Consider the following 132,129-nt stretch of genomic DNA (forward strand, 5'->3'; position numbering starts at 1 on the left):
CCAAACCGAAGCGCACTCCAACATTGAAGTGATAATGCACTCGATCGTACCGTAATTTACATGCTGCTGCCGATCACACCTCGCACATGCTTTCCTACTCCGTGCTTTCGCTTTTATTAACCTTCGGAAGGACATGACTTTGGGGTCATAAAGTTTCCGTGGAAACAACCGCTGAATGTCTGTGATTTTCGTTTTTTTTTAAGCGGCGAACTCTGCAACTCCGGATCGCAAGATAGCACATGCACTCGAAGTCATTTCTAGCAGTAACGATAGACACTATCAGTTTTCCATCGATGGAACTAGTGTTATGAAAATCCAATCGATTTCGATCAAGATTCGCTGTGAAAGTGTTATCGGCACACCGAGGTACTCCCGGATTGACTTCGTTCGCTGTTGTAACCGCCGCTTTATTTCGGTTAACGGAAGGTTGTGAGTAAAGTGCAACGAATCGTACGTCACCAATCACATCGACAGACACGCGTCCCCTGTGCCTCCTTTTCGCACCGGGAACATTTCGGGATACGAATCCCGATGTTTGCCACCTCCGCTACGCTGGCGATAGCGGAACGACGCACGACGACGATGGACCGGACGGAACATTTGCTCGGCCTGCAGAAGCATCGCAACATGGCCGCCGGGCTCGATAGGACCACAATGGCAGCTCTGGCAACTAGCGGCAAGTTTATGGTAAGTGTTTCATGAAAACTCTGAGCTCCATCAATTATTCTACCAGCAGCTAAACGTGTTATAGCAACATTTTTCCTCACAAAATATGTTTAACTTCTTTTGTCAATCCTGCAACTGGGGTTTATTTAACGTTAACACTTCTCGCTGTAATCTCATACTGCCTGGGCGATCGAATATCGCGATCGAATCACCACCGAAAGCTTACGCCCAACGCAATTAATAACGCATTTTGAACGTCATGATCGTTTTCCGCTTCCCGTGTGCAACCTCTACCCTATGGCGGCAAACCCGTCAACGGCACGGTACGATCGTGTTGCAAAAACACCCAACATAAATTATCCGTTTATGCAGACGCTGAGCAAACAACCGGTACACAACGGTTTGGATCGTGATCACCATCTAACGATTCGATGCTAAACACCTCGTCACACATTCGGCGTAACACTTTCTCCATTACCCGAATTCTTCTTCCCCTGGTGTTTGGCGTCGTGGAGGGCTGTCTCACTCGAACCAATTAATAAATTATCGTTTTATGCTCGTTGTAATCTTGTCACATAAATTATAGCAACACGAAACGAAAGGTGTTTGTAGCGCCGCGAGTGTGGTGATGTTATTTCCTTTTTTATTTTTTATTTTATTTTTTGTTGTTGCTAGGACATAGAAGTGTTTAGCAGATTAAAGATTGGAGCCGATACTGCTTGTCAGCTCATTGCTTTCCACCGGGCACAAACATAACTACGTGACGTAAGAAACTCCGAAGTTGTGCTCGTTGCGAGATTTCGAGAGCAATTTCTTCGGCAATTTAACAAAAATTCATTTTTTTTATGAACAATAACACAGAATTTCTTTCACGAAATGATTAATTGCGACACTCCCTTATAAAGGTTAAGAATCCTTTGCACGTCCTCTGTGATATAAACTTCTTTGTGTTGATAATATAACATATATCAGGAAAAAGGTTTTGTTGCTCTTATTCCAGGCACACAGCTTCGAACTGGAGGTGTCCTTCCCACAGAGGAAATAAATAATTTTCAAAAGGGTAAAAGCACACCATTAAACGTACCGTAGGTTCGTAGGTGACAGAATATTTTCATCTTGGAGAGTTATGCCGTAAAGCAAAAGAATGATTCTCACATTCATAGACAGAACCCTTTTCCCTGTACGCTACCTGGGGCAACCAAGCACCAGCTGCAAGCTTTTTCTTTAATAATCTATTAATAACCATGAAAATACCAAAAGCACCCATACATCTGGTGCCTAATGCTCGGACGCCTGGCAAAAAGCCCCAAAGTAACAAGTCCTGAAAGAAATGGGTGCTCCCACACGACTACGATGTGTGTGTTTTCTTTTTGGCATGTTATGAACAATTTGATCCTTCGCAAAAATGGCCTACAAGAAAAGTGCAAAGCCGAGATTTCCGGTAGCACACCACCCGGTAGTCAGCCTTTTTGGCCGGAAACTCGATTCCGAAGTGTGCAAATAAGGAGGTAAATCCAGGAAACTTCGTTCCCCATCCAGTGATGTGTGAGAGTACGATTTGGGGGGCGTTTTCCTCAAAGAAGAACAACATAAATAAATAACCCGCACAGACGGTACGTCCAATTTTACGCAGACATTCGTATGAAATTATCATAAGCTGACTGCTGACCTGATGTGAAACTTTCGGTACGATCCGAAAGCACACGGCCGAACTTGCTGGTCCAGCTGTAGTATCAGATTTAGCTTCCGTGAGGGAAAATGTGAGGAGAAAACTCAACGTCAAAACCTCCGTCCAAATTGCGATTTGGACATGAGGAGCTTATGGAGTTTTTTTGTTTCCTTCTTCTGGACGTGAGAATGATATCCATTCCATGAGTGTCTGGGGCTGTTGCTGATGTGACGTGAAGAGCCAGCATGATTAGATGAAGTGCGTAAATCCTGTTTCGATGCAAGTCGGCTAAGAGTTTTATCAGTCTAAGCCCTTCCAGACTAGACAATGGAAAAGTAAAAAAAAGCGACAGCTAACAGCATCTGTTATCGTCTGGGAAGTTGCTTCACCAATTTCACCAATTACCAGCAAAGATTAATGGCTGCGATATTCTACGTTGTTCACAACAGACTAGAATTAGAAGCTTTGCGATTGAGTTTGGAAAAGTGAAAGCAAGCTGAACATTTATGGTTGAAGTAAAGTACAAGTCTTACAAGACAATAAGCAAGGGAAAGTTTTCCCATCAATACGGGATGCGGGATTGTTGATTAATTTGGATATATCCGGGTTCTTTGTTGTGGTGTTATGAAATGGAAAAACAGATTCAAATAACTAATTGGAGGCTAAAAAGTGGGCTAAGTTTGTATGACAATGCAGCATGTAATGCTGTAGTACTTCACCTTGCTTTGATTTCATTTGTTGGACAGCTGATTAGGATCAAGATTCGACACGCACGATTGCAAATATGAAAATCGGCTATCGCACCAGCACAGCACGCTTGGGAGGCAAGCATCATCCAATTACTCAGACTCGATTCGACTTTCTTTATATTTTGAACATACTTGCAAGGCTTGTAATTAAGTATCTCTCCCCAAAAAGCCAATTTTTGAGTGTATCAAATAGGAAAGTTTTCTCGTTTTCTACAAGATTAGTGGTACCGGGTGCACATATGGTTTTGAGCGCATTCTTATCCAACTTCTGCGACCGGTAGTACTCGGATGCTTTTCTCACAGAAACCGGCAGCGAGGAACCCGAGGGAGATAAAATACTTTTCTAAGTGGCACATTTATTTTCCAACTAAACACGACTGCATCTTCAATCGGATTGCTTCTGAACAAGCGATACTGCTGCTGCAGCTACCACTACTGTTAGTGCAGATGGTTTGATCGTTTTTATAATTACCGATACCAGCTACCACTTCACCCTTTTCCGAACTATTTGTGTCTATCTGGGTGCTGGGTTAGGGAAGGAATGCCGATAGCAATGTAGTATGCTTTCTAGCGATGTAACAAATTCCACCGATAAGTAAAATGCTTCGGATAAACGACTCGATACGACACGATAAATCAACCCTAATTAATGGAGGTACTTAAGAATGACGTCGGCTTTATGATTGAGTGCGGTGTTCTGCCCCTGACTGGTGTAAGGAATAAATCAAATGATATAAATTCATTCAATAAATACAGTCACAATAAAGAACCTTGTCGTGCTATATGGCAGATAATAAAACACCCTTTGCAAAAAAAGTACTGTACATCGGTCAGTAACATCATTGCGCATTAGTAAAAATATCATTGTTTATTTTGAACATAAAAGGCATTAAAACAAGAGCAAGAAGAGAGAGAATTACTCCTCAAATGGCAATACAAATGATGTTGCCACCTAAGATGGAATTTCCTCGCCATCGCGATCATGCGTTGAGTGGACGGTTCCGCTTACTAAATGGAACCTACACCCATGACTCAAGGTGAGAGCGAAATTAATGGACGTTTTAATTGAAAACGATACTTAACAGCATCGATCAGCCATGGCTCGTCTGCGCTGTGCGCGGCACTGATGCGTGCCCCCTAAGTCCCTCGATGAAGTCCAGCTCTCAGAGTGAGTGATTAGCGCCTCTTGTAACGTTAAATTGATTCGCACGTGAGAAGATGATTTATGATAGATCGGGCGAATGCAGGAGCGGAGACTAACGAAATTGCATCACGAACTGGAACAGCGTGACAATTTGTTACCTGTCAGGCGTGTTCAGTGCGTTTTGGCCCGTGTTATGTTACGCTAGTGAGCAGTTCAGAATGTGGGGAATGTGTTTATGCGAATAATTCAAGTGTTAAAAAGCGGGAGGAATGGTGAAAAAATGAAGTCTCTCACCATGTGGCGTGAAATTCCTCAAAGTTACGCTGGATGTGTTTACTGAAATCATTCATCCTAATGTGATTTTGCTTCAAACCGTGTAAGAGAGTGTCCTGCAGGTTAAACACATTTATAAAGGGGTGAGCATTAGTCATTGGATCATTAAAAATTACCTTTTACCTCAATAATAATACACATTTTCCGCTTTTAATCACCAGCTACCAACGTGACAGGAAACACCGGAAATGGTAAATGGAAAGGTGTGAAGATGGGTTTAACGGATGGTCAGCCATTTATTTCTGCTGTGAACATGGGCTCCCAAACTTCCGGTGGGTAAAACGTTTCTCAAGAACTGTTCTATCATCAGAGAGTACAAGATATGACATACTCATATTATATGCTGTTTCATTAAAAAAAACCATATTATATTGTTCGGAACAATGATTATATTAAATAATTCAAGCATTCTACAGACAAATACCAAACCAAAAAACCGAACCATACGATTCTAGCTAAACGAATGCATCTCACCTTAACTTATATTAAAATCATCAATTTTACCGAGTAATGCAATTAGCTGATTGCCACATAGCAATCAGCAGAAACAGCTGGCTTGATAAATTGCATTATGCAGTCACTTTTGGACTGCATTCTTTCATCACTCTTCTCCGTTTCTGACAGCACATGACACTTGGTCACGGTACTATATTTTCGCCGTGACGCCTTCCTTCAGCACTAGACACAGAAAGTTCACATTTTGTTTGCGTAAACTCTAGCAAAGTGCTCAAATTAAATTCATCTCTGTGGCGCTGATGTGCCCTCCGAAGCGTATGACCTCCTGTCGCGCTACGTCGCGTACGTTTTGTCAAGTGACGCCACCAAAGGATCGCTTGATTGGTGTGCTGACGAGTAAGTTTGAAGAAAATTCCTTGCACACATACAAAAGCATTATGCTATGGGTAAACAAATTACACAATACAGTCTGGGAAAAGGGCATTCGAGCTGTCTGCTTTCCCTAGTTTATCTCTCTGGGAAGAGAAACGCTACCGTAGAGACACGCTCGTCTACTTGAATTCGTCTGTAAGACGACCCACAGGACTAGCAAACGTATCGGTGCATTTTCCACCGTCAGTTGCAGTGCAGTAATGGTGGAGTAATTTATTTTCACTCAATGGCTTTTACCCACCGTGCTGGAGTTTATTTATCGCAAAGGACGATATATGGGTCGCCACATGGGAGTATCCTCGTAGCGTCTGGGAGAGCGTCTGGCCATGGTGCACAGTGTGAAATATTTTTGTTTCCTTTCATTTTTGATGCAGGTAGGAGGTTCAGTCATTTGGAAGTAGTTGAAATTTCAATAGAATGTTGCGAAAGAGTGCGATCAAATATTTGCTCAATTCGTTTGAGGAAGCATATAATATTATCTAATTAATGTGACGTTTAGGATGCAAAATCATGGCGATTGGTAAAAAAGAAAAACCATTCCAATAAAATTTCCATCCCTATCCGCTTCAAGAACGTTGCAGCGACAACACTTTGATCGATGATCCTCGAAACATCCTTCAACTAAGAAGTGAAAGCTACTAATTTCAAGGAGATTAACCTACTGGGCATTCCAATTAATTACGTAAATTAGAAATTTCCTTTCACTCAAAGCAGCGTAAAGAACCTGATCTGTTTTTCCCCTGGAACGCATTAATTTGTTGGCCGACCGGTCCCACAGGGCAGTTGAGGATGGTGATTGGTGGGTAATATTTCCATCAAAAAGGTAGATATGCCGTTCCAGTACTGTAGCTATCAACCGTATCATCCGTAGGCCAAAAAAACTCTTTTCAACAAAAAAATTACCAGAGGTTTTCGTGGTGAAAAACGGGGGAAATATTTTGCAGACTACATTTGCGAAAAACACTCAAGCTATTCAGAAGAATGGTGATGATTACTTCACTCGCTCACTTTCGGTACACTGGGTACTGTGTGCCCGATAACTGTTGACGAGTACGGCGATGACGATGTTGACGGTTGGAAATTCATTTACTACGATGAACGGTTCGCCACGTTCCGTGGCGTAGGATGATACATTTTTGCCATCCTCCTAGCCATTTTTCGCAAGAGAAAACCCCACCAGCTAAACCTCTTTGCCTTTCAGCAACGACGGAATAAGCGTGCCGGTTTTCAACGCGCCCAACTAATCGCTTACCATCAACGGCAGACTTGGAGTGCGAAATGTTTTGCCGTTGAAGTGGCGATGATGAATCGTGAGTCCGGTCTATCAACACAGCCGGATTCTGGTGAAATGGAATCCATTAAATGGTAGTTTTAAGCGGTCGGTTACCATCTGCTACCCACGGTTGGGACAGTTGGCACTACAACCCGTTTTGCAAGATGTGACCAGTCGAACGGTCTTCCCAAAGGATAGCCAGAAAATAGCGAACGGTATTTTTGGAACGGAAACAGTGTTAAATGCAAATGTTAAAGAACACGGTTAGATTTCAATTTTAATACCCAACTGAGTACTACTGTGCAGTGTTTTAACTCTAACTGCGCATTATTGATAAATTATGGAGTATAGAAAACATCAGATATCATACAATTCTCTCCTATTGGTAGCACTAAACTCGATATTTTTGTGTACAATTAATTTAACGTATTATTTATTATAACTCGATCTCTTTAAAAGCGATTATTTAAGCTTGAGTAATATTTAAGAAAATGCTTTTAGCTACAAAAAGAACAATTTGTAATGCATTTTGCATAACCCAAGGCGTTACGACAATTATTGACCACAACAAGATGAATATTGAATTGAGATCTGTTGCTGCTGCTATAGATGACTTTATCTTGTCATTCTGCATTCAAAGAACCCTTTACCATAGCGATTGATGAAGCGAAATTCGTAAAATGCGTGTTTCAATCGGATAAAAACGCAATAAGTCCATTAAGTTTGAGTATGTCCATTGCACGACTTTATCCCATCCCGCGTGTACCGATCGTATGATCTTGTCTGAAACGGTCAGCCATCTGCTAAGAACCATGTAATGCAGTTAACAATCGAAATCATCGTACCAACTACAACAAAAAATGCGTCTTTAAATAGCTCCGTTTTTTCGCCCACCAATAAATCATCGACAAACGAGCCACACGTACCGCAAATTTAACTTTTAAATTCCCACTGCATCATTACTCACACAATTTGATTCTTTTATTTTCCTTCTTTACGCGCGTGAGGGGTTGATTTGTCAGACACACCCGGTTCCCACCCATCCACCGTACGGTCCATCAGCACTTTGCGCAATTGATCACTGTCTGCGGTAGAATCACTGGGGACGAGTGTAAGTAACGTGCGCCTAGAGCCACGGCGCAATGCGTCGCATTTTGCGCTGATTACGAACGCGTGTCCATTGCGTTTGTGCATTGCGTGTTTGCGAAGGCAAATGCCACCGTCGCCATACGCGATTGCTTTTTTTGTTTTGTGTACTCCGGCACCGTCTGGACCGGCTGGCAGACGACAAACGGACGGAACGCTGGAAATTGGAGTTGCGCAGGAAGAATATGAAACATTCTGCATGGTAATGTTTAAGTGCTTTTCAATTGAAAGTAGTCCTCAACGATCGATAGATAAGTTAAGCCTAGTGGGTCTGAGATTAGTGAGAGTATGCTTGGACATCGAGGGTTCTATGTTGTTTTCCCTCGATGTCGATAAAACGGAAAAAGTTCTCGAATGAGCACTGCTCCCTAAGAAGCATCAATATAGATGCAGTCGGGAATCGTCCGCTCCATCCATCTGCAGTCAATCCCATTCCCTGCCAGATTCTGACGCGGAATGACGCTGATGGAGATGATCCAGCAAGAATAGTCGCGGAGGTTTGGAACCCATCCAGCCCCCGGGAAGCGATTAATCAACCGACAATTAGTCTGCCCTGGAAGGAATGTGTGTATGTTTGCTTACGGTTCGGAATTATTAATTCAATCCAAGGCGGGAATGCCCCATACCTTACCTCCGTCCACCGAGAAAGTAGCCACATAAATTATAACAACAATGACAATCAAGGATGTGCCCGGGCTTCGCAAACCACCAGCGATCGGCAGAATGGACGCGTCCTGGACTCCAGGTTTCATCCCATTGAGAAATTCATCGCACGTCAGCGGAATCACTGGGCGAAATGAAATAAATATTTATCGTTCCGATTCGCCATGCTGTGAACGGTTTCGCGCAGGCTACTCTACAGCGGACAATTGGAGCAGCGAAACATAGTACAATATACCCGGACAGAGGTCTCAATACGCCAAACCTCCACCTCCAGCGTGTAGTGCTAGCATTCGGGTTGTTCCCATAAATCATTGCCTGTATGTATGCACTGAAGGGACGTGAGGTTGGAACGTTTCACTTGTGGCACGGTGTAAACATTCCCAGGACGTCGACAAATCAATTCTGTTGTCCAATAAACCCAGTAGAGCGGGGCAGATGGTTCTGCATACAGCACGGCGCTCCTAAAGCAGACCGATGGTCGTTTGGGGCGTTTCCGAAAAGCTGTCCCCAGCTGGTGCTTTTGAATATGTGTCTGCGCGCAATATGGTTCCGATTGGGTAAGGTTATGGAAGTTCAACTAAAATGATGGAGTTTACTAGCTCCTTATACGAACTTTAGATATTAAACGAATTTGACACTATTATTCTCAGTATAAAATCTACCAGGATCTAAAACCAGTCTAGTCATGAAACTCGTTTCTACCATTAAAAATAATACCCTGACGGTGCAAGAAACTCACCCAGGTCTAACCACCTTCATTGAACTAACTTAAATTGTTATGAAAAAGGAATAAAGCTACCTGTGCAGCATCCTCCATACACACGTGGTACTATTATCGTTCGCTTTTATGCCCGGTGATTTATGATTCGTTGACACGAAATATTGTCCATTACAGTGTGCAGTAAAAATTTATTGTTCTGTTCACCACGCTATAAAACTAGTTCATTTGGTAGAACATTTTTAATCTAAAAAACAGGTGCGTATGGGGCGTGTGCTGTACATGGGAAAGCTTAATGCCCTTAATGAATGATAAAAATCTCTATCCTTCTGAGCATGTAGCACCAGAGAAACGCCTTCATTGAACTGTTCAGTTCCTTCTGCACACTGAGCGCACACATTGTTGCATCTCGCATCGTGATTTGTATTATGCACTCGGGCACAACAATCAGCACGGGCGTACGGATCGACAAGCGTGTAAATACAGATGAATGCGTTTATTGAATTGCGTTCTTCCAAGATCACGTTTGCAATCGGAGCGAAATCATCCATACACATCCTGTACCTTCAGCTTTACCTTCTTGCATCGGGTCCTCCTCGGAGGCAATCAGTCAGAATGGGCCTGTCCGAAAGCGAGGTTTAATTTATCTCGCACGCGCTTCACCAAAGGAGCGTGAGGATCGGTTCAGGCCTCTCGCGGTGGCTTGCATTTGCATAGTTTATTGTGTCTTGTTGTCGTGTGTCGAGACGGCACACTGCTTGGGGATGGTACATAAATAAACGACCCTACCGATACCGGTGTTCTAGCACTTTTGCCACTATTAGCGTCATAACATCACGCTGAGGAAAATGCTTTTTGAAACAAGAAGATGGATTATTGTAAGACGGTACAAAAACGACAATGCATTGTCGTTGTGCAACGGTAAGGAGGAAAGTCATCAGTTAAATATTCTGAATCTTCAGACTCAACACATTCTTTACGTATTTTGGTCTTAGTATATCTCCTCTCTGACTCTTTGTCTTACATTGTTTGAATGATAATATCCAATATGATGTCTTTTCATGTCGATGCCATTGAAGAACTAGCTCAGACAGCGTCATGATTTGTCATTGAATTTTGCAAAGGAAAAACTAATGCTTAACCCATAAAGACTCCCCACAACACCAAACATATTAGCTGATTTGTGAACCATTAAACGAAACGATCGGTGGTATGCAATTGCATTCCTATGCGATGTATGCACCAACTGCATCAATTTGCATGTCTCGATTGCCTGACCATCGAGGAAGCTAGATACATCAAATCATATTCTCCGAGTGGCACGAAACAACCGTAAAGCTTATTTATTCTCGCTCACTAACGGTATCGTAGTAATAGCTCAAAAAGCCGGCACATGCAATGCAGTTTAACGACCAATCCCGCCTGCGATGTCGTCTATTAAAATGTCCGCTAGGTTATGCAGACCACCGGCGATGTTCTATAGCCGCAATTCTGCATCTACTCAGTCACATATTGATGCATCCATGATTGATTTGCTACAGAGGCCGCGCCTTCGGGTACGCTAAATTGATTACGGTTGACATTACTTCCTGCAACCGAGGTTACCCAATCGATTGGCGCCCATTTGCAATACGTGTTGCAGTCAACCTGGTACGGTGGTAAACGTTATGGGTGCAATAATCTTGAACCTGTGCCTTTCCAATCGTATGTGCTGGGGTTCAATTGGACTGAAGATTTAGCTAATTGACTGATGGTCCGTAAGTTCATCAGAGTTCTGATGCAATCACGACCAAGACCCACTTCGGTTCGGTAGTTCGGATTATTACCTAGCTTACGAACGTGCACGCTCATACTCGAAATGCATTCTTAGCTCACGATGACACAGAGCCGGCAAGTTCGCGGGGCATCGAAGTCGCAAGTATCATTCACCCGCCAGGGGAAGGGCAAAATGCTTCACCGCGGTACAAGCAAAATCAACTACCATTTGAGCGAGAATGTTCGACACCACGTGAGCAATAGACGGGCCCGGACGTACTGTCAATATACTTCTAGGAAATGGATTCTGTCGCTGCACAACCAATCCAGAAATCCGGTGAAGATGCAAAGCTCAGACATCGAGTGTCCCTACATCGAATACTGCAAATGCACACTCTGCACTGCACACGAATAGCCGAACGTTTTGACCTAAATACATAAAAATTAACTGCCAGAGATAAGAAGAATTTATGGAGTTAGATTTTTTTTGTAACCCCCGGACTCGTCTCATCCTCTTTGCCCGATGCAGCGCTTCCATGTTTGTTGTTCGCGCAGTTACAATTCTCAGCATAGCCGTGCAGTGCCGGGCATAACTGCTGCTACATCTTGCACGAGGCTTTTTTTGTGAGAGATTCCACTTCCTCAAGTGGACTTGAGAGGGTTACCCTTATAACCGCCGGGGACCGAAAACGCACACATATGGCGATGATGAGATTTGTTTTCGCTTTCCGCTGCAACGATGCGTGCTGCCTGTTTAATGGCTTTGCGTTTGTCTTGGCTGCCTTGTGTGGCGGAGGTACATTGAGAGCATAACTGAATAGCGTTAGAGAACCCGTTTTCTATGCTATGATTGGTATGGCGCTCACTGTGCGCGAGAGTCACAGGTCAATGATTGACCTGATTTTCGGAGATGCGCTTCTGGTTTTCATTGAACCACATGCTCAATATTCTACACTCACCCGAAACAGAACTTTGAATCTTGAAAAGAAATTAAAACTGAAAGCAGGTTTAATAGATGTGGTGTAGAACTGACTAAATGTCTAGAATTTTAAAAAAAACACTGTCAATATTCATTGATTTGGTTTGACAAGCTCCGAAGATGAAAGTTACATTGGTAAAGCTGAGGATTATCATATCTTTTCCGGGCTTGCCTTTTATCTTTTTATTTTTTTAATTATAACTACAAAAACACTCGTTGCTTTTAATTTTTGTACAGCCGAGTTTTGACCGGATTCAGTAGTCTTATAAACTCAACCTTCTCTTGCTTTTATTATTCGTCCATGCAATTTCCTTATTTCATTCACCTCAATGTTATATTCCGCATAATGCATTTTATATGTATTATCTCACACAAATCAAATCCATCCATCCCTATATAAAGCCGTAAATATTATTACCATTATCTAACTCTGATCTTATGCTGCATCATCAACCCGAATGATGGTCGGTTCCTAGCGCCGTGTGTTTAAAAGTCTGCCACCATCATAAACGTCCAGCATTCCACCAACACGCCAAAGAATCTGCACGGAAATGGGAATGAATAATTTCCAGCTAAAAGAAGAAAAAACAGCAAGCCACCAAGACCACACCATCGGTTTTACCACGTTAGACCTGAAGACCGTAGCCGTAAAAGTATGAATTATTGCCTTTAAAACGGTTCTAACGCCTTCATTTTCAAATGCTCGACCTTTTTATTGCCCCGGACGTCGGACATTCCCAGGCTATGGCACATGGGTGTTGGTGTTTTATGGTTGGAAGCGGTGTGCTGTTTTATTATTCCTTTATTTCTGGTCTGCATTGGTAAGTAGGTTACATCCGGCATGTGGACAGGTAGATAATAGGCTAAAAAATAACCAAAATTCATACTTCTTTAAAATCCCAACTTCAACCGAAACTGTTCCAGCAGCATCGATCGGAAACAGCTAAGAAATATCTTCCTTCACTTCATCTCAGCTCAATTAATTATAAAACACTTGTGATTGTGAAGCAGCCTGCAAATTAATCACTGCTTTTCACTTTCCTTCAGTGCGCCAGGAAGAAAAACAAAACCATCCGTCAGAATGCTTGTTCCTGCTTGCTTTTAATTCCACCTCCCAACCAGGTACGCCGTCTTGTGTTTTTGCAACAGAAACACTTCGTCCATCGTGTGCACCTTTCCATCACTGGTTCGGAAACCGGCGGTTTCCTTCCGCCGGATGACCTTCGCATAAACCGAGTCCTGCCTTGACTTAATAAAGATTAATGATTGACTTGATGGCACGGCTCGGATAACTCCCGGGTACAGACTTTTGGCGCGATTAATTCAACCTATGCCGGGTATGAATGACACGATCTGAAGAAGCTCTGGGTGTTCTGGATGCTAGTTGCTTACCACCCGGTGGATCACTTTAAACACTGAAGAACTTTATGAAGAAGCGTGGTGAAATGAATTGTGGCATCAGTATCGCATGTCTGCAATCAAGCTTTGCAAATGGTTGCAATGGTTAATGGATGCATTGTTGTTCAAAGGCATAATAAGTTGATTGCTTTTGCAGCATCGATCGACAAAATGAATGATGTTATTATATTCTGTTTCTTTCACGTTGTAAGCAATTGTTGAATGACAACGTATTGCACAATGTATTATTTGTTAAATAAGTTGAATTTGTTTGTAAATTGCATACATTTAGGCGAGATTAAGATTTTATCTTCATCATTTTTTAGTTATCTCCATGCTGAACAGAAAAAGATGTTATCCGGTTATCTTTTCAACTATAACTAGCCACGAATAAGGCAAGAATCGGTACATGATAAGTGATTTTATGATGTCAGCAACAAACACCAAACAAGACGAAAAACGGCACATCCTTCCGTCCCTCGACCCACCGCCCTTCATTCATGCGTATAAAATCGCGACGTCATCGATCGCTTTCGCCAACGGCCATTTACGCGCAAACGTCTTCTATTTACCACTGCTAAAATTGGACGACTGAAAAGCTGACTTGACTTTTGCCCGTCAGTAAACGAGGATTCAGCGCTTGCCTGCAAGTTCGGGCAGCAGAACAAAACCACAAGCTCCCGCCGGACCGGATGGCCACTGCCACCCGGAGGCTGCCCTTCGGTGGGTCGTGTACTTTAAAACTGGAAATAATAAATGGATTAATGCTGTAACTGAAACCCACCATTTAACCCCACTCTCCTGTTGGGCCAACAGGCGAGAAGAATCACTTTCCTGTCAAACACTCTCGCTCTCGGCACGCTGTTCATTGAGCCGGTGCAGCCATTTCTTAGGTCCTTCGTTGGGGCGGATGGGCGAAAAGGAATGCGAAGGATGAAGCGTATGCTTGCGCGTACGGCCACCAGCCAACCGAGTGATTGATGATGTTTGGTCAAGAGGAACGCCGGAACTGCGTGGTAGAATTTGCGAGCCGAGGAAAAGCGAGCGGGTGTTACGAGCGCCAGCGATATGTTTATTTTTTTCCCTCCCCCGTGTTCTTTGGCGTCTCGCTAAATTTTGCAAGTCCAACATGAAACCGCGACGCTTTTTTTGTGGTTTCAATTACGCACGTAGGACTTATTTTCTTTTGGGAATCTATTTTTCATCACGATCCAAAAAGCGATTCCGCGAACGAAGCTAATCATGCGAGGGTGAATAGCAGCTCCGTGCCGTGTTTGTGATCGACTTGCTTTTTTTCCTTAATGATGGGAATCCTTCGATTAATACTGTTTACAGTAGCACTTCTGCGGGTAACAGGAGACTTTAAAGTATGACACAATCGGGAAGCGTTTGTCATCGCTCGACACCCGCGAAAAGGCAAAGTAGAAAGATGTCGAACCCATACAAGTGCGTAATGGCTTTTAGTGGCGATAATGTGCCACCGCTAAAAAGAGACTTACCGTTGAGCTATTTTTAACCGAACATCTCATCTCGTTATGGAAGGATTCAATTTTCACTCAACGCACATCATTGACGGTCTTAATCCTCGAGATCTCTGTTATTACGACTCGCTTTCCGTCAGACACGAACGCAGCATCGCCACTGAAAATAAAACAAATCAGTAATGGATCCCCACGCGACGCATGTTTTCCACCTTCACTTTCAAATTCAATTTCTCACCTTACTACCAACGAATCATCAAACCAAAAACACTCTAAACGAGTTGACAATGGGGAGAAAACCAGCAGCGAATGAAAAACAGCGCGAGGTATCATCGTGTCGCGCTTCCTTTCCATTCACGCGGAATGATGAATGAATGGTTGTGAAGTGAAAATCCCGTCTTTCCTTTTTCCGTTTTTCCACAATGCCGACAGGATGTGAGGTATGATGGTTTGCCCTTTTTTCTCTCTACCCAACGTTAAGGGAAACGATTTTTCATCCCATTGCGGGGATGAACTTTTGAACGTGTACGAAACAAAACGACAAACCGATTCGTTCGGTGACTTATTTTTTAGCTGCCGAGCGTGTATAATGCGGCTGCTTGCGTTTATCAACCCACGGGTGTAGAGAGAGAGGCAATAAATTAGATGAAGCAATCGCATTAAGCCTTGGGAATGTTTAGATAATGTAAAATGCGCTTAAACTAAGCCCGGATAATGGTTGTTGATGGGTTATTAAGAAGCGCCAGAATTATTGTGGAGGGAAAAGTGTTTCCAAGACATAAGAGGTAAGTAAACTCCACTAGACGTAGATACCTTTTCGTGGAAATTTATAAAAAAGGTTGGTTTGCAGTGCGAGCTGCATACATGTAGGCGTACTTTTTAACTAGAGTAAATTTTCCATGATCCCATCTCAATCGAATAAAATTGTAGTGACATGATCAAATTCAAATTCATTTCAATGCCTAATGGTTGCTCTACTGCCTGCTAATTATAATCCAAACCATAAATAAAGCTTCTCTCGTACTAAAGTATGCCGAGTAACAGATGGGGTTGTAATCGAGCATTCTAAACCGCATTCTTAATCGCAAACCACACTCACTTAACGATCAATGAAAATGCCGTAAAACCGAGCAACCTTGCTATTGTTTCGCAACCGCAAAAGCCCCTTACGGGCTGGGGAGAAAGGTTAACTCTAACATCGTGTCCTTTTGTCCTCGAAACTAGCGTTCCATCATTTGTCAAGCATTAATTGCGGCTGATTACGCTCGACTGGCTCGACGGCTCTAGTATGATGTGCTACAGCGCAACCTGCCCCCGGGAAATGTGCAGTACTCAGAAGAAGCATCGAAAAATCAAATTCCTCTTATCGAAAAATGGAACCAACCGCAGGAAAATTAATGCTAACGCATAACAATAAAATTTGTCACTAGCATGTGTCGAGCTGTCAGTCAGAGTCAAATCGCACGTACCCGACACCCGAATGACTCCCCGGTAGGTTTGAAGCGTATTTCCCGCACCACTTAGAAAAGCATTCCAATTCACTCACTAGAGCGGGATTGGCGGGGGAACAAGAGGTGGCATTGCAGAAGAGAGAAGGAGGATTGAATTTATGCTTTAACGCTATGGCTATCCCCAGTCAATGGCAAGAAGCAGGATGAGCTGGGAGAGGAAAATTATGACCGACGCGTGATACAAATTGGATATGAATTTTCAATTCCGCTTTAATCGTGGGGTGGTACTGTTCATGTTGTTAATGCCACCCAATGCGCTTTTTTAGGGGGATTAATTATTTTACAAGATGGTATAACGAGGAAAAACTAATCCAAAGTTCAGCGATGGTAAACAAAAAATGAAATTAACAATGTAAACTATTATTAAGCTTGTTATTTCTAAATACTAAATCGTTCTCTTTCTTATTCAAGTCTCTGTAAAAACATAAATTTATGACAAGGCACAGTCGACGTAAAATATTTTCCAATATGGTCTACAACGCAATGCGGAACCAATAAATAAATAACATCAACAGCTAATGTGCTTTCACCCATACGTCTCTGTCTGGTTTGCGGTATAGATTCGATTTCCTAGTTCCACATATCATACGCTTCATTTACGGTTTGGTACCGTTGGTACCGGACACATTTTCCACCGCACGCATTCTACAACGCCGGGGTGCCTATTGTCGGTTACAAACATTCGCTTGTTGCACCGGCTTCGGCACGTTGGCTTGGCAGCAGTAGCAGTAGCAGCAGCTGCCACCATCAAAATGACACAATTGTAATTAACTACATGACAGTGTCATACGAGCGCCTAAGCCCCTGTGCGAAGCCGACAATCGTGGAGGCGTTCCCTTAAACACCTACCAACCGTCTCACCCTTTGGATGCTCGACCCACCGCCCCGGGGTCTCTAAAGCCAACTATATGGAGATAAAAATGGGCGAACAAATCTGTTACCACTGACAGATTCAGATTCAAAATTTGACAGATGCTGCGCGTGTTGACAGCTCACGAGCGGTCGCTACGTTTGTGGGCAACTCGCGACGGCTTCTTAAAGATGATGGCATTCAAAGGGACAGCAAGCGGGTCTCTTGGAAGCTTCATTACATTGTGGGCGAGATCCGTTGTTTTCCGTGAAAAAGTGGGAGAACATTTCGCGCTACAGCCCGATGGTATGATTTACGGTCGACACGATTTCGATTTAAATGGTTCCAGCTGCCTTTAAACCTCGAGCCAACCGTTGGTCTCCGATCGTGCGTACATGCATTTGAAGGGCTTAGCGTGTTACGGCACCACCACTGCTGTAGCCCTTTGGTCACTCCGACTGACCGTTGCAGCTTTTGTTTGAAATTTTAAAAGTCTCTCCCTCTGTGCTCTCTTTACACCCATGCACCCCATTTTTTGCCCAACACATCTGTCTATTTAAATCCTGTTTTTATGTCTTCGCTTTTTTCCCTTTTTCCACCAAACACCGCGATGCTCTTGTGATGCATCACGGCAAGTGGACACCGAACGTCTGATGCCATTTCCGCGAGGGCGACAAAACACAGAAAATACGTTAGCGCAATCGGGTGAAGCGTCGGATCGGTCGGGAGACATAAATTCTAACCCCTAAGGGTGTCGAATGTCGGCCGTTCGGATAAAATCGGACCCCGCGTGTGCGAGTGGAAATGGAAAATCGCAACAAAAGCGTTGGTCTTTGTCAAGGTCATCGTGCGTTTTCGAGTGTATGCACAGGGGGAAAACAGAAAGGGGTGCAAAAACAGGTGGGTGGTGGTAGGCGGAAAATGAAATGGTTAACATGGAAATCTATTTTACAACTATGTTTGGCCATTAGGGTCGATGGAAAATAAAAGCAAAAAATCAAAATGAGGAGTATTTAACTAAAACAAATCGGCATTAAAAGCATGGCGAATAATTTGCGACTCGGGAAAATTCATCCAACATGTTACACACGCTACGATAACGTATTGTTACTAAAAAAAGTACGTCGTTTAGCCCATACTTCAGTCTATCAAATAGCAAATATTCGTGCCGATCCGTAGAAATACGAAAAATATTCCAAGTTTAAAAACAACCACACAAAAACGCTGGTTCGACAACTAGATAAAACGCCCTTTTATCCATCAAGTGGTTGGAAAAAACTTGACCCAAGCACGTTGCATACCGAGCCTCGGTAGGTGCCAAAGTTTTGTGATTGTGGGCCACGCTGTGTTTCAAGACCGCCAGCCGTGGCGTGAAGCGAAAAGAGACAGACCATAAAGTTCAAAATAAACAACATCGATCGTGTAAACATATTCAGCACACCCCGTGCCCGATGGGTTTCGATTGATGCATTTTTCCGACCGAGATGCGGTTTTCTATTACAATTTTTTACTTGCTCAATGAGGCTGCAATAAAAGACCGGCACAAGGGAAAAATGTTCCTCATTGAAAGCAGGGATTCATCTCGGGGATGGAAGAACTCACGCAAAATGAGTTACCTTTCTGTCGCTCTCTCGTTCTCATGTTGATTTTTTCTCGTTGCGAGAAAGATGATCGTTCGTTGCTATGGACGACGACACACGCAGAGTTTCTAATTACTAAATTTCGTTAGAAATTAGGCTCGATTTATTTGTGAGTTATAAAAATATTCTCCGTCATCAAATTTACTCTTAATCTTAACGACTTTTAAAACATTTGAAATTGTAGAAATAATTTTATGGTTTTGCATAAACCAAAAAAAAAAAAACGATTCTATGATCAGCAATCCGATTTGAACCCAAACAAACTGTATATTTTTTTAGTAATTGAACTGAATTTAAATTTTTAATGCTCTTTTAATAACATCTCTAAAACGGTGCTTAACGTAAACAAATGGAAACAAAAATATCAACCTAATTATGTTTCTATCGCTCCTTTTCTTCGTTCAACCGGCACCAGTCACTCACAGAGAGATGCATTCGTTTCGGTAAACTTCGCTCGGAATGAACACACCACACACGTGGTCCGATGCGTGCGTTTAGAGCACGCTGCGCATACCGCACAGTTGACGCGTAGCACTCAGTTTTCTCGCAAGAGCTCAATCGACCGGGCGTGTGTGAACGTCCGCTTAGGGTTCTGTTTCGAGCAACAGACGGTTTAAACTGGTGCGCGCGCGCGTACGCTTACACAGCGCTGCATGCGAAAGGGATCACCGAGATAGATTCATTTAAATAAGTTGCCTTTCGTACATCTACTCGACAGTTGCATTAGATCATACGGACTGTAAGGGCGTCCGAACGAGTCCCTTTTCCCATTGAAGATTGTTTCGTTTGTGTGTCGGAGTAGCAAAGGACAGCTGAAACCGGTGCCCCGATAAGCGAAATATGATCCCAATGTGGGACGGCATACGAATGGGCGAATTTCGTGGTTAGAAAATAAAACATTTCTACTCGAAATCACCGCACACCCTGGGAGCAGGGAGTGAATTTCATAACGTGGTGGAAATGTGAACCGGATGTGGATGAGTGAAGATTTTCGAGTAATTTTTCTGGTGATTCCAACGGGAACGGGCGATCGAACAGCGGAAATCGCGACGCCGCATTCGTCCGATTGAGAAACGAAGGATACAAGTTTTATTTTGGTGTGGCCGGCAAAGAAAATTAACATAGTTGCCAAAGCCAAATGGTGTTGTGCAGTGTATTGTGCGTCCGTATAGTGTTCTTTTTAATTTGCATTTTTTGTTGTTGCCATCCCTGTTGCGTCAGTGTGTGTGTGGCTCGTTGGGGTTTCCCGAGCGATGTTGCGGATGATGGCAAGTTCGAAGTGAAATTCGGATTTGAGCGGTGCTGAAGTTATAAATGAGTATCAATATTTGGGTGGTTGTGTTTTATGCAAATGATAGTTTTATTGCCAGCCAAAAGTGGAAACGTGGTGTTGGTCGAATCGAGAGTTGCAATTAATCAAACGTTATGATCAACATGGCAAATCAACGTGAGAGCTGAGAGGTTTGTTTGTATTGTCCTGAAAAGGTAAATTTTACTTTTATTCGATTTATTGAAAGTTAGAAAACATTATTCTATTGTTAAACCCTTGGACCAAATGTTAATCTTGTCATTGATTAAAACGAACACAGATTCTTGCAATAAATATAAATTCATCAATAAATTAAAGCCTTGCTTAATATTCTGAAAGGACAGTGCGATAAAAAAACCACCAATCGCACTGTGTTTCGATGGTTGTTAACACGTTTCCTTTTTGCTTTTGCATGATATTCCTCATCAATGCGAGAAACCCAAACCAAAGAAAATGGGATACGAAAAAAAAACCCATTTGTGCTGAAGTGCGATTTATGCTCTCCTGTATGCTACGCACGCACAGCAGGTTACCACACGGAATTCGTCACATTTTTGGCAAAGTGCCTTCAAATTAAGTCACTCCACACACACAGGAGACTCCCGGCCGTTGGGGAACTAATTTAGCCACATCACGAACATGCCGGAGACATGCGAAATCATGCTGGCAGAAAAAAGGAGGCAATTTTTGCAAACAATAAGTATGATTGAGAACTTTTTTTAAAAGAAAAATCTAAGAAATTGTTTGTATGCTAAAATGTATCACCAACATCAAACACTTGAGGCCGACAAAGGTTGAAAGACCGATATCTATAAAATTAGATGATTTCAGTTATGAAAATGAAGTCATTTTGGTTAGACAATTTATTCAAAATCATCAATGCAAACCTTCACCGATATCGACAAATTAATATTAAGTTGTCAAGTTTTCACCTAGCAGCGATCGCATCTAATAAGCTCACATAATGTGATGTTTATCATGTTAATCTATTACTGTCGCCTATTGTAGTACAAGTGGTGGAATACATAAAAAAAAATCCTCCTCATTCTCTACCATTTTATGATCTGTGGCCACCATAACCCCGGCACACACCATCATTCGTCATTGTGGTTGAATAAAATATGAATGTGAATAAAATTTACATCCGACCCTGATGTGGTTGTTGTTTCCGTATCTATTCGACATTAGAACATCATCCATCGGGCCAACATGAATCAGTCTGTGTCGCATCTTCCCCTTCCCTTCGGCTCTTCCTCACGCCACACGAGATCTGTTCATCCCACTCATCACCTCACAGACCACAGACTCACGACCCACACGCGCTCGTTTGCAAGGTACGGGGAATGCAACGCTAAGCTGTTGCTGATTAACATATTTCAATCGCAACGCACCATTGCACCATCTTCAATTGCTTGAAACTACGTAAAACCATCGGGTGGAGAAAGTACGCTGGTGGAGGGTTAAGGGTGGTCCGGTAAACTTAATTTGACACGATTTTACGGACCACATAATTCATGATGGGGGATGCAATCGCGATACGATGGTTCTGATCGTCTTGATTTGATCATGATGGCATCATGAATGGGTAGTGGGAAGTGGAAGTTTGAGGTGAAAGGTAAACAACAGGGAGAAATATGCTTTTCATCTCGTATAATGCAGAATCATGTTTCGTCCTTATCGCTTATCGCAATGACAACCCATTTATCTAAAGCGCTTGCGAGTGCCCATTCCCATAGAGATTCCATCGATGTAAATTGAGTCGTTTTCGATAAAAAAACAGCAATGATTTGATTGATCAGCTAATTGCGGAATGTTTCCACAGACAAATCATACACCAGGGGGGTTACGTATATGCTATTGATGTTGAATAAAAGATAAAACACTTTGCAACATGAGTCCGATAGGCTACATGCATCCGTAATCGGAGCAGCAGCTGTGCTTTGCTGCAAGACAATAAAAAAACAATCCATTCACATGTTTTGCGCACGCAGCACGCACTCAGTTAAACAATAATTATGATAAAAATGCCACCATACCTCCCTCGACGAGCTAAAAGGGCACTGACGTTTAGTGTAACGTGCCTTTTTTCCTCTTTAGCGCATCTAAATATAGTCTCCACTTCTACATTCCACAATCATTGTCCACCGCTTTGGGCTTAGGGAAGGGTTTGCAAAGGGGATGAGAGTAGGAGAAGCTCCTCTTCTTCCTCTGTGTAAGGTTTTGCGATAAATGTTTGCCATTCGCCACCATCGCTATCCACCGCACTGGAAAAAAGGGCTACCCCATAGCTTATATGTAGTGATTTCATCACACACAGACGACGAACGGGATAACGATGGAGTCCTCAAGAAGTCCCGCGTGAGTGTGTGCGTGTTTTTTTACCAAGATAAAAACCAGCAAAGTGAAATAATCAATGCGTTGCTAACTTCTAGCAACGAAACGATGCGATCGAGGTGGGGTCAGTTTTTCATGCGTTGGTCATAATTAGATTTCCATTATTTGTACATTACACGTCCGTCCGTGCGACCCACTGGTTCCAGTTTTGATGCACGACCCGGGTTAAGATCCATTTACCCTGCAGGCAAGATATGAGCTGGTTAACAATGGCGTGCTGAGTTTTGCATGCATCCATTAGCGTGCGGCTGCTAATCACTAAACTGGATCACGATCATCACTCTAAAGGAGAAGAAGGCACGATCTGTTTTGTGGTGTTTAAGTGTCTTTAAACAATATTGAAGCATAATGTTTTTAGAATGAATAATTAAAATGTTCATAAACCATTACAACGAGACTTCGTTTCGTTCAGCATTTATTAACTGTGAACGATCGCTCAAGTAAACGGTGCGGTTTTATGGACCCAACTTCCACTGTGTTAAATCGCTCAAGTTCAACATTTATGACCTTATAATCAGCTGGTTATCTGAAACAAGCCAAAAAAACCCCTCAATCTGCTTCTCGTGATGCTTCTGGAACCACCACACTGTCAGAGCTGCCACGGTTAGCCCAATTACAAGCATAAGCATTGGGCAAAACATGTAAGGGGGCCCGCTTACACGTGCCACAGTTAGGGTGGTTTTACTTTCTGGATATATGACCCATTTCGATAGTTCCAATTGATATGCATCCACCACAAGCTTGAGCAATACTACACTCACTCAACCATGCACCGCCCATCCAGCGCTGGTCATCTCAAGCAGCGACCGTTTTTATTGCCACAAATTGGATTGTTTACAGCGCATCGTCGTAAATCTTGGCGCATAAACCACTCGCAGACGATCGTGCGGAGGATTTACAGGAATCGCACTTAAGAATGGGTGCGTGTCTCGTGACAGCAAATCGACGAGTGCTCCACGCAAACGCGGTCGTAAATAATATCATCGGCTTGATTATGCGTCCTTTTTTGGGATGCCCGTAAAACGGGAACGCGCGCCTGCCCAGAGTAGAGTGCTTGCTTTATTAAGCGCATTTACCAACTAACCACGATAGTACCTTAAGGGACTGTAATGTGTTCAACGATTGCAGTGGTGGTTTTGCTTGGGTGGTTGTAAATTATTGCTTTGGTTTTACAAATTTATATCAAACGTGTCACTCTGAACTTCACACTACACGCCCTTGAATAGTTGTCGTATTTAGTCACTTTTTATAGTACCGTCACGTACCTTCTCTCCGATCGGGCTCCCCAAGCGAATTGCAACAGAACCTCCATGATATTGTACATGGGGTACAATAAATTTAACACGATCGTTCCTCTAGGGTTGTCACCTTTATCATGGGTGTTTAAAAACGATGACAGTTTGTACCATACCCGGAAGCGTTTTGCTAGCATAAGGTGCGACATTGTGCATTATGCCCAGCTGTCAGAGGTACAGTCAAGGACACGGTAGCTAATGGAACAGACATGGGACAGGATCGTTGGTGCCAGATTGCCAAGGGAATGCAAATATTAAACATGCAATCATGGTTATGGAAATACATCCATTTGCATCGTGTATAATGTAGATACAATCGGTACCTTTTATGAAATACTCTAGACGGACGACGGAATATTTATTTTTCAAACTGAGAATTATTTCAAGAGTTTATTCCCACTGCATCTTCCAATTCCTAAACTCTATGTGTAAAATGAGCTCAAAACTAAACATAACTTCTGAAACCGTGGGCAATTATAAACTCCACACAAGGTTAACACCCTGTTCGTATTTTGCCACCATCAGCATTTGGAACTGTTTGATCAAATCCATTGATTTCTGTGACAAAAAACATAAACACTCTTGTACTAGCATGCTTGTGTAAGTGGTTTACTACGCACCACAATCATATCCACACAAAGTTTTGCTTTCGATACATTCGAACTCTTCCCAAGATTGACGAGGACTATTGAGGAAAATATGTGCAAGGGAAATAAAACCGGTAAAAAACGGAACACACTTGCCGCTCTGTCATGTAAATCGAATGTCACACATTTGCGTATGCGCCACTCAAGTGCGTCCCGGTTGTTCCCCCAACCCGGAGGATCCACATTTTACGATTATGAACCAAACCTTCCATTTGGGTCGGGCAAAAAGAATGATCCAAAAAGGCTCCGACGGAAGGCGGCAAAGCAAAAACAAACAACACATAAACCATAGACGACATACATCGATACGACACGACCAAACAGCAAACGTGCGCGATCCACATGCACATGCCTGGCCCCGGGGATCAGCATAAACATATTTATGCTGACGTTTTCTACCGTCAGCTCCGGCGCTCTTCGCACATGAGCAAGACGCACGAGCTGCAAGACGATTGAGACTCCGCTTTCACCACAATATTCGTGAGCCGACCAAATCTCACGTTTGTGCGGCACACAACACAACGAACACAACGGAACCAGCACCCTCCACACGCCCACACTGACATCTGTGGCATGGTGGCATCTGGGAGGTCGAACGACTCACAGGCATCAGTTACGCGCCGCGCGGCATCATAATCAACATCATCCGATGCGCAACGACAAATATGCGCCCGAACGTGATTTCAATTTCTGAAACCAATCCACCTCAAACATCGGGGATGGTATTGGTGTCGTTATCAGAAAGACTAGTTTTTTTTTTCTTATTTAAAATCAAACTCCACGAGCAACTTCACCGGAAAGCATGCTTAATATGATAGGAAGGAAGACACGCAAATGTGATCCAACACGAGCGAGCATCTTTAACATGCTCGAACGGGAACCCTCTTCGCCCTGATGTTCTTCCAGCTGTGCGAATGCATGTGTGCCGTGCAATATCATTTTTATGTTAAACGAAAGGAGGGAAATTCCATCACCGGGCACGTGCTACAGCGATATCGCACGTTGTGTTTGTCCCGCTAATCGAATGATGCAAAGAACAGCAGCCACTCTGTCGCACATTCCAGGTTTGCCCGTGGGAAACGCTTTGGAAATTGATTATTAGCCTCGAAATTTAAAATAAGCTGTGAAGCACTATTGAGAAGTGACTATTTGTAGTAAAATGTCACTCAGAGATTACATGGTCTCATGATATGCGAGATGCGACATATTATTTAATCATTTAATTCTACGAATAACTCTTAACAAATGATTTTTATATAAAATCAATAAAGAGCTGTCGTTATTAGTGAGGCTAACCTTCCACTCTAAAGCTCCTACAGATCCCTATGAATAGCCAACTTCGGTGCTACTGGTTGCTACATCTCTTCTCGTGCCCATGCACATGATGCACCGAATGTTTGTCATTTAGAATCAATATCAGCGCCACACTACACAGGCGCTTTATCTCCTCCAACATGGTCCATTCGTTAGACATTGACATGTTTCTTGTTCTGATCGGTGCTCTCCACCGTAACACCACATACAAACCGCGCTCCAGCCGCTTCCCGATCGTCTGCTTATCGAAACTTATCACGTTCACGAATCAATTCCGGATGTTTAACGGCACTCGACAACCAAAGGACACGTCTGGAGGTGCCCCTTATGCTTCCCGGCTGTCCACCCAACCGAACCGAAAGGCGACCTTTGATTTTGACCTTACCAAAGTTTTGTCCAACGTTCTGGACATGAGGGCGGACGAAGTAGCGGTTTGTTGCAGCTTAATATCTTCCCTTCTTTTGAAACCTTTCCTTCGGCTCATGTCCCTGTCTACCAGAAGGCGTTACTGCTTGAGGTGAATTCCAATTCCGAACGATACACCTTCACATGGTTGGTTCGGGTTCACCTGTGCGAAGCGATGCGGTACTAGACGAAGGCACCGGCGCTGGTGAATGGTTCTGACCGTTCGGATGGCGTGCCGGACGTGACCGGGCTACTAATTGACGCATTTTCCGGTTGGATTTCGATTGGCCCCCTGGGTCGGAATTGGATTCTGATTTTCTGAAGCATTCCAGCGCAAACGCCGCGCGCGTTGATTGTTTGGGCAATTCATTGCCGAGGACGATGGTGACACCTCCGAACGCTTTCAGAACCTAGGTCGGGGTCATGCTCTTGTGTCCCATTTTCGACGTTGTTCGTAAGAGGTGTGTTATGTGTTTGGGTGTGAGATACTAGCAGCAAGAAAAGAGCAGTTATGTATTTCTTATTAAAGGTGTTAATCAAGTGTGAGCGTTAGACATGTTTCAGAAAGGAGCGAGCATAAAATATCTCTGCCCAACTGTACGTAGACAGTTATGCAAATATTGCTTCTTATATTTCGTTTCTGGTTATTTTGCCAACCATGAGACGAAGTTTATAATTTATTTGACCAAATAATAATTAAATCAGCAAAAAAATCACTCACTGAATACCATCTACGATCTTTTGTGGGTCAAACTAGCAGTCATTTCCAAATGCCTAATGAATTATTTAAACTATTTAAAAGAAAACTCCCTGGAAAACCATCGATCATCCATTAAATGTCATCTGCATAACCTGCTGTTGGAGCACAGTACCATTGGAAACGACAAATTGTGCCATAATTACATGAAACATCAATATGTTAACACCTCAGTCATAATTCTGCGATTAACAGGCCTGCTGACAGGTTCGGTAAGCTTCCTCTTGCATTCTCGAACGATCTATAAACAATACGTATGATAGACTCACCTTTCAAAGGTATTCAACTTGAAACAAACCGCATCAGTAGTCCGAGGAATCGCGAAATGTAAACAGGTTTTTATTTTTCAGGTGGAATCTGCCACACCGGTAAGCGTCGTAGGGTATCTCTCCTTCACGTGAATGCCTCAAGTTTGACTATCTAAACAGTTCCACCGCCGGTAAAGGTATTTTTCGACCGGTTTTAATCATTTTTTTTTCTCTTTTTCTCAAGTGGACTGCCAACTAGTGTCACTCGCTAGCTTCGCCTCAACTAATCAAACCTAACCTTGCCCAATGTGTCGCGTGAGTTCCGACGACGGAATGTTCAATTCTGGGCCTCTAATGTACACATAAATGCTAAAATCCACTTATCCCTAGTCGTGCGTGCGTGTGTGTGTATGTGTGCTGGTACCTGGCTCAACCGAGGCCATTTTGCTGTGGACGTGGTAGTGATAGGAAGATACGGTAAAGATCCTACGCATTTCAATCAGATGAGTTTGTTTTTTTAAAGGTGCTTAAGATGCTTCGGCTAAGGGAAGCTTAGGTAAATTTTAACTATAGTGTTGATCACCAAAAAAGACAAGTCGTTATACGGTCGCCTAGGCCGGATATGTCATACTTTGTAAGAGTATTCTTATTCGCGTGTTAAAATCTTATTTTGCATACATAAATTCTACATGATATCGTCGTTTAAAAATATAATGTGTGTTGATTGAAATATTCGTGACATGAAATAATAATTTAAAAACAGATATACAATGGAAGTGAAAGGAAATAGTGAACTACCGCTAATTAGTTAACAAAAACACCTGACATCAGACATCAACTTAAAGGAAACTGACTTTCAACCATGCTGCAAAATAAGAGACAAAAGATTTCGCAACTTTTTGAATTTTTATTTATCTCTCCATCCATAATGATTGCACTGCTGTTCACCATCCATCCAACACTGAGATCACACATATAAGCATTTATGGCAATATATCGGGTCGCTTATAAGTATTTCAGGTTTTTCGTGATTTACAACCCTTCTCGAATGGCACAGTTCAGCTCCTTTTACCATTATAATCACAACAGCAAACAGACCCAAAACCATACACACACACACACTCCCTCTTCTAAAAATGTCCCGCTGAGGAAGATTGGACATAAATTAACCGGATAAAGCGCACAACCGGGTAAGACAAAATTGGGAAAACATTTCTTTGAACCGCTTCGATTTAGAGAGAAAGTCACCGGTAGTCTCTTGTTATTGACAAAAATGCGAGAATAAATTCCACCTGAAACAAAACAGCCTTGATCATCAAACGACCTGTACGTACTGTTTGCTTTCTGCATTAAATTGCATCACAACTGAGTGAAGGCGAATCGAAGTCGGTAAAAAAAATGCAACAAACCAGTTTTCTGTCGCGAAAAACATAAGAAACCAAAAATACAGCATTATACAAACAATCCTCAACGCAACGTTTGCTCGTGATGCTATACATTCGCACATTGGAAAAAGGAACAAAACACCCCCAATCGCCACAAAAGAAAAAAACACGATTGCCAAAACCTGTCCTCCCGAAAAGAGCACAACAAACCATTCTCCTTCTGAGGAGATATAGAAGGGGGTGTTTTTCCTTTTCTTGTCCCCCAGAATGCATCCGGTAGCTCGGAAGATTTAATTCCAGCCCGTGAAACTGTCTCAACCGGTCAATTCGCGCTTTGTCACGATTTAACGACACGTCGCTTTAGCGGTTTGAAGCTTAACTAGAACGATAAGTTAATCGCGTTCACTTTTTCCTGTGCAGGTTTTGCTCCCAAAAAGGTTTGCTCATGTGTGGACCATGTTCGGGAATTAATCATACTAACAGATCCAGGCTGATAGTCCAAAACGAACTGACGAGATTCCACCGAGCGACCTAACACACGTGGAATGGAAAAATGTTTTCCCAAAGACAACCGCTATTCAAAACGAGGGGCAAATAAAACCCCCAGATGGGATAAGAGAAGTGTGACCACAGCAAAACTTTTTCGGCAATATGTGAGTGGTACGCGACGAAATGGTAAACTTTTGTCGAAACGGAGTGTTTGTCGAGTTTGTGCATAAATCTTAAGCCGTTCACGTCTTCCGCTCCGTCTTGTGCAGTATATACAACCAATCCAAAGCGGGGAGTAAGGGAGATTTAGAAGAAGCCACGTGTACGAGAGTCGTAAACGAAACCGGGAGAAGGACTGGCCAAAAAGGACTGAAACAGGGCAAATAATAAAACCAACCGAAAAGTGAATGTGGACACGGCAGCCTACCACCAGATCCAGAAAATTCGATGAACTTCTTCGCCTTGGTCACCTTGGGGCCATGGCTTGGGGCTCCTTTCGGCACTTTTCGCAAATGCTACGGAAGAGGCACACCACTGGGGGTTGAATGCCATCCTGTCCAGTTAGCGACGAAGCGTCCACCCGACATGGTGTGTCTTTTCCGTGTGTGAACAGTTGCCGGGACAGATGAAATAGTTTTCCTTCTGTCTATTAGAAAACGGTTCTAGGAGAATCTCAGTACAATAAAGCGCGTGTGTCTATGCCCACATACTGTTGCGCAATATTTTATCAACAGCCGCGTTACAGTACGGTCTTTCGAAAGGTGGTCTTAGATACGATCTTTCAACTGATTGCGCAACATAACACAATCGTTGGGTAATAGTGATTTTTGAGGGGCTCTAACAAAGTGTTAAAGAGACATGTTTCCTTGGGAAAGACGTCCGAGGCTGAGACCTCTGGAGACGAGTGCAATCTACACGATCGATACCGGTATGATATCCTTCAATCCAGGATATCGACGATGGATGCCGGAGGTAATTGCTTTCGAAATGTACATCTTTACCCGTTCCTTAACGCAGTGTCAACAGGAAAACCATTGAAACACCTCCATGCTTCTATTTGTTCGCCTACTTAATTGCGTTTAACTGTGTAAAGTAAGCGATCCGTTTGTTCCCCTCATACATACTTGTGAAAAGAAACGTAAACGGAAGCAACAGTGACAAGAAAAAATGCTGAACAAACGTTTCAAACTTTTAAAACGAGTGTGTGTGCGTGTACATTCGCTTCCTTTTAAAGGGTGATAACCAGCCATCAAACAGCATCCCGGGAATCGGAAGCAAACACCACACACGGACAGTGGCTTTCAACTGTTTCAATATTGATCAATTTAATGCGCACCATTGTTATACGCTCGTTTGTACAACATGAACGAGTGGAGAGTTTGGTTTCTTGCATGAGAAAGCCAAACGGTCAATTAGGCGTATTGTGTTTGTTTGATTATAAACGGCATTACTTTCAAATAAATATTGCTTGCCGGTTTTCATTCGCTAAGATAACAGTGATAAAATTTAAATAAGTCATTCTCCTACACTCACACACAAGCATACTTTTATTGATTGAAACCCGGACAACAATAGCTTTTCTCGTCTCTTCGATCAGTGCTTTTTTGTTATTTATATGGTCGTTTATATACAAATATAAAATACAAACAGTTTTTTTATAGTCTACCCACTCTTTTTTCTACTCCGCATACGTAGTGTGCGCATTCATCGATGAACTATTTTCATCCACCGCATCGCGCACCGGTGTGCGGACAAATTAAACATTAAAATAAAAAGCATTCCTCCTAATTAACCTTACTTCCTACCGCCCAGCGGCGTTTATAGCAACCGGTAGAGTAAATTGTGCGATTCGCAACTCTGCGCGTCGATGTGTCTCGGCACATGCGACACCCAGACCACTAATTAAGTGCCGACGCGTAACATAGTCACATCGAGCGGGGTTCGTAAAGGGAATGAAGAATGAAGCGAGAGGTACACGTCGCGCAAGACAGGTGGTTTACGAGTCACAGATAGTGAAATCTCATTCGCGTCCCGCTGCATGGGTCAAGATGATCGCGAAATACACGACACGCTCCGAAGTCGAGTTTTTGATGGTTCGCTGTTTTAAGTGTGTGCCGTTTTTATCGACTTGTATTGCATTCGACCTTCGAGAGGAAGAAGAAAAACATGTTTGATGCGTATTATTTTACCCTTTCGCTGAGAAACAAAGTCTAACCCTTGTTCAAAAAACCGATTCGAATTGATGTATTTTAGATGATTTTTTCATGAAGTCATTGTGCGAATATCACGGAGCACCGGAAGCAGCTCGTTAAGAGCAATTTCCACACGATCTAACTCCACCATCTTATCATTCGTGCGAATAAAGCCGTTTAATTCTCCGGGTGGGCTGCACGCAATTCGGCACCTTCACGGCCATGCTAACTAATGGCAGCTTTATTTATGTGTGCTCACATGATTAGTGATGTAGCGGTCATTTTGGGGCCGCAGTTTTTTGGTCAAAACATCACGCAAAATTAGCTATTTTTAAACCAGGTCTTAATTTATCGTGTAAACAAAACACTCACAAATTAGTTGCGCACGGTTGCCTGTTGGCTGCCTTGAATGAGGCGTTTTGTGCCTGTGTTTGCAAATCTCGGGCTTGGGGAGTTGATTTGCTTGATTTATTTCCTTCAAGGGTGCTGTCCAACCACGTACAGACCATTAATTCGAGATAGTTTATTTATAAACAATTATGATAAATGGTGAAATTAACCTAAGAAGAACCCTTGCTTGTTAATTTCTAGTAGCAGATGCGAAAAGCAAGACACCGATTCAATTAACATTCATTACATCCGCAAAAGAGCAATATTACAACTGTCATCAGAAGGTATTAAATTCATCTTCAAACCTTCTGTGATGACCTTTTACTATCAAACCCATCACTTCGGACATCTTCATTACCTTATCTGCATAGCATAACACCACCCTTAAACGATGTCACCAGACGTCACATCCAGAGCCACTTCAACGTACAAAACCATGCAGGGCATCAAGAAGCACACATAAACTCGACACTCCTTCCTCGGGCAATGCAATCCATGTCGCATGAAGTTGTCGCTTTATGCAGCACAAAAAGGGGAAACACACGCGTCAGCAACTTTATCATTTATCCCCATCCCTCCTGAAACACGTATCATATTATCCACCAGTTCCCGACGGACACGGAATGATTCACTGTTGCCCTCATGCATGTGCAAGGCGCCCTTTTGCAACAACTTCATTAAATGCAAATATTAATCTCCACAACCTCGTTGATGGTTCCCGCCCGAGGGTACGCCTCATTTGGTGTGGCAAAAGTGACAAAAAAAGACGGTGAGCTCATGTCAACATATGTTCATCATCGAGTAAGTGAGTGCGATGGCGTATGGGCGTTCTAGTAGTCCCCCCTTAATCTCGCTTTTGGAATCTTTAATTTTCCCACCCAAAAGATTAGTTGGTTTCGTAGGAAGTTTCAAACATCCTCACACGGTTACACCACATGCTAGATCTTTTTTGCTTTTGTTTCTCAACGGAAAGGATCCCAAGAAACACTGCACTGGACACGGTCGGTTAAGATGTGGAATAAATCAGACCAACTCCCAGCATGATGTATTCAGCACCCCGGGAAATGTGCTCTAAAATTACCGAATTTCATCACCGAAACCAAAACCGTAATTCGCATTAGCGTGCGCCCGTTTAAACATCATTTTCACCGCGAGAAGCAAATGCTTGAAGATGGCATTGACGCGATCCAAACCGAAGAAGTAAGCAGGCGAAAGTGCAAATAAATAATGTCATTCAGCGTTCCGCTGGGATAGTCCAGATGGAACAGCTCTCAGATGTTATTGCACAGATTCCACAGTGCCAGGGAAAAGAATACCAATTTTGAAACACAGAACGCCCAAAACGCCCTATATCTGATGATGGTGATGATGATGATGAGCTGCCAAGTGGAAAGCGGGCCAATCGGTATGTTCATTTCGTCGATCGATGCTAGACGATATGGCCACAGATTTGGCTTCGTCTACAACGACAACGACGACCATCATCAAGGTTTTCTCCCCCATTTGTGCCGCTGTCGGATTATGCGAGGAATGTGTCGAGATCGAAAAGAAGGCTAGGAGCACGCACGCGGCTACGAAGGCACACTTATTCACAACACCCGAAAGCAAAAAGGAATGTCATCTGCAAGCCGAATTGTACAGAATGGTTGTCTTGGTTCATGTAGAAACACACGCTAAAGGCCAGTAGAATGAAAGAAATATTGCTGCAGGCAAGCGCGTTGCACAGCTGCACGATTCGGTGTGCTTAAAGGCATTTTATCAATAAGACATGTACAATCTGAGTCAATGAGAAGAATGTAAATAGAAAACAAATCCGCACCTTTTCCATTTTATTCTCTTAATACTTACAGTCTCTTTTGTTTTTGTTTTATTTTCATTACAGGTATGTTACTACATCACAGACGATTGGGTATTCCTCGAGATTCGAAGGATTTTCGTTAAACTTTACACCTTTTTTTGTGGGAGAGAAAGAGAGATCTAAGTCACGTCTCCTACGGCCATTAAGTCTGCTTTCATCGTTTTCTGGAACTACTATCCATCAGAGAATGATAGTCTAATCTCACCTAACCGAGAACTTCTTTTGAGTTGAACTCCAAGCGAATGTACCTTGTCAACCACAATATGGAAGCCGCTCGGTTATTAACCTACAAGCGCATTCTCATAAGGAAGAGACGGAAGTAAACTTATCGAAGACGGTTCCTCTATCTCAGGAATTGTTAGAAAATCTTGATACTCTGCTGGACAGCAAATGTAGCTAATCGTGCCCTCAAAACCACACAGTGTAATGTCATTCGTGTTCTTATACTCCTTAATTGCACGTTCACAACCATAGTCCGGCATACATCTGCCCGCGGTGCCGTTCTTCAGCGTACAGTTACTCCCGAAATCGAACTCATCACTACCTCCACGAAAAACAAGCTCCACTTTCGGTGGTCTATACAGCACAAAACGTGTTATCCAATCGGTGTACTTAGTCAGATTAATGCTTACTACGGGATCAATCGTACCGTAGCTAGTGGACCCTGTGACCACACCATGAATGAAACGGTGTTTTTCATCTAACATGCCTGCGCCTTGTTCGATAGGCACGCCACCCGGTACAAGATGCTGGTCCGTATTCCAACAGGTATACTGAGAGCTGTTAGCAACTTCGTCACCGAATCTTGCCTTAAAGGCTTCAACCAACGTTCCGTTGCACATGTGTCGTACGGGAAGTTCAAGACTTCCAGCTGAAATTTTTGGGGCGTATTGGCCGTACACAGGTACCCTTATTGATTTAAACCGCTCTCCCACCAAAGAACTAATGCATGATGGGACTAGATTTTGCTGATGCTCTGCTAGAATCAGCAGAGCGGTGTCACGATTGCGACTACCCTCTTTATATCCGGGATGTCTTAATATCCTTACGATTTTTACTCGTTTTACAGCTTCAAACTCGTTGAACTCAATTTCAACCGGAGGGTTTCTTCCATGGAGTTCCATACAACGAATCGATGTAATGACAGTGTCCGGTTTTATGACCATTCCTACACAGTTCGGTGTGCCCGTGTCATTGTCCGACCAGATCAACCTAACCGTACTGGAATTATATCTCATTGGATTGCATAAACGGTTAAGCAGTTGCTGCTTAGTTTGTGCAGCAAATTTATCCCAACAAGCTACGGAATCATGCGTTTGTCGATCACTACAAACTTCAGAATCTTGGTGCATAGGAATACAGCTCGGAGCTGCTTCTTCCGAAGCTATCAGATATTTGTCCAAGCGCAACAACGCTAAATCATTTTGGAGCGAAAGTTCTTTAAAGTCTGGATGTATCTCGATTTCGACTATTTTTGTTCTTTGTTCTAAAATTTCTATTGCTATTGGTTGGATACCATCCATGTTCTTCGTACAACTGGCCGTCGTTACAACGGTATTGTAGTCTATGATGGTACCACTGCAGGGAACTTTTGACTTTCGAGCACCTTCGGGCCACACCAGCCGCACACTACTGCTAGGTAAACCACGTATACTACACTCTGGAATCAAAGAGGTAGCCAGCCGAAACTCACTGTACTTCTCCGCACAGCGAACCGGATCCATGGTTTCATTTACAACCGATTCAATCCATGGGATGTGGGCAGCTATCTGTTGATACACTCCCGATGATCCTATACCACAGGCTTTACCGAAGGAAGTCACTGCCACTACGAACGGGTGCTGGTTCAGGAAACTTCGAAGTGACACCTGCAACGGTCCACCAGAGTCGCCCTGACAAGTATCCGCGGCGAGCATCGAGGCGCATACTTGATCATCAACTATGCCTTCCGGTAGGCCATGTGTGTTTTTAAACGATGACGAACACTGTGTGGCGTTCGTGGCACGCAGAGTAGTTTTCAGAAGGTACGGAACTGGTCCACCACCAAAGCTAGTCGCTCCGAAGCCGGCTGTTTGGAAGTGTTCTGCCGGTAAGACGTGCTTGTTCGTCCACAAACATGCTGGACAAACGCCTGGCGTAAGCCTGTGAAAGGAATGGGATCGTTCAGATTCTGGAAGTAAAACATGCCTTCAAAGGTAATTACTACCTCACGATACCGTCCAGCTCCACCAGTGCCAAATCGTAGTATTTCTTCGAGAACCGGTGTTGAGGATGACGTACGATACGTAATATCTCGAACTGTTGCGCATATTTATCATCGATCGACGAGGCCAGATTGACGTCCCCTAGTCGTACCAACCGAGGCGGGACGTTGTTTGCATCAGCCGCACAGTGAGCGGCCGTCAGTACGTACTTTACCGTAATAAGTGATCCACCACACTGCCACCGTACACTTCCTCCATTATCGTTCCCGCTCACTTCCTCCTCCTTCCATCCAAGCACAGCCATATGAGGAAACTCCGTCAAATTCACTTGTACGCCACCGAAAATCAAACACTGATAGTCGTAAAACTTTTTTACGCTGAACCGTTCACTACAGTCACTGAGGTCTTTGCGCAGGTAGTAATCTTCCGGGATAGTATCCGTAAACAACTCCTGACCACAAACGATCGTTAGTACTAACGAGAAAATAGTATGGAGACAACTATAGCCTGACATCATGATCTGTTGTTGTTACCTGTCTCAAGGTTTCCGAGCGACTGATGGAATCGAACGGAGTCTCTCCAGCTTTTGTAGTGCTCGTTCCGGAGAACATTGCCGTTAAATTCTTTATTATTATGTTTTATACATGCAGAAAACAAACAAAGGTGTTCTCATTTTTTATTCATTTTTTTTTTTGCAAAAAGGGGAACACCCGAGCGTACTCCTCTTGCGCTCGGGGATTCACCGACTATGGGTTGATGACTCAATATTTCTCTGTTCTTGTACCATTTAACCGAAACGTCTGAAGTAATCTGCTGAAGACATCATTTCACATCCACTTTCAACGAAGTTCTCTTTTAAGTTTAATGGTTTTGCACAAACCAAGTGCAGAATGATTATCATAAGGCACACAGAATGAACCATGGAACCTTTCAGAACAACATTGGTTGTTAGGTGGTTATGGACAATTTATTGCCGTGAACGTATAGCACTCTTAACCTCCTAAGGATTTTTGTTTGTTCAAAGAATTCAATCATTAACCGGGATGGAACCTGTTACATATCCGAGTTAATCTCCACGTCCAACAGATAAAATCTGCTTGTCAGGATGTATAAATCAGGTTCCATTTCCCGTAAAATGGTTGGCGCGAGCCAAACCCACTTAAATGATGCTCGTGTTCCGCATGACAGCCGTGTTTATTTTGGTTCAAACTATCAACACGTCTAATGCGTTCTGTGTGATGGTTTATTTTTTCTTATTCGATTGCCAAGAAATCTATGATCTCCTGTTTCTGAAGATATCTTCCATCGCTTGTATCAGAAAGGTTACATTTTTGTTTGTATGTTGTAGACATAGTTTTGGTGAATAATTGGAACTACATTAAAAGTCCAATAAAAGTGTGTTGGTTGTTGGTGTTTGCTCCCTTCACGCAAACGCCTGGGGTCCCATGCCTCCATACCGATCAAAACCGGCTTAGCCATCAGTTCTCCGCTAAAGAAGATTGCTCACCGAGGGAACACGTTCGCAGTCGATTGACATCAATTTATGCACTTGCATTCCACCCGGTGATGGGTGGCGATTGTACCGATGTGCCCAACGGTACTACAACCCAGCGACAAAGTATACAAAATAGTTGAAATATCTACACGCATTGCTAGAATTATCTCGGGCGTCATGTCTGTCATGGTTCGTAGTGGAGTTTTTAGTTACACCCGGGACTGACAAGATGGGTTTTTTTGCAGGATTTATGAATGAGACGACGGCTTCAATACGAAATTGTAGCAGACTGTGTGTATATCTTGAAGGAATGTGTGAAAGATCACGCACTCTTTTTGGAATATAGGTTGCTACTCTTGACAGAGGAATGTGACGAGTATTCCTAAAATATTTATCTTGGGCTTTGAAATTCTCCAAATATCTATGCACTTTGAGAGGGTCGTTATTTTCATCGAGATCTTTCCTTTCCTCAAACCAACCATTTGCTTATTTGCTTTACCAAACAGATCTATACTAGATTGATGGTTTAGAACACAATGTATTCCGTTACATGCATTAATCCGTTCGATTGTCAAATTCTCTCACGCTTTTGATTTTCCTTTCCGCTATTAGTGCTCGTTTCATGTATACTAACTAAAATTACTCTCCTGCTTCAAATATCGGAATTGTTCGTATTTGGTGCAATGAAACTATGCCACAGGAATAGCTAGTGAATAGGTTTTTTTTTATAAAAATAAGAATCAACATGAGATAAAAATAATTTTAATCTAAATCTACTCGAGGGTTCGCTATCATCCAACAAAAAAAAATCAATCGAATTTAATCAAATTTCACCAAACATAAGAGCCATCAAATCGATGTGACACACCTTTTTGACCCGCCTAAGGGGGCATCAATTTTCGATCACCGTTCGGTTTCATCTGTCTCTCCTGTGCATCAGTGAGACCTTTTCTTCAAATTCATTTCCGCACCGTAACATCACAAAAGGGAAATACATCAAATCGGCTATGTGCCGCAAGCGAACTGCGCTTGTGCTGACACATGCGACAGAAAAATGCGTTGAGGTCTCATTTAGGGAAACTGGAACTCGTTCTTTTTTTCTTCCTTCGCTGCTGCTGTGTGCCCGTTGCACGCATCGCTGCAAGGTTTGGTAATTGATACTGCAACAGTTCCACTAGAACGCCACTCACCCCCCGTTCGGTGTGATGATTTGAGAGTCGAGCACATCGAACCTGCAACCAGCAGCTGCACCGCGTCCGATCCCTATACCGTGCGCTGCGTAGTTAAAAGGCAAAAGGGGAAAACGCGATGCAAGTTGTGATGCAACCGGGCTGCATCACAACTGCATCCTACTGACATGCAGATTCCCCATAATAGGGTTCAAAATGCTACCTTTCACCGGCAAGCAATTGATTTGGGGTTAACTGCTCGCTTACTGTTTGCCGCACGGATTTATCCCGTCGGTTCCGTTTCATGTTACAGTACCCACCGGATCTAAGCTGTTTGTTTAGAGCTTGGGAGGAAAAAAACAAGATGGTGACATAAAAATACATCATCGTGGCTTTTTATGGCACAGAACGAATCAACCATTGCCAAGCCTAATTATCGAGGATGATATTAATTGGTATAGGTGTGATTTATACAGGGACACGGTTTTCTGTACAACATCATGGTAAAAAAGCATATAAGTAGACAATAACCTCTTTGTCCTCATACCCTTTATGACCCTTTCGCCTGGAGACCCAAAGAGAATGCAGTTTAGGTTTATGGACACCGTTCCGCATAATGGTGCGTACGATTTGGAACACACGATGGCCATATGGTGCATGTATTTTTCCACCAACAAGGAAAAAAACATACAAACTCTAACCCCGAGAGGACACTTACCTCCCTGTAACACGCCCTGGAAGAAGAAAATGAAATAGAAAAAAGGGATTTTAAAAATATTTCTCAATCGGAAACCATTGAGGCTGTTGCAAAGCAAGCGAGCTCTTCCATGTCTTGTTTCGTTGCTCCTGAATAAATATATTTATTTTTAAAACAAACAAAGCAGTGGCGCCCCGACGTCCAAGGGGTTGCTAAAGATGGTAGAAATGTTGATGGCTTTGAAACTCATTTAAACGGTAAAGTCAATATAGTGCATCGATATCAAACGAGAATGGTATATTTACGCGGCAAGGCATGTTTGTTTTAAAACTTGATTTATTTTTCAGGAAATAATTGGCATTAAAAATCTTTCATTCCTAAATCACGCCACCGTGACCTCAATTTACAATTCATGGTCCAGACAACCTTTAGCATTCGATTCCCATTCTCAATGACAGTACTACGACAGAAGTGCAATGATATATTGCTCCCAAAGTCACTGCTTCATGGTAGACCATACCTTTACATATTCAATGGTCAACCACTGGGGTAAGCGCAACCTACTCATTAGCAGGCGGCTTAAAACCACCCAAGATGAGCCCTATTTCGCTTAACAAACCAAGCCACACGAAAACGAAGGACAACTCCCTTCAGATGATTATATTGATCCTCTACAAGATCGTTCCTTCGCCACGAGAGAGTCACACGGTGTGTGTGTGTGCGTGTGTGGATTACAAAGATGAGATTATCCGCCTCTGAAAATGTAGCCTCCGGTCGTACTTCTAGCTGAATGTCGCGTGTATGTCCTCGGGCAAAAAACGAAAAATATGTACAGCCATGTTTAAGAGCCTTGAAAGGGATAGGCTGGGCTGAGGTAAATATTGAGGATTAAAATCAGATTGATCCTGTGCCCAAAACGCACATAGGAAATTCTGACCTGAATGCTTATCCGACGATCATTGTTGGCCTGAATTGAGGCCAGTAGTACCTGCGCTTACACAAATGTTTACCCAAATGGTAGAAAAACGCCAGTTGGCTGAATTTCTTCTCTTCAACCTTAGAATCCACTTTTATCTCATTCGACCTATCGACAGAAAGATTGATTGATGTATCGAGATGGTGACAAAATAAGGATTCATGTTTTCTCTACCACAAAAAAAGAACGCGATTAGATTTGTAACACGAGCACCGGGAACTCTTGCGGTACAATTCCCATCCGGACCCGATAGCTGCAGCTCTAACGTGACTTCAAACGTGTCATTTCACTATTATCATCCCGTGGACCGTTTTTTTTCTTCTTCGATTAAATCAACTTCCTTTCGCTGCTTTCTAGTGCAGCTGCTTGTCAATATCAGAGTAAAAATAAAGAAAAATCTTTTAGCTAATCCGTGAACGCCAAGACTCATTTCCACATTTCCCGACACCCAATCTGTACACGTTCATGGCGAACTGGAATCAAGCTAGTACAGGGTATGGTAGGCTACGATAGGCTAGGTCAATAAATAAATCATTAATCTTAATTGCTTCCCGCGAAAGACAAGCCCAGTGACACTACCTTGCAGCTTCTTCGCTCGTAGTATGTGGGGTGAGTAGTTTGAGTAATTAAATCTTTCATGCGTGCAGAAGAAAAACTGAGCTCCCGGGCCGGTTTGGTCCAGACCCTTAGGCTTCTGGGGCCTGCACGGTGATAGCCGCGACCGCTCGTCTAGTTGGACATTAGCGAGCCGCCGGCATGGTCAGTTATGATGCGCGATATGTAACGCATACGATGGCGCCATTGCAACAAGTTGGATGACTCCCTTCAAGCAGCTGAAGGGAAAAAACATAAAAACGATATCGAAGGGCACGTCGGCTAAGCGATCGAGAGCGCCTCACTTTAGTGGTCATCTAAATGCAATAAAATTTGAATAAACAAATAAAGAAACCATCTGTGGGTGCATGTAGTGTGCCGACGGGAGAAAGAAAGCAATGAAAGTAAACACAAACAACCAACCAAATGACAAACACGAGCAACGTCAATTTCATTGGGGACGCTTGTTTGGAGCCACGGGCACAGATCGTTTGAATTAAGAACTTTGGACGGACAACCGACGATCGTTTCCAATGAAGAATTCAAGCTATAGTCGATTTTATCAACTTCTCTAATTGGAGTTTTATGAAGTGCATGAACATATGGGCTGAAGAAGCTAATGTATTGCCCCAATTTGAATATCATTTCTAATTCAAACGGCAACTCAAACTGCTTCATGCTCCTACTGTTATGCTCTTGGGCTCTAGTTTTATAACTGAGTCTCTAAAGGTCTTTTATCGAAAGAAGTAGATAGGTAAGTATTATAGAGGTTTAAAATGATATGAATTAAATTCCTTCATTACCATTTCCTCCTATATCCCACGCATAATGCACCGCACGCGTAAGGTAGGAAGTGAAAGTTGAATGCTGCTGATTGTTACCAACCGAAGAAATGCGACAACCTCAAAGCAAATAGTGATGCAAGTCGTTTTAAGGTTGGTTGGTCATTTCGATGCGATCAAGAATGTCGTACGATGGCAATGTTTACAACCAGCCTTGCTTTCCCTTTTTATATTTTATGGGTAAGTAGGTCAACGACCCACGATGTTAAACAGGTGCAGTCGATTAAGTTAAGGTCACCAGCAGAAAGCGAAAAATCAATTCGCTTACGGTACAAATATTATGTTTATCGTATTTCCGTTATAAAAAGTAAAATTAACTGCAGCACAATGGGGTAGGCATATATGTCATCTGTACAAGATGACCTGTTTGCCGTACAATACGTGGGAGAGATGTGTAAAACGATTAAACTAACCTGCGGTCTCAACGCCTCCGGAATAGGTAGGAGTTTGTGTGGTGGTGACCTAGTGGACATTATGATAATGTGCCAAGATCATTTCGGCAGATCGTTTGGAAGCTCATAGTCAACAATTCCTAAACCGTTGGCGGAATAGGGACCCTACCGGCACGAATGCACCAACCCAAAGAAGCACTGGGTTTCCAATTTCTCTTCCGCCCGATAACCGATACTAAAGCGGACCTTTTTTGGGTAACGAAGATGCGTTTGGATGGTGTGTTTTGATATTCGATGGAAATGCACTCCACATAAAACTCCTCTGCATGCAGTGATTAAAGCCGTTCCAGGAGGATTCCATTTCATCGACCGAACTGCCTTTTCGGGGAAAAAGAAGTTAAATGCTGCCTTTTTCAATTCAGAGCGTAACTTTCTTCCCCCCCTGGAAACTAAAACATATTATTGTAAATCATGTAAACATCGTGCGCCGGCTGATGTTACCGATTGGGGTGTCGTTTTTCGATTCCTCCGCTTCAAACACCGATTACCGATCGAATCCATACGATTGCTTCCAGCTCGATTTCCAGTGTCTTTGAATGGATCGTCGCCGCGTCGCCTTGAATTTCAGCTCGCGCGGTGGGAGATCCCGATCGTTGAAAGGTTTGTTTTCCATGTGGATGTTGTGGAAGAAGAGCAAACCGAACCATCTCCCACCGGTCTGGAGCTGGAGCAAGAGCTGTGCGATTTACGACAATTACGGTCAAAAGCGGCTCCGAGATTCGGGTTACCCGTTACCCGAGGTGCTTATGTTCAAATGGGCCGCTTGGGATAGAACGATTATGGTGCAGTGGAAGTAATCGGAGATATCGAGGGGACCTCAATTAACCCTTGAGTGTTTATTTGACGTGTGTGGAAATCGGTTATTGAGTTAGAAAATGAGTCGACCAGCTGTGATTTGGGGAGAAACCTAATGATGTTTTGACAAAACAAACATGTGGGTTATATGGAATGCTAGCTAGTTATCTAACCAGTTCATAACTTTATATCATTCTTTTATACTACAATTATATGCAATCGCCTGGGTTTTGGCATGACGTCCATTTATGTCTGGAACAAAGATAAGAATGTCCTACAGTGTGATGCGCAAACACATTCTACCATGTTTCCTTGTGGACAGCCAGCAACATTCACTAGACCGATTCCATTTGAACCAGATACACACTACAGCAGCTACATTCGCCGTCTGTTTCGACATGTTCATTAATAGACGTTCATAAAAACCAATAAACGATGGCATCTCCAAATGGCCCATTCTGACTTCGTAGGACTTTTCCTTTCAATTTGCAACCACTCGAACTCGAACGGCCACTCTGGTACCTAGCCTCCAAACACGAAAGCATCTGCCAGGCCATTAAGTACACCAGTGCCCACACTCAAGTGCCCGAACCACCATCGTAACCCGACAGCAACAGTAGAAGCAGCGCCAGCAACAACACGACAAGCGGTTTGACAGCTCAAAATTTGCTTAGTGTAAGGGAGTGTAGAAGCAACGGAAAAAACAACACCGAGTCCACGCGTACGTAATGAAGCCATTTAAACCTCCGTTTTGATGGTGATAGAAAATCGATAGCTAATCGATGGAATCTCGCATCGGCGAATAACAAATTGCATATTGAAGGAAAGGTGAGGGAGAGCGAGGATAAAAAAGTCAACATCACATGAGTCTGGCGTCTATGCGATGTGGTCGGGCATATGCCGGGTTGGTATTGAACTAATGTACCATCATTACTTGAAGATGTCTAAAAGCTTATTACAGGTCGCAAATCAAATACTTTCCACTGGAGGTTTGCGCAAGACGGTGCCGGGGACCATTCTCTATAAGTTATAACTAGAAACTTTATTGATCAATTTGTTGGTGTAGATTCCTTTGAGATAGCTGCAATACTTCCTGGACAGCTAAAAATATCCATTTTTGCTGTTGGAGCTGCAGCTGTAAAACTCAATGTAGAAGTCCGTACCGGCACTACTGACAGCACTTACTTATCATTCAAGGGTTTAATCTAATTACCACCGATAGACACTTCAAAACTCATATCGTAATAAGGCCACAAAGACATGCTTTGACTGCACGTGAAAACGCTTCACAGGCATAAATTATCTCTCGTTTCAACATCGTTGCCCCGACGGGGGCTCAGCTTACAAGCAAGTCAGCACAAAAATCAAACGCTGTCAGGCTAATCACTCCAATACGTACAGCTATTTTGCATACTGCCAGCCCAGACGCGAGTGCCGTGTGCCGAGGTTTCACCGTACATCAAATGCAATCACATCATAAACGTCTACTTTGTCCATCCAAATGACAATGCAACCCAGAGTTGGGAATGGAGTTGTGGGTAGATACTTTTTTTTTAAACATCCGCTTTTCCAAAGTCTTTTCACAATTCGTTGAGTGTACTGAGGCTCCGGGTGCTGCATAAGTCAATTGCTGATAGCTGCCAGCTGACCATGTCAAAGCCCCCGAGACACCCGCGCTCGGGCAACGGCATTGGAACGTGGAAAATGCGATGCCAACCGAATGGAGATTAATACTGGGCTGCCATAAATCCGATTATCTGCGACACGATTAGCAATTGCATGTATGGGGCCCTAGGAAAATGTGAATTCCCAACGCAATGGGTAACACTCGGGCCAACCGCTGGTAGGATTCCGAGCGGAGAGTTTCAATCATCGAACGCCCATTCAATTTCTTCACTCCGCGTCAAGCTTTACGCTTGATTGCTTGACCAAAGCCCGTAAGGATTCGTTTAGTGGTCTGACGGACTTGAAACCTTGGAGGTCCGTCCAAAGAAATGGCTGCTATTTATCCTCGGCATGGTACACACCAATCGAACTCCAACATATGTGCTAGGTGTTCAGCGTAACAGGCGAGAACCGACTATCAACGCCGAACACACGCTCTAATGAAGGGCAGCAAAAGCGTAGAAAACGACACGCCAAGAAGAAAAACATCCATCGCAAACGGGAAAGAAAACGGGGTTAGAAAATAACGGGTTCAAATTCGAATCAGTACTTCCCGCTGACTTCCTGCAGCGTGCAGCGACCACCATGACCAGTTTTGGAGCAATTTGCCTTAGCATGTTATTCACTAATCCAGCGCCCACTCGAGAAAATGGCCTCCCCATATTTATGCTCGCTGTCGGTAGGGTGGTCCCCATACGCGAGTATCTTATCGATTCGGCGCTGTTGCCGTCACGGTGTTGGTCCATTTGTAAAATATTCCAGCCCCTGATTCCACTCTTACCACTTAGGCAACAACAAAAAAACAGTGCTGGAAAAGCTGGCCTTACCCAAACCCGAAGATGGTAGAATGTGTTCCCGGCCGTTGCTCGCCGGGCGTTGGACATGTGAGAAATTGAATCACGACCCACACACGGTTCTGAACAGTGTGTTCCACAGGAGCCTATGTGTAACGAGATACGTACCATTGCTGTTTGACAGTTTGTCGGACAATGTTAGACACTTCTAGCAGCACCAGGAAGCTTCACGTTTTCCATCAGAACATTGGTAACAGCGATGCCTTGCGGCAACAATTCAATTACCACCACGCGCGTGAACCTATTAGTCTCGAGTTGATAGGTCTACGGCACTCGGACCCCCGCCTGAGACTCAGTAACCTCAGTAACCAGAGTTGTAAAACCTTCAGGGGATCGCAGATCCAACTTCGAAAGGAGGTTAGATGTCGGTCAGTGACGGTCCTAAACAACCGTTTGAAATCGGATTAAAGTCCTCTCCCTTCAACCTTCCAAGATTTAACTCCTCATTTCCTATCCACTCATCTCGCGAAACACTCATCACCGGTATCTCTTTACTATCTCCTATGTGTCGCAAACATTCGCACAACGAGACAAAAGGCAAAGGTGACAAATAATGTCTCATATCATTAAGCCATTTATCATTCGAGTTGGCGATGCGGGTTTTTCCCCGTTCATTACAACAGCTTCGGTGCGATTCCCGAGACAGCACAAGGAGAAAAACTATCCCAAACAGGCGGGAAACTTTCATCGCCATTCTAGTGTCGTTTTTTGTTTCATTTCTTCAGCATCCCAATTGATGCATCGTCAACACGTGCCTGTGGGTGTTCTGGTACGCGCGCCTTTTCTCGTATCCCGGGAACTTAGACAATAAGGAAATAATCATCATCGTCGTCATCCACTTCGGCGCCCACCGAGCCAATTGTTTCGTTCGGCTGAGTGGAATCATTTTTCCACCCCAAACCATTCTAACAATGGCGCTGGCACGCAAGCATGCTCCAGGGGGATACTAAGGAGAAACTGAAGGAGTGAAACAAAACGACAGCAACTTGACAGGTTCTTCAGGACCGAGAAGTAAAATGTGTACTTGTTGTTGAAGTACTAGTTGAGGCGAAAATGAATGCGAAACGGGTGGGTTTTCTGTCCTCATAGGAAATAATTAAAGACGGGATGATTAAAGCTTATTCCTTTGGGGAAATCTCCTCTTAGAATTAATCACTGATACCTTCTATGGAACTGATTTCAAAATAGGAATATGTGAACAAACCAACTATAAACAACAACTAATGGAACTCAAAATTAGTTTCGGACGTATAGTTTCACTTACTATATACAATGAACATGATTTTTTCGCCCAATGTTAAACGCTACATTTGGCAATGGTTGATTGTTTTTTTGTTGTATCCCAGCCATGACCTGCCATTGTCAGACAAGTCAGCCCATCAACCGCTCATTGAATTCCAATTTTCTGCCTTGATGGACATTTCTTTCCTATCTGCACAAAGAGCCCAGAGCACAATAAACTACCACAGCACAGGAGGACCACAAGCAGCTAAAGAATATGAGATAAAATCCGCACTGTGCATAGAGAACGTATATATAGACATACAGCGATTTCCTCAATGAAATAATCTAACCCTAAGGGTGGATGAGGACGATAAGCGAAATCTCGTACAGAAGGAGAATGAGTTTCTTTTCGCTTCGCTATTGCGGGAATCATTTTCCTCATTGCGATATGGTGTGAATTATGAACGGTAATGAAGATAATGGCGCAATTTAGGACCTTTTACCATTGTTTTTTTTTTTGCTTCGCTTCTACTCCTCTACTGGACAATGGATAACTTCAAAGGGATGTCGGTCGGTAAGCGATGCTATCAATCAAACATGCTGGCAGCAATAGAGTGTGCCGCCAAGATAGAAGGAAATTTGGCAACATTTTCGCGTGCTAAATAAGGCACGGAGGATGGGGATGTGTTTTTGGGATGTTTCCAATTTCATTAAGCTAACTATAATGCTACGGAAAAGAGAAGTCACAACAGCCGAACCGGAAGAAGCAAATCATTCTGGTGTCCACGGAATCAATTATTTTGTTTCGCGGTCTGAAGCACACTCTAAAGGAAGGTCGTGTGCAAGGTCAGACGTGAAAATGTCTAATGAAATTTCTTCGCCCCACCAGCCTATCAAAAAATGTGGAACCGAAATCCATAGCGAAACATTTCGGATTGTTCACGATGATAAAAAGAAGGCCTGTTTTCCATTCTGTACGCGCTCGCAACAAAGGAAAACACTAGACCCGTACGCACCCTGCATATACGCGTGTTCTTTGTACGCTCACTGACGAAGAATAGAATTTTTCCTCCAATCAATCACAGCTGATTCGCCACCAGGCAGCGAACGTAGGGCAGATAAACAACACCACAGCACGTACGATGGTCCCTACACGACACTAGGACACATGTACGCTCGATGGTAACGGGGATGCGGTTACACTTGTCTCGAACATGTCATACAGGGCCGCAGGGTGTTGACGCTTGGCATATCGCTTGTCTGGTCGTCGTCTGGTTAGTTGTGCTAACTGTATAGCCGCTAACCGTCCCATAGCAGTGGAGGTATTTTGCCTTTTGTTAACCAGCCTTGTTTGTGGCCTTCAATAAACGAGCGGTGCTGTGTTTTCAATCCTTTCTTTTGGACGAAAGGCACCCGGATTGGATTTCAATTTTGCTGGAGTGAGATTTTTTGTATTTTAATTAATTCATTGATTATCGAGGCGACAAATTAGTGTGAATGGAAGATGGTTCTATTCTTATTTCCAATCCCTTTTTATCTACAGAGCATAACATTCTACACAAGCACCAAAGAATGCTCCCATTATTTTGAGAAGAAATCAAATCTAAAGCCTCCCAACACCTGCACTCTACTGAGATCTCGTTCGAATCCTTCAAGAAGCCATAAAAAGGGTTGCTTCTCCAGAGAAGAAAAGACACCGACCTTACGAAAGAGGGTAATCTGGTTCCCTTTTTGGTCTCTACTGCTGTTGCAAGTGATACAGCAGGTCGTAAAGCATATTTTCGGAAAGTGTTTTTTAATCTCCCAAATTGTAGAGTGTTAGAAATGGAACAATAAAATACGACAGAAGGTTAGATTGTGGCGCCAGTGAAAAAAAAAATCCTTAAAGTTATGGGAATGTGATAATACAAAGCTATACAAAGGATAAAAGTTTATTGATGCGTTAATTGGTCTTTTTTTTAATTTTTCCTTTTAACTTTTTACCATTTCTTCTAATTTTCATTTCATTCTTACATATTACTGTAATATTTTACAAACCATTTTGTTTGCTGGTAAATGTTTTGCTTTACTTATATCGTTAAGGAAAGAAATGCACAAAAGCATCCTACTTTTGCCCGTTTTCACCATTACTCCCAAGCACAGTCAAATGTTAATGACATTACCAAAAGGTTTAGGAAACTAACTTCATCCACCAACGCCGAGAGCCTTTTCGCTCCGAATTCACACAGTAATGGCCATTGGCGTCCGTAACAAGTTTGGCGTGATTGAAGGTTTTTTGGCAATAGAAAAGTTGTGACTCCCTCGGAAGCCATTCGCTACCGAATGTCTGTCAGAAGTCTCAACTCAAACCGGAGTTCGGTGCTGTTACAAAGCATGAGCACAGCAGCTGAAAAAAGGAAACCTCAAATAGTCACTCGACAACTACGATAACCTAATAAATGTCCGATAAACATCAACCCCCAGCATAGAAGGCATAGAATGGGGATATGAAAGTGAAAGAGAGGTGTGAAAAGTGCAGACGGAAGTGCAAACTACTCGACAGAATTCCGCTGATATGTCAAGCGCTCCGAGCTACTGAAATGGGTTCGTTACTCTCGATGGAAGTATCGCCGTCGCGAATCCTTTCATTATGTATCAAGCAAACATAAGCAATAGAGGAAAAAAAACCAACGAATGATTCCACTCCTACCGGCGAGACGTGAAGGTGAACAGAGGGATAAAGTCGTTTGTGATCGATCGGAAAACTTTTTTCGCTTCAGTCACCATCCGCCGAAACGGGATCCCGGACAGTGAATTTCCGCTTCTCGAACAAAAAAACGAATAACGGAGAAAAACTTCCGATACGAAATGGTGAGCTACAAAGAAAAATTGACAACTGAATCGAGCCTTTTCCAATTCAGCCTTTGGTCCTCTGGTAGACACCACTTCCACTGATGAGATGGTGGAGGGTTCTAGGTTAGGCGAGTTTTCCCGGGCTTTCCTCACTGCACATTCACTACGGGAATGTCCATTTCACGTTACACCACAGGTCATGATGAAACGAGCGGAAGCAAAGTTTTACTTCCTAAACAATGTCATCGTACGAGATGGAAAATGGGTGTGGAAAGCGAAATGACAAGACATTCCGGATACTGTTTTAGGCGCAAAAAACAAAAAAGTCAAGACAAAGCAAATGATTTCGTTACGCCGTCGTTGTGACCGAGCGTTGTCATCGGTGTTTTCATTATGATCACGTTTGTCTGCCTTCACGATTGGGTTAACATTATCTTTAATTAAGACATTGGGTTGTATTTGTTCAACTTCCAGCTTCGTTCTGAAGGACAAGAAACAGGCGAAAACAAATGTGTAAATAATATGCAATCATTTCACCAACAACACTTCTTTGTTGTGCTGCTTGTGCTCAGCATAAAATAAAAAATCGATGACGCTATCATGCATATTTTAGGCATATTTTATAGCAAACAAACTGTTGTCGATTTTGTAAATTATACGTTACGAAGAAGCGGTGCGTTTTTTTTTTGGTACAATATAAGCTGGAATACTGTTTCTTTAAGAAGAGGATTCGATCGATAAATAATCACAGCTGCGATCATGGGTTGCCCATTCGCTCGGTAGTGCATAAAAATGCCCCCAAGGAGATTAAATTCTCCTGCGGATCGATGAAGCACAATGAAGTCTTCCTTTTTTGCTTCAATGAACCATACGAAAACGGGTCATCCAAACCAAATTCCCAACATGCACGATGGAGTCACAACGGAATTATCTCTACAACCAATGCAAAATGTTTTATTATTTTTGGTCCCGAAATTCTTGCTTTTCACTCCCATTTTCCACAACATAAAATGTGACAGCCCTGGGCAAGTGGAAGGAAATGATCAAACGGTTCGCTGAGAAGGAGCGAAATTAATGCAAATACAAATTAAAAATAATAACACGTTGATAGGCGGATCGGCAGGGTGAAAACAAAAATGGAACCGAACCCGTTTCGCTTCCGGAAAAGGAAGCGTGTTAACATCACCGCCCGAAGGAAAGATCATCCGAAACGTGCGTCCATTTTTCAAAATCGAACCCTGCTGCCTGTTTGAAGTGGCAGGATAATGATAGGACTTCTGGACCGAACGCCTTCCGGAATGGGAAGTGCATTTCCGACCGTGAGACTCTTTTATGGAGGTTATGAAATTGACTGCGAGGGAATCTTATGGATACGAATGTGAGCTTTTTTATAAACTTGTCGAAATTTACTTTGGAGAAATCTTTGGAAATTTTGAAGAATGTAGATAAATCTGTCTTCTCTTAATTACTGCATCCTAAATACGTATTTACTTTAAATTTGAATCAACTGTATTAAAACATACAAATATACAAATACAAACGAAAATAACTCATCTCGGCAAATAACTCAAATCGATCCATCCATTAAAACTCCGCCAAGGGTCATTCCGGTGGCGTTGCCTAGCGGCATTCAAAAGAAAAACAAACACTTCGTAGCAAAACGAAACGAAAAAAATGAACGTTAATAATTCTCCCTTCCCGTTTAGATAATGACCGACCACCGTCTGGATCGGTTCTTTGCCGCCTGGAAGCATCCTTGTAGGAGGTCTTCGAGTTGCCTATGCTATAGCCGCAATTGGAAGATTCGCAAATGGCTTCATTTCAGTAGGTCTTCAATGGAATCTTTGAGGTTCATTTTCGGCGGTTTGTAATTAGCGGCTCAAAGGGAATTAGCTCCGGCAGGACGGTTATGGATCGTTTTATGATTGTATGATTTTTTGCTTCCCGTTTTAGCCATTTGCAGTGGGAAAATGTTCCATTGTTGATTAACTCATTAGACGAGTGTAGAGGAGTGTTTATGCTGACTGCTGAGAGAGGATTGTAATTTTGAAATCGTTTATTCTTTTTAATTCTTGGAAATTTGGAACTCTTCTACCGCGAACCAGTCACGACAGAACGATCGATCGCTCAACTCTGTTGAAAATTTCGCTTCTTATTGTTATGCAACTTCTATCCAAAGGTTAATTTTTATCACATTCAATATATTACTTCCCAATGCCTCCAGGACATTATTACATTTTGCTGGACCAAGAAAACAATGCTATCCTGCATCGCGTCTATCCTGACGATTGAAAAGAGATTACAATAATTTTCGTCCAAACAAGCATAATTCGCAACGCTCTATAATATTTAAATCAATATCTCATCTACAAATTGCGTATTGTTTCAAAATGCCCTCAAAACTTTTAACGTGAATGGAAAATGGGAGAAAAAATAAATAAACCTTAGATGTAGATGATAGTGATTTATTTCCATCAGCAAATCACTTACGGCATCAAACGAGATGAGCCTGAATGAGGCGGAAAGCAAAAAAGGAAAATGTATGATTAAAAATGCGTAACAGGACGAGCTTTCTTCCAGATTCCATTTTTTTGCATCTTCGTTTACCTTTATCTTCTTTCAAAACACCTCCCTTTAAGGGCTTTACGAAAAGATGCAACGGAGAAACCAGTCTCAAAGTCAAAGTCTGTTCGTCTTACTTTCTTGGCAAACGCACCTCAGCTGTAAGTATGCCTGGTTTGTTTTGGCAACGATGTTGTGGGACTGATCTGCGTATAAATTATGAACCGTTGCACAAACAAAACGGGAGCTTCTGGTTCACTCTTGTACTCACTTTTGCTCCTACAAACACACACGTACAGCTCCATCCAAAACGCGATTATGTTTCGGTAGTTTTATGCTGCTGTGGACGTTTATGGTGTTCCTAGTGGCGGTGCATTTGCTCCAATTCCAGTACCGACCGGCAGCAACAGTAGTGATGCCAGCGTGTCCTGCTTACGATTGCTCCCTTGTGTGTATGGTGCAGTGCATGACTGCAGCGTACGAGCCCTGGAACGGGAGTGCATTTTATCTCGCAACATCTCGCCACTGCACCGACGCTTCCGAGAGATCATAAATCAAGGCGAGATTTATGACGCTTAGAAGTCGTTTAGTTTTCACTTGCTTTGACGCCTTCGGGAACGTTACTTTTCAGCTGCCGTTTTGCGCCGTGCACGCTCTGCGTAACCTTTCCCGGCTGGTACGATTAATCGCTCCCGGGGTCACCCGCTTTTGACTTGGGATCTGTGAAAGCGCCGAAAGGAGAATAACTTGTGATGCATTTTTGCCCTTCAATTCTTCCAATTTGTTCCCACAAAACGCATCTGATCGTTTCTGTCGGTTGCGTTGCCTTTCCATTAGTGCTTTCCCCGAGGTATTTTTGTTTTGGTTTTTGAAAGTAAATACTAAAAATTATTCTGGTGCATCTTTTCTCCACATTCTCTTGCTCCAATTCGCTTTTTACCGAGTGTAAGGTTATGATTCACTTCGAAAAGCCAAACGACAGCAACGACCAAGGAAGGAAATGGATATTTTATTGCATATTAGCACTGCCGATAATAATTCTGCTTGGATAGATGTGAGAATAATGCAGTGATTTACGCTAACAAAAAAGCTATTTTAAGCCTCATATTACTGGCTGAATTGTTTATTAATTGTTATGGTTTTATAAATTTTATTTTCTATCAATGCCCACCGCTCTTAAGAGCCGCTTTCAAATAGCACAATCGAACGATTAATATGCAGATAATTAATTATTTCAACAAGCGCACGGTTACGAAAGATGTGTCGGCATCCCTTTTCGGCCACGCGTTCGAGCAATCATTTGAGCATGCATAAATTAGCGACACCGCCCGAAAAATCGAACACGAATGCGACAATATTTCAAACCAAATTTCATAATGTCTAAATTATAGCCCTTCGCTTTGCACAGCATTTGAAAACAATCGTGCAACGTATTTGTGCGTCGGAAACGTACAAACAAATTGAAACGCGATTTCTCCGTCCCAGGGAGCATTGGGTTGTTGTGATTCGGCTCCAATCGAAACATATCGACACACCAACTTCGATTTTTCGTTTTCGTTCCGATCCAATGTGCATGTACAAAGGGTTTGGGGACCGGAATGGGTTTTCGTTTCATTCAGCACACCTGTGACGGAGTATTTTTTCTACTTTATTTAATCTATGCACAAAACCACCCAATTCATCGGAACAAATAAATTACTAATTCCGAGACGCTCCTGAACAGAGCTGGCCTACACCTTCTACGATGTGGCCCTTTTTTGGTGTTTCGAACAACGAAACGAAACCGAAGGTCACACCGCACACAACACGGGGAAAAAGCCGGCTTGTATTCGATGCTAGCAGATAGCATCATAAATAAGTCACTTTGATTAAACAGAAATTCTTTCCCAGATGGGCATAAAGATTGTACCTAGACACACGACGAGTTTGGCTCCAAGCCCGAAAACTCCCCGTCAATAGCAAACACCTTCCCTCTCGTTGTTTGTCTTTTTTGTGGGCAAGTGAGGAACAAAAATATGGACTACACAATTCTAATTTTGTCCCCGTAAAGACCGAAACCTACCGAGCCCTTCACGGAACGCCATGATGCACCATGTACAATATTAATAACTCACCCCCCAAAAACAGGAACGGGTTGAGCACAGGGACAAAGACTCGTCAAAATTATAGCCCTCTCTTCCCACCAAAAAAGCAAACATACCGCCGAGATCAATCGAGGGCCATATCTTCTTGGGTTCCAAATGCTGGAAAAGGTGTGCCGTTTTTTCGGCGCACACACCACACGGTAAAGTGGACGCCATAAAAACGCCCCACTGCAGAAGGACGGAATGAAGGGAACGGACGCAACATCCCGATCCACCCAACCCGGATGGGATGGGTGCATGGGGTTTTTATGCATATCATTTTAATTTCCTATTCGATGCATCGTCATCACGTTGGAAGGTTTAATGGTGGGACTGGAAGGTCTCCTTTGACCGGCATGTATGGGAGTTGGGAGTATCACTTGATGTGGAACATGTTCATTGATCATGCTTGTGTGTCGAATCGCAGTGCTATTCTTGGGAAATTTGTCATTCTGTAAAAGATTCATCAACACAAAAGTAGCGATGTCTGAGACTGCCTTTTTTCTTGATTATTCATTTTATTCTCCTAGAAATGAAAATGTTGCGTAATGCGATACTCATGTCTAGCTGCACATTCTTCACCAACGAAGGGACAACTGAAACTCATACAGAAGAATGACAAATTTATTTCTTACAAGCAAAAAGATACATTCAAAAGATATTAAATATTACATCTCTATCATATCGTTCAAACACTTTTCAACTAACTTCTCGCTTTATTCCCTTAAACAGTTTACACAGCGAAGACAAACGATTCGAGCGTTTAAGCCCCCTGCCCGCTAATTTCATCCATGCGCTCTCGAACTCCAAAGAAGACGTCACAATAACTTTGTTATGGTGCAATACCCTCTTGTTAGTTCTTTTCGCAAACGATTTAATTCGTTTCAATTGGTTTGCTGCTTTTGCACTGCGGCACTAATACGCCGCCATTACTTATGATTATGGCGCTTGATTTTTTTTTCTCATACTGACATTGAGACATGTGACTCACGCAGCAATTGTTGAACAAAAAACAAAAACAAAAGAAAATTCAATCACAAATGGGCGATGACCTCCAGAAAGAATTTTTTTCTTACTACCACCATCACTTATTAACTATCGGTAGATCAATTTTATTAATATCCTATTATGTTTTGTACACTAAAAACAGAGATAACCCTTTTCAACAGCGCATGAGACTACGTTTAATTTGATAAAGAAAATAAAAAAGGAATGGAACAGATCTATCAAAATTATGACTCTCCACAAGAGGATGGATAATAAGATTATTTCCATCATCCTTCTCATCATCATCAACATCATCATAAAATCCTTCGAAATGAAGCAATTCCAAATGGCATCTTCCTCCAGCCGAGCAATACCGCCCCAGGGAGGGTCATATTTTCCGGTAGTGTCCAATAAAACCGTCGCTCGTTCGTTCGTATCCAATTTCACAGCACATTTGCAGCGCTGCACTGGACGGTGAGCACAATTGATTAAAGCACACTTGTCACTGGAAGGACGATTTGTTTGCGATCCGATTCTTCGCAAACCCGTCGTCCCCGTGCGGCATCTTACAGCGCGGAACAGGTCCATGTCGTACCGACAACACAACACTTGACGCTTTCGGAGAAAGCATTCGAGCATAAATCACACCATGAAAGACATGTTCATGTGTCGGGTGCAGTTTGACAGAACTACATTCCTGTTTCTGGCCCTGACCCACCAGGGAGCCGACGGTGGATGTTACATTACCCCTACCGCAACAACCCACCAAGGATCGTTTGTGGAGTGGCATGGACAATAGACAACAGACCATCGTCGTAAAAGGTGACCATTCATGATCACGACAAGCAATGTTCCATGTTGTCTCGCTTCACCCGCCACCGATGTAAATGAAGCCCGAACGATGTTTCGGTTTCAGTTGCAATCGAAATTTATCACATACTTTATTGCATCGCACAATGTCTGTTGTGGTCGCTACTGTTTATCATATGGTGCTGCGCTCGGAATGGACATACGCTGCAAGGGCATGAACCCGAAACAGAATTCACAGAACACATCCGATGTCTGCATGGGGCCAATTCTAATCCCTCAAAGTTGTCTCGTTTAGAATTTCTCGACACGAAAGACCAGAGCAACAGTGACCTACTTTTAAAACCCGCCTTCCTCAAACATGTCATTGAAGCTTCAAATTCACCATCTCGGAATTGGGGAAAACGTCCAGATGGTAGGTGGAAACCTTACGCGTCGTTTAAATCCATCAAGCGGTTTGATAAGTTAATACATAATTTGCCATTCCCGTGGGTCATGAACCCTATAGGTATAGGTACGGTCTTTGACCCTTTCGGACGGTCACATGATAAGACAAACGACAGCTTCAGCCCAATCCAAACATTTGCATTTTGAAATTTATGTGCCTGGCAGCTTGGAAAAGCTAAGCGATTCAGCATTGCTAATCACGGGATTGCAATTTCCGGAGGTGACTTTCTGTGACTTAAATTATCTCAACCGCTCTGGGAAAACGTGCCCGGTGAATGTCACTTTGCTAAGTGCTTTGCGGTGTAGCAGTGTTGTATAATGTGTAGTTTTCTCTCCATTTCTTCTCTTCTTTTATATCAGTCCACCTCATAAGGTTTTCTATTTCTTTTGCTTCATTTTCATAGATATCGCACCTGCAGCCACACGATCAGCTGCCGCACCTGCCTAAGCCGGTAGATCACTACCCACAGCAGCACGGCCACATCAACGAACCAATCCTCGGTACGTACGACAGTGCGTCTTTGGGCACCAGCACCAGCAATCGATACGGTCACAATCTGCTACGCTTTGATCCCGGTTCGAACCCTTCCTCGCAAACTGGATACTACGCTGACTATTATCACTCCTACCACCAGCCATTACCGGTAAGGCCATACAGAGCACCCGGGGCGCAACACGCCCGATCGCTACATGACCCACCGACCAGGTCAGTGAGCGAGCGACTGAACAACTACGACTACCGGAGCGAACGAAACCGGGTCGCTCTGTACGGTGGGTACCCCGAACCGGACCGTGTTCGTGGCCCCGTTGGTGGTATCCTAAAGAATAACATCACCACAAGCGGGAACTACCATCAGCCGTTGCCACCAGCCACGCAGAGATCACATCCACTAATTTACGACCTTAAGCAGTATGAGCAGTACAATAACGCTCGTGACCCGTACCGTAATTCACACGGTGTCAAAAACACCAACAGCACCGTTGATCAGAGCTACAACGTGAACTATAACTTAAACTTCACGAAAAATCAGTACAACATTCTCATCTCGCCACCGCTTCATCCGGATCTCGGGCCACGCGTTGCGGTCCCTCCGTACGAGGAACATCCACCCGCATCGACAAACCGTACCACTTCGACGAGCGATACTTCACGGCCGAAGCACTACAATCACCGTGAACATCCGTACCCGAAGTCCAATCAGACGAAACAGAACGGTACTACGGCCAACAGTTACAAGCAGTCCAGCCGGCAACAGCAAAAGCAAACCAAGGCCGGTGAACCGGGTGTGATACTTTCGGAAAAGCAGTTACTGGCCCAGCAGGAGGAACTTGCAGGCAAGATGCAGCGGGAAGAAATCATCATCGAGCACAGTCAGCTGATGGGAGGTGATGGAACCGGTCCAGGTGCTATCATACATCCCGGCGGTGGACATCCCGGTCAGTTGCCGTACGATCAGCGTCGAGGTGATCCCGCTTCCGGTACAGGATCGAAGGGATTAGGTGCATTCAGTGTACTAACGCAAGGACATCATTTTACGCAGGTAAGAGAACCTCTTGCGTAGTTTGTGGCAGTAAACGTTACCTTCGGTTCTACATGGGAACTCTACATGCTAATTCCCATTCGCCCTCGCTGGCTGACCCAATGACAGACATACGATTATGGACGATAAACTAAGGCTCTTTAGTAATGTGCAGTAATGAGTAAATAACACGGCAATGTCCACCTGTGTGTACCTCTCGTCAATGGGATAACCTACCTTAAACACTATCTTCAACATTTTAGATCCTCTATCGAATCTCCTCGGCACCTAGGGCTTGAGACACACTCCAGACCTAAAGTGGCAAGTCTACGGAAACGGTGTTTCCAGTTGCCAATCATCATAAAAGTGTCACTTCCTTCTAGAGTTAGTGCTACTCTTTTCTGAGTTCCGCCCCCCTGTGAAGTTCCGCGTAATTGAATTCAAAGCACGCATTGGCCCCAACCAAGAAGTGCCACGGTGTTCGATGACTAGCGGACAGGGTAGTTCACAAATCAGCACACCTTACCAGTTGACTTGGCTCATAAATTGAACCGCAAACAGAAATCGATTGGAGATCTGTTTTCTTGCTACCCCTAGGAGTGCGATCGAAAAAGGGGACAATCTTAGATAATGTGGGATTAGCAAGCCAAAGTCGAACGTTTTGCAAAGATTAAAATAAATGTTTTCTTTTGTTTTTGTGTGGAACGACACAAAAAAAACCTGTTTCACGCCATCTTATACATTCCAAAGTGTTACCACCCGCAGATATTTGGGTACCATAGACAACCGAATAAAGTTTCAGATTTCTTGTACAACTTGAGCATCGGACAGGATTAGGGTGCGCACCAACACGCGATAAAATCAAAGCCGTGTGTTCAGCAGATGGTAGCTGATATGCTTAACGTAGCGGCATCTAAATCTAACTACTGAACTCCGTAGCACGGATTCCTGCACAGGAATGGGTACCATCGATAATTTATTGCACCTAGTCAGAGGATGAAGAAGAAAGGTCGATAGGTGTCACCTCAGTGGTACGGAATGACCCTAACCTCGTCTAATTTCTCCGCAAAAGCCGAGTGATCGTAAAAGAAAACGCTTCGCTAAAGCCCAAAGCTTGCGAACTACAAAACCACCTCGAAGCTAGCTTGGGAACTCGAACATCGCATTTGGTTTTCAGCACAGCCCAAAAGAACGTTCGCTGGTGTTGACCGTGGTCTATAAAATTCCAAACATATAATTTATGCAATCTCACCCCATCTCGACCCGCCGTCTATGGCGGCAGGTGTTGGCCACCTAGTGCCCAACCATAACCAGTGGCCGTTAGGACCACTGGTGGAGTTGTTTCATCGCCTTTCTTCGGTGTCTAGGTTCAATTTCGTCGAGTTCTAGTAGTAATGCTGCACCGGTTTACAGTGGTGGATTGAGATGTGGTGCTTAATTAATGCCGAAGCCAACGTACGTTCAAGCGGTCTGAGGAACGAACGCCGTGTAGAACGTACCAGGTATCAGACAGAGCATGTACACGCTGAAGGCGCCTCCGGTTAGAGGGCAGTAAAATTTACCACCCTTAAACCACTAAGCGCTGGTTATGAAAAGCTAATTAATATTTAATGGAGGTTCCATATCGAGCCTCACGTATGTGTGTGGGTGTATTTGTGTTTCTTTGATTCCGCGATCAACGACACCCCAGACGACTTTGTCAGTTGGTTCGTTCGCACGATATCTATGACGGCTGACAGTTTACGCTTCGGTTATGTCGTACGGCTTTAAGCCGGCTACGACTCACGGAACGCAATGGTACGTGCACCAACTCGTCTAGGTGAGTAGAATAGCCGCCGAGTGCATTGCTTGCTAATTCTCGCATCGTCAGATTGGAACCAACGGCGATCGTCGGCTTTTGATGGTTGGCGCGGAATGTTCCCAGCCGTCCGAGAGAAGGACAGCAATGTCAAGCATTCCTTGTGAGAAGGTTCCGGTCAGGAGGCCGGCCTTCGATGGAATGATTCTTAGAATCTCGTAAATCTGGCTCTCACATCAGACCGGTAAGCTGCTGACGACGAGGAGACCATCGCTATATCTTTTTTTCTTCCCACCTGTTTTGTGGGATAAAATTATAAATTAAGTTATTATTTGCCAAGCTTTACATTACAGTTTTATGAAGATGTTAAAGATACCAGACTGGCAAGTGAGTTGATACCATCGTAAGCTGGAACTAGTTAAAGCCTTCTTTAAGCTTCACCCAAAAACCGGTCAATGCCGCCACCGTAAAAACATAAATGATAATGGGAGCTATTGGACACTTGCAAAATGACACTAAATCCACACTGAATTACCATCTTAAGACCCAGTATTGTACCCGGTAGTTTCATAAACTTACCGATTCTTAAGCATGTTCGCTTCAATGCAATATAAGAAAAGAGTCAGTTTTAACAAAAACTACCAGTCAAAGGAAGACCAACCTTTATTTCTTCCTCGCACAATAGTTGCTGAGTGCATATGGCCGGCTTAGCCGTACAAACCAGTTGCCCACGCTAACTGTCTACGCCATGTCCATAGGTTTTTATCTAATGTATGATAAAGTTAACCAAGACATGTTGATGGCGATGCAACATGTCCACCAGCACTACATCGCAGCATAGATCAATGTCGTCTTTGGTTTTATCGGCGAAAACGTCTGATCAGACACTACGATCACCTCAATCGGGTCCCGACCGGTTTGAGGGTGTTGAAAAGTGCATGTTCTTTCACACCCAGCTCACGGTGAAATCTGTTTTTCCAATTAAAAGTAAACTGTGTACTTTTCATAATTGACCGTAATTTACATTGGTTGTATTGGCATGTGCCTTGTGCATGCTCTTGCTGTGTCGGCCCACGTGCACATTCAGATGTGATCGATGATCGATGCTGTAAGCAGCAAAGAATTGGTTTGCTCAGAAACAGGATTAACGGGTTTTATTTTCTGCTATTAAATAAGTTATTAAAAATACATTCCAATGTGGACTGCTGTACTCTATCGAATTACTGAAGAAGAAGCCTCTTCTGCTGAATCTCGGTTAAGCGGTTTTCTTCTGCTTTGGAACCATAAATTGTATGTATAGTTTAGGTAACGTGCACATCTATCTTGGTTTACCAATGGAAAGAATTCGCTCAAGATATAGCTAAACGGAGTGAAATTTGACCATAACTTTAATCTCTTTTTCGGTGAACTTTTTAATTCATGTACATCAAGAATGTAATCGCAATTTAAACAATCAACAATCGCAGATTGTGCTCTATATTCCACTTCGACAACGCATTCTCTTAAAACCCCGCAAATTAGTATTCTACGAACGATAATACCCAACGCTTTGTCATTCTTCCGTCCGATACCAGAGTATAGGGTATTTCTATTGATTCTGCCGCATCGCGGGGCACGCGTGCCTTTCAATAGTGAGCCGCAGCCCATTACCATCATCCTACGCGTCAGAGTAACGCCACTCCAGCAAATGAGGCTAGCAATCACACATAATTGCAGCATTCTACAGCCCACCAACCACCAGCACCTCGCTAATAGCGTTTCGACAACAAACCAACTACACAGTGAACAATAGAATTGTTGGTCCATAAATCCCTTCTGCCACGTTCTGTATGCATATTACAATTTCTCCTTCACCACATCTCGGTGATGCGTTAGCAGCAATGATGTCAAAAACGCATCCACGATGCTCTGATTGATCACGGACATTTCCATAATGACAGGCTGATTATCTTTTTTTTCTACTCTGCGAAGCGCCATTCATACAGGGCTAATTTATGTAATTCCCGGGAAACATATGGAACTAAGGCACCCAATAATGCACCAGGTGCCGCGAAAAGTTTATAGCTTTATACTCTGTGTTTATTAATCCCTTTCTCATCTCTTCCAGATAATTGCAGCACTAGCCGTTTCACTGGGTCCACTAGCGGCCGGTTTAGGGAAGGGTTACTCCAGTCCCGCCATTGACAATCTACAGGAGCTACAAAACATGAAACGTGGAAACTACACACACTTCTCCGTCAACGATCAGCAGGTCAGCTGGATCGCCAGCCTATCACTGCTCGGGGCCCTTTTCGGCGGCATGTTCGGTGGGTTGGCGATGCAGTATGGACGGAAGCGTGTCCTCACGCTCATGTCACTCCCGTTCTCCATCTCCTGGATACTGACCATGTTCGCGAAATCGGTCGAAACGATGTTCTTTACCGCGTTTGTCGGTGGGTTCTGTTGTGCGATCGTCTCGACGGTGGCACAGGTGTACGTCAGCGAGATTGCGTCGCCCGACATTCGGGGGTTCCTCAGTGCCATCCAGAAGATTGCCGGACACTTCGGCATGCTGATATCGTATCTGCTCGGTGCGTACCTGGACTGGCGGCAGCTAGCAATGCTGATCGCGATGGCACCGATTATGCTCTTCATATCTGTGATCTACATACCGGAAACGCCGAGCTTCCTAGTCTTAAGAGGATGCGACGACGAAGCACACCGGTAAGTGAGAAAGGCCAGGACATTTCGAAATGTTCCTTCCCCCAAATGGGACTCACCATTTTATTACTTCCTTTTCCTTTCTAGCTCGCTTCAATGGTTGCGAGGACCGCACAAAAATGTAGAACTGGAACTGGACACGATCCGCTCGAATGTGCGTACCACGCGAATGAACTTGCTCAATCGCATCAGTACCTCGACAGCGAACGGTGTTACAGTAGATGGAGCCACTGGGCAAGCGATACCGATCGGAAATCATCGCCGAGGATTCCGGTACTACCTCGAGATGATCTCCTTTGAAGCGATCGTTTCGAACGTGAAATCAGTCCTGCGTAACGCTCGTCTAGTCAAACCTATCCTCATCACGTGCGGGTTGATGATTTTCCAACGTTTTACCGGTAAGCAAATTGGCCAGAAAAGTGTTCTAGTGTTCCTCCTTTCTAACAACTCCCTTTGTTACTCCACAGGTGCTAGCTCATTCAATTTCTACGCCGTCACTATCTTCCGCAAAACGTTCGCCGGTATGAACCCCCACGGTGCGGCCATTGCGGTTGGGTTTGTGCAGTTGCTAGCCTCTATGCTTTCCGGACTGCTGATCGACACGGTGGGACGCATACCACTGTTGATCGTCAGCAGCATCTTTATGTCACTTGCTTTGGCCGGCTTTGGATCCTGTGTGTACTATGGCGAGACGAGCAAGATGCTTATTGCAGAAGGAGGTGTACTGTCGGACGTCAGTATGGCGACGGGACAGAACGACTGGATACCGCTGCTCTGCGTGCTTGTTTTTACCGTGGCCTTTGCACTGGGCATTTCGCCCATTTCCTGGTTGCTCGTCGGTGAACTGTTCCCGTTGGAGTACCGTGCCGTAGGTAGCTCCATTGCCACCAGCTTCAGCTACTTCTGTGCTTTTCTCAGTGTTAAAACCTTCGTAGACTTTCAGGTAAGGGAGCTTTGAAGGAATTCTGGAATTCTCGACTTCAGGGAATTGTACTGATCTCTATACTAACGCTGTGATTTCTTTCTTCTAGAGCTTTTTGGGCTTACATGGTACATTTTGGATGTACGCCTGCATATCCTGCGTTGGACTGTTCTTCGTCATTATGGTCGTGCCGGAGACTAAGGGCCGAGACCTCGAGGAAATGGATCCGCGATACGTGAGAACGTTGACGATCAATCGATGAGACATGGGTACACACGTAGAGTATTTAGTATAGTATTTAAGGGACCGCTTCCTTTCCCATCCGCAGCATGCTTTGATGGTGGAGAGGATTGCCATACTCGTGAAATTCTTGCTCGTAAACAGTTCTGGCTGTAGGCTCTGTTCTCTGTAAATGTATAGTTTGAACTGAGAGCCAACTTAAGCAACAGATATGTACTTTAAAATTTGCCCGATGCACAAGTATTAGTAAATGGAAAAGTCGACACCAATCAAGGCAACATGAAGGAGCAAGAATTCCCTCATCTGACCCTCAGTCGTTGAATAACGGTAGAGCATTTACTAGCAAACGGTAGACGATGTTTTGTGTTTTTGTTCCGCTCATCTGAAGGCGCGTGTTTCGTTGCGCTTTTCCACAAAGACCAACACGCAAACACGTCACCTAACTACTCGAATTCCTTGAACAAAAGAGCGTGCAAGTGTTCCTAGTAAATTTTCGTTTGCATTGCATTGTGATCCACATGACGCTGTGGATGTTAGACGAGCTCCAGTAGGCGAAAAGAGTAGAAATTAGATAAACAAATCTATCAACGATCAAAATAGTGAAACTCGTCCAGTCGAAACTGTTGTAAAAATAAGGGTGTCCTAATTCTAGGACGAGTGACCAATGTGGTCCGAACAATACTGGTGTTCCCGGTCAGGATCGTCGGAGTCCTTAGACGTTAGCGACAGAGAGACAATAATTTATAACGTAGCAAAAACACAGAGCAAAATCAATTATAGTGAAGTTTAACATAGGCAGGGCAGTAGGGTTCGGAACAAACGCAAGCTGGTTTCCAGTTGTGTAGCCCGGTAACTTATAAACATATACAGATCTATTATACATACTTATATATATATACAGAATCAAAACCAGACTGGCCAGTCCCGGGTTAAGGTCGCCAGAAGTATTTTTAAAACCTAGAAATGGACGAAAAAAGAAGGAACAAGAAACAATAAATTATATAGAAGTAGCGTATGCGCTTACTTATAACCGATGCTTTGACATTGCAATGTACTAGATGATGCCTAAGAAGATGGCCGCTGAATGTTAGTAGGAGGGAACGCAAATACGCGTATACGGTTGCATTTGTTTGCCCCTACTCCCTAGAAACAGCTACGAACATTTGCATTTTTGCGTACAGATCAGAAGAAGGTCCTAAATCCTATTTGAAGTTAGTGTACATACATACTTCGGTGCGTACTTAATACGCCATTAAGCAACGGCAAAGCCGAATAAGATTTTATAAATCGACATATCTTCCAACCTTAGAAAACACAGCACAGGTGACAAGTTTTGTTAAAATTGGCAGTTAAATTATCAACCGTTGGACAACCGTTCAACGAATTAGTCTGACAGTATGCAATATGTATGACAAAATCGTTTCATTAGAGAAATGTGTAATGATTTGTTTGTCAAATTGAACAAGATTGTCCGCGTGACATTTTCAACAATACAGTATGAGTGTAAATCGTATGTACGGAGCAATGGAATAGCGATGCCAGTTGGGTAATGGCACATCCTGTAGACTTATTTTCCCTTCGACTGCTAAACCCGGAATACCTATCTACCTGATGTTGAGACACACACCATTACGTATCAGTTCGGTAGCGTCTGTATGAGCGTCCAGTACAACAGAACTATATCAATTTTCGATAAGTACAAAAAATGGTATATCAGTAATGGAGCAAGGTTAAAGGCACCGTTTTGCCCCAAACATTCGCCCATCCGTTTGTTTCAGATGTCCAACATCAATTATCGAAAGATTATCGAACGAACTACGTAAAGTAACTCGACCAAAAGTTATTCTTGACTAATCTCAACAACTATATCGTACAAAAACGAATATCCTTTTCTCGAGTCTCGTTACCCATTCCTAGCCTGTTGTATGTTGTTCAAACGTTGCTCTTTCTCTCTATCTTTCTCTCTCTCAAACTATTCTTACCTGTTGCACAGTTTAAACCGTTGTTTCTTTCATTATTGAACACACAGACACAAAATCGATAACGATTAATGCAACATTTTATAGACAACGTAAGACAAAACGATACCTAACAGCGTACATCGATCGAACAAAAACAAAAAGGCGGCGGCCAAATGACGCTCTCGCAGAGGAAAGTCATGACAATAAAACAGTTTAAGAAAATCAAACCAAGTGTTCAACGTGTGCTGCATCCTTAACAGTAGCAAATGCAATGTAAAACTACTAAAACTAAGTAAAGCTTAGCTACTGATGTACCGCACGTGTTTTTCTATGTGTGTCAAACACAGCCAAATACAGGTGGACTGTACAGTACACGACTCCATCGATCGAATTCTACTCCCAAACTAGAAACGCGTAGATTAAATGCGTTCTCGGTAGAGCTAGCAATCGAATAGCTTTCTTTCTTATACCCATTTGAATCCTGTTCTATCCTGCGGCAAAATAAGCCATTGTAAACATCTGGAGTAAAACAAAATGAAAGCAAGTAGATCAGAAGCATCGCTAGAGTGCGGTCCAGCGGCAACCATATTTACAGTTCGTATTATACGATAATAATTCAACGTTAGCAAACGTTACCAAGTAACGACCCTACAGGAGACGATTAAGGCAACGGCCCTAAACACGTAACGACCTGGCGCCAACACTACATATGGCATCGGGATTCTTGGGCTTAGCTTACTTACAAAGCCATCGCTGTACGCTGTTGTAGCCAATCCAGCCGCCAAAGTTTCAGTCTCTTTCGGCCACTCAAATGCAATGCGGCTTTTATGGGTTTTTATTTTTGAAGGTTCATTTTAATACAAAATGGTTAGAGCGCCACTGTATTTGCTTCGCATCGGTCACTTTTGTGCTTCTTTACAGTGTTGAATGTTAAGCAACAAGCGTTGGTAGCCAGTAGTTGTACCGTACTTACGGCAATTGTGTTGCTATTTAACTAGCGAAATAGTTGCGATTTAGTGGTAAAAGCTAACATTTCACCAATTCTTCATCAGTTGTATACAGCCCATGGTGAGTTTTGTGTTGGCAAGTGGCAATCACACTAGAATGCAATTATATTACGTGTATATAATTCGTTTTTAAGTTTAGTTATTAATTTGTGCGATGAAATAATGAATCTTATGTTTTATAACTAAAAACTGCTTTTGTTTTGTTTTTCATTTCTATATTTATTCTTTGTTCTATGATCCGATTTTACTTGGTTTTCGTTTTGGGGAAAAGCCGTTTCTGTCAGCTTTGGATGTTGCGAATAAAAGCTATTTGTTTACCAATAAAAGCGATCCGTTGAAGGAAAGAAAATGGGAAACATTTAAACCCCGAAACAAAAAGGAGCGTTTGTGCGAAATTCTAAAGCAAACATATACAAAAAAACACGTGTTGATCCATAACAGAGACAAGTTTATAATAAAGAAAAATTTAAACGATTTTCTTCTAGCGCCGATCATGATAGAGAGAATAGATCAATTTTTTGTACAACGACATAAGAAGAATTATATAAAAGTTAAAGTAACGTCACTGTTGCTTGTGCATAATGAAGCGTAAAACGTAATTCATGCCAACCCGCACTGGCAAGCAACATAAAGCAAAACAACCTAATTTTCACAAACAGAACGTCAATAACGAAAAATGGAAAGAAAAACAGAAAACATACCGAAACTCCAAGAAAGTAGCTTTAAATGTGACAATAAAAAATGATAGTTGTTTACTTACTTAGTATCGCATTTAATGAAATAAGAAAATGGCCAAACCAAAGCCTCAAACTTGCAACAACTTACATTCACGATCGAATCAATCAACAAGCAGCAAACAACATAAGAGGTGGGCGCCGTACGAAGAGAGAAATAAATAACTTACTAAAACCAAACTTATTATGCTAGGAGAGTTCAATTAAATTATAAGACAAAAATAAGACAATACGATGCAACAATGTGAGAACGAGCAGAGATGCATCAAACGAAGTAAATAGAAACATTATAGCAAAATGAAGAGAAGCTCCAATCGTGCGCGTATCGATCGTTTATATTTACCTACGGAAGGAACGAAGCGATCTGTTCATGATTATAATTCCTCACTTCCGCACGAGCTATATAGGTTTATTCTTCCCCCCGTTGTTTGTTACAGATTGTATAATGCACAGAACTCGTTTCGAACTTTAAACAATGCCAAGCATAGCCTATCTTAAAAAGGGGAACAGATCAGTTTATCGATATTGTTATCACGATGCTACAGTCTAAAACAAGAAACAATAACTAAACGCTCTCTAAAGCTCAATTTAATTGCTCTTCTAAAGAGGTTTTCGAATAACTAAACCGTGTTCAAAACAAAACAAAGTTTATCGTCGATTACGACTGACAGTGGAAGCGGAAAAGAGAAACAGATTTATTATAGCCATAACAGAAAAAGCTTATAGCGTTAATATATGAAAAATACACAAAATCAATTTGAAATTTCAATCGAAATCACAATACCGAGCGTAACAAGCGTGAACAAACGCGAACTCAGAACGATAGGGTCGTAAGAATGTTTTCTAACACGAGTTGAATTTTATGTCCATTTTGATTTTATTGCCTGTTTAAAGGTGAGGCAGGAGTGCAACAAAACATGGAAGTTAGACTGTAAACAGTACACCAAAAAAAACACACACACATACACACTGCAACAAAAACAAGAAAAAAGGCATTTAAAACATTCAACCACGCACACACACACACACTTTTGGGACGGAAAATGTAACGCCCGTTTCATAGTGTCGTAAGGCGTCCCGGGACAGTGTTTGGTGCTTGTGCGTATAGACGAGTATACATTTTGTAATATATCCCGCTAAAGAAAGTCGCCCCCTCAATTCAGCTAAACACGGACCTCCGCACAAACTTGTACGGTACGCGGAAGTGTGCAGTCGGTTTGTAATTCCCGAATAAAATAAAATAGGATGAAGATGATTGTGTGTGTTTTTCTTACATTTAAATAATTCTTTGGGCTTTGTGGTAGTTCTAATATCACAATCAATTATATCATCTTTAAGCTTTAGGTAATAGAGAATTCTCTTTCCTTAAATAAAAAAACCCCATTTGACAACATAATCACATAATGTATGGAAATTTTTCTCAATCTCACTCCATGTATGTGTCCAACATTCTATAACACACACAAAACGAAGGGTCCTTAGAGAATCCTTTAAAATTTCAGAAATATCCACAAAGAAAGGGTTCACTACCCTGGTGGCATTGGATGCGGTTACCTCATGCACCGATGTACTTGCCATGACCATCAATGCACGATGCAAACACCTGTGATGGAAGACCTGTAGAGGAACCCAAGTGAGAACTCGACACACTGCTTTCATGACACATTTGGCCGCCTGTGTCGCACTCGTCTAATTAGGTCCGCTCACAGGAAGCGATCGGCACGTAATAGGATTACTTAACGGGGCAGACATGACGTAAAGTTCCGCTCGAGCCGACACAGAGTGGTGTCAGAACTTCGTTTCTGTCCGCCCATTCGGTCGGTGTGTCTTATTATTCAACAACTGGGTAGCTAGTTCGATGCTAAGTGTTATCCAATAGCAACATTCCTTCAATTAGAGCTACCAATAAGCTAGCAAGTGTCGCAACAGGTGGTTTAAGGGTCAGAACTGCCACAGTTATAAATTACCCTCAAGTCGCTGCACCAAGCGACAGTTGCCATCCATCACTCGTCCGGTTCAGCATTGGCACCCAACGGTCACCATGATACAGCCGACCCGTGTTCTAATCCTTGCGAAAGAGAAAACCCAACAGCTCCGCAAATCGCTCGAACCGGAAAAGTTCAACTGCAAGCTAGAGAAGTTCCTCACCGTGTACCAAGGATACAGCAAGCTTAAGCCAAAGATCTTCCCCAAACGTATGGGCGCCATGTTCCCATCGGATGTGGTAGTGGCCAGCGAAGGGCAGCCCCAAAATTTCCGCCCCGCCTTCGGGTCGAGTGCTTCCCTGAAGCGCCATCAGCAAGATTGGTCCGACAAGTATCAACGCACACGTCCAGCGTACGCTATTGCATCGCCCACTGCGACAAGGGACCGAGATGCCTCCGACCATGGACGACTACAAATTGTTGGTGCTCCAGATGGGCAGATGGACAAGCGGAAACCTTACGGATCTATTGGACGCGGTCGAAAGTCACACACCAAAAGTCCACGCCGAGTGGTACTGCGCGCCGATGGTGAGCCAAGCACGGGACATAATGTTGACCAATCGGCCGACATCTTGTGCTCGTCAGTGTTTCTCACCTACCGTGAGGGATTGTTCTTCAGCACTAAGCAGCCAAAGGCTCGGGAAACGAATTGTACCGATGTGTAGTGCTTAACGCCATTAACTTTGTGTTCAATTTTGTGCCGCGTGTGTCGTCAATAGATTAAGTATTCACTGAATGTTCAATGAATACCCCATAGCCCAAGACCCAATAATTACTTTGGGAAACAAAAGTGAAAACTGTGGTTTCCCGATATTCAAACCAATGCGTTCCTTAAAGATACAAATATAATGATGTTTACTTACGTACTTGCGGGCTAATTCAACGTTCCAGCAGCGCTCCTCCGTATGCTTCGATTAAATTGGTGGTGAATGCTTATTGACAGGTTAACAGGATTGAAAAATTACTTCTACACTTGCTTCCAGCCTGTTCCAACCGACAATAAACGGATAATTAGATTGCTCCTGTGCTTCGCAGGATTCTCCATCCTTCCCACGACGGTTGTACGTCCGGAGCGGAGCAAACAGTTTTCAATCCACGATTTTTCAACATCACCTAACACGGAAAGAATAAAAATATTAGCATAATTTGCTTTGAACGTGACTTGCATCGTACCCTGAGCTTACCGTTTTAGCCTATCGGCACTATAAAAGCTGCCCCACGCGGATTTCGTAGCTGCAGAACACAACAGTGTGCATCCGAGCAAGCAACTGCATACTCGACGAGTAGTGCCCTGGTGTGAGGAACAGTGCGCGTTACCATGGCGAAGGTAACGGTAGCGTTTCTAGTTTCGCTGGTAGCCTATCTTGCCTACTACGCTCTGGTCAGTGAGGCACAGCCGATTGGATCCCTCGTGCTAACATCGTCCGGTTCTGGACACTCTCCAGCCGGCTCCTCAACCGCCGACGATGGTAGTGATAGCGTTCGATTAGAAAAAGTGCAGCATGCATGGCTTAAGGATAACAATGCTTACCGTGCCCGAACCAAAAACAGACAGTACGACCGAAAACATTTGGGAACTAGCGCCTTTCAAGCCTACCGACGAACGGCACCATTTCCTGTACTGACGTTGAAGGACCAGGCGGCCAGTACGTCGGAACTATTATCTTCTGAGCCAGTGGATCTTGGAAAGGCTGACCAGCTACGATTTAACTTCGCAGGATATCTTCCCGACGGTGGGACACTGCTGGACGAAGATGACGAGGATGATGAGGTCGGTGGTTTGGTGAAACGATTCGACGACTACGGCCATATGCGGTTCGGGAAACGAGGTGGTGAAGGTGATCAGTTTGATGATTACGGGCACATGCGGTTCGGACGCTAAAAAAACACCCATGCACAGTGTCATCAGAGATGTTTGGGCTAGGAAGTTATGTGTAATATGAACATCTGTTTTGTACGGTTACTTACTTGCGATGTCTGTTTTGGGGCGGCAAATAAAACAAACTTCCGTAAATGAAGTGAAAACATAATGGCGTGTAGAGCATCAATTCACGAAAATATATTGTGGTACGAAAGAATGGTGTTTTCCTATGGATATGACGTCTTCCATCGTCATCGACTTGGATTTCCAAAAAATAATCCTTATGCTTCTTTCTGTCTTATACCACAGGAATTCCTATTATCTCTTAGTAGATCAAGAACGTCAAAAGGATTTCTGCTTCATGTCTGAGAATGACACTTAACGTAAAGGGTATGGACATTGACGTTCTTGATAGAGTCTTTTCAACCGTGTGAGTTCGCTAAGCTATAATACCTTATATACTTAGTCTCTACTCCACATCTCTTTAAAAGCAGAATATCGCACTCCAGTCGCTCTTTTTCATAGGCTTTTAAAACAAATATCCCCTCTTTTTGAGTCCTTGTCCTCCACAAAATTTACGTCAAACAAAATATAATGAATGAAGTCCACTATTTTTTTGCGAAAATTCACTTGGTTTCGTTTGTTCTTTATTTAACGATACAAATTCCGATTGATTTACGCACTATAAAATGGATGAACTCTGGAACAAACAAAACGAGTACGTTTCGAAATGATTATATCTATGGTGTTGTGTTTATCCGCTAACCGCCGGGATTTATCAATGAATGCAAATTGATCCGTTTCGCACATATTACTTGCGTGAAGTTTTTGTACTGCATCATTTACTCGTGTTCGTGACAAATGGAAGCAAAAGGATGTTAGCAAAACCTGTGTATAACCAGTAGTGAGAAGCGAAATATGATAATAATGCATGACATTTACATGGAACGCGCTTTTCGACTAGTTTTCGAATTAAATTCAAGATTCAGTTAAGCGTTCGTTCGTTCGTTTACGACGCTATGCGAATAAAATTTACACCCCGTTTCTGCTCACTCTCAACGATGTTTATGTACAAAGAATATTTTAATCGCTCCCTGGCTTTTCCTGCACGTTTAACTCGAAATTTACTACTTTTCGATTGTCTTCATCTATCCGTCTCATTATGTGTATATGTTTCTTCATTCATGCGTATTGCTTTAAAATGGTTTTATGCTTTTATCCGATATAAATTAACAAAGATCTATAACGACATCGAAACAACTTTCACACTTGCCCATTCGACCATTAACAAATATAACCATTTTTTATCACAAAACCCAAACACAACATATCATTCACGTCCGCTTATTCTTGCTTCGGGTGCGATTCGGGCTGATCCGTCATAGTGTCCGTTTCATCGTCCCCGCCACCTTCGTTTTTGGGCCGGGTCCATTTGATCATCGTCTCCGGTGATCGGTAGAGGAATAGCAATTTGGCAAACAGATCCTCCTCCAGCGTAAATTCGGATGATTCGCGCACCAGATAAATGTCCAGACAGAGCTGAACTACCCGATCGACGTACGGCAAATCTTCAAACATAATCTTCGAGCTGGCACCCGAAAAGATGCTTGTTCGCAGCATACGCGAGAACACGAGAATCATCGTCGAGTAGATACCGATAATGCTACGGATTTGGGACGGGAAACAAATGTAAGTGAATATATTTTTAACTTCTTTTCCCGATCATTATTCAATCATTTTTCTTCTTACCCTCCTGCAGCAATTGAACTAATGGTGCTTGGAAAGATTTTATCGTTGAACATGTAAATCACCAGATAGTTGGCGCAATCGGCATACGGCAATCGAATAAAGTATTTTTCATACAACGCGTCAGCACAATCTTCCGTTGCTTCCCACCAACTAACGTTCGATTTCTCATCCATGTATAGCTGCCGTAACTGCATGTTCCGATAGTTTTCATCCGCTTCATCATCTACAATAAAGATAATCATAACCATTTTGAAAATTTGCTGTCCATATTTTTCAAATTATATTCCTACTCACTATCGGCTGTTTTCACCAGCTGATGAACTGGCCTAATCGAGCCACTATTTTGCACACGTAAAAACTTTGGCATAATGTTCATCAAGGCAGCCATATCGTTGTCTTTCTCTCTAGTGAGCGAATTTATGAGCGCTTGACGTGCGGGACCATCCTCTAGCTGGAACGTGCGTTCCTCCGATATGACGCCCGGATTTTCCTTCGAATTGGTCATCCTACTTATCGTGTATCGGAACCGGCAGGTAAGCGTTACGTTGTTAATCAAATCGTTTAACAACCGATTCCGATCGGGTGGTGAAATGTTCCAGATGGAAGTCGAGCTTATACCGAGCTGTACCGCCGCCACATCCGCCGGTTCATAGTTCGAAAGGAACGTCTGCGCGGCACGCTCCATAAACGGTGCCGTAAAGTTTGACCAATTGTTTGGGGTTAGTCTATAGAAAGTAACACTCATATTAGCGAGGAACGTTAAGACAACTTCTTCTGCAACAATACCTACCCATAGATGCTGTTGTTTTGTGCACTCATCGCATACACCGGTTCGTACGTTCCAATCCGTAACTCCACCGACACATCGTGCGGAATGTTAGGCTGACCGACCGCATTGCTGAACGCGAACAGTGCCAGCGGGAACCAGATCAGAAAGATTATTCCCAGCATCATTCCACCACCCATCAGATATTTCACCATCGAACCCTTCTTCTGACCACGCGGTGCCGGAAGATCTTCCTCCAGCTGGCGCATACACTTCAGCTGATACACGTTGGAGAAGATGTCCTCCATCTTCAACCAATCGAACAACGTCATCGATGTGTCCGTCCAGATCCAGTCCATCAGTGTACGCAGCTCGAACAGGAACGGTACGGTCATGAACAGTTTAAATCCAGAGAAGTTGGCCATCGTGAAGCCCTTCGTTAGAAAGTTGCCCAAAATCCGAGCTGGGTAACCACACCGTATCTGATACGCCGAGAAAAGCAGGTAGAAACATTTGATCATGTAGTACACAATCGGCGGAGTAGTTGCATTGAAGCTGCGCTCCGTTGTCGCAGGTAACACGAAAAACATCCACACGTGCAGACCGATGATCAGAATGAATTGGAACACTATCTTGCCAAGTATGTGCTTGCGTAGATACAACGCTCGATCCACCACTATCAAGAAAAACTGAATGAGCAACATCAGTAGAAATGTGACTGGTACTCGATTTTCTTCAAAGTATGACAAAACCCCACCGTCGCCGTCTTGACTCTGCAAAGAGGGGGAAACACACATTCAATAATAATCCTTAGCATGTCTATCTACTCGATACACGTACCCCAAAGGATGAGAAACCAAAAAGAATTACAAAAAAGTTTATGAAATCGCACAGGAACATGTATCCGTACACGTCGGTCGTTTTGCGGGATGTACGGTCGAACAGCTGGGCAAAGAACGCCTTCAATGCCGCTGAGTATCTCAAGAACGACGCCTTCGCTATTTGTGGGAAGTACTTTTTCGTTGGCTCCGAATGAACGGTAACACAAAGCACGTTTGGCTCCTCTTCGCCTGTCGGTTCCTCCACGATCGTTCTATCTTTTTCGTTAATTTTTACCATCGAAAGTCCGGTCAGTTCATCCGGTGGACGTATTTCCAATGTTTCGCGTCTAAAAAAAAAAATAATTTTAGTAATAAAGAAATAAAATGGGTATACTTTAAATTGGTTCAGTAACATAAGTTTAAAAACACTTTAGAGACCATACCCGATAGGATCTACGGTAATAACGAACTTAGCTACTGATAAGGCCATCTTTTCAAGTGCCATTGGAGGAAACATTCTTTCACTTCCACTCGAAAAATGTCTTCGTATGAATAAAGTGTGGCTTTTAATAAACAACATTACTGTCTCCCTTCGTGATATTCGAGCTTAATGAATGAAATAATAGAAAGGATCAATTTATATGAGCAAAAACTCCACAATAACACACGAAAATTTAAAACCTTGCTTAACGTTTCTAACTTCATCCATCGGTGGACGACATTTTGCTTGCTGAAGCGCATTTCTTAAGTTCAAAAGATATTCTTCACGATGCTTTCTTCCTCGCAAAAAATATAATAGCGTTAAATAAGAAACTTTAAATGGAACCAAACACGCTAGAGATCTTACTTTTTCTCATTGTCGTCTGCCAACGCCATTAGCGCCTTTGCACGCTCGTCATTTGTGTCCACCTGGTACAGTCCTTCTGTGAGTGCCCCTTCGTCTGTTGGGTCCGATTTCCACAGACCAAGCGACTTCAGTATAAACCGATGACAGTATAGCATAAGCAGCAACATGAGATCGTACGTTGCATAGCCGTCTTTTCGCTCAATGCCGAACAGCCGTGCTACGTGGAACGGTTGATTGGAAGGTATTGGAGTCTGGTTCCACCAGAACATTTCAAACTGACCGATACACTTCACCAGCACCACCATTTGAGTGTACGCGATCAGCATCGTCCAGAAAGTTTGAGCTGGACGCGGGAACGTGAGCGTACCCCAGAGCGTTACCATCAATGGAAGGGGCAGTGAAAGCAAACTGGCGGAGTTAACCTAAAATTGTAATATAATGAAATTAAGCATAAGACAAAGATCACGCCATACATGTTGCTACACTTACCTGATTTAAAAACACTACAAAGTAGCAAATAAAATCGGTGTGTGACATAACGGCGTACCATGCTGCTTGAAACAGCTCGAACAGTATGGAGTGTTTTCGCGACGAGAAGTCTTCGTCGGAGCTCACCTCATCTAGAGTACGTTTGACGGCTTCGGTAGAGCTGCCGTCGGTTTTGCTGTGGAGATAAAGGCTTGAATGAAAACATTGGCACAAACTGAAGTGAACAATATTCAACAGTAGCGACGACTTCAATATTTCTATTGTTTATCGATCATGCTCTACAATTTACATAAGTAATGTTATTCCTTTACAGCAAGTAAGGCATACTAAGCATTGGTTATTCAATCCAACAATCAACAGGCGCATAGAAATATTTACCAGCCTTCGACCAATACATTATATATTATCATTGCAGAAACATTTTGTTAAAGGTAGTGAAGAGTGCCTTAGAACTGTTAGCCCTAAAAAAATAATTCCCAAAATTTCTTTTAATGTGCACAATCATTTTGTGAAATAGATCAAATATCCACCTGATGTCAGTTTGCTGACGGCTAAAGATTGCTCATTCGAATGCTGTATGTTTTTTTTCGTGATCAATTTTGAATTATTAGTTTTATCCAAGATCATGAAAACAACACCTAGACCAGCAAATTGACTACAAGCGATAAGTGGGTTATTGGGAGTACGATACGTTGTGGAAGATGTTCAAAAAAGACGTCATAAAGTGAGCTTTGGTGCAGTGAGATCATGTTCATTTATGAGTGCAGTGTGTAGTTAGCAGATCTGTGACGACATGGAATTTATATCCTGCAGTGAAGAAGTGCGTGCTGCTGCACTTTTGCGGTGTTTTGCATTTCGAGTATAGGGACTGTACCTGTCCAGCGTATCATTGGAATAGTAGCGGTACGGTATCCCATCTTCGTCCAGACCGCGTTCGGCCGACGGTGCCGAGATTAGTATCTCGGGTAGTAAACTATTACTGCGCCTACGGTGATAGTATGATTCGAGTCTTTGGATGGTGTGTGTGTGTGATAAATACAACAACCAAATAAAGTATAAGGATCATACAAAACGTCGACAAACAAAAATACTGGTTGAAAAGATAACTCAATTTTCTAATAAATCGGTACAAAATTTATAAAACAAACATAAAACTAACATGGATAGTGTATGATTTCCATCATCATCAATTATAATAATTAATAGCAAAGTCGATAGTTTCTAAATACATTTGTTCAAGCAGCTACCACAAATAGACGTAAAGTGCTTTACCGAGGATCAATCTGTACAGATTGATACTTACTCTTCTCTTAGCGGATCTTTACGACTGATCATCGCTAACGCTGCTCCTAATCCACTTACTGTATGCAGTCTGAACGAAATATAAATATTACAAACAACTGCATTAATATTCTTCATCAAAACAACACCACAAATTAATTGTCGATATGTTGAAACATTTCGAACGAATCAGCAAAAACAGAGCGATCAACTAAATAAGCATTCAAAAATATATACAGCTATGTGCAAGTTTTTCATTCTAGTTAATGTACAATCTATTGCTATACTCTCTATCTAATGTCGCTACTAAAAGCAGTTTTGTGACATTACGGTGCCCAAAATACAAAATCATCATGGCACCATTAGGAAAGTTGGCAATCGGTAACCAGTCGCTGTTTAACGAAATAAATTGACAGTTGGCTCTCTCTCTTTTTCTTTTTCTCTTTCTCATCTTTTAGATCCGTTCTGTGCTTTAATGGTGTAGTTCTGTAGTATTCATAGTATTACCCTTCATCCCCAAGCTGCCGTTCTGTACAGTATTCCTGCCGATCACGGATTGTGTTAGGTTTGGCTTCGCTTTCGCTCGCCGTGTCCGGTTGGACATCGGACACCGTGAACGTTACCGCTGGCGACGATGGAACGGCAGACGCCGGCTGTTCCGCTTCCGCATAGTCCCGTTCGTAGTCAGTGTTGTCGTTAACGTTACTACTGTTGAATCTACTGATGGATGCAAGCGATCCGGGACGGGACAATATACTACTGCTACTAGAGCCTGAGTGTGCCGAACCCGAATGAGCCGTACCTTCGGGCTGTGGTGAAGTACTACTGCGTAAATTTAATGGTTAAAATTGAAATCATAATAGGTACAAGAGCGGTTACAGGAAGGATGCAATGCGGGACATACTAGTTGCCTCTCTATAGTAGCTCAAGCCATGTTCTAAAAGTACACACATATTACGTTAGTTTCGCGTTACATGATTCCTTCACCACAATGTTATTTACACACACAAAAACACTTCGATCAACTGATCGGTTAGGCTCACACTACGAACAAATGGGCTTGCTATTCCCGTTCTCTTTGACAAAGCCTTAACGGATGGAGAACTTACCTGGCCGTTCGCGATACACAGTGCGTCCATACACCGTCCTTGTCACGTACACCAACACCGAAGCCGGGCGTTTCTTTCAGCACCTGCTTTTCGCGGGTCAGCACACGCATCACGTAACGATAGTTACGAGAAGCACGATGGAGCCGCAACGTCAGAGAACCAACGGCACCGGCCAAGAACGCGGGTATTAGCGCTAATCCCGACAAGGAAAATTTACTCTTCTTCTCTTCCGGGGCAGCTTCCTTAGTGCCCTCAACTTCATCCTCTTCGTCGCTCAGCAGACGTGCCTCTTCGTCCGTAACCGACTGTTGGGCATGCAACTCCCGACTCGGGCCTCCCGTTTGAGCATCCGGTGCATCTAACGCAGTCGGTTTTCGTTGTCGAGTGGCCTAAAATAATGAACAAACGATTAGCAAATGCGAAGCACTCGTGTTTAGAAAGCTAACAGCCCATGAATACATTCCACAAGCCTTAATTTTGAACATAAGCCAGTTACAGAAAAGGAAACGATTACAAACAGTGAGGCGATTTCTGTGCAGTTCCTTATGCTAAATCGCAAAGTCCAAGCTTGGTACCGAAACCTACTGTTTTCCTGCTAGTTACACGCGCAACCCACGAAAGAGGAAAATAGCTCCCAGAAACGTACAGAGTAAGGGACACAGAGTCCAGAATGCACGGCGTCGAAGCAACAACGGTATGGAAGGAAAAAGGTGAACAACGAGCATAATGTGAGCAGAAGTAGTCGAATGAACCAAACAATTGCTAAATTATCGTTTTTTAGACAATCTCGGTGGTGATGAATGAATACTTTGATGAAATGGAAATAATATACAGTGACGCATATAGCATTTTTCATAACTATACAAACACAATTAGTTCCATAAAATTTGAAAAATACTACAAAAACTAATGAAAAGAAGAACAAAATTGTTATTACACAATTTTTCATGGAAAGCATAGAAAAAAATTAATAGCAAAATTAACTAAATAAATTATTACGATAACGTAAGCAAAAAGAATGATAATAGAAAACTACAAAAGCAAAAAATAAAACTAAGTAATAGAACAGAAAATAACAACTCGTTTCGCAAGTTCTAAGACGCATGGAAACAGGTCGAAAAACAAAGAAATCAACAGAACACGTAATGCAGAACTGGTAAGAAACAATGAGAAAAAAACACATCAATGGAACTAGCATTATGCAACACCAAGTACGCGCATGAAATATCAAAATACGGCGAAAATCGAACGGAAATAAACGCAAAACTCACTGAATGAGCTGAATCGTGCGGTGCTAATGGTTCGGAAAGGGCAGATCGTTCCGGTAGGGCAGTATTACAGTCGTCCGTACCGCGCTCACCGGCGCTCATGCCTACTTGTCTGCGCCGTACAACGGCCGGTGACGATAGACGTCGACGTAACGGTGGATGTGGCCGATCATCTGCCTGCAGATCGCTGGACGCTAGTGTAGGAGCCTGATCGACCTCTTTAGTGTCCTCATTATCAGAACGGTCGCCGTACGCAAACTCATACACCTCTTGCTGTCTTTGCTTGCGCAATTGTGCGGCCAACTATTGCGATTGTGTGCATGGGCAGGGATGCGGTTCGTTTTATAACAACACAGGCGCATTGTAACAAGTGCAGATATCACAGGCGACGTGGTGACGTGGTTAAAGGATGCACGAACAATGCACGTGTCGAGCAAGGGTTGAGAGTGAATTGGTTTTAACGGGCAACAACAATGGATGCACGTCCGCCAGTAAGTTGTGGTGTTGTACATACAGTGCAAAGTACAGTGATGGCACAGGCAATGGGTGTATTGTGATAATAGAAATTAGATAAAAAAAACACAAAAAATTTATATAATTTAAACGAAATGCGTTTTTGACTCAGTGCGCAGTGAACAGCATTAAAAAAAAACATTTATATCATAGAAATAGTTCAAACCACAGGCGAGCTTTCGAAGTGAACGAATAACACAACAACAGCAACACATACACAGTGCGACATATTAATCGGTGTAAAGATACACTTACAAATAACAGGAAAATATGGGGTAAAAACAAAATATCCGCCTTTCTACAACAGTTCTTTTCGGAAATCCAATAAAATAATCAAATTATCAACCAATAAAATTATTATCGTATGCAGCCTTGAACTGAGCACACACACAAACTTACCCGTCCCAGCGTAAGCCTATGGCGGATCCGTTGATCCTTTGGTGATGTTTCATCCATATCATCTTCATATTCATGTGGTTCCATTAGATCCAGCTCAAACTCCTGTTCCACCTCCTCAAACATGTAATAGTCACCGGACCGTATGGCTGAAAGGAGCATATAATAAGGACGAATTAATTGCTTTGTATTGATTGGAATCTTTAAAGTTCATAATATACCCAAATAACGAATAAAGCTTATTCTACGGGGTTTATCGTGTATAGAACAAATCAAAGATCGGTGGCACCAGATCTTTGTGTGCTGGGGAACTGACAGAATAACTTAAATTCGTTAATGTTACTTATAACCTTTTTGTCACACCTGTAACCAAGGAATGGCAGAGATCTTTTGCTATTTAAAAATCAATTTGGACAGTAAGTGCTTACAACGAAGATAACAAATAAACCAGTTACTTAATTATGCCAATAACAAACTAACGAAATAGTGCAATCCTTTGTGACGTGAAGGTGTGACGAAGTATTGCCAATAGGATGTGCTAAAAGTGATAAACCTATAACCAGGTAAATTTTAAAATTTCGCGAATGTGGAGAAGATAAACCAGTTTTTAAATATGCAATCACCGGGATATTTATTTCCCAGTTTTTTTTTTCTTTCCACTACATTTGTTTTGAACCAGGATGAACTTTTTGATAAGTTCCCAACCGATCTCAATGAGAAACGATTTTTGCATTTTCCAGGCGATTCAAGGTTAGTATATAGCTCGACTATTGCTAGGATGTCGATTGTGAAGCGTTAGGAAAGCTTTATGCCTGAATTAACCACATATTGCCATGAGTAAACGTAAAACTGGTTAGAAAAGAAATGACAGACAGGCAGATATATTAGAGACACGTTTCCTAGCCAGTATATAGAGACGATTAGGAACATTACGACCAGCCAACCAAACCACTGACAGAGAGAGGGTACATCCACCCTAGTGTTTTAGTCACAAATGACTACAGATGGGAAACAAATACTCCTACCGGTACACGAAACAGTGACAGTTATCTCTCCCAGTTATTAGTACGGCGTGTGGGTACAACTAAGATTCAACCACAAAATCACATCCCATATCGTTCCGGAACTACCGGCTCAAAACCTAGCAGCTCTAATTGCGCAACACTTTTGCAAATGGAACAAACAACAAACAGAGCGTTAACCGAAAGCGATACAGCGCTGGGAGAGAAAAAGTGCATCCAGCATCCGAATACTACATACTCCAACGAACGATGGGGTAATAGAATTCTCTAGCAATGAATACGCGATGGGAGTGGTGGGAGGACAACAAAACAAAGAAAAAAGAGATTATACGGTTATGCAAAAAGCGAAGGAATCGCGGTTCCGGCGCTTTTTGCCACCGTCCGTTACCCGTTGGTCGGTGTTCCGATATTTTGCGCTTCAAGCTCGACCTATGGTCGACAGTATCTATAATAAGAGGAAGAGAGAAAACAAAACCGAGGGTTGAAAATGTAACAAAAGGCATAGTGTAGTGGCAACATATTGACAACGAGTGCAACACTTGTGGACGTGCGTTTAGGGAAGAAAATAGTAAAATATACTTCATTTTCACTAGTACAAGGGTACTACTGTCACCGGCCAAATTTCACTGAGCTAAGTTTTGGGTTCAGTATGCAAAAAAAAAAATGCAATAGATAATTTAAGGATAACTTTTAGTTAAAGGATAAGTTTTTGGCTTAGGTTGGTCGGGGGCTTGGTCATTTCACTTGAAATTCAACAAAAATAGATGTTGCACACCTACAATTACGCAATCCCAAAACATAGCTCAAAAGGTCAACCGATGTAGAATACACCCGTACAAGCTGTTTTTTAAGTAATCTTCTTAGTGATCTAACGCAGTATTTAGTAGTAAGATGCAACAAACAATCTTGCATAGATTTGTGTTATAAATTGGCGAACTTTTCCTGAAAGTTGACGAATATTCGATACACGTAAAGGCATAAGAAAGTTATTTACTCTATTGCCCACATAATATATGTACAGACATTAAATCACTTTCACTAAGTGCATCACAAGAATCAGATTATTCTTTTCCATGCACAGAATTTTACGACTTTTACATTCGATTTTATCACTTTTAATTGTTATATCTATTGACAGCTTAAAGTAGTATATAGAAAAATGTAAACACAACAGAGAAAAAAATATTTATTTGTTAAACTATGTACAATTATTGATAATTGATAGACTTGCTGCCTCTATCATTGCGATACATTCTTACCTTGCGGGTTCGAGGTTTAGTAAATTTGGGTAATCATTGTATTACAGCTATGAAGGTATTATAAACTAGTCTTTAGTGTTTTTTGTGCAATTAAAACGAGTGCAGACTGAAAGACGAAAGCAGCTGCGCGTGTCAGTGAATGAGAAACGTAACGTAAGCAACGTTGATTCATCACGTAAGATAAGTAAGAGAGCAAAATTAATGTAAGTAATAGAGAAGAATATAAAACAGAATCGTTTGAAATGCGGTACACGACACGAACATCAATAAATGTACGGTAAGGAAAGTGGTAAAATATAATTACACTCGTGGTGTGATACAGGTGAACGCGATCGAGCGGAACGGATCGAGTCCCGCAAACCGGCTTCACCAACCGGACCCCAGAAGCTGCGTGATCGCGACCGTCGCCGGGATATGGGGCCACCGTTCGCGGTGGTCGTTACCTCATCGTACCGCGTGGTATCCTCATCCACGAACAGCGACACCAAGAAGCTCGAACGACGGCGCGCACCGACCGCATCACCTCCGGTCAGTTCATCCGGTACGCCGGAACCAGATCCTATGCTCGACAACCGTCGGTGGCGTGGTTGGTTTGGTGCGAAGGTAGCCGAACGCGGAGAGCGAGGTGAACGCGGTGATTGAGAAGGTTGCTGAGAATGGTCATTATTGTCTCGACCGTTACCGGGTTCCTAAAATAAGCAATACAGCCTAATCATTAACGGTTCAAATTCCTAATCTGAATTGTTTCTTAAAAAGTCTAATCAATGTGCCGGTCGGGGCCAATCGAACCCGCTGGTAAGTGAACAGTTTTAAGCGAATTACTTCAGTTGGCATGGAGATGTTGCCGGAAGGCACTGTGCGATGTTGCGCTTTTGGACTAACAGTTAGTTCATTATTTGCTGGCCATGATACTGCGTTCAAACTCGATTGTCGGCGATGCTGTCGCGTTTGCAGTGCCGTTTTGGTTGGTGGCATAAGCGTGTTAGTGGTTGTGGCCACGAACTGCGGTTGCTCCTTATCAAACGGTGGTGGTGAAAACACAGGGAACGTATCATCTGGGCTGCACACGCGGGCCATCAAATCATTAGGCGAATCAAACGACATTCGCTGAGGATCCAAATAAGCATCCAGCGACACCGTCATTAGAGCGGAACTTGGCGATGGTACCTACGGTGGAAGGGTGTAATAGTTATTCGTAATAGGTTTCGTATACTGAGCTATCTGCCGGATATTGCGGAATATCTTAATTTTCCGTGTTTCTGATCCGATAAATAGCCGTCAACTCACGCATCACTAATGATTTCATTGCTCTCCATGATCAAACATCGGTAACCCAACAAACCTGCGTTTGGTACGATCCTCGTCCCACCGTCAATCCACCGTTGTCCGAGGGCATTTCCGAGAGACCCTCGCCTTCGATAAACATTGAATTGGCCGCTATTTCGTCCTCTATCGGTGTGTGGTATCCTGTATATGATGACATACTATGAGTCTGCGGTAGCTGACGCCGTCCGGCATCTTCCGGGTGTGTAGTAAAATAGTAAGCAGCGCAAGTACATTGATAGTATTTTGTACGTTTGTCGTAAGGAATGATGGAAAGAGAAAAGAAACGAAAGAAAGGAACCACCCATACCACCGTCTCCGTTCCGGTTAGCCTTTTGAACGATTGTTAAATTCTCCATGCCACTTCTAACTGCATTCAAAATATGCTACAAGGTTTGCATTCACACAAGCCCAGTGTGCTACAGGAAGTGTTTCAAATTACATCTACCATATAACTAGATAACGTAATACGCTGGTGCAACACTACACTACTATGCACATTTGCTTGTAAAAGGCAACAATGATCAAGAATGAATTGTGATCCAAAATGCTTAGTGAGCCAAACCAAACAACGATCTTATTTGTATTCATTCTTTAAAATAGTAACTAATCGTTAGATGTTTTACAGAATTGGTAATCTTTTGCTAGATGATTATCCTCACAGTTAAGTTCCGTTCTACACCCATCACTAATACATAAATAAATGTCCCAAAATAGGTGAAAGACCTAAAAGTTAAACTAACTTAAAATATAAAATAAAAATACTTACTCCAGCTCGGGTGTCTCATGCACATAGTTAAATGTCGCACAAGTTACATCTTATACCACAACAATGAACGTAAGTAAGTAAGTGAGCGATCTTCAAAATTTAAATTCGCTATTACTTTAAATGTTCGCGTTATGCTAATTCTTGACAGAACGCGGATAGATAGGTAGCGCAAAAAAGATCTCCTTCGACGCATTAAACGAATAATGAAACGTATTTGCAAAACGCAACCCATAACATATGTAGCTGCTAGTTGGAAAAGAAATTGATCTGATATCGGGTGCACTGTTAGGATCTGAAAAGGGTTACCTATCGCATGAGTGGCAGGATCTTGCACAGCCTCCAGAATTTTCTGCTGCGTCGCTTTAATACGATCCATTTTGGCTTTGATTTTTTCCAATATCTGTCGTTCACGTTCCGCTTCTTGCGCACTTTCTTTGATTCGCAGTTCCTCAATCAACTCGGCACCTCTATAAAATATCAAAATTAAATTCAATTCAGCACAAGACATTACATGATCGAACCCCACCCTAATGTAACTTACCTAGATGCCAAATATTTGCTCGCCTTCGACTCGTTGATGATGTGGCAGAAGTAGTGACTTGAGAATAGACGCCGCTGCAACAGTAGAAAGGCGAAACACATTCCATCCCAAAACAGGCCTGCATCGGACGGATGAGGAATATTGCACTGTTCTCCTGGATCCACAGTACCAGGTGGAAGTGGTGGAAGTGCTGATGATAGGCAGTTCATCCCTAACAACTGCATTACCCAGCAATTGTTGTTCACTAGGTTCTCCAGGAACAGACAACCGAAAAGTTGCAGAAATGCTTTGGCGCCTATCACGAACACATTATAGCATATGAGAATGTTCCAGCTGAAAAGTAGCCAATCAGTACAAAAGGAAGTCAATCACAATTAACATCAATAAAACACAATGATAGTACTTACCGCTTCAGAATATACTCAATCGAATGTAGATAGAAGTCTGTTCCTTGCCACAGGAAAAAGAACGCACCGATCAGGTAACCTATCGAGAACAAATTCACCCGACTCGATCCGGACAGGAACACAACAGCCAACGTAAACCAAAAGGACACCAAAAACAGCGTCCGCTTCAGCATATCCAACCAATTGCGCACCTTTGTGATAAAGTCCGGTGTTGGATTCTGCAAAGTTCCCTCATCAAGCTTTTTGAAATCCTCCAGCACCGACTGATTGCTGCCCCCACCGAATCCCCGCGGTGGATTTGTCTCCAACCGAAATACAACCGTTTGGCGACAGAGAAACATTAGCAGTACAAAGTCCGACACCATCTTGTTGGCAAAGCTTCTAAACCCGTTCGTATTTTCGGGCAGCATGGCCCAGATACGGAAGTGATCCAACTGCGGTATAAACCACGGATAGTTGACACACGCGAGCGGTGGCAGCCCGATAAACAGTAGGTACTGTATAGGTATAATTACTACGATGAACCACGTCAGTGGTTTCCAAAGACGCTGCAATCCTTCACGCGTCATGTGGAACAAAATCGCGAGCCATATGGCGTAGAAAATAGAAAACACGTCCATGCGATTTCCAATCACCACAATCAACGTCACCAGTGAAATTTCAACTCCAAATTTGTAGTATCCGTAGTTGAACAAATACTGGATCATCCTTGGTATATCCTTGTCCGCATCGACCCGAACAACATTCGGAAACATTAGAGCGGGAGTTTTCGGTGACTGTCCTAGCCGTATGCGGTGTATCGTTTGGCGTAAAATGGTCACCGTATGAACGGTCACTATAAGTATGTACACCAGGTATGGTCTCAGCAGGTCGGACAACGTTTCACCCGATCCGGTTTTGCGCATTCCGAACCATTTGGCATTGTTCATGTCCATCTGTGTTGTGTTCGCATCAATATTTGGACATTCGCTTTGGAAATTTTCCTCCTTGATGTACTTCACCTGATAAATCATGGTTAAGATCAGCATTATTGCGGAGAACAGCGACATGATGCGCGTTATTCTAATCAGCTGTATGTACATCAGTGAATCCTTTCCGGTTGTGTGTGCTTTTACCGTGAAAACCGACAGCACAACGTACAACAGGTGCAGAAAGTTGACCGAGTTCACGCTCAGTGAAAATGCCACTATTAACACTATCTTCAGCATGTGGATCTCGAAGAACAGCCAAGTTAATTCCAGCAGTTGCAGCGATTGTTTCCACGCCTTTCGTGCGAAACCGGTAATCTCCTGTCTCGAGAGCTTCCGGAACCGAAAATCTTCCAACTTTTCACTTTGATCATCTACATCAATGAACTTTTCTTGCACTGGTTGAGCATCCGATGGTATGGACGGTTTTGGAGGTGGTTGTCCTTCTGTTGTTGCGATGGATTGAGCCGAAGGTACTGCAGTGGCTTCAATAGGATTGCTTTCGGCATTAGTAAATGTACCATAGGCGGGACCTTCGGTAACCGGCGCTGCAGGTTCATGGTTTTCTTCATCTTCCGACGGATCCTCGGTTTGGCTGTCGAAACAAGTATAAACGTAATGATTATTCCCGTAACTATTGAAAACTATGCACCATACTTACACGGTTGGTATTTCACTAATAACCAGAAACCGGTCATGACAATAGTGCAGCTGGATAACAGTAATGATAACAACCAATGTTGGATTAACCAGGTGTAAAAACAACTGACCAGTTTTAAATATCTCCAATCCTATGTCTTCTTGTCTACAAATAGAAAGCGTATTATAGCATATCGTATGTACACGATGTTATTAACTTCCAGAAAGATACATACAACTCTTTTGATATGCCTATTGCTGCCCAATACCCTGGAAACTGCTCAAATTGATGCAAGTAAACCAATATTAAAATGGCCATCGAGTACATGATAACTGTCAGCCAAAACGTAAACATGACTCTACGCCACACTCGGAAGGAAAACTGAAAAGAAAAGCGTGATAGTAGACGAGATTATAGGCGGGTTTCGTTTTATGACATTCCCACAATTACTCACCTGGAATGTAAGTACAAAGCACAAGAATAACACCATGTACACGATTCGGAATACAGTCATCCGGTTACCGATGATGGCGGAAAGAAATAGCGTTAGGGCCACCACCCAGATCCAGAACTTGATCATTAACGAACGTACGAACTTCGCCATCTTGTCCACGATCGCAGACGATTTTTTATCTTGCACATGTTCAGTAACCGACGAAGGACCTGTAGCGGCAGTCGTTGCTGCTCCTACTGGTAGCTGCAGTGGGGCGGCCATGTTAGCGATCATCGATTCCCGGCGCTCCGTTTGTTTCTCCTGGATTCGTTGACGCAACGAAATCCAAAACATCGTGGTGAATAGCGACTTCACAAGCAGCGGAACGCATGGATACTCGGTGCGTCTAACGAATCCCACTTGTTCTAAATTGATACCAGAACCCTAGTACAACGAACAGCGTTATTATTACATGGTTTCACTAGTCTTGTCTACTACCAAAACTTACATCCACGACTGTCGGCAGCTCAGCCTCTGTAAGATTCATCCCGTAGAGAAACTGGGCCAATAGGAGAAGCTCCGCATATATCACCAGAAATGGACTAGAATTAAGCATATTTCTGCGATGGTTCGGTAAGATCCAGATTGCATTAGCCCACAGCAGTAGTACGAATGTCAACCAACTGTGATACATGATGCTCCAAACCTGTAAAAACGATGCGGACAATATTGTATTTCAGATAACTTGTTTAACTTGTTACGTCTACTCACCATCATTATAACGTTGGTAAAGATGTAGCTATTCTTGTAAATGTAAGTGGCCACATTCCGAATGGCCAGCAGCGCCTGCTCGAAGAAACTGGATGGTTCTTCTTCTTCTGAAATAGTTTTATTCCTTGCTTTAGTATTTTCGTGAAACACATTACAAAAATGAATATCGTATGAGTTTCGTTTTAGTTTGTGGTTGCAAATAAATGTTCAAGATATTTTTCAGAATATAGTATAGCGAGTGAGTTCATTGTGGATTTCATCGTTGAGTGTTTACCCATTACCGAATCACCGTACAAATGCAGGATCATATTTACAGATGCATATACACACAGGCAACAGTTTGCGGGATGTGCGCATGAAAAGCATTCGACACGGAATTTTCAATGCCAATAATAACAAAAAAAGAAATGGAGAAAATTAAGAGTAAAAAGTAATTAAGTACAATAAAGTTAAACAGTTGAGCGTGTGTATGAAACAATGAATACAAAGCATGTTGTGCAACAGTAAGGATGACTGACGATATCTTTTTTAAACACAAAATTGTGTGCAAATTAACATTTATTTATATAACATTCTCTCAGGTGCACTACTTTTGAGCGTGCATGTAAGCAATGCGCACTTTTTACTACTATTTCTTTTTTTACTACTTTCTTCAAAAGCTATATTCGTCAGATTTGTGCAATGTAACACTAAAAGATGCATTGGAATTAATTTCACTTTCTTCACTTACCTAACGTTTCTAATGCTATTTGATCTGTTTGAGCGCCTTCTTTGCCATCGTTTGCAGAAGCATCTCGTATTCTATGCGTTCCTCGACGCATCAGCTGCAAAGGAAAAGGAAGAACGGGTTTAAAACCATGGAAACAACAGACTTTATTGCAACAATTATATTTACAACACGGAGGGTATATTACAGTAAATAACACACACGGTTAAAACACAGCATAATAGGAAGTAGATTAATACAGGACTTGGAATAAAAAAGATATTTAAAATTTGGAACAATAAAACCAATCATTTCACTGTGGAACCACGTGACAGGATACATTTTCTATCGTCGATTTCTTTATCTTGCTCTTACTAACTAGTGGATGAAGAACGGGGAGAACAATATGCAAATCGAATACGTACGGGTGTCCGCTCGTCCGGAATGTCGGAATTTACCACTATGGTGTTGTCTCTGCCGTATGTCGTCGACCTACCGTAGGTATAGTATCCCCTAGCATTTGGACCATTGGTTTGACACTGTGTTTTTTGTTATATCGGTGGTGATGATCCAGAAGCACGTGTCCCCAGAGCCAGTCATCCCGCCCGCATGTCCCACACACGCACACACAAAATGTTAGGATGATGATGAAGGTGCATGAATAGACAATAGCATGTGATTGGCGATCGTGTAAATTATCAAACAAAATCGCGCAGTGAATGTTAAGAAGTTATAAGTTATAGATATAAGCAATGTAGTAAAAAACATCCCATCGAAAATCATCATTGACAGATCGTAAGAATATTGTAAGAAAGAAAGAAAAGAAAAAAGAAAGAACAGAAACACGCTGAGTAAACAATATTTTTTGGACAATAAATAAAAAAGGTTAGTAGAAAAGCTTCAAGAATATTAAAAAAACAGTATTATAAATATTAATTAAACGTCAGTCCAAACAAATGTTAATTTTAAATTAAATAAATGGAAAAAAACACAACAAATAGTTAGCAAAAGTTGTCTCTAACGAACTGCAATGTAGCTTTCATTATTTATGAAGAATTTCTAACATGTAAGCAATGTGTTAATGTAGCGTACAATGAGCTGAACCGACACAACTTTTACCAGTTTCTTCTCATGGATTTATGTTTACATCTTCTGAAAAGCAATTCAGCTTAAGTGGGCAACAGCTTACCTTGATAGTTTGTTTAACTCTAAGCTATCGGTAGGATTTGCATAACTTGTGGAATTTACAAACTAAACGAAATCTTACATCTATCACTAATCCAGCAAGCTTGAAGACTACAATAATCAGGAGCTAAAGCAAGCAAAGCAACACATAATAAGGAAAATTATGTTCCTTCAAAATGTACTAGCAACAATGCTTACTTTCACCTTCCGTGCCGCACCACGCCACCGATCGCTGGTGAGCGTTTTGCGCAGAATGTTTTTGCGCTGCATACGGAAAGAGATCTGATTTTGCAGCCTAATGCCGTTTTCGAGCTGACTCGACAGATCCATCCGTTTTTTATCCTTCGCCACATCGCTCTTGTGCAACGAATTTGTAGTACCACAATTTAATTGTCGAGCGATCGAATCAAACATGCACATGCATTAGCAACGCACGTTATAGCAGTAGTTACGATAGCGATTATTCAATCGGGAGACCCGTTTAGCATTACAACGCAGTATAATACGGCATCATGTTGCATGTTAGAGAGTGCATGTTACGAGAGAGTGGAAAAAGGATTTAGTTTCGAGCGTCCATGCCCGACATTCCAATGATGGGGTTCGTAAGCAATGGGATGAAATTGGATTTCAGAATTATTGTTACTGCATTCCTTTTCCCGTCAAACCTCCAAGACCTTCCCGCGCGGTACTTACTCTTGTTCGTAGTAGTAAAGATGAAGTCATCGTTAAGGTGTAGTAGCAGATGAGCAGGAAGATCGGATTGAGATACACATCCGTGTCAAAGTCCGAGTTGAAAGACACGTTCCGGATATCGGTCCCATTGGCTAGGTTACAGGACGAATTGAGAATAGGCTTCAGCGCAAGCACTCGCGCTGTGGTATCGTTGAAATACAACACTTCCTGAGGCCATGGATTCTGGTATGCCAGAAACAGCACTATATGTATGACTAGAACCACCAACGTAATCTTTAAAACTATTCCAAATGCCCTGTATGGGAAAGAAAACGGAATAATATAAGACACCTATCCGTCTTGATGTTGAGAATGATTCGCCACCATACCTATCTAGCTTCTTATAGCATGCCCACCATGAAGCAGCACCCAAAAATACAATAAAGTACACTCCGCTCTGCGCGGACGGTTGAATGATGCCTGCCACACACAGCATACACATCGACAACAACACGCCCAGCTTCGTGAAGAAGGGCAACCGCTCGGGACTAATGAGACTCGTTTGTAGTTCGGACTCGTCTCCATCAGCTGCAGCCGATTCTTGTACGGAACTGACCGTTCCCTGTTCGTTGTCATCCTGTGCGCTGTTTGCACCAGCACCTCTAACACGCCGACGTCTGGGAACTATCACTCCAGTCAGCTTCCTCAGCACGAATAGTATTATGAAGCCAAAGAATACGAGGATCACATCGGGTGCCAACCAGTACACCACCATCCAACCATTCAAATTATTGAACGACACCAGACCAATGTGGCGTAGTACGATTTCGCCCAAGCTGCACGGTTCAATCGAACTCCCGGGAAAGCCGATCAGTATCAGCTGGAACACGATCGTGACCGCTAGATCCACTACAGCGCACAGAATAAGTAGCCTCATGAACAGGCCAGTTGGTCCTGAAAGTTATATATGTGGAAACCGTACAACTACTAATATGTCCAGGATTATTGGAGGCAGCTTGTTCCTTACCCAAGATAGTTTTTTTGTTGGCGACAGGCACATACGGTATAGACAATAAGAATACCACATATGGAATGGCCAGTCCTACCGGTCTCATCAACACACCTGAAAGCGAAAGATAAACAAATACGAAACGATCATCAAGTGTCATATCACTCAATCAGATTATGGTATACCAGTTCGATAAGATATCATCAAAGTGACGCTGAGCCAATAATTCCATAAATTAATGACATTATCAATCAATATCTGTGACCTGAAAATTGATATGAGACCAATAGATAACAAACCTCCTGCTACCTCCAAAAACCTACTATTATCAACGAGTCTACGTCAGGAAACGCCACAGGCAGGCGCTTTACCGCAGTACATGAACTTACATCTGCTGGAAAGCCTAGAGTATCTATACAAACCAAGGGTTTTGTTGTAAAACAGCTAGTTACACATTTAAAGTGACGTAGAAATATTATTTGAATGAATTATTGTTTCTGGTCTGGTTTCATACGAATTCTCATAAAAAGTAAAAAGAGTTTTAAAATTGTAATGATGGTGAACATTCGTAAGCTTCATGTAACGTTACGCTCTAAAAAAAATAGTGATGCCACACTGTAGGCTTTCTCTTTTTTAAAGCTCCTGGGAATCGAAGGAAGAAAAAAGCTGATCCAACCGTAAACACACAGCGTTTCGTACACTCCCAAAGTACCTTCGAAGCTCATCAAAGTACCTTCACCCTGACGAAGGGCGTCAGGGCGAGCCCAAAAAGCACACCCGGAAGAAGCGCCACGTTGCATTTACAGGCGTGCGCCACTTTTCCTCGTGGGACACCGTCGTGTAAAACATCGTCCACAAATCCACAAATCCTATGTGCAGGCAACCGTCAATGCCGTAGGGGACGGGAAAAGGTTATGGTGAAAATGACCAGTTCTCACTGCGTTTGCCGAGGGAGTGTAATAAAATTAGCATACAAGTTGAGCCCACGGGAGTACATCCCGCTGACATTACTACCGAGGCAATCCACGGTCCATCCACAAAACCGGGTGTTGGTTTGCAAAAGGTTAGCTCACGCTCGGCTACTTGTCTAGGGGTAGTAATGGCTCTAATGGGACGTGATATACTAACACGTCCATCGTTGACCACTCTTGTGTTCCAGAGCAAGACAGAATGTTGACTGCATGATTTATGTCCTCTTTAATCCCGGTTCCAGTGGTACATTCGTGTCCTGCGATGGCTCATTTCGCAGTACCATGCGCCGTGAAAGTGATACGCACCATTACAAATCACCTCATCACTAGGTACGGAAGAAACGCAACATTGCCACGAGTTCGGAAACAGGCGGCCTAATACCTCCTAAATATCTCGATTATGGGAGCTTCCGTAGTTGACCTCGTTTACCCAAAGGTAACCCACCCAACCGCAAGGCACCCGTAGGGCAGTAATATCAATTAGGAAAGGCGCGAAAAGCAAACCGTGCAGGCACTGCGTTTTGGTTTTTATTACAAACAAACCACGAGCTAAGTCAATCGAAATCATTCTGCCACACGACACGCCAAACTTGACCTGCCGACCGGAAACGACACCACACTCTGCACATAGTTTGCCCTTTCACTTTTATGCTCGGGTTCGCGCTGCTTTTCCAGGACAACATCGTACGACTTTGTTGACCGTGGGGAAAAATTAGGTCAGTGTAGGATATTCTCATCATAAAATCGCACTGCGCAGGACACCCTGACATCGTACGTCTCCCAGGTAATTGAAAGCTCAGTTCACACATTCTAGCACCACTAATCCGATCACACACATAGACGTGGTTTGTTTATTCTGAGCATGTTTCATCCATCCCGACTTGGGGAAATCCTTTGATTGACATCAGCTTCATTCACCTTAAGCACGAAAGCGTTCTTACACTTTTCTGATGTCCGCCAGCGCATAGCGGACGGTCAGGAAAAAGGATATTGGCACATAAGTAAATACCTGCAAAGTAAATAACAAACCTCGGACAAAGGTGACTAACTCATCCTAAAAGGTGGGTGCTATACTATGTGGTATCAAGCTCTCCGCTAATCGGAGTCATTTTTTATTGCATTACAAGCAATTCGTTCCTCGTCGTTTCTTCGCCATCATCCACAAATCCAAAGTAAACAATGACCATCAATTACGCAGCTAATTCTTCTAGCAGAGCTGCAATTTGAGCATAACATCACAAGATAACGATATCGTTCCACTGTCTTTTCTTAGCAGACATTCTAGAATTGGATTATCGCAATATTAAACTCCGAATATGTTACCAGAAATCATACAATATATAACAACAAATCAAGCGAATTGGAAGACTTCTAGGAAATCTAACTGATCTACCCTACAATGAATTGAAATCATCGCCTAACATTCGATTATTCGTTGAAGCACAACAATCGTACGAAAACCAGGTCAATAATTATGTAATGGGAACTAAATTCACGAAAACACATTTACATTGATTTTTGTCCCAACCGCGAAACAGTCAACACTTAAAGTCAACTGGAGGAAAGAATCACATCGAATAAAAACACCTGCACTCACTCCCATCGTGCCAATGACCTAGCTGAAGGTCCCACCACCCCAGCTGGCCCACAAACCAACCACCAGACTCAGAGTCGTACCGGATCCGGAATCACTTCCCCTTCCGGTGGACACAGCATATCGCAGCGAATGCGATGATACCTACTCTTTCACACAATGACCGTTCGATCGTACACCCGGGCACACTAGACAACAGCGCGTCCTTCTATCTGACATTTTAATCATTTTCCTTCGGTGTCTTGCGTCACACCCACCACACAAAGAGGTGGCGATAGGCCACCACACGGGAACGGAACGAAATCACTGTCCCAGAAATCTTTGCATTCCCGAGACACCCCCGGACGTGGCAGGATTTCCTGACCTTTCCGTTTACATTTCCGCCGTGCTGTTTGAGGAGTTTAGATAGCAAGCTGTTATCCTTTTGCTGCTTTCGCCATGGTTCGTTCTAATTTGTAGGAAGAAAAAATGTAGGAAACCCGACACCCCAATACTGTTCGTATCCTGTTCCCCTGCACAACAACTGAACGCACCAAAAAATTTTACGACACCCGTTCCGAAAAGGTAGTAAATTAAATTTAATGATAAATGCCTACACAACATCGTATCCCTTTGCCGCACCCACCATTATCTGATGCATCAGCAAACACAACCCGTCGGCCCATACTTACATGTTGCCAGAATGAGCGGTAGAACCAACCGTTGAACAACAAGGCACAGGAAGTAGTTCGCCATCCTGGACGAATTTGGAAGATGCCAGTTCCTAGGTTATTCGAGGATGTGAACGTACGCTTATATCAACTATACGAACTCATTCAGTTCTGCTGCTGAAAGTAAATAAATGGAAAATGCATTAAAATATTTGTCTGTGTTCAATGTAAATAATATTCTTCTTTTATCACATGATTTGCTCAACAACGATAAAAAGGACTTTTGCACTGTGTTGAAGAACTCTTTAAAATATTGAACACACTCAGGCAATCGAAAAGTTGCTAGAAAAGCTAGAAAAACACATTTGCCCAAGGACGGTAGACCTCCCCTTTTCGCACCAAACACCAGAAGGCAAAGGTCATTGTTCCGTATAGTCGAGTGAAAGTGAAATCACGCCATCCTGACGCACCATAATAACCATACCGCCATATCGAGAGGTCCGTGTTTCGTGCTTTTCCTTTTGTTTTCTTTACTAGTATATTTCCGTTTTTTTGCATTTTAATCACACCAGAAACATTACCCTTTAGCAATCCGGCTAGATCTAGGAGTGCCCGGGAAAATTAGTTCCGTTTTCAACTAAAGTATGAATATTCATAACTATTACTGAGCACGATGCTTCGGCCTGGAGGGAACGTATTATCGAGTGCTACATGACATTCTGTTTAATCTTGTGACAAATTAATTCCACTCATAAGATTACCAGCAATTCCGGGGACATGTACAAGACATCTTGCTCCAGATTAAATTGATAAATGTTGTCATAATAATGTAATGTCTTTAGCTTAATGCGTTGTTTGGGGCGACCCGGTGGCATGATGGTCTTTACACGTCGCCGGTCTTTACACGTCGCCGGGCCGCCGCCGGACACGAAAGGAGCGGACCAAAATCCCATCCGGACCAATCTTCCGTAGCAAAAACTGACTATCCGGGGGTACGTGGTAAAATAAGCGAATACGGCCAGGGTAGATCTTGGACGTTAGATCTTCGCCATTGAACATTAGGTGCACCATCATCATATAAATACGTGATAAATAACAAATAAATTACTTTCAATGTGTTTACTAACTATTTGAAAAATTATAAAAAATAGTTAAACAGAATGTAAGGACAAACCTCCATTGAATTACTGAGCAAACATCTTAATTACTCTGCCCAACAATTTTTATCAATAAAATATGGACGCTAGATAAAGATTACTTTCAACGCGCACGTCATCGGCAAAACGCCATTGAGAAGCTCACGATCAGGTGAATATTATCCGTTTTTTTGCACCTTCAAGATGATTTTCGTACCCATGGCCCGGCACTGGTCGGAACAACGCACGCACACATAACACGTTGTTGCTCGACGATGTTGCCTGTTGGACCAGTGGCAGCAGGTTCGTATGGCTCACACACGTCTAATGCACGCGACGGAAGACTGATGGTTGATGAACTATCGGTATGCATGCATATCATTAGCGTAATTAGGAGCGAAATGAGAAACACCAGCAAACCCACCGGAAGGCACTTATTTTTTGCACCTATTCTCTTGTCATCCAACGCTAATCTTCCAGCACTCATCGCACAGCGCGCGTCCGAAAACTTTGCTGTATCCCCCAGATCCAATCTCCAAAGTACTTAACGTCCTCTAAGTATCCAACGTAAGGTTAATTAACTCACCCTTAGCAGTGATAGCCGTGTCCATCATTCGTTAAAGTGTGCCGCTCGTACGCTCATGGCTCAGGTGCAGTAGAACCCATTGGAATGTAGCGAACGTTTGCGTGATCGCCAGCGTATCATCATGCGGATTAAAAAGGGGATTGGTCACCACGGAAGCAAAACAACATTTGTTCCACGCGAAATCCCGGACTTTCAAACAGTGCACGCGGAAGGAAGACGAGGTTTGAAGAGGAAGCGACCTGTTTACATTTGCCAAAAATCGGTTGCGAAATATTTACGACAAGCAGTAGCAGCACCACCACCACCACCATTAGCAAATTGCAAGCGTGAATTCATCTGGTTAGCTGCCTCTAAATGTACAATAAACCAAAAATTGATAGCCCAAACATGCGTTGACGATGTGGACGAGAATGAGTTGGACAAAATATATAAAAAACGCCCACCCAAGGCATTGTGACTGCATCTTACAGAACTCCTTCGAAACGGGAGGCATATTCGGAAATAGAAACTGCAAACAGCAGCATCAGTAGCAGTGAAATCGGGATGCTATCTGCAAGTGCTAGAGCCAACCTATGACATCATGGTCAAATAACTCCCCTGGACAGACAAGCGGTCCACATAGACAGAAAAAATGAAATATGGTCGAATCATATGTATATAATCAGTTTAGAAGTTGTTGCACAGTGTGTTCGTTTTTTTGTCCCAAGTTTGTAAAACTTTTTATATGCGCAGTATGGAATGCTCCCTTGAAGAATTGGTACCAAGCTTTCTCCAACTTATGCAACACACCCTTAGAATACCATTGTACGAAAAGCTTCACACATACACGTTCATTTTCTCCATTGTAATGCCTGCGGTTAAAACCACTCACAGAACTTACAAACGCCGGTGGTATTAAGCGCGAACAGAACCTCGCTGCTAATCAGCTGAATGACATCATCGGACGCGAGCACGAGCCAACGGCACGCGGAGCACAACCAGCTCGAACAAACTTTGACGCGGCCGGAGTAAATCAGCGCCCATTGAATAATCCGAAAAAAGACGTTCACGTAACGGATGAAAAATGTTTACCACGGAGCGGCTGGCTGGCCGGTTTTATGCAAATCGATCCCGCGCTGGACATACATTTTTTGGCACACGGGTTTCATGGGTTATTAAATCGGAAACAACCCTCCATTTTCGCATTGCTTCGCAATCACACCGAAAGGTTATCATCGTGTGTTTTTGTGACACCCTTGACATTGGGACAGTTAGCTAGGGGTGGAAAAGATCTACCGCAGCAGAGCATTACTACGCCATTCACCAAAAACACACACCCTGACCAGTTAAAAGCACATTCTCCCAGCGGACGATTCATGTCATGCAAATACAACTGTTACAATAAACTGCCCAACTTCGCCCAATCAATACTATTGATTCTTCGCTTCGCAAAGTAAATGAAACATTGCACACACTGCGACGGTAACAACCAAAGTCACACACGGTATATGGCACGGTTTAAAACGATTTATAAATGCAGTGCAGCAGCAGACATGACATGATTTCACGTTCTACGCGTTAGTCACCATTGCGGGTCTTTGTCCCACAGATAGCGGGATGAATTATGTATTCCGAAACCCCGCGGACACAAGAGTCGGGGTGCCTTTCCGTTTGACTTTCTTCTTGCTTGCTTCTTTGATAAGCGATCTATCGGCTCTTTGTGGCGCATTGAAGACCCCAGATGCACTTTGCGTGAACTTTTTGAAGTAGCAGACGAGATTATACTTCTTGTAGGCTAATTTAGTAGCGATTGTTGAGCTACACTGCCTTGCGTAACTCCAGTACTACTTGTATATCATTATTTATTTGATAAAACTACAAGAGTTAAGTGAAGTGTTCTAGAATTTTGTTTTGTTTTCTTTGCTGTTCACTCTGTGCATCTTTTAACCGATATGTAATATAGTTTTTTTTGTACAAGCTCATCAGTATTTCTGTAACTCATCAGTATGGGCAATGTTTCAAATGAATCGTAACAAACTTTAACAAACAACCTTATTCATTAAATTCATATCAATTACGTCGCCTTATTCATCATCCCTTTAACAACCTAGCTAGTGGCGGGTACTATCTTGATGCATTAACAAGGAAAGGCGACTCCAATTCACGAGCACTAACCTTCACGATTGTCCTTGCCCCAAAACTCTTTACCTAACTATGCGAAAGAGAAATTTAAAAAAACAACAACATACACGATTGTATTCCATTTCACACCCAATAAAAACACATTTTTTTGGCAAACAACCGGCACCTTTTTCGGTATCGATTAAGCTTCCGACCGGCACCTGATGTTGTTGCTGGTTTTTGTTTTGGATTTGTAAGTCAAAGAAAAAATCCGACCCACCCTAAAAACCGTCCACGTGTAAGACAAACATGGCACGAGAGGCACTCGAACGAAGTTCTGCCCATTACCCATGCAATCCACACCTTCATGTTTCTCGAACATTTTAATACAACAATGCGAGAATGTCTGCAGTGAAGAAGAGGTACTTTTTTGCTCCACAAAGCCCAACCCAGCCCAGCCACATGCATTCGCACAGAAACGGGTGCTGCAATGCTTACAAGTTTGCAACTCCAAGCCGCCGGTTCGCACACATCGTGGCATGATGATGTGCTTGCGGTGATGATCGGTTCACAGACAACTGTCGCGACATCAAGCAGGCCCGCGCCTCGAGGCCACCACGGGTGCAATGTCATCCGGTTTGTGCATCGCATACAACCGGGTGTATCAGCTGTGCAAGGTTATGGCGTGTTTATGGCGCTACGGACCCGATCGTAAGGGAACGCAACATGGAAACATGATACTCGGTCACCAGCGTGGGGGCTGAGAAACCTTAAAAAAAACATCAAACGGACTGATGAATGGAACATAAAAAAGGGCACAAGCGAAAAATGGCACTTTAATGTGGCTGTTAAGGGTCGTGTACCAATATCTCATTAGCCTTTTCTAATTAGCAATCCATAAATATGGTCAGTTAATTACATTTAAATGTTATCATACACTCAAACAAACCGCGGAGTTAGATAAAACATTTAAAAATCGGTAAAGAATTATGGTAAGTGATGGTTAAATTCTTGCACATTCAAATACATCGACAGCGGCTCTTAAAATGCCAAGAATTGCTTGTCACAAATGCAGTTAACTACCCACGCGGGAGAAATCACCGGCAACAACATCACGGAACTGACAGTTACAATAATTTTCTCTTAACGCAACACAATTTACAAACCAACATTTCACGCACCGTCCGGTAGCGAAGACGTTGATGTAAATATTATTCCCAATGGGACAATCATGTTTCTGCTCCAATTCGTAGTGTCTCACTGTCCCGGCCAGCCACACGCATCCAATGCACTGAACCAGATGAGGTCACTTTTGCTTTCCGTTTTATAAATAACCTACCCGGTTTTGGGCCTACTGTTCCCTCTGTTCCTCTCTCTTTTTCTCTCTTTTTCTCTATCTCGAGAACCCAATAACTCCACCAAAAAGGAACGCTGTTGCAACATGTCGCGGCAGCATACGGACCCGATGAACGTGTCCGAATAATTGGCCACTGTATGCTTGCGGACAGATTGAGGGTTTCGTTTGGAGTTTTGGCCACGATGGAAAAGTGTCTGTTTTTGCGTTTTGAGGGGTGTTGAACGATTGAAATTCTATTTACGATTATTACAAAAGAGACAAGCGGTCATTCATCATTTTTTGTTACATGATTTATGATCGAGGGCATAGTTTTTCATTGTGGTTCATTTCAAGTAGTTATTTCTCAACAGTTAAAATAACTGTCTAATTGATAAAAAAAAACCACAAGTCAACACTTGTTGACTGATTCATAAATGAACTAATTTACCTTTAGTGTGTATACCACAACTAAAAGATGCGTATTTTATTCAAAAAAAAAAGAAAATCATACAAACAAAAAAAGTAAAAATCGGATCGTCACAATCGTTTATTATTTCAAATATTTTAGAGCCTGTATTTAATCAATTTTGATTTGTTTTAAGAGAAAGATACGAATTTTCATCCTTTAAATAAAAAAAAAACATTTATCGACAACACCCTACCCGGTAATAGGTCAGGAAGAGAGCGATATTCCATTGTGTAGAAAAAAAAACAAACGATCGTAAACACATTAAAGATGATCTTTGTGCAAATAAAGACACACAAACAGAGCATCTTCTTAGTTTAACACAATTTATAAACATCACAGACAAATTGAAAAAGAACTTCATCGCTCAAACGAATTCATAATCGGTCTCCGCCCAGCTTACATCATAAACTGGCTGCCACGGATGTAAATAACGCATTATAATGCTTCTCAATCGCATCCGAACCAAATCTACCAGGCGCGAAGCACGGCGTATTCTTCTTCGGATCACACAAGAAAAGGTGAAATAGCATCATCAAAAGTGCCATAAATTAACGTTCAAGCCTGCAAATGGTCGGACAACTTCACATAAACATACACTGGCGAACACGGGGCGCACATTCCCGGCACAAATCGCTTTTGATGGTGAAGCCAATTTTCCCGCTTTGAGAATGGGTGATGGAAATCGTTTGCCCCGGTGCGTTTCATCTCTTTGCCATGTGTACACGCGCGAGTTACTCATTATTAACCGGCAAAACAATATGAAGTAAACTCACCTACTAGACGTGATTCATGCGATGGAAAGGATGTTGATGGTGATGTGTATGGGTCCTGGAGATCACAGACTAACTGCGTCCGTTAGCTGATGGATCCATCCGACTGCGGGTCTGGAAGTATTGCACTGCACCGGAAATATCCACCGGCTCCTAAGTGTGTTGAATCTATTTTCACCTCAAAAAAATGCGCCTTACGTTGTACAAGCTCTTTGTTGAGGCACGTGTTTTCTATCTCTCGCTCTCTCTATCACACCACAGTAGTGGCACTTTCTATCACCACAAATGAAAACCTCCACTCTCGTTTGGCATAATGATTGCGTTTGGCATCGAAAAGGGCCGCTATCCTGTTCACTACACGTCACACTATACTTGCTGCACACCGCTTACTTTGGCTACACTTTATTTAACACTGCACAAAATTTCCGTCTCCAAGGGCAACACTGTTTTCCTGTTGGTTACCTGTAATTTTGAAAACATTTTATAGCAAAAACTATTCCCTCCACAGCGTAACAACATCCGATCACAAACTGGACCGTTGGAAATTCGATTGTTCGCCCACAGACTCTTATTTTCGGGTCAAATTTTCACTTCGCACAACACGGTTCGCTTATCGCATGGTCAACGATTCCCTCTAGCAATGCACTCACTCTCATTCAGCCTACTTTGGTGTGTGTCTTCACCGCCACCTACCACATCGTTGCGCCTTTTGTTTGATTCAGTGTTTTCTCTCTCACTCTATGTTTTTTGTACCGCTTTTCCTCGTGCTTTTCCTTATGGGGGTAAATTTCCTTACGATTTGGGAAGGTGTACCGGGTTGCATTCGGCAGAGAATTCGCGAAAACGTCTAGCGTCACAATGTGTTTGCCACAACCACTGCTAGCTGGATTAGAGAAGCGAATAACAGCAAACCTTTATAGTATAAAACTGTAAAAAGAAAAGGATAAAACAAATAATTATTAGTAATTTTGTTCTTCAAAGAGAGAGCCGACATTTCGTTGTAAATACCAAATAATTCCTTAAATAAACACAGATAATCAAGAACATTATGATATTAATCGATTACTCTCTTCGGTGAGTCATGCTTCACAATGAATAATACTAATTGCAGGGAAGTAAACGCATCGACTTCTGAAGACCTAACAGCACGTTAATGACTCATAACTTACAACACCTTAAGCAGCCGAAAGGCTTTTCAGATGATATCTCAAAACCTTCATCAATCATAACAATCCTAGAAGATAACATCCCCGAAACAACAGATTATCCCGTACCAAACCACTAAATGAAGCGTATTGTTCGAAAGCTAGAAGATCTTTTAATTGTCTTTTTGTAATCATCTCTCAATATGCTACTGACGTCAGCTGCACGTTGTACGTTCAGCGAGGTTTGCGATGAACATTATCATTAGAAAATGTGTGGAAGTGGGTAGAACTATCATGTTTTTTTTTCGCTTTATCAGACACAGAACATGCCAGACAAACTACGCCCGCCCAAGCCGCGGCGACGATGGTATCATTCATCGACGAACGCATACACACATCTCGCAATATGCTTTACGATATTATGTGCTTCATTCATCATCTGACGCAGAAGCTCGAATGACTTGGCCTGAGATATTGGCCACGGTAGTCACAAATCATCACACAAACAGGCTTCCCATCGGACAGCATCACTAACCGGTTGGCTAACCGGTACCATAATATTCAATTAGTGACCCTCGCGCTACAATCACGCAATATTCGTCGATTGACCTTGCCCTTGCTTGTAAGCGGGCTTTATTTGTTTTCCCTCGCTGTGCCTACCCAACTCACTACCAGCCAGCAAGTGGAATACGCCCCAAATAGGAGATTCCAAATAATCCTTTCGCTTTTATCTCCATCCAAGAGCAACCTGTTGTCTATTCCATACTTTGTATTATCTGCTTCAAGGAAAACTGATTAGTGGGCCGGGGTGGTTTGCGGTGCAGCATGGATTTTTAATAAAGAGATCAAGGGATTTCAACGACTATGTGTACATAATTTGACGGTTTTCTTTATCGTTTCGAGAGATATGATTACCCTGATTACGGATTTCTTTCATGTAAGATAAAGTTAAATAAGCTTTACCGACGCTTGCAGGTCTTTAGAATATTATCTAGCTTACACTGTCGATAACAAAGTCCACTGGTCTAAAGTTTGGATTTTCGGAAATTACATTCCCGCTACATCATCGTTATCTGCTTGGAACGAAATATTGCCTTCAAATTACAAGTTAGTAGTTACGAAGGATAAGTAAAATGATAAAAAAAACATCAAAATTTGCTCCAGAACAATACATTTGGAACTAAGACTAATTAAAGGTTTAAAGCTCAACCTAGCATGACTCAGTTGTATCCGGTAGTACTACAGATTCCACACATACACACACTGTTTTGTAACTTCTGCGCTAGTGGAACGAACGTTTGAATGCGCATTATTGTGCTGCTCCAATCGCCACAAGTGGATACGAGTTGTGCCAGTCCGCGTGGAAAAGATGGCATAAATATTTCACTTGCCCTTCTACAAGAGCGCTCCAACCGTACGATCACGCAAAGCGGGGTACGCAGCCAGGGTGATGTGTTCTAACGGAACGACCTTCACGGTGCAAGGTTTTGATTCACCCTCGCGATCGAGCCGTTTCTTTGCTGGTATTTGTTCACCTCAAGTGTCGGTATAAGATAGTAAGTACATTAGTGAGACAGCGAAGTACGTGTTGTGCGTAGTTATCGATTAAAATGTAACACATTTATCTGAAACCGAGAGAGTAGATTAGAGAACCTAATTTAAGAAATCTAATCGTGTTCTCAAACATTTTGTTGAGATTAAAGTATTCTCATTCCTCGCAACTGATGAAAGGATTGTTTTGTTTGTTTGCACGTGATATATAGTTAAAATTACACTTACAGCACACAGCGCGAATGGTAGCAACTATTCACAAAACAACAACAGTGTCGCTAGCAACAAACCGTTTCAATAAAACTCGTTGCACGTGCGCATGGAGAGACTAGCAATATTTACCAAACCAGACATTAATCCAAACAATTCAACGCTCCCCGAATGACTCCACCTTCCGTCAATTCCTTGTATTACGTATCTCCCTTTCTCGTTAATCTCCACCTCTTCTGTTGTAACTTAACCTGAAGGGTCGAGCTATGACTAGAATTCTTCTCTACCGTCTGTATCTTAAATTACGATCTCCATGTCCATTCTACAGCATCAGGAAAGTCTAGACCCCTGCAATAACTTACAATTTCACAGCAGATGTGCTACTACTGTGCTTACCAAATGTTTTGTCATTGCTTAATCGCTTCGTCTGGCTGTCGGGGTGTTGAGCATTTCTTAACATTGGGTAGACTTTTTGAGTGATGAGTGACTAGCAGCAATGCCGTTCAACATCCCATGAATTGCTATCTAGAGACAATCATTAATGATTATGACCGTAGCAGACAACAGTAGGAAGATTACTAGCGAGATTATCGCCCAATAAAACCGGACCGATTGTGTCATGTGAAAGCTATTTGAAAATAATTCCAACGTTAATCCCCGCCATAGGCGTGTGCCAAACACAACGTAAAGAAGGTGATCCTCACTGCATCTCAACGTGAATGGAGCGAATGGGGTACATGTGTGCGTGGCGTTCTATGCACACCTGCGTTAGGTGGCGTACCCCATGCACGTGTACACGCTAATCGCACAAAGATGTCACGTCGGATGAAAATAATTCATCCTCCACTCCAGCTTTTTGTGCTGCGCCCGTTTTGGAGGATGATTCATGGCTCGCCGACGCCTTGATTTGTTGCATGTTGCAGCAATTTTGCACTTTCGCTGGTGCACATCAAAATTGCCATTTTGTTGATAGTTTATCATTTTTTTTTTTCTATATAATTCACCCCGTAACTCACCTGTCAGATTAGGAATTCGTCGTTTTTTTTTCCTTCAGCGGCAATGCACATTGCACCACGCGATCGTTCCGATCGATCGATACCAATTTGTATAGCGGTGACACAGCCACAGCACACCGGAACACAGCTAACACGGGTAGCGAAGCGAGTGGCAAACAGAACCTAACGAAGTTGGACGACGGACGCACGGCCCGTTACCAACGGAATCGGATTCGGTTAAAACGCGCGACGCCAATCTCAAGGTAACGCGATACTGCGCGGTTCTCCTACCGTCACCATCAACACACCCCCTGCTTCCACCGTGCGAAGGGAATCGGTTGAAAGAAAACAACACACTATTAAACCGGGTGCAAAAACAACCAACGCGAACGACGCACACAAAACCGCAACACCGTGCACAGCACAATTTCTAATCATGCACAGTTGCTCCTGAGGGAACTCCGGAATCGTGGACATGATACCGACATTTACAACTTTCTTCTTCTGGTACCATACCAGTAGGGCTTCTTCCTATACGGTTATTAACACTTGTCACATACCCAACACATACACAACCGAACGACGGGATCTATAGCCTGCAACCGGAGTTTGATACGTAATCGAGAATGCCGTATATTCCGATTCCGCGCCCGGAAGTTGTACGCACAAAAACACACACACACACACACCTACCGAGGGGAAGGAAGAAGTGTCGATCGTACCACCCCGCCTGTAGGTAGAGAGTGATCAACCACCACAGTACGCACTAGACACGCACAGCGACTGCATCGGACGGAGGTTGGCAACGTACAATGGCAACAATCCGGCCGTCAGCCGCGAATAACCGCGAGAGTTGTCCGCGAGAGAAGGAGATCCCAGCGAAGAGAGCGAACGATAGAGAGAATAATGCGTTTCGGACCGGCGTTTTTAATACTACGTGAACTATGGAAGAAAAGCACTTAATTTTCAATATGCTCTTCGTATAAAATGTACCAAGTCATAACATAATTTAGGTCTTCTATTAAATTGCGTGAGCAATGGTATTACTGATTTTTTTTTAAATAATTTTCCGACACAATTAAATTAATCTTTTTATAACAAATTATTGAAGCGCAATAAAAAAACCCAACAGTAAACAGTTCGTAACTCAAATTCAATTTGAAATACACGAATTTCTAATAAAAATTAAGTTAGAATTAATTTTACGAATATTGTATATTTTTCCTTTGTTTTTAACTCATTATTGATGGCTTAGAATTAAGAGCTAAATTAATACCTATTTACAGCTCGTCAAATCACTCATCTAAAACAGCGCTTCATTCCCTTTACTATGACTTAAACAGTAATTCATCATGTCGTCGTCACGGATTTGACAATGTTATTGAGTGGAAAATCTTGGCGCTATTTTTTGACCGATTTGGTACCTAGCGACCTGTCTGTCCTTCTAATTTGTCTAATCGTTTATCAGCCGCTTCAATTCCACGAAAAGGATTTTACATAAATGAGTGGATTAGTATCACTACTGTCCGTTAAGCCTGAAATGTAATCAGCTTGCTGTTACGTAGATAACATCTGCTATGTGCGTCAAAGCATGTGTAAAATCCTTCTGGTCACATACTATTCTAGAATCGTCTTGTTTTGTTTAGAATTGTAATACACTAAGATAAAATCCAGCAAAAAAGAGAAATGTTGATTGGATATTCCATCGTAAAATAGTTGCTATACTTCTCTCGTCGTTTCAGAAACAGTATTCGGTAAAGATTCGGGACCATCACACTATATCGTCATCTGGACTCAAGTCGTAGAATAAAGGAATCATATCTACTTGTAACAAATCGGCTAACTAAAACGATAAGGGTATGAAAAATTTCTTTTGATTATCACCTTTAGTGAGCGAATCTCCCTCTCGACCACGTATACTTACAAACAAATAATCATTTTCCTGATCTTTTCCGAAAGGTTGTACAATCGCGCTCGCGTTGTCCAACCAATTGCGAAACGTCTTTATCTGTACGTTCGTCACATGGAAGAAGTCGGCGAAATCTTTATGATCCTGTGCAAGATCTTCCAGCGATTTGCCCACGTGACGCATGATGACCAAGTTTTGGTAGAGACTGAGAAGCTTCAACAGCTGGTAGATGGTTTGCAAATTGGTACGCTGTTGCTGCAGATACTGTAGATTACAAATTTCCAATTGATCAAGGAATTTACTCGCTCCCTGCAAGTGGTATGATTTCGTGGGCTTTCCAGAATGCGTTATCGCATCAAGCCCAATAAAAATCAATACCACTGCTGTGTAATACAGCACAGGGCAGTTTGCTGTTGCTAGCATTGTGATTGTATGAAGCAAATTGCCACCATCCAGGGGAATATCCTCTATCAAGCTCCTCACCAAGGTCTCAACCTAAAATAAATAAATTGATTTTATTGAATCTAACCACTCACACATTCCATAGCATTAATACTCACCACACGTGGAGAATGATTGCATTCAACCAGATCAATGCTTCCCAGAGCATCATCAAGCTTCCTCACCAACGTAGCCACTTTCATCGGTAATGGCTTCAACAGTTTTGCTGCAATCGTCATTCGCACGAACCAAGAATACTGTTCCAGTGTTACAAAACTGGTCGATTGGTCAAGTAGAATCCGTACAATAATTGCAGTATTTTTTATCTGTTCTTCAACACTCAACGTAGCTTGTCGAAGCTGCGACACTGGCGACTGTAACCTCTGTTTCGCATCATCCGGCGCTCCGGGAAGATCACATATTGTGGCAAACAGTGCAAAGCCAATCCCATCCGGAATGCACTTGATTGTTCGTTCTGGTTTTGCGATTTGCGACACAAATTCTTCGAATTGCTGTAGTTCTCCCATTTCTTTCGGCATTCCTTTGCCGCCAACACGGTTTGACACTGGCGCTGTGTTTGTAAACAATTCCCCAATGACGGTTGACGGTACAGTGACGGCGAAAAAAGAGCTACAGCTATACAACGCAAGCATAGTGTTCACGGCTATCATAATCACAGCTTCTCGATAAACAATCATCTAATCTGCGTATTTATAGAGACGAATCGAACGATTTTTACATTTGTCATGATTGCATAAAATTTATTGCTTCATTACATGTCATGCAACAACGAGAGATTACATATATTCTAACTCACGTCCCCAGAAACGGGCAAGCGTAACGGCAATAGTATTGGGCACTGCAACTACAACTGCAACTCAAAGAGCAATTTCTCTTCGCTTAGCGCTTTATAAAATAACGATTAACAAATGATCATAGCAAAACCGTGACTCACAGTAGCTAACACTAAACAAAACTAGGGTTTTTAAAACATTTACTCCTTCAAAATCGCGTGCACGCAAAATAGGTGCACCGTTCCCTGCTTCCTTTGATCGACTAGGTTTTTGGTGTTCCACTACTGCACACGGCAATGATCTTCCACATCGTCGGCAAAGTCCTCCGTGGAGAGAGCGCACCGTTGCAGCACACTGTTGACTGCGGCACGGGCCAGATAGCCGGTGGTTTGTGAGTACGAAAGAGAAAACAGGGGTGAAATGTCTTTACTCGGTGGCAAGCTGTGATCTTTGCAGTACATTGCAAACGAATCTTCCAGCAGCAAATCCAGATCGAGCACTTGCTGGAAACGAAGCTCCGGGTTACGGCTCAGGATAGTGGCGACAATGCACAGAAGCTCGACCGCAATCTGGCGTCGTTCGGGTTGCGTGATTTGGTGCAGCATTTCTTCAACCTGCAGTGAAAACGATAGCTCGCTGCGGCTTTTGTTCGTGAGCGTTGGCATTGCGGGAAGGTTGTGCCCCTGTACGGTAATACCGTGCGGTGTACGCTCCAGCACATCCCACACCAGATTGTAGAAGGAGCTCGGCACACGACACAAACATCCTTCCAACTGACGACGCTGCACCGTGCTGAAGCTGCAAAGCAAAACAAACACAAGTTAAACCCGTTAGCAAACTAATGTCTCGGGAGGATAAATTATAGCGCAAAGGCACATACTGATCCTCGTTCGCCCACTGGCTCACGGTAAGTACTCGCTGCAACAGCTGCCGGATTTGGAACGGTGACAAATTCTCTATGTCCGCCCCTTCGTCGCCCTTCATCGTGAGGTAGAGGCGCATCGCTTCCAGCACCCAGCCGACCCGAATCTTGAGTATGCCCTTGAAAATGTCCGGATTCGTTGCGATCAATCGACCACAGTACAGTACCACCTCTTGCTGCAGCACGGCATGGATCACATCGTACGGCTGCACGGTCGAATACATCACGTTTTGGATCTCAGACGGTGTCATCGGTTTGTCGAAGATTGTCTCCCGCTGGCCAATTACACCGACCGTTATCTGTTTCCCATTCACCAGCAGGGTTGTGATGAAGGGTGAAATTGAATCGACGATATGGCGCAACAAAGAACTGCAGTAGCGAACCGCACGCCAATACCTCAATGTACCGGCCCGATAGTACAGATCGGTTAGCCGCACGTGCACTGAATCGCCCGCCAGCTCGTAATGGGCACCTTCGCGATGCAGAATAATACCGAGCAGCTGGCACTGTAGGAAAATCGATTCCGTGTTGCGTAACGCTTCGAGAATGTCCGGTGTCGAGCGTGTCGCATAGTCTGCAGCCGTTATCTTTTTCTCGCGATACGACTGTGCACGGGGCACGTCCGTTAGGCTTTGGTAGCCGATATAATCGTGATGGATCTGCGCAAATGCCGTATCGCCTACATCCGGCAGGTCCGAGGTGGACATAAAATCGAGATGCTCGATACAGGAACTGGAGATAAGATTTTGCAACCGCCCGATCCGTACCTTCATATCGTCACAGTAGCCCTTCTTTAGCATGGCCAGCAGATCGATCATTTCCTTAAACTGTGGATCACGCATGTGCTCTTCACGGATCAGCAAGCATACGGTCGGTCGACCGGATAGCCGCCAGTACTTGCCCACGAATTGCAGCTCCGTTTTGATATCGTCAATCAGCAGAGCCATGTCACGGTAGAGGTAGAAGTCGGACACTTCGAAAATGAGTGGATAGCACAGGACGGTCATGCCGCAGATACGGTACACCTTGCTCGTACCTAGCGAACCGACGGGACGCGGTGGACGTCCGGTAAGGCCAATTTTATCATTCACACCTAGCTGCTGGTACACATTGATCAGCTGCGTCGAGGACCAGATTTGGACGGGTTCAACCTACGGTGAAAAGGGATTTGAACTTTTAGAAGATGATGTTTAAAACAAATGGCTAATTTTAATTCTATTTACCTCATGCGGTGTCTGCGTTTGAATACCGTACGTTGCCATCATGGCTTGAAGACGCATCGATTCAGCAATCAGCACTATTTGCACTACCAGATCGGTTGCTGTACCCTTTTATGATAAAGAGTTAAACATGAAATAATTTTCATTTAAAATAGTTGAAAAAAATGTGTAAAAAAGCAAAAGATACGAGCATAGAGAGTGCATTACGCAGCAACAGGACAATAACTATTAAGGAGTTACTTTTCGATTGATGTTCTTGCGGCAAAAGGAAAATAAGTATTAGTTGTTATTAAACACATTTTTAACATAATTTAACGCTCAGAGTTCCGTGCTAAGAATGAATGAAAAAAAATGTGAGTGCGGACAATATATCTCATTCATGCCGTTATTAATTATTCATTTACACACACTACAGTAACATATGCACACTTTTTCACACTGAATAAATTTTTCTTTTAAGTTACTGCTTCGCAATGTAAAATACAAATAGAGTTGTTGTTAGAGAGGGATTTTTTAAATGAAATAGTAAATGCAATTATGTAAGTGCGGCGATGTAGATGAAATATAAGGGGCCTTTAAATTTGACCTGTAAAAAAACCCATTGAACACTTTTAACCACATTTAAACAGCATAACTACTTTACTACTTCTGCCCAAAACTTTTGCAAAAACACGTCACATGAAAACGAAAACAATGTTCTGTACTTCTATTTCTTTAAATGACACGAAACAACGAGAACAAACATTAAAAGCGACGGAAAGTAAACGCAACGATAGTACGCTTCCAAATTGGCCAATGCTGGTGCTATAAACGGTTCAAATTTAAATAGTTCAATATTTACTCTCGCTGGTTCGCTGGACGAATCCGACATTTGATCCTGACGCTCTACAATTTGCGGTGGCGTAACAGGTCGATGCATGGCCAGGGCCTACACCGAACGAATCCGACCGAACAATCGATGAAAATGGATGAATGGAATCAAACGTTCAGAAAAAAAAACAGAAAACATTCCGTGTTTTAAATCCCCAAAAATAATGTAATTTTAATTGCATAAATGTTACGCATGAAATGAAACATTCCCAGCAGATGCGGATGCAGTAGTATGAGGTGCATTTGACAGGTGGTTTGCAGTTTGCCAGCCATGTGAAGTGGCCAGTCGGACGAATGCATCCAACCGTCCAATGATTGAGCCGATTAACGATACACGTCGTCATGTCCAAAGAGGCAGCAGCGTCCAAAAGAGATAGGAGTGAAACGAGTACAGCCGATGAGTTTGGAGTGTGATATATCGAATCTGTATGCACACAAGTTGTTATACAAACAAATCATACTTGCAACACACGGGGCTGTTTGTTTTTGCGACAAATATTAACGCATTGAAATGCAGCGTAGCACAAGCAAGCACAAAAAATGCATCACGGAAGGTGCTTAGGCGCTCGCAGTTCTGTAACAGCCCTAGCACCTTCTCCTTGAGGCGGCACATTGCCACAAGCAAAAACCAGCGCGTGTGTGTTCTGACTGTTGTGAGGAGTTTGGGGTCCGAATACTTACACTTCCGATTTTCGTACGCTGTCCGCGCGATTTGCGAGTGGAAAGCGCGGAAAAAAGTGGTGGAAAATAGAAAATGTGATACTCATTAATATGGTACAAAGAGGCAGAATCCCGTGTGGCACGAGATGCTTTTCAGAAAAAAAATCACAACTAAATGAGCGATAAATACATTGAGAAATCATAACTTTAAGAGCAAATAAAAGCAAGCTGTTCATGTGAAGGAAAGGAACGGATTTTAGTGTATTCTTGGTTATGGAATTTGTCTGTTAAAACGGAACGACATTTTTCTAGTGCTAGCAAATATTAGCAACAAAAAATTTAAAATAAAAACATTTGTGCCAGATTAGCAAAACCACACTGTACTACGGATGTACCGATAGTCGTGTCATGAGTTCTTGCTGGAAGGTGCCATGTAAGCAGTTCCTTGCAGAATGAGAACGAACTATCTAAAATTAGTAAATGACAATGCTTAATTAAAAAATAAACAATGAAACCACTATACTATAAAGGTTTATGACAATTGTTGTAAGAAATAACAATAATAATGATATAAATCAATGCTCCTATTAGCGTGTCTGAAACTGATCGTCCACTAGACATTACTTACAATTCCCGGTTTCGCCTTTGCGGTTTCGATGGAGGGGCCCAAAAGAGAAAACGGAAAGACAATAAGACACAATGGAAGATACTCTGACGACGAAGACGATCGATCGATTAATGAGCATTTGTACGGGGCATAGATACATATTTTGTTCGTGTGCGCTTCTTTCTAAAAATCATTACTACTTCCCATACTGCAAACGGGTTCCAATCGAAGAGGGTTCACAAAATTTACAGCATGTTCTGTTCAGCGTTGTGTCGTGACCCTAGTAGCTAGTATGAAGCGAATTCAAACCAATCCACCAGGTTAAATATTTATAGTTTCGTTACTGTGTTTAGTAGCATGTAAGTTTCTGTCATACTGTTGGCCTCTAAAGCACCCACGTGTTGGTATTTTTCATCTGAAAACTTTACTGTTTAGTGGTATGTAAAACCTCTCCCAGAATGTTATCCAGCCGACTCGGGAAAAAGTTATAGTATGTGTTCCTAAAATTATGCGCTCCTTTCCGTGTACTTACCTGAAAAGCGGAATAGCGGCCACCTTTCCGCGGTCGATTGTACGAGGGCAAGTATCGCCGGATCGGGTCCAGCTCGTTAATGTGCAACAAACCGGCGGTAAGCAGCTGGGCAATGATGAACACCGATTGACCCCACAGGAAAAGCGACTGCGAGGAGGCACGCGTATACATTCCGTCTCCGTCCGGAGCGTAGCACATCGAAACGACAGGATCTAAAAGACAGAGCCGGATATATAGAGAGAGATACAGACAAACTTAAAAGGAATAGGACACCGTATACTTACCACCATTATTGTCCGAGTGCATACACTTCCGTAGCTCCATCTGGTACTCCTCGATCTGTTCCAAATTGTTCTTAAACACTCCGTCGATGATCATGTACGTGTAGAACATGGGCCACTCACACTCGTACCCTTCAAAGTCCTTGATTTCTCCCTTATGATAGTAGCGTCGCGTTTTATCTTCCAACCTGGACAGGTATCCATCCCGGCTGAACCGTTTGAAGCCTTTTTTACCCTTCAGCCGACGCACCACATTCAGCTTGCTCATGTCCACCAGTCGCTCCTCGTGGGAAGCAAAGGCCGGGAAGGAAAGCGTAGGTAGCAGCGATGCGTCCACACCCTTCGAGCTCGACTCACGGGGCAACATCGTTTCGAAGATACTACGGTTACGGTTGTGCGCATCAATGTCCACGTAAACGACGCTCCACGAGGCACCCTTCTCGCCGAACAGATTGCATCCATTGATCGCTTCCAGGGCCGATTTTGCCATACCGATCGAGGACGCATGGATTTCGGGTGTGCCGTCGTTGTACTTCGAGCCTCGCTCCCACATGCCAAAGTCGGGTGTACGGTACGCCCGCTCGACGTAATACACCAGATTCTGCACAAACGCAACCTCGTCCTGCGTGTAGATGATCTGCAACCCGGACGTAATCATTTGCACCAGGAAGATGAGATAGATCGACACGACATCGATCTGTAGATGGTTGTAGTTTTCATCGGAATAGATTTCCTCGCCGGTGTCCAGGTGGAACTTGCAGTGCAGTGCGTTGACGGCACACTGGCGCGATTTGAACTTTTCCACCCGATGGGCCTGCTTGATCCAGCACTCCAGTATGCCGCGCATACACTTTACCGCGGATTGTCCCAGCTCGTAGCTCTTACCACGATCGTCGTCGATTCTGCGGTACGCTTGGTAAAGGCTCCAGATCGCCGCCGCACAGTACACGCTGTCCCGTATGCTGCCCACCTCCCGGTCCGTGCTAAGTACTGGGAACAGACCCGTGATTGGACTTTGAAACTGCAATAGCTGTCGTTTCACTGGGAATAACAATAACAAAAGAGGACGAAGAATCGAAACGCACGATCGAATTTCGATCGTTTCAAGGACATATCAATTAAGGCTTATTTTCACTTGTGCGAATGACGGTTGCCACTCACCGATGCCGTAATAAATGTCTAGCTGTTTAACCGTGTCTTCATAGTTGGATATCTTTAGGAACTGGTCCAGGTTCATGTCGTCCAGGCTGGGTTGCCGAGCAACGGGCGTTACGGAGCTGCAACGAATAGAAGGGATAGGGAGAGCACATTCGAGGAAACTCCAAACAGAGATTGCTCCCACACTCGGAGACACTTACGTTGAGTGGCGCTCCATCGTCGACATGATGCTATTGTACTACACTTTCAGGTATCGCACACTCCCTCAGTAGAAAGAATTTCTACCAAGTCTTCGCGATGATTTTCAGCACCGAAAAGTGGCCAAAACGCAACGAGCCGATTTTTGGCTGCCCTCTCGTTACGTTTCTGCAATGTCAAATATGACGTTTCAATGTCGAGCGCGATGGGAGCGGATGTAAACAACGGAGTGTTTGCGTACCCAACGCGCAAAATGATGATCAATGTTGTGTGCGAAACATCGATTTGGTGAATTATTCAATTTAAACTCTTCGTTATCGACATGATAGTTCATTTCTAATTTCAAGAAATATCCAAGCCCTGAGAATCTAACTTCCTTAGAATCACATCGCTCTCAAGCATACTCCTGGTTCATTGCCAGCATTTTTCTTGATACCGTCGTTTTCATTTTCTCTTCTTGAGAGTCTCTAATCTCTTTAAAGCTTTTCATCATACATCTTTTTTAAGCTACCTCAGATATCCCGTCATTAGACAAAAAACAAGGCTAAAGTCCTTGTGAAATCTACAATTCTTTTGAATGTTGGTACCCGAAACGCCATCTTTGTAGGCATATAGTAGCTGCAAACAGACGTCAAATGGAACAGCTTGCTGTATCTTGCCCGTCAAATGTTGTTAACCGGGAGATGTTGTTGTTATGCGGGTTGAGGCACTGTGCGGGGATTGTTTGAACGATCGACCGGCAACATTAGCATACGTATTTGTTTTCTGTTGAGTTATAAGTGAATTGGACAACACTTTTCATTATTCTTTAGCTAAAAACTCACCATTAATGCGAAATTAAAGTCTACTTGGTCAAACTGTGCCCTTTACACTATACCGGTATGTGATCATGCACGATAGAGCACCGCGGAAGAAGCATACAAAACATCTATCGGCTGTTTTGATGCCAAACCCCCCACCGCATTATTAGCTCATCGCGCGAAGGAGATGGTGCGTCATCTTAGTGCACATATGGATACATAAGCCTCCACGCGTGCAGTCGCTCAAGTGCGGAGGTGTTCAATAGATTGTATAATACCCACCCAATGTTCTACACCGAAGGTTCCCCACGCCTACGATCAATTATCCATGATTGTTTTGTGCTGAAAGAAGCATTTTGGAGCTGTGTTGTGTTGAAGTGGTGATCTTCAGGCCGCTCACAGAAAGCGAACGCCGTTTGGAGTTGTGCCTTAAAGTGTCCATCCAAAATGGGATGTGTTCGTGGCGCTGTTCTGACGATCAGTTTAACGATCGTGCTGCTAATCCTACCTTATGCAGCTTGTGATAAGTACGAATACATCAACCTACCGGAAGCACATCTTCCGATATACTTCAAACGGTTTCCGGCACTCGAAAAGCAATGTACAGAAGACGAAGCGTGCCCCTATAGGGCGGTTATAGCAAGCCAAAGTTACCAGAACCGTAAGGATGCCTGCTGGGGCTATGAAGAAGGCTGTACGGAGAGGAACCGATACGCGAACCATACCTGCCCCGGAAGCCACATTGGATACGTGAAAAGCAAGCAGGCTCAGTTGGACACATTCTATAGCCAGGCGGATTTCGGTACGTTAGAATTATAGCACTGTATGTCTTAAGCTAGAAGCCGAAGCAAACGAAAAAGATACCCAAAAAATGATCAGAAGGCGTATGCGATTGAGATAAGCAAAAGAATTCGTTACGCTTCCATAATGACGTAGCATCTCATTTGCACCATTTCGCCATAAAAATGTACCTTTACGCCCCATTAATTCGTATCTCGTTTAATTGGTTACCGGTACGTTTCGTTACAGGTTTTGTGCGGGATCAAATTCGCGAAAGCCGCATCATGTGTGAACCCCAGTTTCCGCACGATTCGTCGCTGGAGTGCTCGAAGTATCTACGCTTCTGTCGTGGCCGCAATTTGATGATCAATTTCACCGATCTAGCAAACCGCCGGTCCGAACCGTTGCGCTACAAGATGGATGTATTGGGGCAGGGCCAAATCGGGGGCCACTGTCGGCTGCACGGCGAAAGGTTGCGGGACGAACTGCAGCACATTAGTCCACTGCAATCGTGGGGACCGGAGTTGCGGTTTTTCGAACGGCTCGAGCGGCCCCCGATCGAGGACGGGCGGTGCGATGTAGTGATCGAAAAGCCGGCTTTCATCATGAAGATCGATGCCGCCATCAATATGTATCACCATTTTTGTGATTTTGTTAACCTGTACGCTTCGCTGCACGTGAATCTGTCACAGCCCGGTGCCTTCGGTACGGATACGCACGTGCTGATCTGGGAATCGTTCACGTACCTGTCACCGTTTGCGGAAACATTTAAGGTGTTCACGAAGAATCCTATAGCGGATTTAAAAACATACGCCGGGAAGGTGGTGTGTTTTAGGAATGTCGTCCTACCGTTGTTACCACGCATGATTTTTGGGCTCTACTACAACACTCCGATCGTAAGTCATTTCTATACGAAATGTTTCATTTGCGTACTACTACTAATGGTCTGCATTTTAGATTTATGGCTGTGAAAACAGTGGTCTCTTTCATGCCTTTTCCGAGCATGTTCTTCACCGGTTGAAAGTAAGAATGTCCACACGTTCCGACGAGCGCCTTCGAATAACGTTCCTTTCGCGTCAAACGCGCTATCGCAGAGTGCTGAATGAAGATGCGCTGATGGATAGAATTGAACATAATCCCGATTATCTGGTGCAGCGGGTCAGCTACGGACACGAGCTATCATTCATTGAGCAGCTACGAATCACGCGCAACAGTGATATCTTTATTGGCATGCACGGTGCCGGGTTAACGCATCTCCTGTTCCTACCGAAGTGGGCCACCCTGTTCGAACTGTACCATTGCGAGGATCCTAACTGCTACCGGGATTTGGCACGACTCCGAGGCGTCCACTATCTCACCTGGGAACGAGATCATCTCGTATACCCGGAAGGCGAAGGAAAACATCCGGAACGTGACGAACGTCATGCAAAGTTCACCAACTACGCGTTCGATGTGAACGAATTCGAGCGTTTAGTGGCGAAAGCGGCCAAACAAGTGAAGAACCACCAAGAGTTCCAGAATTTTTTACACTCAAAAGCAAACCGTCCAGCAAAGAAAGATGAGCTTTAGAAGGTAGCCAACCTATTTTATCGTAAACAAAATACTCGCCTTATAATATCTACTAATCTCGTTTTATTGACGAGCGCAACAGCAAACTCGTACTTAATATTTCACACGTAAGCTTTACGAAACATATCGAGATTGGGTAGGAACCTGATGGCTTTACATATGATATTTATACCCTCACATAAGCTAGCTCTTGAGCCTTCTTGTAGTGCTCTTACAAACAGGATGGGGAAAGCAAACAGTATTTTTAGTCCAAAAAAAACGCTTGTGTAATATCATTTTACCAAACAATCGTGTACGGTTGTTTTACATTAAACACTATTATCTTTATTTTGTTTCAAAGGCGATTTTGATGACGATGGTGCGTGTTTAATATGAGTCGAATTTTAAGCCTAATCGTTAGCATGATTTTAATTTAATGCAGCTTGATTTTGCTACACCTATTTTACAAACAAATGGCCACCATTATGACTAGATCGATTGGGAACGGACTTTTCGGAGGTGTGAACCAATGCCAATACCGAGGCATCTTACCATATCTTTAACTTTACGTTGTTAACGTACAGGAAACATACCGCAACACACACCATAAACATATAATAGCCGATTATCGTGAGTGCCGCTGCGTTGCCCAGCAGGAACGTTTGAAACACCAGATTCACCAGTCCGGTGAGAAGGTTTGCGATCAGGAAAAAGAACAACCCGTTCGCATTGATCGCCTGCAGTACGAGCGGTACGTACGGAATGCAGAAATCGTCTGTCTTCATAATCTGATCCGGCGATTTCGGTTCCTCGAACCGGACAAAGTACACAAAGAGCTCGAAAAACATAAACAGCGCCGTTACGCTGCTCCCGATCGCCAGTATCCAGAAGCAATAGCCCATGTTGGCGAGACGGCGCGAAATTCCGAACATGTCCTCGCACACGTAAATCATCTTCCAGCAGACACCGGCCATGATGGCAATTTTAGCCGCCCGGCGTAGAAACTTCTTCGCGAGCGTTATCTCCTCCGAGGGTCGTACAACCCATCCGATGTACACGGAGGCCAGGAACAGGGCAAGATATCCCGGCAGTGATACGATTCCTTCCCGGTTTGCAGAGAAGAACGATGTTCGGTGTGTGTCCGCGCTCAGTACGTACCGAGACACGCCGAGATGAAGCATCATTTCGTGGCAGCAGAGTAGCGTGATGGCTACGAATTTAATCACTTCCGGATCGTGCACCAGATCCATAATAAGCGTACCAGCAAACTTTACGAACGCGAGTGTGATGAAAAAGTTCCAGTGCACTCCGTACTCCGACACGTGCAACTGATAGTCCAGCTCGCTGGTGAGGAAAAATCGGCCAAAACCAAGCAGTAACAGTGGTCCCGTCCCGGAAAGAACCTTCCATACTCGAGCCGCATTTATACGTCGTTCATCAGCTGGACGTACCTTGTACACGATCCCATTGCTAAACACGTACAGTCCCACTCCGATGTCCATCAGCCCATAACCGAACGTTTCCGTTTTGGCAAGCTCGCGTGGAAAGCAATGAAAATCCACCGCCAGTATGCAGACGGCCGTCGTGAGGTTTACCAACGCCCGGACGCAAGTGAGGAATTGCGGTGACTTTCCGGGTACCTGCACAAACGGCATCAGATGCAATCGGTGCCGGATCTGATGGACGGCCGATATCGTGGACAGGACGAGTAGCGTTAGCGTGATGTTGAGCGCTAACCGGTGTAGCACGGTGACAAGCAATATAAACGGGAGCACGATAAGGAAAAATTCCACCAAAAACCGAAGCGGTATGTGTGTGATGCTGGCCACGGTGATGAGTTGAACCGTGTGAAACACGCTGAACACAGGCGGTGCGATGTGCAGGAACACGTTGACGGCGGTTGTTCCGTTGTTATTTTCCATCAAACTTTCGTGTAGTGCACGATAATCGGTTGGATCCATGCTTCGATGTTGGAATGTTGTGAGGAAGAGCTTGTTGAAACAAAATAAAACGTATCCGTTTTTTTCTATTGGCGTAAATGCTACGAATACAAAACGTAAATAAATAACAATTAGCTGTCAAACGCCACTTTTGACGTTTTGAGATTGGCGCTTTTGCTGCATGGGCATCGTGGGAATTCAAACTTCCAAACACGTGCTAAAGCAATGGAATTTGGTAAATACCTTCGAAAACGTGGTTTCTCAATGTGGTCCTGTGCTCAGGTGTGATAATACGCGAGTTCCTTAACACATTTATTTACTTATGCGATAGTTTTCCATAATACTATAGAATCACGATGACGACGAGCGTAGCTATTCACATTTCGACATCGCCCAAATGTTTCTCCAGCATACTTCAAAGCTTAGCCCTTGACGACCGCCGTTTTGTATATTCCTTTACTGACCTTCACTAGTTCTTCACCACAGTTTTTCTGATCCGTACGGGTCAGATACGCACGGGAGATCTTTGCACTATCAAGCACAGCGTACGCCTTCTTCATCGTTTCAATATCTGGGTGTCGTTTACGGGTCAAAATCCATGCCACCTCTGAGAATGGAAGAAAAAAACGCAGGCTATCAAATGAAAGTGGCTACACTCGCTATTGTGGATACTCACTTGCATTAATAAACCCACGAAGATCGGAACAGGCATAGACGACAGCGAATGTTTTGTAATCGGTGCCCACAACCCAGTATGGCGCTTCGACGTTAACTGTGTGACGACTGAGTGAGTTATTTATTGAAAATCAAAGTATTTTTTACCGAAGGTTTACTACTTACAAGGCGCACTCGGGAATTTGACCGCCAGCTTGGCAGATTGCACAATTCTTGCCGATCCACTAATGCTGTTATCATTTCCCGTTCTGAAAAATAATAACGACATCATTGGTGTTGAGCATATTACGAGCTGATCTGATAACTACTACGCATACTTACAGTGAATTTTTCTGAGTGTTCAGCACCCCGATTGTACCGTCCGGATTGAGCGAATAATCAGCCGTTATGCATTTTCCACCCAGCTCGAAGAAAAACGGATACTTTTCCTGCTCGTACCAGCGGCCAAGATATGCGTAAGTGTCGAAACTCTCCTCCACAGGTACCTTGGGACATTTCCCAAAGCCAGGAACTTGTGCTTCCACGCACGCCAGTTGGCAAACGAGCAGTCCCAGCAGACAGACACCGATCCTCGTCCACCGCGGTGCGCTTGAGATGGAATGGAAGAAAATAATTAAATAGGCAAATGGCAAATGCACAAACAGCGGGGAAGATACACCAGGCTCTAATTGGGTGTATAATTGCTGGAGTCGCGAGGCATGTAACCGCCGTAATGAGTTGTCACAATGTGAAGAAAGTCCTGCACGGGGTTGCATTGTTTTGTCGACAGAAGAATCTCCATTTTCTCTTGTATCATACACACGCATGACTCAATTCAACGCTGTTAATTGTGGCAGATTGACACGCGATTAAACTGGCAGTATGTGAAGCGTTTAAAGAGAAAGTATGGAGCTGCCGTGAGTCCATGAATATCTCGGTGACCCTAATCTGGCGAGATTTAACGAGATCGTGCAATTTAAATACCCCCGCGCATGATGGTTTGATCTTGTACGGTTAGACGGTCCTTGGGTCAACCAAAAACTTACACCTGTATAAAGTCTTTTCGAACGATGAACTCGTACATGATTAGCTTTCATCACGTCGAACGCCAGTGAAAAGAAGCGAGCGGTTCGATTGGATAGAATTAGTCACAGATTTAAGTAGAGTTGGGTAACGTGTTCGAAAAATAAGGTAAATTAGAAACGATTTACCACGGTGTAAAACGCCGCTACTTCTTTAACAGTACATCCACCTCTGTCACGTATCCAAAAAATGGCCCCAAGGTCAAACAAGCGGCTTTGGCCTCTCAAACAGCCCTTCTAATGATCGATGACCGAACAAGCCGGCCCATGGTAAACCTGATTGCACAATAACCAGTCGATGAAGGCGTATGAACAAAATTGATGGATCTACACCTAGCGGAAGGTGTACGAGTGGCTACGTTTTTTACGCTTACACAAAACAACACGAAGAAAGCAACCGAATGCAGCTCTGATGTTTGAGTGCATCCGATCGCTTATCAGCATGGCAAGTTGATTTAAATCACATTTATAATGTAATTAAGAAACCACTAGCATAGGTGTTTTAATTTCCGCCGAGATTAACGTATCCGCAAGTGAGCTCTGCGCTTGGCTTGCTTATCGGCAGCCTATTATTTACTAAACCTCAACCGAAAAGCGAGCTGCAGAGCAAATAACAAAAACCCGATCATTACATTGGGAGCATCGAACGCGCTTCGTTCGGATGCATCGCGTATATGCCCGGGGGGCTTTTCGGTTCGATTTTTGGTTACGACGTTATGAAACGGAAAAAAGGAGGAAATTTAAAGCTTCACTTTGCTCTTCGTTCCCCAATTTCTTTTCCGAGCACATGCCCAACGTGTACGAGAGAAAAAAAGGCGACGTGCGCGTTGGCGAAGAATATTGTTCCGTTAGCGATCGTGGCAGGCTTTGGTTTGGATGCTTCGATGGGAAGGGTGATGCTGTAATAGAGGAATACGAGCAGGGAAGATATGTTGGGTGATCCTACAGCCGACGTCATGGATGTGTTTCTTATGTTTGTTTGGTTTGGTTTCAAATGTCTTATCAAATCAAACATGCGGCCCGTATGTACGCTTCACGTTTGAGGCCTTGGCGTGTGTGAGTTGCGTGCAATCGAGCAGCCATCCGGCAGTCAAATTTGAAAGGGGGGTAGAGGGGGGTTTCGTGTTTGGGAAGGTTTTACATGGCATTATGCAATCATTGGATATGAGTTTTTGTGTGTATTGATCCGGTTGCTCGGCGTGGGTCCGTACGCTGATTGTGATCATCAGTGATCAACATAACGGAGTTGTTACATACAATCATTGTAACATTTATGGGATTGGAAAACATTCATTTTACTAGTACTAATTAATAGACTCTCTTCAATGACCTTAGGAATCTCGTTATCTTAAAGCGTCTCTCCGAGTACTGCGATTGTTAGTTCTGTGACTACCTTCAGTGTTCTGGGATATACAAAGCAAAATCTCTATTTCTGGTAATGGAGAATGGACTCATGATTGCTGCATGATCTTCAATTGAAAAATGACTCCATTTCTCATTATAAAACTAAAATTCAATTTTCTTCAAACGCACCATTTTGTATAGGTTATGCGTAACAAAAAATTGTCGTTGCTCCAATTTTAACTTTCCTGTCAAACAAGCGTAGTGTCCTAACGAATCTTTCGTTCTGTTACGCTTCCATTTTTCAAAAACGTAACGATCTACTAAATCATGGCTCACACCGTTTCCTGAGTCACTAACCATTTATATTTAAGGCATGAAACCCGATAATTAGTCTGAATTATGAACACTTTCTATCCAGAAGCGGTTCGATCTCTCGACTTGGAGTTCATAAAACCAAGCACTATACCGTGGGACCCTGGAACCTCTATTGCATGTATGTAACGCTTTAATTTCATCATAACCCAAAACTCGGCTTCCTATATGTACAATGACGAGTGCATATTCTTCTTTCTTTAACAAAGGTAATTTTTCATACGCTGCCTTCGTAGAAGCAAACCCCAAAACCCAGCCTTGAATACCGCGTAAGATGACATACCCAATGACGGCCATTGTATCCGGTTCTGGATGAATCTTGTCGAAGGACTTAGACCACTTTGGGTCTGATGTTTTCGATGTTCGTCACTGCCGTAAATTGACTGTTTGCACACTACGTCGAGACTGTTATTATTCAGTCTCGGTCTGCTGAGAACTCAGAAAGTACGACGCAGAAAGACCTGAAGAATCTTCTCAAAAACGAACTTTGACTTCGATTGAAATTGGGATAACACACAATGCACAACCACTTCACTTTGCGTTTTTGCTTTATCACAAGCTTCTTGCCTTCTGTTTCCTTTTATTTCAAACTTTTTGGTTTTGAACAGCTTCCAACACGCACTTCACACTCACGATCCTGTTGCTTTCCGATCTGTTCGCGTGCACGTCTCGCAAAGGAATGAACGCATCGTGCCTACTGCTGCCGGAATTTAGAGTCCGTGGGCTGGTTGCAAAGCCACAACGAGTGGAGGGAAATGTTTGAACGTCGTGTGAGATGGAGCACGTGTACGTCTTTCTCTTCGCCAAAGCAGAAACTTAATTTTCGTTCCCGGTGCACCATATTGCAGCATACAAGCGCGTGAGAGAGCTTTTTTTCAATCAAGAAAAACGATATATGAAGAAGGAAAAACAAAAACATTCGATTAAAGTTCATTTACCGGGGATGGACTAAGGTAGCCAGACATTGGACACAGCTTGGGCGGCTTTTCTCAATACACGTCAAAATCCCTACCTTTATTTTGTTGCAGATGTGGCAGGTGTGGCTCCAAATTAGCTATCCTACCAAAAAAAAAACAAAAAACCTCCCCCGAAAAAACGAGCAGACAGACGAACTGCATCGCGCCAAACATGTCGGTACCGTTTGATTGAGGCTATATGCGGGTCGGATGATGCTTACGAAAGATATGGTTCAACGTAAAGCTACACGAAATGAGCGTACAAAATGACCAAACATTGTACTGCTGCTTGCTGTAAACTGTAAACCACCAGACAAGTGAAGAGTAAAGCATAATTTGGGCGCAACCTGGTACCCCACATAAAGCGTACGACGTGTGGTGCAACGTCGGTTCGTGGAAGTGTCGTTTAGTGCAGCAATTTTACATGTCTCTTGCTGTAGCATAATTATTTTATTATAATTTTTTGTGCTATCGTTAAGGAGGGCAGCAAAATTTACCGCTTACTCTTGCTTTAATTTCGTCGTTGAGCGATGAGTAATTAGGGAGCGAAAGAGTGTTGTCGTCGGGATGTACACGAGTCACTGGGCTGTACGTCATTGCGTTAGAGTTCCACAGTGACCCATTTTGTGTTTGGGTGGAAGGTGTTGTGGGTTGAAGTTTTTTTTTTACGTTAACCTGGACACCCAACGACGATGGAAACTATGTGACAAAACGGTACGATGAAAGTGTGTTTATTAGTGAGTAAATGGCTACATGACTGACATGATAGGACAAGTTTTCTAGGGAGGTGGTCTCCTAAATACAGAAGAACATTAAATAATAGCATTAAATGAGATCAAAATGATTCAAACTTCATTGTCTAAAAGTTAGTCAAACTTTGTGGTGGAATTATTTCATTGCCTATTGCTCTTTTATTACACCCATGTTAGTAGACTATACTATTAATATACTTTTATTTTATCCATGTTAACCCCAATCTCAAATCACATTAATCTGCTAGTAAATTTGACACATCTAATGCATTAACTTTATTCATTTAATTTACTCCACTCCAAAAGAAACTGTCCCACCGACTTTATGGCAGCGGTGTGATTGAACTTCAACGTCCCACAATGGCGTGTTCGTTGCATTGAAAGATCGTTTCTCGCTTTCCTTCTTAGTGCGGCGCGATGCCTGTTTGCCTGTATCTTCAGAAACGGTGGAAACTGGTTTGTTTATACGCCCGCACACCCCCATTCGAAAGCAGCTGGCCGCCGGAATGGTTTGCGAAGGTGTGCGAAAGGAAAAGTTCAACGCCGTCCACGGACCAAAACCTCCAGCGGGACCAGAGGGGGAACTGCACACGCTAGGGCGCAATGGTTTAGTGACCCAGTTTCTTTGGCGTACAGTTTCGCGGCGAAGCAAAAGTCGAAGGTGATCATGAACTTGACAGCCAACGATGGTTTGTTGGTTGCAGTGCCACCGGAGAAGATGGATGGCACTGGTACGTTTTGCTTTAATGATACACCAGGTGAGAGTCTTTTGAGAGATTTTTTTTTTGTAAAAGAGATGTCTAAAATTAATCTTTATTTAGGAGATGTATTTAAAAATAGATGTGATGAGAACATAAATACCAAAATAAATATTTGAAAAAGATGCTACCCTCAATAAAACACTACTGATGATCCTCTACAACGGGATCGATCGGGATGGAAGGTTTGGGACCTTCGGCAAAGATATCACTGCGTAACTGTTGGAGATCTTCCTCGTTCCGTACCACAACGCCTTCATTACGCGCATCCTGAGTGGTTGGTTCCGTCGGATCGATAGCTGGTTCGGGTGGAGGCAACGTCACGCAGTCCTCCTGAATCGTGCGCAGGAAGAATGTACGAGAAATTTTGTACTTATCCAGAACACCATACGCCCGCTGCAGAATTGGTCCTCCGGGCAGTCGTTCACGGGCCATCATCCACGCGGACACTAGCGATGAATGGTTAGTCAGCCATTTTTCTAGTACTTGTGCATTGCTTAATTTAAGCGACTTACCAGCATGTCCAACGGGACCAAAGGAGCTGCAGGAGTAAAGCACAGCGAAGGAATCGTAATCCGTGTCGAGCACCATTACCGATGCGTTGTAGTTATACGGGAAGGAGGTGTATTCGATCTGGTAGCGACCCTCCTTCGCTTTGCCACCCTTATCCATTACCCCGGAGATGATTCTCTCCACGCCATTGCTACGTAAAGAAGACACTTATTGACGACTTTTTCCAAGGAAATCTTACGCTACTTACAATCGATTAGTGTACGCATTGCGGACGTGGATCTTCCCATCGGCTCGTTGCTCGTACGTAACCGAAACACATTTGGTAGCTACCTCCGTGACCGTAAAGTAACGTTCGATCTCGTACCAAGTCCCAAGGAAGCGCGTTCGGTTGAAGCGTTGTATCGGCGAATAGTCCGGACATGTACCAAACCCAGGTATCTGCGTATTCACCAGTGTTACCAGACAACCCAACACGAACACTACCACCGTCTTCCAGCAACGTCCGATGCACTTGGAGCTTTTCATCCTCTTCGTTAAGTGTTCTCACGATGCGCACAGGACGCGAACTCGGTATCGAATAACGTTACCCACTAGCCTTGTGCAGGGCTTTTATATTTGTTGTCGTCTTCCTCGTGCGTTCGTCACTGCTGTCCAGAACTTCCATCGGGATCGTCGGTGTCTGTGAGCCTCTGTCTCGGCCTTTCACCCAACACCGGGGTGTCTCAACCGTAGGCGAGCGGAAGGTTCAAAAGAAGATACCGACCAGCCAGCCAACGAGACGATGCGCTTTCTCAGGGCGTGTTGTTGTCTTACTTATTGACGGCAGCTTGGCAAGGGAGAGCGATCTATTCCAGCAATATTCTCAACAACGAAACACACCTCCGCGTTATGGAATTGGGCCAACAGCAACGTTCCGGTGCCTGTTCAGATCAGGCACCGGTTTCGATCAAGCATAACCACCGTCGTCGATTGTACATGTTTACATGTTCGAGCATAAACGTTTCGATAATACACGCCCGATAAGAGGATCGTGATCGAACGCATGATTGCGAAATTAGATCGCGCGAACGGTGGATGCGATGGATGCGCCGGTAAACAAACTGGTTGGCGTTTCATAAATCTTTACCACTGATTGTGTGATAGTTGTAGCCTCAGGAAAATAATTATTTCCGGGCGGAGTTGATACTGTAATAGGTTGTGATGAGCGATAGATAGCAAAGATTGAAGCAAAAGTCATAAGCACTTCATAGCATGAAGAGGAAAGTGGATAATATCCGTTGGAAGTTAATTCAACGAAGAGAGATTCGGGGAAATGCACATTTATTAATTTGTGTGTGATTATGAGAATTTTAGTGACAGTGTATACCTGTACGGATTATATCTACGTTTGATTAATATTATTTATTTATTTTACAATTTAATAGCTTGTGAATTTATTATACCATATCTACAACAAATTTTTCTCCCAAAACTACGTCCTACCTCTTTTTGGCATGCTCTCTTGCAGTGGAAGCTTGATCTTATTCTATTTAAATATGAAAGGCTATCACTATCCTATCACCTGTACAGAATCCCCGGTCACATGAACGTAAGCTTTGGCAGTTGGATTGTTGCGCTCGGAAACCTCAATTAAGCCTTTATTCAGCATTCACGCCACCTTTCCACAGCGTCAACCGAAGTGTTCATTTACCGTTCACGTTGTTCACGCATTTTGTTGCTCGGGAACGGGATGAAGCAAGTCTTTGTTCACTTCTCACAGTGCTTGTCATAATAATAGACGAACTTGCTTTATTTTTGTTACTTTATTATGGATTCTTGAAAAATGTGTTACATACATCCAACAAATTTGTAACGCTGTAATAGTTCGTAATTGCAGTTAAGAATGATTTTACTATTCCCACTAATATACTAATAGTCAACATTCGATAAAGAAAATATTGTTCGTTCTCTTCCTTTGGTAGTCGGGAAACCTTTGCCTAATCTTTCCGTGTTTCCTAGACTTTTGGTAACAACAGCTCAACAATAAGTCATCCGTACGGGGGAACGACCCAGATGGAATACATAAACATAAATTCTTCTAATCCGCTGGGCAATTACCCGCAATATTTGTAAAAATTATCAAAAACTTCGAAAAATGTAACAAATTTCCTTCATACTTTACTAGATTGTCTATTTGAAAAAAAAACTCATACAAAATGCTCCACCTTGGAACTCGAAACAACCATAGTGCGTGAGTGTCTGTGGCTGGAAAATGGGATTCTGCGCCGAGGACGGAAAAACCTGTCAATACATTCCAAGCAAAGTTACACTCACTAACACAAGCATCAAACACAAAAGCCCGACCCGTTCTGCTTGGTATGTAAATGCAGAAACACAACCATGTAATGTGAGCCACGGCCAAAACAGAGAGCGAGAGAGACATTTTTCCCGAAATATAAGAACACGGAGCAGATAGGCATGGCGGAAGGATGGTTGGCCATGTACAATCCCTTCCCCTTAGCACGGTTACACAGGCCAACGACCGTGGTGGCTTGGTATCGAATGGAGGTTTCGATGGCTAACTCAACAATCAGTCGCTTTCAGGTACCTGTCAGAGACGGACCTTTTCTGGTTGGGGTTTCCAACGGTCCAGATCGTCTCAGTTTGGCTTCCGGGAGCAAGGAGCATAACCTACGGTAAGATGGAGTACGGTGGGCGAGTGTTACGACAAGATTAGTTGATACGTTGTATCCGACGCTAGCGTCGGCGGTGTCGGGATGAGAAGAGAAGAAGAACGTCACTGTCCTGTCACGGTGCGTTTGATCGAAATTCGAGCGGGAGCAATTATTTTCTACGCCGTAGCACTGGAATGACAAATTTATTCGCATCCTAGGACATACTCGCGTGTGTGAAAATGCTGTCTAAATTCCGGAAAATGTATTGTATCGGCATGAAAGAGCAATTCCTAGTGGTAGATTGTGTTGTTCAGCGCGTTATTCTTGAGGGATGCATGGCATTTACAAATTGTGTATGACTATGAAAAAATGAAAAGTGAAAAGACGAGTGGAAAATGTATTCACTCGACAAAAGAAAAGGGAAAAGGCAAACTTTAAGGTCGGCTATATCGCCAAAGCTAATCTGCCGGAGGTCGATAAGACGAATCCTTAGAGCTGCGAATCCAATAACGGATTATCCTTTTCTTCGCATCACTTCGCGTAAAAAAGGTGTCAGTAGGTTTGTATGAGTGCGCGTTTGTGTTCATGTAAGTGGCAGTGCACGGTCTAAGCTTCATTTTGTAAAGTTTCTTGGATCAAGTCCGTCGTAGCCTTGTTTGCATCCAAGTCAACGGTTAAGTCTAGTGCTCCCAAAACGGGGTATGGGAAATTGGCTTCATATAGGTCAAGCCACGCAAATCTTTGGCCAAAGCGAGTTAATGTAGCGAACATATTGAAGCTGACGATAGAAATCGCAAAATAAGCGAAACGAAACCTTTTTGCGATCTATTTTTATGCTCCCAACACACGTACCGGTGGGTTGGACATGGATGACTTCGTACAGACTATGACCACCCGCCAGGACCATGTTGTCGTACATTATGTCCTGACAAACAGGCACACCAAGGGGAGTAAATAATAAGAAGAAAATCGAATTCGCACTGAATGAATGAGTGATAATTACTCTCCAGTGTTGCTGGGACACAACATGTTTCCATGGTCGAGTATTTATATCCTCATCAATGAAGGAACTTTACCACGGTCCATCCGCCGGTGCCATTACTGTCCACTCGATTGTGCTTGTGTTTGATGGATCGGCAAATGAGTTGGAAGTGTAGTCATGAGGTTTATTGGGTGGAGTGGTATCGGGGGCGATAATGTTGTCGATGAGAAAACTATCAATAATCAATGAACTGTTGTCTACAGAGTTTTAGAAGTCACTTGTCAGACACGTGTATTGTTTGGTGAAGTTTAGTCACGAAATGTATGCGTATGTGACGAGGCGTGTGTTATGTATTTATGACGCCCGAGTATAATTGTAATTTTGAAAAATAAAAACATATGCATAACATACATGAACAACACACTATCGCAAAATAAATTGGACTTGAATTCTAAGTCCACAGTAATAAACGCCTTAATTTATGCAATCCGTACTACAAGGCTGTTATAGCCATAAGTTTTCCATCATTTGGCACGTGTGGCATGTAAAGAAACGTTCTTACATGGTCTTGGTCCTTCCAAAGGGATTAGAACCAGTATATTCATAAATTATAACTAAAAACCCATAATTTGCCATTTAAACATCTTCATACTTATTTATTCTTCTTCCGCAGTGGCAGCAACAAAAATGATTAACTGATCATTTAATCAAAGTCCACCGTTCCCCGCCCGTGCATCTCAGGTAAGGTGTCTACTCAGGATAAACTTTCTGCCCACGAAACATATCTACACTCTCTCGGGTCTACCCGTACCGTGCAACCGGCTTCAAAATAGCGGCCAGCGTGTCACCGATCAAGATGCGGCTAAAAACCGCACGGAAAAGTTTCCGACGACACAAATCAAAGACGGCGGTCGATTTTCCACAGCCCAGGTAAGTGGGGGAACCGTTTTCAAGCGAACAGGTTGGCGTGGCCGTGAATCTTCCCGCCGGCACATTTCGACCGAATGACAAATTGTGGCAGCATCGATCGTCGTGCAACATCGGTTGGAAGGTGGCGAGATGGCATCGAATTATACCCGAGCTGGTGGACGAGGTGTGTGGTTGTACTTGAACTTTTCGTGCCGTTCGAATGTTAGAGTTGATGGTGGACCCGAAATCACCTTCGGTGTGAAACAATATGTTATGCGAAGGGTGGAAAGATTTTTCCGCGATAGTGCGACAGGTGTGTTTGTGTGATATCGCGATGACCCGTGGAGTAGAACATTATGCGGTCGATTGAAGTTTGCTTTCCGTAGATAGAAACACTGCTGTACAAAAGAGTGTCTCATTTCAATGTCTGGAATGGTGCTAGTGTTATTTATTGGCTGCCAGCTGGGATGGGTTTGTTGGAGAGGACTGGCCGAGTGCGAAATGTGTTTGAAGATTGCAATCAGTCTGATGAAAATGCTAATGCAACTAGAACAAAGTAACGAGCTTTTTCACCGATCAACGTTGATTGAATGTGTCGTAATGGGTTTTGATAGGTGTGGGAAGTGTTTGAGACGCTCCGAAGGACCATCATGTGCTACCTGTTCTTATAATATATTTATAACGAGCAAAGTTTTATATCTGTACTATTTAAGGACAACTAAGAATCTTAGGATAAAGCTTGCATTGTTCTGGACCTTTAAATCTTTTCGTTTTTAGAAATTAGAATAAACTTAATTATTTGCTCCAGCTTCTATTATCCTCTGGAGTGAATGAGCTAAAAATAAAACCAAACAACACATGCAATGAAGGGCAGTCGGACAATCCATCACTGTGGGAGCATCTGATGAATGGCGTCCCTTAACGAGGGATCCGTGTGGCAACAATTCATTAACATGCGCCATGCATCATCATCATCACCATCGTCTCCATGCCTGCCGGCTTTCCAGTGGCGTTTAGTTCGCGCGACAGTCAGCAAA

The 132,129-nt window shown here is 43.1% G+C and overlaps 9 protein-coding genes across 9 annotated transcripts; 3 read left to right on the plus strand and 6 right to left on the minus strand.

Moving 5' to 3' along the window:
• The first annotated feature begins 531 nt into the window (after positions 1–531).
• LOC128710787 (uncharacterized) lies at positions 532–63,473 on the plus strand. The gene is made up of 6 exons (XM_053805640.1): positions 532–687; positions 56,676–57,812; positions 61,697–62,292; positions 62,377–62,687; positions 62,757–63,232; positions 63,321–63,473. The coding sequence occupies exons 1-6, from the start codon at positions 532–534 to the stop codon at positions 63,471–63,473; spliced, it is 2,829 nt and encodes a 942-aa protein (XP_053661615.1).
• Positions 63,474–70,456: 6,983 nt separating this feature from the next.
• LOC128711830 (uncharacterized) lies at positions 70,457–71,020 on the plus strand. Its single transcript, XM_053806716.1, has one exon. The coding sequence runs from the start codon at positions 70,457–70,459 to the stop codon at positions 71,018–71,020; it is 564 nt and encodes a 187-aa protein (XP_053662691.1).
• A 1,323-nt stretch (positions 71,021–72,343) lies between these two features.
• On the minus strand, positions 72,344–95,243 carry LOC128714284 (piezo-type mechanosensitive ion channel component). Its single transcript, XM_053809160.1, has 31 exons — positions 95,180–95,243; positions 91,962–92,057; positions 91,324–91,888; positions 90,956–91,250; positions 90,461–90,619; positions 89,102–89,195; positions 88,372–88,499; positions 88,109–88,306; positions 87,622–88,044; positions 87,403–87,548; positions 87,189–87,332; positions 85,560–87,122; positions 85,153–85,485; positions 84,918–85,078; positions 83,862–83,986; positions 83,342–83,686; positions 82,824–83,208; positions 81,649–81,705; positions 80,242–80,387; positions 79,333–79,632; positions 78,062–78,450; positions 77,460–77,777; positions 76,975–77,043; positions 76,546–76,680; positions 75,672–75,846; positions 75,183–75,604; positions 74,355–74,682; positions 73,539–74,287; positions 73,043–73,473; positions 72,749–72,971; positions 72,344–72,662 (listed from the first exon to the last, which is right to left on the minus strand). Exons 1-31 carry the CDS (start codon positions 95,241–95,243, stop codon positions 72,344–72,346), a joined length of 9,285 nt encoding a protein of 3,094 aa, XP_053665135.1.
• Positions 95,244–107,227: 11,984 nt separating this feature from the next.
• Positions 107,228–108,333, minus strand: LOC128715281 (uncharacterized). The gene is made up of 3 exons (XM_053810163.1): positions 107,926–108,333; positions 107,381–107,860; positions 107,228–107,299 (listed from the first exon to the last, which is right to left on the minus strand). The coding sequence occupies exons 1-3, from the start codon at positions 108,331–108,333 to the stop codon at positions 107,228–107,230; spliced, it is 960 nt and encodes a 319-aa protein (XP_053666138.1).
• Positions 108,334–108,881: 548 nt separating this feature from the next.
• LOC128711572 (probable phosphorylase b kinase regulatory subunit beta) lies at positions 108,882–115,076 on the minus strand. The gene is made up of 10 exons (XM_053806453.1): positions 115,051–115,076; positions 114,854–114,969; positions 113,696–114,733; positions 113,412–113,623; positions 112,901–112,915; positions 112,294–112,311; positions 111,584–111,670; positions 110,746–110,850; positions 109,481–110,673; positions 108,882–109,398 (listed from the first exon to the last, which is right to left on the minus strand). Exons 1-10 carry the CDS (start codon positions 115,074–115,076, stop codon positions 108,882–108,884), a joined length of 3,327 nt encoding a protein of 1,108 aa, XP_053662428.1.
• Positions 115,077–116,295: 1,219 nt separating this feature from the next.
• On the plus strand, positions 116,296–118,197 carry LOC128712126 (EGF domain-specific O-linked N-acetylglucosamine transferase). Its single transcript, XM_053807022.1, has 3 exons — positions 116,296–116,650; positions 116,878–117,524; positions 117,586–118,197. The coding sequence occupies exons 1-3, from the start codon at positions 116,296–116,298 to the stop codon at positions 118,195–118,197; spliced, it is 1,614 nt and encodes a 537-aa protein (XP_053662997.1).
• A 527-nt stretch (positions 118,198–118,724) lies between these two features.
• Positions 118,725–120,137, minus strand: LOC128714661 (uncharacterized). Its single transcript, XM_053809537.1, has one exon. It carries the CDS (start codon positions 120,135–120,137, stop codon positions 118,725–118,727), a length of 1,413 nt encoding a protein of 470 aa, XP_053665512.1.
• A 401-nt stretch (positions 120,138–120,538) lies between these two features.
• On the minus strand, positions 120,539–123,865 carry LOC128714113 (apolipoprotein D-like). Its single transcript, XM_053808988.1, has 5 exons — positions 123,844–123,865; positions 121,113–121,398; positions 120,957–121,039; positions 120,793–120,888; positions 120,539–120,723 (listed from the first exon to the last, which is right to left on the minus strand). The coding sequence occupies exons 1-5, from the start codon at positions 123,863–123,865 to the stop codon at positions 120,539–120,541; spliced, it is 672 nt and encodes a 223-aa protein (XP_053664963.1).
• Positions 123,866–126,178: 2,313 nt separating this feature from the next.
• On the minus strand, positions 126,179–127,072 carry LOC128711622 (lopap-like). Its single transcript, XM_053806504.1, has 3 exons — positions 126,795–127,072; positions 126,550–126,737; positions 126,179–126,483 (listed from the first exon to the last, which is right to left on the minus strand). The coding sequence occupies exons 1-3, from the start codon at positions 127,070–127,072 to the stop codon at positions 126,179–126,181; spliced, it is 771 nt and encodes a 256-aa protein (XP_053662479.1).
• Positions 127,073–132,129: the final 5,057 nt, after the last annotated feature.

The sequence above is a fragment of the Anopheles marshallii genome, chromosome 3 (assembly GCF_943734725.1).
Source record: "Anopheles marshallii chromosome 3, idAnoMarsDA_429_01, whole genome shotgun sequence".
Classification (NCBI taxonomy): domain Eukaryota; kingdom Metazoa; phylum Arthropoda; class Insecta; order Diptera; family Culicidae; genus Anopheles; species Anopheles marshallii.

Coding starts and splice junctions, on each gene's coding strand:
- LOC128710787 (XM_053805640.1), top strand. CDS start 532: ATGTTTGCCACCTCCGCTACGCTGGCGATAGCGGAACGACGCACGACG. Junction 62,293..62,376: donor TGCGACGACGAAGCACACCG/GTAAGTGAGAAA, acceptor TTTCCTTTCTAG/CTCGCTTCAATGGTTGCGAG. Junction 62,688..62,756: donor GATTTTCCAACGTTTTACCG/GTAAGCAAATTG, acceptor GTTACTCCACAG/GTGCTAGCTCATTCAATTTC.
- LOC128711830 (XM_053806716.1), top strand. CDS start 70,457: ATGGCGAAGGTAACGGTAGCGTTTCTAGTTTCGCTGGTAGCCTATCTT.
- LOC128714284 (XM_053809160.1), bottom strand. CDS start 95,243: ATGGCGAACTACTTCCTGTGCCTTGTTGTTCAACGGTTGGTTCTACCG. Junction 87,123..87,188: donor ATTAGTGAAATACCAACCGT/GTAAGTATGGTG, acceptor TTGTTTCGACAG/CCAAACCGAGGATCCGTCGG. Junction 76,681..76,974: donor AAAGATCCGCTAAGAGAAGA/GTAAGTATCAAT, acceptor CACCATCCAAAG/ACTCGAATCATACTATCACC.
- LOC128715281 (XM_053810163.1), bottom strand. CDS start 108,333: ATGGGAGAACTACAGCAATTCGAAGAATTTGTGTCGCAAATCGCAAAA. Junction 107,861..107,925: donor GCAATCATTCTCCACGTGTG/GTGAGTATTAAT, acceptor TATTTATTTTAG/GTTGAGACCTTGGTGAGGAG. Junction 107,300..107,380: donor AGGAAAATGATTATTTGTTT/GTAAGTATACGT, acceptor TTATCGTTTTAG/TTAGCCGATTTGTTACAAGT.
- LOC128711572 (XM_053806453.1), bottom strand. CDS start 115,076: ATGTCGACGATGGAGCGCCACTCAAC. Junction 113,624..113,695: donor GCACTCGGACAATAATGGTG/GTAAGTATACGG, acceptor TCTGTCTTTTAG/ATCCTGTCGTTTCGATGTGC. Junction 110,674..110,745: donor AAACGCAGACACCGCATGAG/GTAAATAGAATT, acceptor TTTTCACCGTAG/GTTGAACCCGTCCAAATCTG.
- LOC128712126 (XM_053807022.1), top strand. CDS start 116,296: ATGGGATGTGTTCGTGGCGCTGTTCTGACGATCAGTTTAACGATCGTG. Junction 116,651..116,877: donor CTATAGCCAGGCGGATTTCG/GTACGTTAGAAT, acceptor GTTTCGTTACAG/GTTTTGTGCGGGATCAAATT. Junction 117,525..117,585: donor TCTACTACAACACTCCGATC/GTAAGTCATTTC, acceptor TCTGCATTTTAG/ATTTATGGCTGTGAAAACAG.
- LOC128714661 (XM_053809537.1), bottom strand. CDS start 120,137: ATGGATCCAACCGATTATCGTGCACTACACGAAAGTTTGATGGAAAAT.
- LOC128714113 (XM_053808988.1), bottom strand. CDS start 123,865: ATGGCCGTCATTGGGTATGTCA. Junction 121,040..121,112: donor AACACTCAGAAAAATTCACT/GTAAGTATGCGT, acceptor ATTATTTTTCAG/AACGGGAAATGATAACAGCA. Junction 120,889..120,956: donor CAAATTCCCGAGTGCGCCTT/GTAAGTAGTAAA, acceptor GTCGTCACACAG/TTAACGTCGAAGCGCCATAC.
- LOC128711622 (XM_053806504.1), bottom strand. CDS start 127,072: ATGAAAAGCTCCAAGTGCATCGGACGTTGCTGGAAGACGGTGGTAGTG. Junction 126,738..126,794: donor AATGCGTACACTAATCGATT/GTAAGTAGCGTA, acceptor TTCTTTACGTAG/CAATGGCGTGGAGAGAATCA. Junction 126,484..126,549: donor TGGTCCCGTTGGACATGCTG/GTAAGTCGCTTA, acceptor ATTCATCGCTAG/TGTCCGCGTGGATGATGGCC.